The 121,896-nt window shown below is 43.0% G+C and overlaps 2 long non-coding RNA genes across 2 annotated transcripts; both read right to left on the bottom strand.

Moving 5' to 3' along the window:
• Positions 1-45,585: 45,585 nt before the first annotated feature.
• On the bottom strand, positions 45,586-82,579 carry LOC140694987 (uncharacterized). The gene is made up of 5 exons (XR_012070645.1): positions 82,334-82,579; positions 79,683-79,797; positions 74,654-74,738; positions 45,857-46,031; positions 45,586-45,680 (listed from the first exon to the last, which is right to left on the bottom strand). It is a non-coding gene; the product is annotated as an uncharacterized lncRNA (long non-coding RNA).
• A 33,115-nt stretch (positions 82,580-115,694) lies between these two features.
• Positions 115,695-120,720, bottom strand: LOC140694986 (uncharacterized). Its single transcript, XR_012070644.1, has 4 exons — positions 120,681-120,720; positions 119,040-119,290; positions 118,685-118,892; positions 115,695-115,917 (listed from the first exon to the last, which is right to left on the bottom strand). It is a non-coding gene; the product is annotated as an uncharacterized lncRNA (long non-coding RNA).
• Between the last annotated feature and the right edge of the window lie 1,176 nt (positions 120,721-121,896).

Here is a 121,896-nt window from a genome sequence, read left to right on the forward strand (position 1 = left end):
GGAGTGGAGTTGGCAACTGAAAAGAAACTTTGTGTTCCCTTCAAGCTAGGTGAAGGACGGCTTTCACACACACTTATCTCTCAGAACTGAGCATGTGGAGAGACTTTCGTTCATCCAGGACAAAGGGAACGGGTTGCAGGAGAAACCCTTACTCTGGTTTCTCAGTCTGTTTCCTAGGGCCGGTTTGAAGTGCCTGCCGTTTTCACTGTAAAAGCGAGTTGGAGCTTGTACCTCCCCATATATATATATGGAGTGGAGTTGGCAACTGAAAAGAAACTTTGTGTTCCCTTCAAGCTAGGTGAAGGACGGCTTTCACACACACTTATCTCTCAGAACTGAGCATGTGGAGAGACGTTCGTTCATCCAGCACAAAGGGAACGGGTTGCAGGAGAAACCCTTACTCTGGTTTCTCAGTCGGTTTCCTAGTGCCGGTTTGAAGTGCCTGCCGTTTTCACTGTAAAACCGAGTTGGAGCTTGTACCTCCCCATATATATGTATGGAGTGGAGTTGGCAACTGAAAAGAAACTTTGTGTTCCCTTCAAGCTAGGTGAAGGACGGCTTTCACACACACTTATCTCTCAGAACTGAGCATGTGGAGAGACGTTCGTTCATCCAGCACAAAGGGAACGGGTTGCAGGAGAAACCCTTACTCTGGTTTCTCAGTCTGTTTCCTAGGGCCGGTTTGAAGTGCCTGCCGTTTTCACTGTAAAACCGAGTTGGAGCTTGTACCTCCCCATATATATGTATGGAGTGGAGTTGGCAACTGAAAAGAAACTTTGTGTTCCCTTCAAGCTAGGTGAAGGACGGCTTTCACACACACTTATCTCTCAGAACTGAGCATGTGGAGAGACGTTCGTTCATCCAGCACAAAGGGAACGGGTTGCAGGAGAAACCCTTACTCTGGTTTCTCAGTCTGTTTCCTAGTGCCGGTTTGAAGTGCCTGCCGTTTTCACTGTAAAAGCGAGTTGGAGCTTGTACCTCCCCATATATATGTATGGAGTGGAGTTGGCAACTGAAAAGAAACTTTGTGTTCCCTTCAAGCTAGGTGAAGGACGGCTTTCACTCACACTTATCTCTCAGAACTGAGCATGTGGAGAGACGTTCGTTCATCCAGCACAAAGGGAACGGGTTGCAGGAGAAACCCTTACTCTGGTTTCTCAGTCTGTTTCCTAGTGCCGGTTTGAAGTGCCTGCCGATTTCACTATAAAACCGAGTTGGAGCTTGTACCTCCCCATATATATGAATGGAGTGGAGTTGGCAACTGAAAAGAAACTTTGTGTTCCCTTCAAGCTAGGTGAAGGACGGCTTTCACACTCACTTATCTCTCAGAACTGAGCATGTGGAGAGACGTTCGTTCATCCAGCACAAAGGGAACGGGTTGCAGGAGAAACCCTTACTCTGGTTTCTCAGTCGGTTTCCTAGGGCCGGTTTGAAGTGCCTGCCGTTTTCACTGTAAAACCGAGTTGGAGCTTGTACCTCCCCATATATATGTATGGAGTGGAGTTGGCAACTGAAAAGAAACTTTGTGTTCCCTTCAAGCTAGGTGAAGGACGGCTTTCACACACACGTATCTCTCAGAACTGAGCATGTGGAGAGACGTTCGTTCATCCAGCACAAAGGGAAAGGGTTGCAGGAGAAACCCTTACTCTGGTTTCTCAGTCTGTTTCCTAGTGCCGGTTTGAAGTGCCTGCCGTTTTCACTGTAAAACCGAGTTGGAGCTTGTACCTCCCCATATATATGTATGGAGTGGAGTTGGCAACTGAAAAGAAACTTTGTGTTCCCTTCAAGCTAGGTGAAGGACGGCTTTCACACACACTTATCTCTCAGAACTGAGCATGTGGAGAGACGTTCGTTCATCCAGCACAAAGGGAACGGGTTGCAGGAGAAACCCTTACTCTGGTTTCTCAGTCTGTTTCCTAGTGCCGGTTTGAAGTGCCTGCCTTTTTCACTATAAAACCGAGTTGGAGCTTGTACCTCCCCATATATATGTATGGAGTGGAGTTGGCAACTGAAAAGAAACTTTGTGTTCCCTTCAAGCTAGGTGAAGGACGGCTTTCACACACACTTATCTCTCAGAACTGAGCATGTGAAGAGACGTTCGTTCATCCAGCACAAAGGGAACGGGTTGCAGGAGAAACACTTACTCTGGTTTCTCAGTCTGTTTCCTAGTGCCGGTTTGAAGTGCCTGCCTTTTTCACTGTAAAACCGAGTTGGAGCTTGTACCTCCCCATATATATGTATGGAGTGGAGTTGGCAACTGAAAAGAAACTTTGTGTTCCCTTCAAGCTAGGTGAAGGACGGCTTTCACACTCACTTATCTCTCAGAACTGAGCATGTGGAGAGACGTTCGTTCATCCAGCACAAAGGGAACGGGTTGCAGGAGAAACCCTTACTCTGGTTTCTCAGTCGGTTTCCTAGGGCCGGTTTGAAGTGCCTGCCGTTTTCACTGTAAAACCGAGTTGGAGCTTGTACCTCCCCATATATATGTATGGAGTGGAGTTGGCAACTGAAAAGAAACTTTGTGTTCCCTTCAAGCTAGGTGAAGGACGGCTTTCACACACACTTATCTCTCAGAACTGAGCATGTGGAGAGACGTTCGTTCATCCAGCACAAAGGGAACGGGTTGCAGGAGAAACCCTTACTCTGGTTTCTCAGTCTGTTTCCTAGTGCCCGTTTGAAGTGCCTGCCGTTTTCACTGTAAAACCGAGTTGGAGCTTGTACCTCCCCATATATATGTATGGAGTGGAGTTGGCAACCGAAAAGAAACTTTGTGTTCCCTTCAAGCTAGGTGAAGGACGGCTTTCACACACACTTATCTCTCAGAACTGAGCATGTGGAGAGACGTTCGTTCATCCAGCACATAGGGAACGGGTTGCAGGAGAAACCCTTACTCTGGTTTCTCAGTCTGTTTCCTAGGGCCGGTTTGAAGTGCCTGCCGTTTTCACTGTAAAACCGAGTTGGAGCTTGTACCTCCCCATATATATGTATGGAGTGGAGTTGGCAACTGAAAAGAAACTTTGTGTTCCCTTCAAGCTAGGTGAAGGACGGCTTTCACACACACTTATCTCTCAGAACTGAGCATGTGGAGAGACGTTCGTTCATCCAGCACAAAGGGAACGGGTTGCAGGAGAAACCCTTACTCTTGTTTCTCAGTCTGTTTCCTAGTGCCGGTTTGAAGTGCCTGCCTTTTTCACTATAAAACCGAGTTGGAGCTTGTACCTCCCCATATATATGTATGGAGTGGAGTTGGCAACTGAAAAGAAACTTTGTGTTCCCTTCAAGCTAGGCGAAGGACGGCTTTCACACACACTTATCTCTCAGAACTGAGCATGTGGAGAGACGTTCGTTCATCCAGCACAAAGGGAACGGGTTGCAGGAGAAACCCTTACTCTGGTTTCTCAGTCTGTTTCCTAGTGCCGGTTTGAAGTGCCTGCCGATTTCACTATAAAACCGAGTTGGAGCTTGTACCTCCCCATATATATGAATGGAGTGGAGTTGGCAACTGAAAAGAAACTTTGTGTTCCCTTCAAGCTAGGTGAAGGACGGCTTTCACACTCACTTATCTCTCAGAACTGAGCATGTGGAGAGACGTTCGTTCATCCAGCACAAAGGGAACGGGTTGCAGGAGAAACCCTTACTCTGGTTTCTCAGTCGGTTTCCTAGGGCCGGTTTGAAGTGCCTGCCGTTTTCACTGTAAAACCGAGTTGGAGCTTGTACCTCCCCATATATATGTATGGAGTGGAGTTGGCAACTGAAAAGAAACTTTGTGTTCCCTTCAAGCTAGGTGAAGGACGGCTTTCACACACACGTATCTCTCAGAACTGAGCATGTGGAGAGACGTTCCTTCATCCAGCACAAAGGGAAAGGGTTGCAGGAGAAACCCTTACTCTGGTTTCTCAGTCTGTTTCCTAGTGCCGGTTTGAAGTGCCTGCCGTTTTCACTGTAAAACCGAGTTGGAGCTTGTACCTCCCCATATATATGTATGGAGTGGAGTTGGCAACTGAAAAGAAACTTTGTGTTCCCTTCAAGCTAGGTGAAGGACGGCTTTCACACACACTTATCTCTCAGAACTGAGCATGTGGAGAGACGTTCGTTCATCCAGCACAAAGGGAACGGGTTGCAGGAGAAACCCTTACTCTGGTTTCTCAGTCTGTTTCCTAGTGCCGGTTTGAAGTGCCTGCCTTTTTCACTATAAAACCGAGTTGGAGCTTGTACCTCCCCATATATATGTATGGAGTGGAGTTGGCAACTGAAAAGAAACTTTGTGTTCCCTTCAAGCTAGGTGAAGGACGGCTTTCACACACACTTATCTCTCAGAACTGAGCATGTGAAGAGACGTTCGTTCATCCAGCACAAAGGGAACGGGTTGCAGGAGAAACACTTACTCTGGTTTCTCAGTCTGTTTCCTAGTGCCGGTTTGAAGTGCCTGCCTTTTTCACTATAAAACCGAGTTGGAGCTTGTACCTCCCCATATATATGTATGGAGTGGAGTTGGCAACTGAAAAGAAACTTTGTGTTCCCTTCAAGCTAGGTGAAGGACGGCTTTCACACTCACTTATCTCTCAGAACTGAGCATGTGGAGAGACGTTCGTTCATCCAGCACAAAGGGAACGGGTTGCAGGAGAAACCCTTACTCTGGTTTCTCAGTCGGTTTCCTAGGGCCGGTTTGAAGTGCCTGCCGTTTTCACTGTAAAACCGAGTTGGAGCTTGTACCTCCCCATATATATGTATGGAGTGGAGTTGGCAACTGAAAAGAAACTTTGTGTTCCCTTCAAGCTAGGTGAAGGACGGCTTTCACACACACTTATCTCTCAGAACTGAGCATGTGGAGAGACGTTCGTTCATCCAGCACAAAGGGAACGGGTTGCAGGAGAAACCCTTACTCTGGTTTCTCAGTCTGTTTCCTAGTGCCGGTTTGAAGTGCCTGCCGTTTTCACTGTAAAACCGAGTTGGAGCTTGTACCTCCCCATATATATGTATGGAGTGGAGTTGGCAACTGAAAAGAAACTTTGTGTTCCCTTCAAGCTAGGTGAAGGACGGCTTTCACACACACTTATCTCTCAGAACTGAGCATGTGGAGAGACGTTCGTTCATCCAGCACAAAGGGAACGGGTTGCAGGAGAAACCCTTACTCTGGTTTCTCAGTCTGTTTCCTAGTGCCGGTTTGAAGTGCCTGCCTTTTTCACTATAAAACCGAGTTGGAGCTTGTACCTCCCCATATATATGTATGGAGTGGAGTTGGCAACTGAAAAGAAACTTTGTGTTCCCTTCAAGCTAGGTGAAGGACGGCTTTCACACACACTTATCTCTCAGAACTGAGCATGTGAAGAGACGTTCGTTCATCCAGCACAAAGGGAACGGGTTGCAGGAGAAACACTTACTCTGGTTTCTCAGTCTGTTTCCTAGTGCCGGTTTGAAGTGCCTGCCTTTTTCACTGTAAAACCGAGTTGGAGCTTGTACCTCCCCATATATATGTATGGAGTGGAGTTGGCAACTGAAAAGAAACTTTGTGTTCCCTTCAAGCTAGGTGAAGGACGGCTTTCACACTCACTTATCTCTCAGAACTGAGCATGTGGAGAGACGTTCGTTCATCCAGCACAAAGGGAACGGGTTGCAGGAGAAACCCTTACTCTGGTTTCTCAGTCGGTTTCCTAGGGCCGGTTTGAAGTGCCTGCCGTTTTCACTGTAAAACCGAGTTGGAGCTTGTACCTCCCCATATATATGTATGGAGTGGAGTTGGCAACTGAAAAGAAACTTTGTGTTCCCTTCAAGCTAGGTGAAGGACGGCTTTCACACACACTTATCTCTCAGAACTGAGCATGTGGAGAGACGTTCGTTCATCCAGCACAAAGGGAACGGGTTGCAGGAGAAACCCTTACTCTGGTTTCTCAGTCTGTTTCCTAGTGCCCGTTTGAAGTGCCTGCCGTTTTCACTGTAAAACCGAGTTGGAGCTTGTACCTCCCCATATATATGTATGGAGTGGAGTTGGCAACCGAAAAGAAACTTTGTGTTCCCTTCAAGCTAGGTGAAGGACGGCTTTCACACACACTTATCTCTCAGAACTGAGCATGTGGAGAGACGTTCGTTCATCCAGCACATAGGGAACGGGTTGCAGGAGAAACCCTTACTCTGGTTTCTCAGTCTGTTTCCTAGGGCCGGTTTGAAGTGCCTGCCGTTTTCACTGTAAAACCGAGTTGGAGCTTGTACCTCCCCATATATATGTATGGAGTGGAGTTGGCAACTGAAAAGAAACTTTGTGTTCCCTTCAAGCTAGGTGAAGGACGGCTTTCACACACACTTATCTCTCAGAACTGAGCATGTGGAGAGACGTTCGTTCATCCAGCACAAAGGGAACGGGTTGCAGGAGAAACCCTTACTCTTGTTTCTCAGTCTGTTTCCTAGTGCCGGTTTGAAGTGCCTGCCTTTTTCACTATAAAACCGAGTTGTAGCTTGTACCTCCCCATATATATGTATGGAGTGGAGTTGGCAACTGAAAAGAAACTTTGTGTTCCCTTCAAGCTAGGCGAAGGACGGCTTTCACACACACTTATCTCTCAGAACTGAGCATGTGGAGAGACGTTCGTTCATCCAGCACAAAGGGAACGGGTTGCAGGAGAAACCCTTACTCTGGTTTCTCAGTCTGTTTCCTAGTGCCGGTTTGAAGTGCCTGCCGATTTCACTATAAAACCGAGTTGGAGCTTGTACCTCCCCATATATATGAATGGAGTGGAGTTGGCAACTGAAAAGAAACTTTGTGTTCCCTTCAAGCTAGGTGAAGGACGGCTTTCACACTCACTTATCTCTCAGAACTGAGCATGTGGAGAGACGTTCGTTCATCCAGCACAAAGGGAACGGGTTGCAGGAGAAACCCTTACTCTGGTTTCTCAGTCGGTTTCCTAGGGCCGGTTTGAAGTGCCTGCCGTTTTCACTGTAAAACCGAGTTGGAGCTTGTACCTCCCCATATATATGTATGGAGTGGAGTTGGCAACTGAAAAGAAACTTTGTGTTCCCTTCAAGCTAGGTGAAGGACGGCTTTCACACACACGTATCTCTCAGAACTGAGCATGTGGAGAGACGTTCGTTCATCCAGCACAAAGGGAAAGGGTTGCAGGAGAAACCCTTACTCTGGTTTCTCAGTCTGTTTCCTAGTGCCGGTTTGAAGTGCCTGCCGTTTTCACTGTAAAACCGAGTTGGAGCTTGTACCTCCCCATATATATGTATGGAGTGGAGTTGGCAACTGAAAAGAAACTTTGTGTTCCCTTCAAGCTAGGTGAAGGACGGCTTTCACACACACTTATCTCTCAGAACTGAGCATGTGGAGAGACGTTCGTTCATCCAGCACAAAGGGAACGGGTTGCAGGAGAAACCCTTACTCTGGTTTCTCAGTCTGTTTCCTAGTGCCGGTTTGAAGTGCCTGCCTTTTTCACTATAAAACCGAGTTGGAGCTTGTACCTCCCCATATATATGTATGGAGTGGAGTTGGCAACTGAAAAGAAACTTTGTGTTCCCTTCAAGCTAGGTGAAGGACGGCTTTCACACACACTTATCTCTCAGAACTGAGCATGTGAAGAGACGTTCGTTCATCCAGCACAAAGGGAACGGGTTGCAGGAGAAACACTTACTCTGGTTTCTCAGTCTGTTTCCTAGTGCCGGTTTGAAGTGCCTGCCTTTTTCACTATAAAACCGAGTTGGAGCTTGTACCTCCCCATATATATGTATGGAGTGGAGTTGGCAACTGAAAAGAAACTTTGTGTTCCCTTCAAGCTAGGTGAAGGACGGCTTTCACACTCACTTATCTCTCAGAACTGAGCATGTGGAGAGACGTTCGTTCATCCAGCACAAAGGGAACGGGTTGCAGGAGAAACCCTTACTCTGGTTTCTCAGTCGGTTTCCTAGGGCCGGTTTGAAGTGCCTGCCGTTTTCACTGTAAAACCGAGTTGGAGCTTGTACCTCCCCATATATATGTATGGAGTGGAGTTGGCAACTGAAAAGAAACTTTGTGTTCCCTTCAAGCTAGGTGAAGGACGGCTTTCACACACACTTATCTCTCAGAACTGAGCATGTGGAGAGACGTTCGTTCATCCAGCACAAAGGGAACGGGTTGCAGGAGAAACCCTTACTCTGGTTTCTCAGTCTGTTTCCTAGTGCCGGTTTGAAGTGCCTGCCGTTTTCACTGTAAAACCGAGTTGGAGCTTGTACCTCCCCATATATATGTATGGAGTGGAGTTGGCATCTGAAAAGAAACTTTGTGTTCCCTTCAAGCTAGGTGAAGGACGGCTTTCACACACACTTATCTCTCAGAACTGAGCATGTGGAGAGACGTTCGTTCATCCAGCACAAAGGGAACGGGTTGCAGGAGAAACCCTTACTCTGGTTTCTCAGTCTGTTTCCTAGGGCCGGTTTGAAGTGCCTGCCGTTTTCACTGTAAAACCGAGTTGGAGCTTGTACCTCCCCATATATATGTATGGAGTGGAGTTGGCAACTGAAAAGAAACTTTGTGTTCCCTTCAAGCTAGGCGAAGGACGGCTTTCACACACACTTATCTCTCAGAACTGAGCATGTGGAGAGACGTTCGTTCATCCAGCACAAAGGGAACGGGTTGCAGGAGAAACCCTTACTCTGGTTTCTCAGTCTGTTTCCTAGTGCCAGTTTGAAGTGCCTGCCGTTTTCACTGTAAAACCGAGTTGCAGCTTGTACCTCCCCATATATATGTATGGAGTGGAGTTGGCAACTGAAAAGAAACTTTGTGTTCCCTTCAAGCTAGGTGAAGGACGGCTTTCACACACACTTATCTCTCAGAACTGAGCATGTGGAGAGACGTTCGTTCATCCAGCACAAAGGGAACGGGTTGCAGGAGAAACCCTTACTCTGGTTTCTCAGTCTGTTTCCTAGGGCCGGTTTGAAGTGCCTGCCGTTTTCACTGTAAAACCGAGTTGGAGCTTGTACCTCCCCATATATATGTATGGAGTGGAGTTGGCAACTGAAAAGAAACTTTGTGTTCCCTTCAAGCTAGGTGAAGGACGGCTTTCACACACACTTATCTCTCAGAACTGAGCATGTGGAGAGACGTTCGTTCATCCAGCACAAAGGGAACGGGTTGCAGGAGAAACCCTTACTCTGGTTTCTCAGTCTGTTTCCTAGTGCCGGTTTGAAGTGCCTGCCGTTTTCACTGTAAAACCGAGTTGGAGCTTGTACCTCCCCATATATAAGTATGGAGTGGAGTTGGCAACTGAAAAGAAACTTTGTGTTCCCTCAAGCTAGGTGAAGGACGGCTTTCACACACACTTATCTCTCAGAACTGAGCATGTGGAGAGACGTTCGTTCATCCAGCACAAAGGGAACGGGTTGCAGGAGAAACCCTTACTCTGGTTTCTCAGTCGGTTTCCTAGTGCCGGTTTGAAGTGCCTGCCGTTTTCACTGTAAAACCGAGTTGGAGCTTGTACCTCCCCATATATATGTATGGAGTGGAGTTGGCAACTGAAAAGAAACTTTGTGTTCCCTTCAAGCTAGGTGAAGGACGGCTTTCACACACACTTATCTCTCAGAACTGAGCATGTGGAGAGACGTTCGTTCATCCAGCACAAAGGGAACGGGTTGCAGGAGAAACCCTTATTCTGGTTTCTCAGTCGGTTTCCTAGTGCCGGTTTGAAGTGCCTGCCGTTTTCACTGTAAAACCGAGTTGGAGCTTGTACCTCCCCATATATAAGTATGGAGTGGAGTTGGCAACTGAAAAGAAACTTTGTGTTCCCTCAAGCTAGGTGAAGGACGACTTTCACACACACTTATCTCTCAGAACTGAGCATGTGGAGAGACGTTCGTTCATCCAGCACAAAGGGAACGGGTTGCAGGAGAAACCCTTACTCTTGTTTCTCAGTCGGTTTCCTAGTGCCGGTTTGAAGTGCCTGCCGTTTTCACTGTAAAACCGAGTTGGAGCTTGTACCTCCCCATATATATGTATGGAGTGGAGTTGGCAACTGAAAAGAAACTTTGTGTTCCCTTCAAGCTAGGTGAAGGACGGCTTTCACACACACTTATCTCTCAGAACTGAGCATGTGGAGAGACGTTCGTTCATCCAGCACAAAGGGAACGGGTTGCAGGAGAAACCCTTATTCTGGTTTCTCAGTCTGTTTCCTAGTGCCGGGTTGAAGTGCCTGCCGTTTTCACTGTAAAACCGAGTTGGAGCTTGTACCTCCCCATATATATGTATGGAGTGGAGTTGGCAACTGAAAAGAAACTTTCTGTTCCCTTCAAGCTAGGTGAAGGACGGCTTTCACACACACTTATCTCTCAGAACTGAGCATGTGGAGAGACGTTCGTTCATCCAGCACAAAGGGAACGGGTTGCAGGAGAAACCCTTACTCTGGTTTCTCAGTCTGTTTCCTAGGGCCGGTTTGAAGTGCCTGCCGTTTTCACTGTAAAACCGAGTTGCAGCTTGTACCTCCCCATATATATGTATGGAGTGGAGTTGGCAACTGAAAAGAAACTTTGTGTTCCCTTCAAGCTAGGTGAAGGACGGCTTTCACACACACTTATCTCTCAGTACTGAGCATGTGGAGAGACGTTCGTTCATCCAGCACAAAGGGAACGGGTTGCAGGAGAAACCCTTACTCTGGTTTCTCAGTCTGTTTCCTAGTGCCGGTTTGAAGTGCCTGCCGTTTTCACTGTAAAACCGAGTTGGAGCTTGTACCTCCCCATATATATGTATGGAGTGGAGTTGGCAACTGAAAAGAAACTTTGTGTTCCCTTCAAGCTAGGTGAAGGACGGCTTTCACACACACTTATCTCTCAGAACTGAGCATGTGGAGAGACGTTCGTTCATCCAGCACAAAGGGAACGGGTTGCAGGAGAAACCCTTACTCTGGTTTCTCAGTCTGTTTCCTAGGGCCGGTTTGAAGTGCCTGCCGTTTTCACTGTAAAACCGAGTTGGAGCTTGTACCTCCCCATATATATGTATGGAGTGGAGTTGGCAACTGAAAAGAAACTTTGTGTTCCCTTCAAGCTAGGTGAAGGACGGCTTTCACACACACTTATCTCTCAGAACTGAGCATGTGAAGAGACGTTCGTTCATCCAGCACAAAGGGAACGGGTTGCAGGAGAAACCCTTACTCTGGTTTCTCAGTCGGTTTCCTAGTGCCGGTTTGAAGTGCCTGCCGTTTTCACTGTAAAACCGAGTTGGAGCTTGTACCTCCCCATATATATGTATGGAGTGGAGTTGGCAACTGAAAAGAAACTTTGTGTTCCCTTCAAGCTAGGTGAAGGACGGCTTTCACACACAATTATCTCTCAGAACTGAGCATGTGGAGAGACGTTCGTTCATCCAGCACAAAGGGAACGGGTTGCAGGAGAAACCCTTACTCTGGTTTCTCAGTCGGTTTCCTAGTGCCGGTTTGAAGTGCCTGCCGTTTTCACTGTAAAACCGAGTTGGAGCTTGTACCTCCCCATATATATGTATGGAGTGGAGTTGGCAACTGAAAAGAAACTTTGTGTTCCCTTCAAGCTAGGTGAAGGACGGCTTTCACACACACTTATCTCTCAGAACTGAGCATGTGGAGAGACGTTCGTTCATCCAGCACAAAGGGAACGGGTTGCAGGAGAAACCCTTACTCTGGTTTCTCAGTCTGTTTCCTAGTGCCGGATTGAAGTGCCTGCCGTTTTCACTGTTATACCGAGTTGGAGCTTGTACCTCCCCATATATATGTATGGAGTGGAGTTGGCAACTGAAAAGAAACTTTGTGTTCCCTTCAAGCTAGGTGAAGGACCGCTTTCACACACACTTATCTCTCAGAACTGAGCATGTGGAGAGACGTTCGTTCATCCAGCACAAAGGGAACGGGTTGCAGGAGAAACCCTTACTCTGGTTTCTCAGTCTGTTTCCTAGGGCCGGTTTGAAGTGCCTGCCGTTTTCACTGTAAAACCGAGTTGGAGCTTGTACCTCCCCATATATATGTATGGAGTGGAGTTGGCAACTGAAAAGAAACTTTGTGTTCCCTTCAAGCTAAGCGAAGGACGGCTTTCACACACACTTATCTCTCAGAACTGAGCATGTGGAGAGACGTTCGTTCATCCAGCACAAAGGGAACGGGTTGCAGGAGAAACCCTTACTCTGGTTTCTCAGTCTGTTTCCTAGTGCCGGTTTGAAGTGCCTGCCGTTTTCACTGTAAAACCGAGTTGGAGCTTGTACCTCCCCATATATATGTATGGAGTGGAGTTGGCAACTGAAAAGAAACTTTGTGTTCCCTTCAAGCTAGGTGAAGGACGGCTTTCACACACACTTATCTCTCAGAACTGAGCATGTGGAGAGACGTTCGTTCATCCAGCACAAAGGGAACGGGTTGCAGGAGAAACCCTTACTCTGGTTTCTCAGTTTGTTTCCTAGTGCCGGTTTGAAGTGCCTGCCGTTTTCACTGTAAAACCGAGTTGGAGCTTGTACCTCCCCATATATATGTATGGAGTGGAGTTGGCAACTGAAAAGAAACTTTGTGCTCCCTTCAAGCTAGGCGAAGGACGGCTTTCACACACACTTATCTCTCAGAACTGAGCATGTGGAGAGACGTTCGTTCATCCAGCACAAAGGGAACGGGTTGCAGGAGAAACCCTTACTCTGGTTTCTCAGTCTGTTTCCTAGTGCCAGTTTGAAGTGCCTGCCGTTTTCACTGTAAAACCGAGTTGCAGCTTGTACCTCCCCATATATATGTATGGAGTGGAGTTGGCAACTGAAAAGAAACTTTGTGTTCCCTTCAAGCTAGGTGAAGGACGGCTTTCACACTCACTTATCTCTCAGAACTGAGCATGTGGAGAGACGTTCGTTCATCCAGCACAAAGGGAACGGGTTGCAGGAGAAACCCTTACTCTGGTTTCTCAGTCGGTTTCCTAGGGCCGGTTTGAAGTGCCTGCCGTTTTCACTGTAAAACCGAGTTGGAGCTTGTACCTCCCCATATATATGTATGGAGTGGAGTTGGCAACTGAAAAGAAACTTTGTGTTCCCTTCAAGCTAGGTGAAGGACGGCTTTCACACACACTTATCTCTCAGAACTGAGCATGTGGAGAGACGTTCGTTCATCCAGCACAAAGGGAACGGGTTGCAGGAGAAACCCTTACTCTGGTTTCTCAGTCGGTTTCCTAGTGCCGGTTTGAAGTGCCTGCCGTTTTCACTGTAAAACCGAGTTGGAGCTTGTACCTCCCCATATATAAGTATGGAGTGGAGTTGGCAACTGAAAAGAAACTTTGTGTTCCCTCAAGCTAGGTGAAGGACGGCTTTCACACACACTTATCTCTCAGAACTGAGCATGTGGAGAGACGTTCGTTCATCCAGCACAAAGGGAACGGGTTGCAGGAGAAACCCTTACTCTGGTTTCTCAGTCGGTTTCCTAGTGCCGGTTTGAAGTGCCTGCCGTTTTCACTGTAAAACCGAGTTGGAGCTTGTACCTCCCCATATATATGTATGGAGTGGAGTTGGCAACTGAGAAGAAACTTTGTGTTCCCTTCAAGCTAGGTGAATGACGGCTTTCACACACACTTATCTCTCAGAACTGAGCATGTGGAGAGACGTTCGTTCATCCAGCACAAAGGGAACGGGTTGCAGGAGAAACCCTTATTCTGGTTTCTCAGTCTGTTTCCTAGTGCCGGTTTGAAGTGCCTGCCGTTTTCACTGTAAAACCGAGTTGGAGCTTGTACCTCCCCATATATATGTATGGAGTGGAGTTGGCAACTGAAAAGAAACTTTGTGTTCCCTTCAAGCTAGGTGAAGGACGGCTTTCACACACACTTATCTCTCAGAACTGAGCATGTGGAGAGACGTTCGTTCATCCAGCACAAAGGGAACGGGTTGCAGGAGAAACCCTTACTCTGGTTTCTCAGTCTGTTTCCTAGGGCCGGTTTGAAGTGCCTGCCGTTTTCACTGTAAAACCGAGTTGGAGCTTGTACCTCCCCATATATATGTATGGAGTGGAGTTGGCAACTGAAAAGAAACTTTGTGTTCCCTTCAAGCTAGGTGAAGGACGGCTTTCACACACACTTATCTCTCAGTACTGAGCATGTGGAGAGACGTTCGTTCATCCAGCACAAAGGGAACGGGTTGCAGGAGAAACCCTTACTCTGGTTTCTCAGTCTGTTTCCTAGTGCCGGTTTGAACTGCCTGCCGTTTTCACTGTAAAACCGAGTTGGAGCTTGTACCTCCCCATATATATGTATGGAGTGGAGTTGGCAACTGAAAAGAAACTTTGTGTTCCCTTCAAGCTAGGTGAAGGACGGCTTTCACACACACTTATCTCTCAGAACTGAGCATGTGGAGAGACGTTCGTTCATCCAGCACAAAGGGAACGGGTTGCAGGAGAAACCCTTACTCTGGTTTCTCAGTCTGTTTCCTAGGGCCGGTTTGAAGTGCCTGCCGTTTTCACTGTAAAACCGAGTTGGAGCTTGTACCTCCCCATATATATGTATGGAGTGGAGTTGGCAACTGAAAAGAAACTTTGTGTTCCCTTCAAGCTAGGCGAAGGACGGCTTTCACACACACTTATCTCTCAGAACTGAGCATGTGGAGAGACGTTCGTTCATCCAGCACAAAGGGAACGGGTTGCAGGAGAAACCCTTACTCTGGTTTCTCAGTCTGTTTCCTAGTGCCAGTTTGAAGTGCCTGCCGTTTTCACTGTAAAACCGAGTTGCAGCTTGTACCTCCCCATATATATGTATGGAGTGGAGTTGGCAACTGAAAAGAAACTTTGTGTTCCCTTCAAGCTAGGCGAAGGACGGCTTTCACACACACTTATCTCTCAGAACTGAGCATGTGGAGAGCCGTTCGTTCATCCAGCACAAAGGGAACGGGTTGCAGGAGAAACCCTTACTCTGGTTTCTCAGTCTGTTTCCTAGTGCCGGTTTGAAGTGCCTGCCGTTTTCACTGTAAAACCGAGTTGGAGCTTGTACCTCCCCATATATGTGTATGGAGTGGAGTTGGCAACTGAAAAGAAACTTTGTGTTCCCTTCAAGCTAGGTGAAGGACGGCTTTCACACACACTTATCTCTCAGAACTGAGCATGTGGAGAGACGTTCGTTCATCCAGCACAAAGGGAACGGGTTGCAGGAGAAACCCTTACTCTGGTTTCTCAGTCTGTTTCCTAGGGCCGGTTTGAAGTGCCTGCCGTTTTCACTGTAAAACCGAGTTGGAGCTTGTACCTCCCCATATATATGTATGGAGTGGAGTTGGCAACTGAAAAGAAACTTTGTGTTCCCTTCAAGCTAGGTGAAGGACGGCTTTCACACACACTTATCTCTCAGAACTGAGCATGTGGAGAGACGTTCGTTCATCCAGCACAAAGGGAACGGGTTGCAGGAGAAACCCTTACTCTGGTTTCTCAGTCTGTTTCCTAGTGCCGGTTTGAAGTGCCTGCCGTTTTCACTGTAAAACCGAGTTGGAGCTTGTACCTCCCCATATATATGTATGGAGTGGAGTTGGCAACTGAAAAGAAACTTTGTGTTCCCTTCAAGCTAGGTGAAGGATGGCTTTCACACACACTTATCTCTCAGAACTGAGCATGTGGAGAGACGTTCGTTCATCCAGCACAAAGGGAACGGGTTGCAGGAGAAACCCTTACTCTGGTTTCTCAGTCGGTTTCCTAGTGCCGGTTTGAAGTGCCTGCCCTTTTCACTGTAAAACCGAGTTGGAGCTTGTACCTCCCCATATATAAGTATGGAGTGGAGTTGGCAACTGAAAAGAAACTTTGTGTTCCCTCAAGCTAGGTGAAGGACGGCTTTCACACACACTTATCTCTCAGAACTGAGCATGTGGAGAGACGTTCGTTCATCCAGCACAAAGGGAACGGGTTGCAGGAGAAACCCTTACTCTGGTTTCTCAGTCGGTTTCCTAGTGCCGGTTTGAAGTGCCTGCCGTTTTCACTGTAAAACCGAGTTGGAGCTTGTACCTCCCCATATATATGTATGGAGTGGAGTTGGCAACTGAAAAGAAACTTTGTGTTCCCTTCAAGCTAGGTGAAGGACGGCTTTCACACACACTTATCTCTCAGAACTGAGCATGTGGAGAGACGTTCGTTCATCCAGCACAAAGGGAACGGGTTGCAGGAGAAACCCTTACTCTGGTTTCTCAGTCGGTTTCCTAGTGCCGGTTTGAAGTGCCTGCCGTTTTCACTGTAAAACCGAGTAGGAGCTTGTACCTCCCCATATATATGTATGGAGTGGAGTTGGCAACTGAAAAGAAACTTTGTGTTCCCTTCAAGCTAGGTGAAGGACGGCTTTCACACACACTTATCTCTCAGAACTGAGCATGTGGAGAGACGTTCGTTCATCCAGCACAAAGGGAACGGGTTGCAGGAGAAACCCTTACTCTGGTTTCTCAGTCTGTTTCCTAGTGCCGGTTTGAAGTGCCTGCCGTTTTCACTGTAAAACCGAGTTGGAGCGTGTACCTCCCCATATATATGTATGGAGTGGAGTTGGCAACTGAAAAGAAACTTTGTGTTCCCTTCAAGCTAGGTGAAGGACGGCTTTCACACACACTTATCTCTCAGAACTGAGCATGTGGAGAGACGTTCGTTCATCCAGCACAAAGGGAACGGGTTGCAGGAGAAACCCTTACTCTGGTTTCTCAGTCTGTTTCCTAGTGCCGGTTTGAAGTGCCTGCCGTTTTCACTGTAAAACCGTGTTGGAGCTTGTACCTCCCCATATATATGTATGGAGTGGAGTTGGCAACTGAAAAGAAACTTTGTGTTCCCTTCAAGCTAGGTGAAGGACGGCTTTCACACACACTTATCTCTCAGAACTGAGCATGTGGAGAGACGTTCGTTCATCCAGCACAAAGGGAACGGGTTGCAGGAGAAACCCTTACTCTGGTTTCTCAGTCTGTAACCTAGTGCCGGTTTGAAGTGCCTGCCGTTTTCACTGTAAAACCGACTTGGAGCTTGTACCTCCCCATATATATGTATGGAGTGGAGTTGGCAACTGAAAAGAAACTTTGTGTTCCCTTCAAGCTAGGTGAAGGACGGCTTTCACACACACTTATCTCTCAGAACTGAGCATGTGGAGAGACGTTCGTTCATCCAGCACAAAGGGAACGGGTTGCAGGAGAAACCCTTACTCTGGTTTCTCAGTCTGTTTCCTAGTGCCGGTTTGAAGTGCCTGCCGTTTTCACTGTAAAACCGAGTTGGAGCTTGTACCTCCCCATATATATGTATGGAGTGGAGTTGGCAACTGAAAAGAAACTTTGTGTTCCCTTCAAGCTAGGTGAAGGACGGCTTTCACACACACTTATCTCTCAGAACTGAGCATGTGGAGAGACGTTCGTTCATCCAGCACAAAGGGAACGGGTTGCAGGAGAAACCCTTACTCTGGTTTCTCAGTCTGTTTCCTAGTGCCGGTTTGAAGTGCCTGCCGTTTTCACTGTAAAACCGAGTTGGAGCTTGTACCTCCCCATATATATGTATGGAGTGGAGTTGGCAACTGAAAAGAAACTTTGTGTTCCCTTCAAGCTAGGTGAAGTACGGCTTTCACACACACTTATCCCTCAGAACTGAGCATGTGGAGAGACGTTCGTTCATCCAGCACAAAGGGAACGGGTTGCAGGAGAAACCCTTACTCTGGTTTCTCAGTCTGTTTCCTAGTGCCGGTTTGAAGTGCCTGCCGTTTTCACTGTAAAACCGAGTTGGAGCTTGTACCTCCCCATATATATGTATGGAGTGGAGTTGGCAACTGAAAAGAAACTTTGTGTTCCCTTCAAGCTAGGTGAAGGACGGCTTTCACACACACTTATCTCTCAGAACTGAGCATGTGGAGAGACGTTCGTTCATCCAGCACAAAGGGAACGGGTTGCAGGAGAAACCCTTACTCTGGTTTCTCAGTCTGTTTCCTAGTGCCGGTTTGAAGTGCCTGCCGTTTTCACTGTAAAACCGAGTTGGAGCGTGTACCTCCCCATATATATGTATGGAGTGGAGTTGGCAACTGAAAAGAAACTTTGTGTTCCCTTCAAGCTAGGTGAAGGACGGCTTTCACACACACTTATCTCTCAGAACTGAGCATGTGGAGAGACGTTCGTTCATCCAGCACAAAGGGAACGGGTTGCAGGAGAAACCCTTACTCTGGTTTCTCAGTCGGTTTCCTAGTGCCGGTTTGAAGTGCCTGCCGTTTTCACTGTAAAACCGAGTTGCAGCTTGTACCTCCCCATATATATGTATGGAGTGGAGTTGGCAACTGAAAAGAAACTTTGTGTTCCCTTCAAGCTAGGTGAAGGACGGCTTTCACACACACTTATCTCTCAGAACTGAGCATGTGGAGAGACGTTCGTTCATCCAGCACAAAGGGAACGGGTTGCAGGAGAAACCCTTACTCTGGTTTCTCAGTCTGTTTCCTAGTGCCGGTTTGAAGTGCCTGCCGTTTTCACTGTAAAACCGAGTTGGAGCTTGTACCTCCCCATATATATGTATGGAGTGGTGTTGGCAACTGAATAGAAACTTTGTGTTCCCTTCAAGCTAGGTGAAGGACGGCTTTCACACACACTTATCACTCAGAACTGAGCATGTGGAGAGACGTTCGTTCATCCAGCACAAAGGGAACGGGTTGCAGGAGAAACCCTTACTCTGGTTTCTCAGTCTGTTTCCTAGTGCCGGTTTGAAGTGCCTGCCGTTTTCACTGTAAAACCGAGTTGGAGCTTGTACCTCCCCATATATATGTATGGAGTGGTGTTGGCAACTGAAAAGAAACTTTGTGTTCCTTTCAAGCTAGGTGAAGGACGGCTTTCACACACACTTATCCCTCAGAACTGAGCATGTGGAGAGACGTTCGTTCATCCAGCACAAAGGGAACGGGTTGCAGTTGCAAACTCAACTCCAGAAATATATATGGTTAGTAATAAGCTCCAACTCGGTTTTACAGTGCAAACAGCTGGAACTTCAAACCGGCACTAGGAATTAGACTGAGAAACCAGAGTAAGTGTTTCTCCTGCAACCCGTCCCTTTTGGGCTTGTTGAACGAACTTCTTTCCACTTGGTCAGTTCTGTAAGATAAGTGTTGTGTGAAACCCGTCCTTCACCTAGCTTGAAGGGAACACAAAGATTCTTTTAATTTGCAATCCCCACTCCATACATATATATGGAGAGGTACAAGCTCCAACTCGGTTTTACAGTTCAAACCACAGGAACTTTAAACCTGCACCGGGAAACAGACTGAGAAACCAGAGTAAGTGTTTCTCCTACAACCCGTTCCGTTTGTGCTGCATGAACGAACGTCTCTCCACATGCTAAGGTCTGAGAGATATGTGTGTGTGAAATCCGTCCTTCACCCAGCTTGAAGGGAACCCAAAATTTCTTTTCAGTTGCCAACCCCACACCATACATATATATGGGGAAGAATAATCACCAACTCGGTTTTACAGTGAAAAAGGCAGGCACTTCAACCCAGCACAAGGAAACAGACTGACAAACAAGAGTAATTGTCTTTCATGCAAACCGTTCCCTTTGTACTGGATGAACGAACGTCTCTCCACATGCTCAGTTCTGAGAGAGAAGTGTGTGTGAAAGCCGTCCATCAACTAGATTTATGGGAACACATAGTTTCATTTCGTTGCAAATCCCACTCCTTACATATATATGGGGAGGTACAAGCTACAACTCGGTTTTGCAGTGAAAAAGGCTGGCACATAAAACTGGCACTAGGAAACAGGCTGTGAAACCAGAGTAAGTGTTTCACCTGCAACCCGTTCCCCTTGTGCTGGATGAACGAACGTCTCTCCACATGCTCAGTTCTCAGAGATAAGTGTGTGTGAAAGCCGTCCATCAACTAGATTTATGGGAACACAAAGTTTCTTTTCGTTGCAAACCCCTCTCCATACATATGTATGGGGAGGAAGAAGCTCCAACTCTGTTTTACAGTGAAAAAACAGGCACTTGAAACCGGCACTAGGAAACAGACTTAGAAAACTTAGATAATGTTTCTCCAGCAACACGTTCCCATTGTGCTGGATGGACGAACGTCTCTCCACATACTCAGTTCGGAGAGATAAGTGTGTGTGAATGCCGCCCTTCACCTTGCTTGAAGGGAACCCAAAATTTCTTTTAGTTTCAATACCCAATCTATACACATATATTTGGATGTACAAGCCCCAACTCGGATTTACAGTGAAAACGGCAGGAACTTCAAATCGGCACCAGGATACAGGCTGACAATCCGGAGAAATTGGTTCTCCTGGAAACCATTCCCTTTGTGCTGGATGAACGAACGTCTCTCCACATGCTCAGTTCTGAGAGATAAGTGTGTGTGAAAGCCGTTCTTCACCTAGCTGGAAGGGAACACAAAGTTTCTTTCCAGTTGCAAACTCCTCTCCATAAGTATATATGGAGAGGTTCAAGCTCCAACTCGGGTTTACAGTGAAAACGGCAGGCACTTCAAACCGGCACTAGGAAACAGACTGAGAAACCAGAGTAAGTGTTTCTCCTGCAACCCGTTCCCTTTGTGCTGGATGAACGAACGTCACTTCACATGCTAAGTTCTGAGAGATAATTGTGTGTGAAGCCATCCTTCAACTAGCTTGAAGGGAACACAAAGTTTATTTTCAGTTGCAAACCCACTCCATAATTATATAGTGGAGGTACAATCTCCATCCCGGTTTTTCAGTAAAAACGGCAGGCACTTCAATCCGGCCTTAGGAAACAGACTGAGAAACCAGTGTAAGTGTTTCTCCTCCAACCCGTTCACTTTGTGCTGGATGAACGAACGTCTCTCCACATGCTCAATTCTGAGAGATAAGTGTGTGTGAAACCGTCCTTCACCTAGCTTGAAGGGAACACAAAGTTTCTTTTCAGTTGCAAGCTCCACTTCATACATATATATGGGGAGGTAGAAGCTCCAACTCAGTTTTACAGTGAAAAAAGCAGGCACTTCAAACCGGCACTAGGAAAGAGACTGAGAAACCAGAGTAATTGTTTCTCCTGCATCCCGTTCCCTTTGTGCTGGATGAACGAACGTCTCTCCACATGCTCAGTTCTGAGAGATAAGTGTGTGTGAAAGCCGTCCTTCACCTAGCTTGAAGGGAACACAAAGTTTCTTTTCAGTTGCCAACCCCATTCCAAACATATATATGGGGAAGTACAAGCTCCAACTCGGTTTTACAGTGACAACGGCACGCACTTCAAACCGGCACTAGGAAACAGACTGAAAAACTAGAGAAAAGGTTTCTCTTGCAACCCGTTCCCATTGTGCTGGACGAACGAACATCTCTCCACATGCTCAATTCCGAGAGATAAGTGTGTGTGAAAGCCGTCCTTCACCTAGCTTGAAGGGAGCACAAAGTTTCTTGTCAGTGGCAAACTCCACTCCAGAAATATATATGGGGAAGAATAAGCTCCAACTCGGTTTTACAGTGCAAACCGCAGGCACTTCAAACCGGCACTAGGAATCAGACTGAGAAACCAGAGTAAGTGTTTCTCCTGCAATCCGTTCCCTTTGTGCTGGATGAATGAACGTCTCTCCTCGTGGTCAGTTCTGAGAGATAAGTGTGTGTGAAAGCCGTCCTTCATCTTGCTTGTTTGGATCACAAAGTTTCTTTTTAGTTGCATACCCCAATGCATACTTATATATCGGGAGGTTCAAGCTGTAACTGTATTTTACAGTGAAATCTCCAGCAAGTTCAAATTGGCACTGGAAACATACTGGGAAACCAGAGTAATTATTTCTCCTGTAACCCGTTCCCTTGTGCTAGATGAAGGAAAATCTCTCCACATACTCAATTCTGAGAGATAAGTGTATGTGAAACTCATCCTTCATCCAGCTTGTTGGAAACACAGGGTTTCTTTTCACTATCAAACCCCACTGCATACATATTTATTGCTAGGTACAATCTCTAACCCTTTTTTACACTGTATATTGCAGGAACTTATAAACGGCAGTAGGAAACTGACTGAGAAACCTGAGTATGTGTCTCTCCTGCAACCCTTTCCCTTGGTGCTTGATGAATTAACGTCTATCCACGTGCCCATTTCTGAGAGATAATGTGTGTAGGCGGTCCTTCACCTAGCTTGTTGGGAACGCAATATGCATTTTCAGTTGCAAACTCCACTGCATATCTATTTATGGGGAAGTACTTGTTCCAACTCTGGTTTACTGTGAAATGTTCAGGTATTTCTAACTGGCACTAGGAAACAGACTAAGAAACCAGAGTAAGTGTTTCTCCTAACCCATTTCCTTGTTCTTTGAGAGCGAACGTCTCTCCACATGCTCAGTTCTGAGATATAAGTGTGTGTGAAAGCTTCCTTCAACTAACTTTTTGGGAACGCAATCTTTCTTTTCAGTTTAAAGCTTCACATTTGGAGAGACTTTTTTTCATCTAGCACAATTGAAACTCGTTTCTGTTAGAAACCTCAACCTGGTTTCTCAGTCTGTTTCCTATTTCCGATTTTAATTTCCTGCGATTTTGAATATAAACATTTTTGTAGCTTATACCTCCCCACATATATGTTTGTAGTGTGGTTTCCAAATGAAAAGAATCTTTGTGTTCCCAAAATGCTTGGTGATTGTTGGTTTTCACACACACTTCTCTGTCATATTTGAGCATGTGTAGTGTCGTTCGTCTATGTATCATTAAGTGAATGTGTGTCAGTTATAACACTTACTTTTGTTTCTCATTATGTTTCCTAGAGCTGCTTAGACGTTCCTGCAGTTTTCAGTGTTAAATCGAGTTCGAGCTATTACCTCCCCATATATATGTATATAGTTTTTTTCCAGTAGAAACAACTATGTGTTCCCAACAAGCTAGGTGATCACGGATTTCACAGAAACTTTATTGTCAGAGTTCAGTATGTGAACAGTCGTCCATTCATCTAACCGAAAGTGAATGGGTTGCAGTAGATTCATTTACTCTGTTTTCTCAGTATGTTATTTAGTGTCAACTTGAAGTTCATGCAATTTTCACTGTAAAACCGAGTTGAGCTATTACCCCCCTATTTATGTATGTAGATTGTTTTCCCACTGAATGAAAGTCTGTGTTCCCTTCATGCTATTTTTTTGATGGCTTCCACACCGTCTGAACTCTCAGTACTTAGCAAGTGGAGAGACATTTGTTCATATAGCATAAATAGAGTAGGTGCCACTAGAAACTCATACTCTGGTTTCGCTGTATTTTTAATATTTTCGGTTTGAACTTCATGATGTTTTCACTGTAAAACCTAGTTGGAAAACGTACCTGCCAATGTATATTTATGTAGTGTGTTCCTCACTGTAAACAAACTATGTGATCCCGATAAGATTTTTGATTTTCGGCTTTCACACACATTCAATTTTTGAAACTGACTACATGAGGAGGGATTCGTTCATCTACACTAAACAGAATGGATTGCTGTATATACACTTACTGTGGGGTCTGAGTATGTTTCCTAATTCTGGTTTCAAATTGATGCATTTTTCACTGTAAAACCGAGTTGGAGCTAGTATGATCCCATATATATATATATGTATATATATATATATATATATATATATATATATATATATATATATATACAGTGTAGTTTCCCACTCAATAAAACTTTGTTTTCCCAAAAAGCTAGGTAATTGATGACTTTTACACTGACCTAAATCTCAGAATTTAGCATGTGGAGAGAGTTTAGTTCATCTAACCTAAAGGGAATGGTTTGTAGTAGAAACGCTAACTTGGTTTCTCAGTATGTTTCCTAGTGACGGTTTGAATTTCATGCAGTTTTCACTGTAAAACCGAGTTGGAAATATTACCTCCCCATATATATTTATATGGTGTAGTTTTCCAGTGTAAAGGAAGTGTGTGTTCCAAACAAGATAGTTGGTTGACGGCTTTCACACACTCTTAAATCTCAGAATTGAGCTTGAGTTGTGACGTTTTTTCATCTAACATGAAGGGAATGTGTTGCAGTTGAAACATTTACTCTGGTTTCTCAGTATGTTTCCTATTGCCGTTTTGAAGTTTATACACTTTTCACTTTAGACACGAGTTGGAGCCTGTACCTCCCTATATATATATATATATAGAAAGAGAGTAGTTTCCCACTGGATAGAATGTGTGTGTTCCCAAGTTGCTAAGATGATTGACGGCTTTCACACACAATTAATTCTCAGAATTGAGCATGTGAAGAGACGTTCGTTCTTTTAGCCAAAAGATAATGGTTTGCAGTAGAAAGAACTTCCCTGGTTTGTCAGGATGTTTCTTAGTGTCCGTTTAAAGTTCATGTATTTTTCAGTGTAAACCCGAGTTGGAGGTATTACCCCAATACATATATATATATGTAGTGTTGTTCTGCACTCTTTAGAAACTATGTTTTCCCTACAAGCTAAGCTATGTTTTACATATGCACACATTCATCCCTCATAACTGAGCATGTGTAGAGGCTTTCGTTCAATTAGGATAAAGGGAATTGTTTGCTGTTGAAACACTTACACGGGTTTCTCAGTCTGTTTCCTCGTGCCGGTTTGAAGTTCATGCAGTTCTCACCGTAAAACCGTGTTGAGGCTAGTACCTCCCCATATAAAATCATGTCATGTATTTTCCCCATGAAAAAGATTGTGTTTCCCTAACAAGCTAGGTGTTTGATGGCTTTCACACTCACTTACTCTCAGAATTGAGCATGTTAAGATACGTTCTTTCATCTAGCATAAAGAGAAGAGGTAACACTTGAAATAACTACTCTGATTTCTCAGTATGTTTCCTAGTGGCGGTTTGAAATTCATGCAGTTTTCAGTGTAAAAACGACTTGGAGCTATTACCTTCCAATATAGATATATGTAGTGTATTTCCCCACTCAAAGGAAACTATGTTTTCCCTACAAGCTAAGTTATAGTTTACATTCGAACATATTCAACACTCAGAACTGAGCATGTGGAGAGGCATTCTTTCAACTAGCTTAAAGGGAATGATTTGCAGTAGAAACATTTTCTCTGTTTTCTCAGTATGTTTCCTATTTTGGGTTTGAAGTTCATGCAGTTTTAACTGTAAAACCAATTTGGAACTAGTACCTCCCCATATATAGGTATTTAGTGTTGTTTCCCACTGAAAAGAATTTGTGTGTTCCCAAAAAGTTAGCTTACTAACGGGTTTTATACTCATTTAACTCTCAGAATTGAGCATGTGTAGAGACATTCATTCATATAGCATAAAGGGAATAGTTAGCAATAGAAACACTTACTCTGGTTTCTCAGTATATTAACTAGTGCCGGTCTGAACTTCATGCATTTTTCACTTTTGAACCGACTTGGAACTAGTACCTCCTCATTTATACGTATGTAGTGTATTTCCCCAATCAAAAGTAACTGTGTGTTCCCTACAAGCTAAGTGATAGATGGCTTTCACACAGAGTTAGCTCTCAGAACTGAGCATGGGGTGAAGCGTTAGTTCATCTAGGATGAAGGGAATGGGTTGCAGTTGAAACACTTATCTGGATTTTCAGTTATGTTTCCTAGTGCCAGTTTGAAGTTCATTCAGTTTTCATTGTAAAATTGACTTCGGGCTAGTACCTCCCCATATATATGTATGTAGTTAGTTCGGCACTCAAAAAAACTGTGTTCCCTACAAGCTAAGTGATAGATGGTATTCTCTAGCATTAAACTCAGAACAGAGCATGTGGACAGGCTTTCATTCGTCTAGTATAAAGGGAATGGTTTGCCCTAGAAATAATTACTCTTGTTTCTTAGTATGTTTCCTAGTGTCGGTAAATTTGCTGCAGGTTTCACGGTGAAACAGTTGGACCTAGTACCTCTCCATATATATGAATGTATTGTAGTTTTCCACTCAAAAGAATATGTTTGTTTACAACAAGCTAGTTGACTGTCGGCTTTCACACACACTTTACTCTCAGAATTGAGCATGTGGAGTCTGGTTCGTTCATCTAGCATAAAGGGAATGGGTAGCATAAGAAACACTTACTCTGATTTCTCAGTATATTTCCTTGTGCCGGTTTGAATTTCATGCAGTTTTCACTGTAAAATCGACTTGGAGCTAGTACCTCCCCATATATATGTATGTAGTGTAGTTCCCCAGTCAAAAGAAACTGTCTGTTCCCCACAAGACTAGTGATAGATGATTTTGCACACATTCAACCCTCAGAACTGAGCCTGTGGAGAGACGTTCGTTCATCTAGGATGAAGGGAATGATTTGCCGTAGAAACACTTACTATGGTTTCTCAGTATATTTCCTCGTGCCAGTTTGAATTTCATGCATTTTTCACTGTGAAACAGAGTTGGAGCTAGTACCTCCCCATATATATTTATATAGTGTTATTCCCAACTCAAAAGAAACTGTGTGTTCCCAAAAAGCTAGGTGATTGACGGCTTTCACGCACACTTAAGTCTCAGAATAGAGCATTTTAAGATACGTTCATTCATCTACCATAAAGGGAATGGGTTGCATTAGAAACACTTACTCTGGTTTCTCTGTTTCGTTCCTAGTGCTGGTTTGAATTTCATGCACTTTTCACTGTAAAGTCGACTTGGAAATATTACCTCCCATATATATGTATGTATTGTTTTTCCCCACTCAAAAGAATCTGTGTGTTCCCTACAAGCTAACCGATAGAAGGCTTTTGAACACATTCATCTCTCAGAACTGAGCATGGAGAGAGGCGTTCATTCATCTAGGATGAGGGCAATGGGTTGCAGTAGAAACACTTAGTCTGGTTTCTCATTATTTTTCCAAAGTCTGGTTTGAATTTCATGCAATTTCCTCTGTAAAACCAGGTTGTTGCTAGTATCTCACCATATAGATATTGTGTAGTTTCCAATAGAAAAGAAACTGTGTTTTCCCAACAAGCTAGTTGTTTGATGGCTTTCACACACATTCAACTCTCAGAATTGAACATGTGTAGAGGCTTTCGTTCATGTAGCAAAAATGGATTTTGTAACTTTAGAAACACTTACTGCGATTTGTACATATGTTTTCTAGTGCCGGTTTAAAGTTCATGCAGTTTTCAGTGTAAAACCATGTTGGAGCTACTACCTATCCATATATATATATGTACTTTAGTTCCACACTCTATAGAAACTGTGTGTTCACAACAAGATAGGTCATTGACTGATTACACGCACATTCAACTCTCAGAATTGAGCATGTGGAGACGCGTTCATTAATGTAGCATAAAGGGATTGAGGAGCCATAGAAACACTTAATGTGATTTCTAAGTATGCTTCTTAGTGTCAGTTTCAAGTTCATGCACTTTTCTCTGTTAAACCGAGTTGGAGCTAGTACCTCCCCATATATATTTATGTCGTGTGTTTTCCCACTGAAAAGAAACTGTGTGTTCCCAACTAGCTAGGTGATTGACGGCTTTCACACACACTCAGCTGTCAGAATTGAGCATGTGGAGAGGCGTTCATTCATCTAGCATAAGTGGAATTTGAAAGCGATTATAATGACCTATGTTGGTATTAAAACAGTAAAGGGAGCATTATTTAAGAGCCTGTATAGTTATGGTCAGCATACATGACAGAATTTCATTTTCAGCAGATTTCTTTTTTTATGGTTCAGAAAACTTAATTCTTTCCTGTAACTGGATATAGATAGTGAATGTTTTATAGTCTTTTAGCAACTGCTTTAAACTAGAATTGTTACTTTGCTTTTGGTCTTTAAACTAAGGGAATATCCAGAATTCCAGCGGCAGTTCAAATGAAAGGGCCTGAACCTTGCCTATTAATTGTTTTAAGTAGAGTAAGAACAACTGTAGACTAGGGTACTGTGGATAACTGAAGGGCTGCTTGGATATGTTATATGTAAGTTATATTTTCAAAAATTATTTATATCATGAAAATCAATCAACCTTGGTGATCTATTTGGTATAATTTAATCTTTAATAATGTAGATTTTGATAGCCCTCTTATTTATGTAACTTATGAAAACAAGTTGGCTTTATATAACTACTTTTTAAATAAATGATTAAATTTTGGGGTTTTTTTATCATTTGCTTCTTAAAAATAGGATATTAATTACACAATATGTATTTTCCTTCAAGTTCATACTTTTTTCCCTAAACTATCTTGACTTGTTTAGATAAGTTAACCCATAGTCTGATTTATTTTAAACACTCAGAATGTTCTTCTGTCTGTTGCTTTATTAGAGAGCAAGAATTCCTTGTTATTTTTAATAAAATATACTTGCAGGAAACTATACTGGGATTCTTTCATTCACAGAGTCAAGCAATGATTCCTGTTTTGTTAGATCAGCTGTCTAGGCCTCTTAACTTCCAAACGATTACATGGACAAAGTTAAAAACGCCATAAATGATCCACTAAGAAAGTTTATTGTGTTCCTTGATTAAAAGTATAAATATGGGTCAGCCTTAAATTCGGATGTAAAGCTGTTATGAATTACATGAGTCTTCTCCAAAATTCTTTTGTTAAACATTTTTTATTGATTTATAATCATTTTACAATGTTGTGTCTAATTCCAGTGTTCAGCACAATTTTTCAGTCATTCATGGACATATACACACTCATTATCACATTTTTTTCTCTGTGAGTTATCATAACATTTTGTGTATATTTCCCTGCAAAATTCTTTAATTTGGGCTTTAAACCCTCCAATAAAATACTGGTTTGAAGGAAGAAGAAAGTCGAGAATTGATTCAATCCAAATTCTATGGGAATAAACAAAGCTAAATGTTTTAGTCATTTTTTGAAGCGGAACAGATATGTTTTCTGCACCATATGATTTTAATATTATTCATCTGAACATACGATTTAGACACCATGAGACCACAAGCCAACAAACAAGATGTCAGGTAAAGCAAGAAAAAAAACTGAGGGGACTTTCTACTGCAAAATTTCCCCTAAATCGAACTGTAATAGAGAACAAATCTGACACCACATTGGATCTGTTCCTTTAGTTTGAAGCACTGTGCCCTGTTTTCCAGGCTTAAACTTGCTGGCTCTGCACCTTTTGTAAAACAACGTTGCCTTTAGCCTAAAACCTACAGGAAAGCCTATTCTCGGGGCTCTGACCTTTAATGATGTTAGCACTTCTGCACTTATGCAAGGATGGCAAGTTGCAAAATAGAGAATAACCTTTGTTTTGTTGGAGGTTTAAAGGGACACCACAGCCTGACCCACATGGATGACTGCAAGAACAAAGAATGCCTGCAGCAAGAAGTTTGCACAGCCAACCACACTCCCTCCCCTTTTTAGCTTAAAAGGGGCCTGAATTCTGACTTGGGCAAGATGATTCTCCAGGACATTAGTCCCCCATCTTCTTGGTCTGCCAGCTTTCTGAATAAAGTTACTATACCTTGCTCCAAAACCTTGTCTCCTGATTTATTTTTGTATCACTGTTGTGTAGCGAGCAGAAAAAGTTTGGCCTCGGTAACAGAACCAGCTTTGTCATTCCGTCTGATGTGAAATCTCTCTGGGTGTACACGTGCTTGCCTGGTGGTGGTGGTGGTGGTAGGCAAAAATATTTCACTTCTCCTGATTTCAATAGGCTAAAATTTCCTGCTATTTAAGTCAAATCTAGACTTTTACAGAATCACCTGCAGATGTGCTTCTGGAAGCCAGAAAAATTCCAACAATGAAAATAATTCTATTGTCTCCAGACAAGATACTTTTCCTCAAAACTAAGTAGCTGTGAGACACACTTCAGGAGTACAGATTGATGCAGTGTGCTTCATTTCCCATGTTGTTCCAACACAATTTTCCAGTTATATCAAAGTAAATTAAAATCGGTCTTCAACAGCAGATGCTCTGGCATGATACAACAATGTCAATTCCACTTATTTATTGAGCCAGAGCAGCTTTAGAGTAAATGATTTTATACCAAATGCCTGCTTGATGTCCTCTCTTCTCCCTTGTGGCTAATTCCTTCTTCTTTCTTCCTAAAAGTTCTCCTGTTATGGAGTTAGCCCTTACTGTGCACATTCAATTGGGAAGGCACAAATTAAATAAATGAGGGGATGACATGCATATTTAATTCTTATTTATACATAAATACAAGCACAGAGGACCTGTGTCTTGGAAGACGTCACTTCCTAATGTGGGCAAGAGGATGGTCTATAGTTCAATCAAAGATCTAAAAGCAGTTTTCTAGGATATAATAAAGCAATGCCTGAGTTATAAGACAGAACAACCCCTGGATATGAATCAGTGGCACCAACCAGTGGGGGCACATGTGTGCACACACACGCCCATGCACACGGAGCAGCCTTGGAGACACTCCATCTGTGCTGATGGAGCAAAGTCATGCTGGGGAGATGAGGAAAAAGTGCCTAATACAATCAAATCAGGACATCTGAGGAATGGGTAATAGGAGTCAATTGAATTTTCTGCTTTGCTGAAGGTCAAACAAAAACACTTTTAGTTTCAAACGTCATTATTAAAAATGTTCTTAAAGCACAGGAGCCTGTTTTCCTGCCTTGCTTAGTGTCATATGCCATATTAAACATGACAGATTTATGCTTCTCTGACTGTGGAATGGGAAAGGCCTTGCTGTCATATTCTGAATATTAGTCTATGTTTTGCAGCACAGTGGATACTGAAAATGGGGCAAATTGAGTGAATGGGAATGGACATAACCTAGCAGTCATTGACTGTGTGTGATTTGCCAACTTTCTCCAAAAAGTAGGGGTAGCAAGCAAATCAGATAAATTCAGGGATCGTGGGGTGGGGAGTCGGGTGGGCTGACAGCTGGGTGGTCTCAGGTAGCTGTTTTACTGTGTAAAATAGTGACTATGATCCACAGTGACACACTGTCAAATTCTTGTGCCTGTAGCTGTGATACCTGGCCAAGTCTGTGCAGCCAATTTTATCGATGGTGCATAATGAAAATAACTAACCTTCCCTGAGGACCATCTTATGTGACATCCATTCATTGACTCACTGAATTCCCTAAGCACACTTTTTGGTACATAACAGTCTTAAAATATGAAGCAGAGATAAAATGAAGCTCTAAAGTGTTGAAACCTTGCCCGAAATCATGCAGATGGGAAGATGCCATGCCGGGAGCTAAGCTTGGGCCAGACTACAGAACCTGAAGGGCCCAGCAAGTCCCCTCACTCAGGAACCTGGCCCACAGCCACTGCCAGGCCCTGTTCTGTTTCTATGAGTGTTCATGGGAAAGTGCCATGGACTTAGCATAAATATGACTTGATTAAGGAATTCAAACTGGGATAGAATTTTGTTGGGGACTGTAAGCTGGGAGTGAAACTGTCAGTGAAGTAAGGGAGGAAACAGCCCTGGTTGTAAGAACATTTCTAGGGAAGAAGGCTCCCTAATGGGCTGGCATGGGAATCGCTGTGGTTGTGAGCCCCCTGTTGCCCTGTGTGGGAGTGGGCAGGGAAGGAGAAAGACTGTTCAGACTGGTCAAAGTCACTACAGTTTGTAAAGAGCTGAGGTCTGTTCCCTCACAGCTCAGACACATGCAGGACATGAGGATGCTTAGCTAATGACCAACAGTGGGTAGCAAAGCCCAAGAGTGGGGTGGGGAGGAGAGATGGGACCACCTTCTAGAAGAACCTCTGCCCCAGGGTCCAGGAATGTAATGAATGATTGGGGATTCACAAAGGGTTTTTATGGCCTCATCAGGTAGTTCCTACTTTAAAATGATAGTCTGGAATATATGGTAAAATACGGTGGAATGACTGCTCTTATTTTAGTTTCTGCAAACACTTAAATGGATGGATTTCTATCTCCATTATACAAGCACTGCTGGGTAACCTTTAGAGCCATGTGAGGATCAAATGAGTGAGTACTTATTAATACTATTACCATGCTTCTACTGAATTAACACTTCAGCAACAGTATAATGGCCACGCTTCTTAACAACTGCCTCTGTAAGAGCTCTTGTAAGTCACAAATAAAAATTATAAAGAAAATATATTAAAATAATAACAATTACAGTTACAACAAATATGTTGTTTATAGCAATGATAGTGTTAGCATCTCCCTCTCATATTAAACAATACCCAACATTGGATTCCTTAGGAAGCAATGCCAATGCATGTTTGGACTTTTCAAAGTCTTCAGCCCATGAAGCCTTTTTACTCACATTGGTCCACCACAGCCAGAATTGCTGTTCCTTGCATGGTGGGCTGCCACGCTGCAATGTCCTGGGCTTTTTCTGGCACCATGCGTCTATACTGGATAGTCAAGTTTCCACATACCCACTCTGATTTGCAATATATTGTTCTCCAGAGCCAACGGAGGGGCCACTGGAAAGAGGCCACAGATAAGGTGGTGAACCCAAACTGAATACCTGTTAAAGGAATGGACACACAACATGGAGTGGTGGATGGATGGAAGGACAACAACAATTCCTCTACTCCTGTAAAGAGAGAGGGGCAAATGGTGAACTAAATCCCAAAGAGAAAAGACATTCATGGTAATAATATTATTCAACAGTGAAAGAATCCAAACAAAAGGCAAATATAAAATCTCTCGGAAGAAGACTCATTACAAACTGTTTCTTTCACGTATATAACCTTAGTAGGAATAACATACTTAAAAATCTTCAACCAATCATAGTTATTTGCTGGTAATAAACTTGGGAATCTTGAAGCATATTATTCACTCTCAGTGTTGATAATACAATCTTGGAAGATGATTTGTCATTGAGGATTAAGAAAAAGAATACTGTGGTTGTATATAAGAATTTAAAAAGGAATAAGGAATGTACTTTTGGGAAAGCTCTGCATAGAGAATGTTGGAGGAAATGCACTGAAAATAGGCAAGTGAGCAAGCTCCCTTGAGTCTGGGAAGGTGAGTGCAGCACATTCAGAGAGTCTATGAAGTTATTACAAGTCACAGAAAGGTATGCAATTAAAGTGTCTTCCTAAGCAAAATATCCTTCTTCAGGAATTTTTATCTTGATATTTCTATGGTCTGTGTGGTCACAGGAAGTCAAAGTTATGGTGGTGGCTTAGAAGTTCTTTTCTCTCTGTCTGTAATTTACAGGACATTGCTACAGATGGGGCAGCAGAGATCTGCGGTAAGCTGTTCCATGGGGTGGGGGAGCAGTTAGAAATGATAAGGCCAGAGATCTAAAAGACTTTTAGACCCTAACTGGCAGACTTTTAAGTAAACTAGCACAGGTATGTAACTAAGACAGTGGATGAGAGGCAAGTTTGTAGTCCCTTCAGTATTACTGCTCAGTCAAGGGATAGGGACCACTCTGGCCAGGAATGGCAAGACAGTGGATTGGGTGGATGGGTAGGAGGAGCTGACATTTGCTTCTGACCTGAGAGGCAGGGGTGTGTTGCAGAAAAACCGACAGTGCTGGAAAGAAGCCTCATGTCCACAGCCTAAAAGGAGCTGTCATATTCAGGGAGGTCACAGAGAAAGAACCAGAGTTAGTGATGCCACAGGGTCAGCAGCGTGGCAGCAGTGATATCAGTATATGTTTCCATAACCCACCTAACCCTACATGAACACATCTGCCTACAGGGGGCAGGTAAGTAGCAGAAATATGTGGAGTGGGTGCAGCCACTGGCAAATTGGCAAGTGGACATCTTAATGAAATGCACTGCTCACAGTCACCATATTGGAAAGAGGGCCCCACACTGTCAGATCCCTTTCTTATTCAAGAGAAACTAGAAATTAAGACTTCATTAGCAATCATCCCTCTTCAAACCCAGAAAAGATATCATTTATAATGACAACAAAGGCACAGACTATTCAGAAATAAATTAATGAAAAATGTTAAAATGATTCTGATAAATGACTTAAAAAGAGAAAAAATGATAATTGAATGAACAGTAGAATGCACCATCCTCTTCAGTTGGCAGACTCAAATTTGGGGGACTTGAACATTTTTTCTCCAAAATAAATTTAGTATCTGAATGCAAATTTAGTTAATAATCCTGAATGGATTTAAGAAAAAATTCTGAAAGGTGATCCTAAATTTCTTCCAGAAATATACACAAATATACAAATAAAATAATGAGGAGGGATGTTTGAATTTGTAATATTAGGGACATTCTGGAAAAGGATAAAATAGGACCAACTGTAGGAGATATTAATCTATGGTCATGGAAACAGTATAGAAATAGTGCACTGAGAGAATGAATGAAATAGAACACATTTCAAGAATAGACGTGGATATTTAAGAGATTTTAGAAATATTATAAAACTGACACTTAAAATCAGTGGATTCAGGTACTGGTGTAATTAGCTAAATCATTAGAAGGCCTGGTACACTGTCCTCAATTTTGACATTAAAATAAATTCCAGAAAATTTTTAATTAAAAATAAAACACTAGAAATAACCCAACATGATTTAATCTGTTCAGATATTCAAGCGAGAAGAACTTTCTAAAAAGCTTTTGGAACAAAGACCAACAAGAGCAAAGGCCTAGCAACTCAGCAAGGCCAGAAACGCCCCCTGTAAAACAAAGCTGACCCTCTCCCAACCCTCTCTCACGGACCTGTATTGCTCTCTGATACTTTCTATACTTTCTTCTTCCCTTTAAAGTCCAGTTTCTTGGAGAAGTGCCTGCGCTGATGACTCCTCCAGGGCTCAGAGCCCTGCATCCCCCACAGCCCCACCACGGCACTGATACAGGAGTTGCACTGCCGGTGGCTGCGTGTTTCAAACCAGTGGGCATTCTCAGCTCCTGTTTATTTGATTACCAGGTAGCTTTTGCCGTGGACAAATATTTTCCTTTCAGTGGAACATTTTCCCCCCTTAATTTTTGTTTTACTTAAATAAATTTTAAAAGCCCAGGCAGAAAAGTGTGTGTGCACATATGCACACACACAGATACACACAGATCTGTTTTTTAAAGGCTACATTAGTGTAGTCCAACTCCGCCTTTTCCTCAGTTTAGACAATTAAAGGTGGGCTTTAGCCCTTGCTTTTATGCCCCACACACCCCCCCTTTCTCACTTCGCTCCCTTTAGTCAGTGTTCAAATTCCTCTTAAGCCAGGTTACAGCCTTCTCTGTGTTGCCTCAAATCGTTTTCTCTCAACTGCACTGCTATTCTTCTTTCTCTTGGTGGACCTCTCTTCTCCCATTTGCCATGTACATGGCCCTTTTCCCCAGGGCCTCGTCTTCAGTCCTCCACCTGGCAGGACTGAATCGCCCCCACGGCCTCACCCACAGCTCCTCTGAGCTCCTGACTGGTGAATCCAGCTTAACAACGGACATCACTCCTTATATGTCCCATAGACACTTCGCACTCAAAATGACACACACAGAACCATCTCCTTGAAACCAGCTCCTCTCCTTACACTCCCCCTGCAGATCTGCTCTCCGTATGGGTCACTGGAAAGTCACCTCAGCAGCTCTGCGGCCCGCCGCCCCGGCCCTCCAATCCCCACTGCAGCAGTCACCACTTCTGCCGCCCATGTCTCTCTCTTTCTGCCCACGGCCTCTCAGCAGGCGTGTGCCATTTGTTGTCTGGGTTACCTGCGTTGGTCCCCGAAATATCCTTTCCCCCCAAAATATGGGCCTCTTCCCCTAAAATAGTATCTTCCATTCTGCTGCCAGAATAACCAGATATTCTGCAACATAAACATTATGCAATTCTCTTACTTACAAATAATCCAATATATCCCTGCTTCCTTAAGGATACATTGAAGTCTAAGCACACAAGGCCCATCGTGACAGAGGCCTTGTGCACCTGACATTCCCACCTATGGATCCTTTGTTCTAGCCCTACTTGTTGTTCTTCAGTCTGGCCAAGCCGCTTCATGCTGTGTACACATATATGTCTCCACCTCTCTGCATGAAGTGTCCACTCCCTCTACCACAAAATAGAGAGCTAACGTCCTTTCACCTTTCAAGATTCAGTTCAAATATTTCCAGCTCTAGGAAGTCCAATTTGTGTTCACCTGCTTAGCAATCCATCAACTACTCGCCATGCCTCGCCTAGCCTGGGGAATGCAGACACCAAGTCTTACCTGTTTTGGTCTCCCCAGCAGTTGATACAGTGTTTGGCATAGCAGTGCTCAATGCTTGTTGGTTGGATAAATGAATGAATCAGTAAAGAGATGAGAGGTCTACAATCCCCCCCAGTTACTCAGCTGCCATTTTGGGAAGTTCATTCTGCGGAGTTAAGGAAATGTGAGTGCAGGTGGTGGGCAGACAGAACAGTGGTGAGGGCGTGGGGGAGACAGGCCTGGTCCTGGAGAGCGCAGGATAGGCGTGGGTGGGAGAGCACTGGAGAGAGAGGGAATGGAGGGGGCGGGTGCAAGGAGATGTTGAAGAACAACTGATATTAAATGCAGTAAATTAAATGGAGAACATAATATATGAAGGGGAAATCAAGTTAACAAAGCAAGGGTGGAAAAGGCAGTACCAGAGATGAAGAGCTCTCACTTCATCCCTCACAGCATTTCACTTATGGCACCTGCCCTCTGTGAAGGCAGTGTCAAATTCTTGAGAGACTGGTGTTTGTGCTGTGGGTGCTCTAAGTACAAAACGGTATCTTATGGCTTCCAGATTTTAAGACTGATAGATAATTTCTCTTATGTCCCATGTCTGAGTTCTCAGGCAGCAGGATCATTCGCTGGTGGGGGGAGAGATATTGTGGTTAACAACTCAGGGTTACTCTAATAATCTCAAAGGACAGTGGGGAATTCATGAAAACAAATAAAAGAGAAATTTCACTCAGAAAAAACCATATGTCATATAGAACTTTGTGGGGGCATTGGGGGCAATGTTACCGCCACCTCATCTAACAGTTTTATTTGAGTGTGTTGAAACTCCAAGCTCAAGTCACTTAAACAAGTAGGAGAACCAGGGTCCAGGCTGTGGTGCTCCAGACATGGACGGGAAGATGAAAAGCCTGACTACTGCCTCCGACAGGATCAGTCCAGTCGGGGAGTACAATGGACATGGACACGATCACACACCATCAAGACAAGAATCAAGTGCAATTCATGCCTAGACAGGAGAGCAGATAATCTCTAAATAGTGGAGGGGTCCCTGCCAAGGCTTGGCAAGTGTCCTTCCAGGCAGAAAAGCAGAGAAATATAATTCAGGCGAAGGAGACTAAGGTTGGTGGCTGGGTGCAAGGCCTAACGAAGCACAGATGGAGGGCTCCAGGGTCATCTGTCAGTAGCTGTTCCCCTTCAGCAGCTAAGAGGCATAACTAAAAAGGCAGGTGGGGTGTCATTAATGATCATGGGGAAAACTGGGAGGAGGAAATTGAGGTCAGGAGATCACCACCAAAGGCAATTTATTTTAGAGGAACAAAAATAATTCAAAAAGCACTTGGAAATTCTATCTCCCATGAATGAAAAGAACACAAAATAAGTTTCACTCCAGCGTTGAATACAGAATAACAGACTGCCTACTCTCAGAAATGGATTGAATTTTCTAATTCATCAGGGATTATTTAGATAATAGGAAAACGAATAAATCTGAACAATCTCTCTAGAATAGCTGTTACTCCATCCTGTTATGTAGGGTAGAGTTAGGCTGAATTATTTAATTGATATTTTAATGAGACTATAAATTTCTAAAAGCCTTATCAATTTCTCCCAAAAGCGTACAACTTTTCCTTTCATGACATTTATTTGACTTAATTAGAATAACTTTTTTCCAAGGCTTTTTTTGTGTGTGTTAAAATACCTAATGATATGCTGCCCCCAGAATGTTGTTGTTATTATTAATACTGATAATAGCCCCAATAAGACATATTTACAATTATGACTCATTTTGGAATAACAGGTCATTGGTTTAAAGTCGTTTTGAAAATAAGAAGAATAAACGAACATAATTACTACACCAGGGACAGCAGCTGCACCCTTAATGGAACCTGGTCACTAAACACAACAAAAGCAAAGATGAAACTCAAATCAGACACCAGGCCACAAAGCATAGCTGACTGAAGATGCCACAAGATGACCTTTCATTCACCGAGGGAACCAGATGCATTTCTATGTATAATGTATATTGTTAAAAGCAATTATTTTATATATAGAATGTAATTTAGGAAAAAGAAAACTCCATCTGTAGACTTATAAACAGGAAGCACAAAGGGGTGCCTTTGCCAACAAGAACCTGCATGCATAAATGCAAAGCCTACTGACAAAAATCCTTTCCTGTCTCCTAAGCTTAAAAAAAAACTACTTCAAGGCAGTGGTGAGCTGAAAGGGCTCAGATACAAAACGTGCACATCATCAGCCTTCTAGTAGATAAAAGTGCGCCATGCATAATAGAAAAGATAACGTTTCCTATGGAAATCTATTTTGAGATTCAACAATTTAAAGGCAACTGAGAGCTCAAAACCAAGTTCAACCAAAGAGGAACAGAGCCCAAGCAAATGTACAGAAATGGACAAAGTCATTGGAGAAGGAGGGGATCTGTGTTCTACCGATACTCCAGATCAGCAAATTCATCCTGAATTCAAGCCAGTGATGTGACATGATGTCACTCAAGGAATCAGGCAGAAACCATCAGCCAGAAGAAATAGGAACAATATCAAAGGCAGGTGTGAGATGTGGAAGGGGTGACCCTGTGAACCTTGCTGCAATGAGGCAGGATGTGCTTGCGGGCTTTCTGCACAGGCTGGCTGGCTCACATGACTCTATTTAGAAGGATATCAGCCAACAGCTGTGCCACACGGGCTACAGCCTGAGCTGAGTCACATCTAGTAACGGTTCTGAGTTCATCCTTAGACGACATGACCAGAAGGATCTGAGAATCAATGGAGGAGACGTATCTGAATGAGTATTCCATTTCATTCCTTGGCAGTAAATCTTCAGCTTTGTGCAACATAAATATTGACAAAGATACACACAGGCACCCTATTTGAAAGCCTGACTGCATAATTGCATCTAATCGAGAGAAGCGGGCTCCGTTTCAGTATGCTAGGACATTGTTTGGCTCGGTAACCAATGCTTCTGAGACCCAAAGCATACTCTAGTATAACCGACAGCACAGAAATCTCCATTGATGACTTACTCATTTCAGGGTATTCATAAAATAACCCCAGTTTGCCCATGGGATACAGATGGTTTTCCCGTTCCCATCGTGGGTTGGTCTGTTCTGCTCCCAAAACTGTGGCATCATTAGATTCATGATCCAGCTGTCAAACAGATCAAATTATAAGGCAGGATATTATCAGACCAAGGTCATAAAGGTATTACTGATATCTCAAGCTGAACACATCATCTTCCCAAGAATTTAATTTCTTGTTTTCAGGATAAATTTCTTTTTATTGCTGCCTCCCTACCCTCAAATATTGTGAAAACTAGTCCTGACTACGTGCCTTGGGTTTACCAAAATTGTAACGACTACTACTACTTTATCTCCTACCTCCTTTTCAGGTGTTCATTTTAGCTTTTAGAAGATGCCTTCCCTCATTTGTCTTTTTTACCCCCACTTCTCTCCTATTATCCACCATGGCCTTTCCAGTCTGAAAGTCGTCAGAGAAAATAAGTAAAAGAAAGAAATACAGGTTCTGTGAGCTGGTGATAAGTGCTGTGGAGGAAAATAAAGGAGAGCGAAGAATGTGTGCTAGGGAGGAGTGGGGATGGGGCAGTGACCTTTGAATAAGGCAAAGACTGAAGCAAAGGGGTGGGCAGAGGAGGGGCAGAGGAAACAGTGATCACAGGCCTGCAGGTCCCTCACGCTGGACAGACAGCATGGAGACTGGTGTGGGCCACAGTGAATAGGAAATAAGTGGTGGTTTTGGGGGTGGAGCCTTAGAGGCTGCCGTGAGGATGTGGGCATTTTTCCCTTTGAAGGAATTGCGGAGCCATGGAGGGTCACCGAGCAAAAATGTGATACTCTAATGTTGGATAGAACAGGTCCAAGACCCTAATACAAGCTGAACAAATCAAGGGACAAAGAAGTGACATGCCACCTCAAATTCAGTGCAGAGCTTGAAAGAAACACAGCCTCGACTCCCAGCCCAATGCTCTGTCCCCTTCTGGATGCTGTCCCACAGAGCTGTCTCTAAAGTTATGTTTTTTCCTCACTCAAAGGCTTGTGGGCCAACTGAATGCTTCCCCCTTTTCAAATGGCAATTTATCCTGAAAGGAAATCAGAGTTGGCAGTGAAACAAGGCATGGACCTGTAGCCTACAGAGCTGTTGTCCCTGAAAGCAACAGCTGGCGCGTGGTTTACTCGTGGAGTTCAGCAGAAGAGACAGAGCAACAACAGACAACTTAGCATCTGGCTGAGTTTCGGCTGACTGCACTGCACGTTTGGATGTATTTCAAATTTGGACAGTGAGGCGGCTTCACACGAAAGGCAGGTGTATACATCATACATGCCCACACGTCTGTATGCATACACACGTAGACACACACAGAGCATATGATGTGACTTGTAAAGAGCTGCCTCTGCTTGGTTTCCCACGGCCTCTAATTTCAGCATTAACCTTTCACTGGCCATGCTCCCAGGTTTGCTACGAGATTTCTTTGCAATGGAACATGCCCTTCGCTTCACAAACGTTCCCCAATTCTTTCAATGACATTAGGGGAAGAGCAGGGAGCCCTGGGAAATGCTGGGGATATGGACTCGAGATACCCCTGAATCTGAATCCACACTTCATGGCTTATTTGTTATTTAACTTTATTTACATTCAAAATGCAATTGTTGCAGATCTCAGAAGATGATTTACACTCACTGCTATGGCAGAATGTTGCGGTTAGTAGACTCACCACAGGATCCTCTTATTCAACACGTTCTTCCAATATTTCAGATATTACTGTATCACAAATGCCCATTTCTATATTTTGATATCTGCTTTTCAGTATAATTATCTTTCTTCTTTATTCTCTATATATTATGATTTTAGAACATTTTTCTGAGAAGTGTTCCACAGGCACTGTACATATGATACTTGGATAAAGAGATCCTGGAGATCAAAACCACATTTAAATCCTTAGATAAACTCAGCTGTGTCATATACATGGCTAGGTTTAGTCTGCTTACTTTGTTACTTTGTTTAGTAATTTTTGTTTCAAAGAACAAGATCCTTCTGTATAGCACAGGGAACTACACTCAATAACTTTTAATAGCCTTTAGTGGAAAAGTATATGACAAGGAATATATATATATATATGAGCCACTATGCTGTACACCAAGAATTAACACAATATTGTAAACCAACTATACTTTCAACAAAAAAAGTTGAAATAAAATTGAGAGATGAAACTTCCACTGCCCAGACTGCTGTCACGATGAAACGATTCAAAGCAGGCCAGGTATTAGCAACCCCCCTGACACAGCAAAACCCCATGTGGGATCTTCCTTTTGAGCAGCACTGGCTATCCGGCTGTGGCCACCTGTAAATAGGGTTGAAGTCACTTAGACCCTTGGCTTGGGATCACCGTGGCCACAGGGGTGGGGGTCACTGCAGCACCTACGAGAATGACGGGGCCAGCCTCCTGCTGAAGCCGCTCCCCAGGCCACAGCCCGGAGCGCTGCAGGCAGGTCTGAGGTCCGGCCGGGGGCGCGCAGCTCCACAGCCACTCGGAGCCCTGCGGTGCGGGTGGCGCTGGGACTACGCTCGTCCATCACCCTCCCTGGCACCCAGACTCGGGATTCTCCTGGGGGAATTTTTCTCTGCCTCATACTTCCTGTCTCAGCATTTGTGGAATCCGGTCCATGCCACAGGGAAGCAGGGCTTTTACCCTCCGGGACCCAAATCCATCACTGTATGGATCCAGGGTGAAACTTCCATGTTAAATCACCTGGCGCTCCCTTCTTGTGCTGAAATGCCCTCCCCTGTCGATGGCATTAGGTCGTATTAGAAGTCCCGACTTGCTTGTCCTTAGCTAAGACTCTGAGCCTCTTGCTCAGTCTTCCTGAGTGGAACCACTCATCTGTGGCAGAAAAGCTTGGGCTGTCGTCCACCCATCATTGTCCTCGGTCTTTTGGGTTTTCTGTTGGGTTATGGTTCTCGTGCAGGGATATCAATTTGCACATGAGAAGCAACTGTAGACATTTTAGAAAATACAGACACTGGATCCTCCCCCCTCTTCAGCCAAGGCTGGAAGCTTTCTCCCTCTAGCAGGGGTTACACAATCATTTGCTTGGGAATTGACCACACATATTGGCATAATCATAGTAAATTGCCCTTTACTCTGTGCTTGCCACGTGGCATTTTCTACTTCATGTTGTCTTTGTACCTTCATTATCACATTTAATCCCTGCATTATTGATTATCACCATTTCTGTTGAGGACACTCCTACTTGCTAATCTTGAATACAAGTATCTTTGATTCTCTTAATCTATTTCATTCCTGAGTTTCCTGTTCCTGAATTTAAAGAGTGAATTATGGACACATGTAAATAAGATTCTCTTATTATATGTATCTGACTCATCCTCTAACCAAATCATATCTGGAGAAGAGAGATTTTCTCTTTTAAACATTTGTTTTTCTTATTATATAGTAGTGCATACACATAGTGGAAAATGTAGAAAACATATAAAGTAAGAAAATTACAGCCATACATTATCTAAACACCAAAGGACAATGCTATGTCATTTGGGGCATTTAACTATTTTTCTTAATATTTTATCATAAAATTTCCCTAGGAAAGTTGCTTAACCCTGGAATTGTACTAGCCTTTTGTCCAGTACAGAATAACATTCCCAGAAATGACCCCAACATCAAAATAGTATGTGAGGCTGGGAAGGCCACAGGGCACTCAGCTTATTCTCTGAGTCCTACAAAGAATGCTGTTAATTCACTGATTTTACACATTCGATGCCTGTGAGTCACTCACTCACTCAGCTGGCTCGGACTGAGACCTACTTTATACCAGTGCCAATCCAAGTGCTGGGGAGACCCCAGAGGGAGCCTGGATCACGGCATCACTTTCCTTCATTTGCTCCCAGAATCCTACTCAAGAACCCCACATGGGATTGGGGGGGTGGAGGCAGGTGAGATATGGTGAAATTCATTTCATTATGTTCCTTTAGACATATTCAAATAGCATGAAAATAGTAGCTAATTTTGATAAGTTTTCTTTTCCCTTCCTATGTATTTTTGAGAATGGGTATAGTTTTGGTGCAGCAAGAGTAATTGATAGATCTTTGGTATGGTAGGATTTTATATGAAAAATTAAGAAGGAAACTGCACTTATACAAAGAGAAGAGGCAGTGAGGAAAAAACAAGCCACCCTTGAACTTGGCTACAATTCAGAATTCCTGGTTTTCAAAAGAGGGAAACAAAATTCAAAATAAATTCCCTAAATATTTTAGCCCATAGTAGAAATACATGGAGGCAAAGTTCAGCTCACTGGAACCTAGAACAATGTGCTTATTTAAGCGAAGGTATAAACAGACCACAGATACTATAATGCATCCTTTACTTTAAACTAGTTCATGTGAGCAAGTTTCATTTCACATGAATTGCTCAGTACCAGTTTCGGAAATATATCCTCCTTGATTGGTAAAAATAGCTCACAGATAACCAGATTCAACAAAATTTATTGTTAAATAATTTACTTATTTCCTTCAGGAAATGCTTTTGAGTAATCTGAGTTAAGTATTTCCTCTATCTGCTGTATTTCTTTTCACAGAGAAAAGTAGTATTATTTGCACATGACCTACTTTTACTTCTCTGGAAATATCTGACTGTGAGCTCAGGGTACGGATTGTCTACTGCACAGTAGGGAAAAAGAAGATTCATTTCACAGCGAAGATCAGAATCTTTTTTTGAGGGGCGTGGTGAGCTGGGGGACAAGGGAAATGCCTTTGTTTCAAGACAGACCCCAGTAATCCATACTGAAGCTGAAAGATGAAGCCATTATGAAGAAATGTGGAAGGACACACTGACACGCAAAGGTGTTCACTCTGCAAAAACAGAAAGAAAGAAAGAAAGAAAGAAAAAATAATTTAACTGCCCTATAAAGAGAATGGACAGAAACTTGGTAATAAGCTAGAGAGAAGGAAGGTTAGTGAAGGGAGGAGAAACAATGAAAGGGAACTTGGATGCGGTGGGCAGAAGAGCAGGTTTCTGGAGCCTACAATGAAGGATGATAAGAAAAAATAAAGTTTAAAAAAGTTACAAAGTTTAAAATAGTTTAAAAATTAAAAAGCAAAGTTAAAAAAATAAATATTTTTATAGTGGCATGGAAGATTTTAAAATGATGGAGGTTTTTTATTTCAAAATTCAAGTTGTTTGAATTTCTCCCCCATTCTCCAAACAACAGTAAGACCTGCTTGTGTAAGTGGTTTTGGGGGACACCACAGAGAGGGGCGAGCTCTGCAGTTAGGTTGGCCAGGAGCAGAATGCTGGTGTGGAAGGCAAGACAGAAGAGAGTTCAACAGTTTCATGAAAACAGAAACTCAAAGCCAGAAATTATCTTAAAATGGTTAGTGTGGTAGGCAGAAAAATGTTCCCCCCCAATATGTCTATGTCCTTATCCCCAGAACATAGGAAGAGGTCAGATTCCCTGGCAAAGGGGGCCTATGGTTGCAGATGTGGTTAAGGTTGCTAACCAGTTGACTCTAAGAGAGACCAGCTGGATTATAGATTTGGGCCCAGTGTAATCACCAGGGTCGTTAAAGGAGGAAGAAAGAGGCAGAAGAGGGGAGAGAGGAGAGGAGATCTGACCACAGGTTCAGAGTCAGAGGCACACAACCATGCTGACCTTGAGAATGAGAAAAGAGGTCACAGGCCAAGAGACGCAGGTGGTCTCTGGAATCCAGAAAAGTCAGATACAGGTTCCCCTGAGGCCTTCAGAAAGAGCCGTGCCAACACTTTGACTTCAGCAGGCTTCTGCATTCAAGAAAACTACAAGTTTAAATTTGCGTTGTTTAGTAGAGACTTTTTCTTTTCTCTTCCTACTACCATGACGTTTGGGGATACTTGTTACAACAGCAACAGAAAGTGAATAGAGTAAGCTCCTTGAAATGTTCAGAAATTGCAGATAACACTGGACTGTCCACTTTGATGTGGGATTGGGCTTATGTGAAAATCAAAAGGACAGTGTGACCTTTGCTAACATCTGCTTTTCTCATTTTAGGAAGAGAACAGTAAGTCAAAACCTCTGTTGTTATTATTTTAGACAAGTGTCTCTTAAAACTTTATGTAACCCTGTGCCTTAGGACCCTAAGAGAGTCTCTTCTTAGAAGAACATGGATTCAGAGAGATAGTGTCTTACATCTGAGTCCCACAGTGGTCTCTTATTGGCAATGAGAGCTTGGGCATATCAGTTACCCTCTTTAAGCCACAGGATCTTCATTTGCAAAAGGAAGATAAGAATAAGGATTGTTTGGGTGATTAACTTGTACACACACACACACACACACACACACACACACATACATATATGTACAACATTTAATACAGTGACTAGCACATACTAGGCACTCAACAAATTCCTGTTATGGATTTTTAAATGCATATATAAAAGGAGGAGAAATTTGCAGGAAATTGTGGGAAAACTAAGTTCATGGCCCCAAAAAGGGCCATCTCTCAATGGGCTCTGATCAGTCAGTCCCCAGTGGTGGGCTAATAAGCAGAGACTATAGCACTTGGGGATTTATGTTAAACATAAAAAGGAAGGTATTTAAACATAATTATTAAACATCAGGTACGTTTATACTTTTGGCTGGATCATCTTATCTGGAGAGATTTAATAAGCAGAGAGTCTCCACTGTTCTAGAGATGGGCATGCAGGAAAATGATGTGGGTGGGTGGGCCATTCTCACCCACCCAAGATCACATGACTGAGTACTCATGGAATTAACACCTCTTGTATGTTATTACAGATGGGCTGTCCTCCCATGATTATTGTCAGCTGTGTCATCAGTTCAAGGAGACATCACATGGGTCACACTGGAATATTAGAAAGAAAATCTCATTTAAATTTTAGATAGCTCTAACATGAAATAAAGTCATTATTTTATGCCTAAAAAAATCTAAGGAGCAGAGAGTAAAGACACTCTTCATTGGGCAACTAAGAGAAAACCTGAAACAGGTTAGATTGTCAGAACACAAAGCTGTATTCACACCTCTTCATTTCTGTATTTTTACAGCCAATACACCAGATCTCATGGATAAGTCACAAATCTGCCCTTAAAGAATGTGATGTAGAAACACGTGGAGTAGTAGTTGACAAAATGGAACAAGAACACCTTCATGGCTGGGTTGTTCTCATAGTCAGTCTGGTCCTTGGGAGCTCTGCAGCTAGAATAAAGAAAAGGTAAGTCTGTAAAACTGTGAACGGCTTTGAGACCCTAATCAAAGCCACGGACACATGAGTTAACACATTTAATATGTGTGTGTGTGTGTATATATATATATATATATACATATATACACACATACACACACACAATTCACACTGTTTTCATACCAGCTGTTTTGAATTTCTTAACATATCCACTATGTTAATTCCAACTGTACACACTGTTGTAAGAGTTTCTCCCACTAAGAAAGTGATATCCCACAAGGCAAAAAAAAAAAAAGTCACCTGTTCCTTAAAATTTATAAGCACAACAGTATCCAATGGGAAAGAACTGTCCTCTGTTAGGTGTAATTTGAAAGAAAGCTACTTCTAAACATCCTGCTAGATAATATTCTCTTGTCTCCCTGAAAGGCAGTAAGGTAGGACTATTGAAGAAGACAAACAAAACACGGGGCAACTTGCTAGAAGCATTTGGGGAACATAAAACGGGTCATCCTCCTAGTTCAGAATTTGAATTGGTCTTAGTATTTTCAGAAGATGACCACTGAGCAGACCACTGGGAGGACCACCCAGCCACATGCAATGTGTTGGAAGCACTTAACTTAGGCCGCTAAGCCGCTGGGTGGGATACAAGCCAGAGAGAAGAAACATTTATTATAGAAGCTGCAGCTGATGAGAATGGAGTTACACTAACAGGAACAGCATGGGGGGAAGACACATAACAGTGTGATTACTTGTCCTCTCCGTAACGCGCAAGCAAATCTGCCACTGGAACCACGACCCTCTTCCACTTATTTGCAATACAGAGACTATTTACTTTCAACAACAGGGTACATTATCTAATGTAATTGAAATTATTATTAAGCACTGACATATTTACACAGAGCTTGGACATTCTAAAGCTTCCTTTGTCCCTTTTACTAATGCAAAAATGGAGCTAATTCACTTCTCATATAGGCTAGAGAAAATAGGTTTGCAGTTGAAGTTAACTAAAGACTGTAATGTACTGCAATTGAAGTGCCTAAAAGATAGTCTCTGTTTTGACCTGGTTCTAAAACTGGTGTAGAAATTATCTCAGCTGCAGGAGGAGCTTACCAGAGTCAGTCATCATGATTGCCACTTTCTCATATATGGCGTTCAGGGTCACCATGATGATAAAACTGATATGGGAAGCAGTGATGGGCGTGGCCCACCTGCACAGTCAGGTACTTTTGGATTGGGTCTGTTCCATTCAGGTTCTTGGGAAGTTTTGCAGGAAATACAATGAACACTGAAAGTCCGTAGACAATGATCCCAATAACTGAAACAATGGTTAACAGGACCTGACAACCCAAGAACCCAGCAGCATGAGACTCACTAATGATCGTATTTTTACACAGAAAACTTGCCCCCAACCCAGCTTAAACAGAAAACATGCATGTGTTGTAAACTTCACATAAACGTGAGAAGTGATATAAATCGCACGTAAATGCCATAAGAGACGTGAATATCAGTCATGTTAAATTTTAGGGGAGGAGGAATGAAAGATGTCAAAAAGAATGAGTGCATCCACTAATGTAACACGCTGGCAGCAGGAGCAGCTGTGTGCAGGGCATAGGGAATATATGGGAACTCCACTTTCTGTGAATTTTTCTGTAAACCTAAAACTGCACTAAAGAAGGAAGCCTGTTAAGTATATTTTAATGGGTGAAAATGGGGTAACTGGTGGCATGATCTTTTGGAGGGAAGTCTGTGATAGCAGAACAAATGAAAGTAGCCCTTCTACATCTGTAGAATTACTTAGGTTATGAACTAGTTGTAACCCATGAAGGGGATATGCTTCCTTTCAAGGGAGAACCTATCACTGATTCAGGGGTCAGCAGGTGCTAGCTGTCGTCTTCATTCTGAATAGGACCAGTGAAGCTGTGGACATGCCCTGAGGGAAATAGTGGGAGTGACAGCAGGTCTCTGCTGATGAAAGCTTCACATGCTTTTCATACTCCTTGAGATCTTGAAATGGCAGGTATTCCTACTCCCTGCATTTGCACAAGATTCATGTCCCTAATCCACAGTAGTTTTGACTGTGTGGACCCAAGGGCAGCGGGGGTGTCTGAAGCAAAATTTGCACGTGGCTAATAGGGTTTCAGTTCCTCACTAGGCAGGTTTTTTTTCTGGCCACTGAAGAATGAACATTAAAGATCCCATTTTTAAACAGTTTTCCTTCCATCTACCTTCTTGGTCATAGTCCAGAAGCATGTACTCAGTGTCCCTGGCTGCTCCTGATGGGTGCCCCAGACAGAAAGCTACAAAGAATGTGAATTTCAGGACTAAGTGAACCACATCATGTTATTTACAGTAATAGCAGGCGGCTGGCTTGCACCTGCATGGGAGAGCAGAGGGAGTGTTTACAAGCCCCTCCTGGAGCCACACTCCTGCATCTGGATCCCAGCTCTGATGCTAGCTGTGGGGCCTTGTGCAAATTTCTTAACCTCTAGGGGCTTCAATCTCCTCACCCATATAATGGGGAGATAATAATAGCAATTTATAGGACTATTGTGATGAGTCAATTATTTACTAATTGTGAAAACAATTGGAACATTAACCGCAGGCATGTGAAAAACTCTACCTAAGTATAAGCTATGAATATGGTGACCAAAGTCTTAAAAAGGTGTTTTTTCTTAGTTTTTAAGCCATCAGTTTGTAGAGAAAGCATTTTATTTTCTCCTCTACTCTCTTTCATCATCCTTTTCTTCACAGTTAAGTCTTCATGCTTGTGAAAGGAATAACTTTTTGGTGTGTTTGTGATTAAATGTGAAAATTAGTTAAGGCTGAGAAAAATGTATTATAGAAGGTATATTAAGCCTTCCTCTCTTGTACAGCTCATATAGGCCATTTAAATAGTATGCATTTTTTAAAAGTCTCCATAGTAATTTTTTAATTATGTATTAAGTAAACATAATAGTTAAGAATGCGTAAATACTTACTATTGCTTCAGCACACATCTATTTTTCAAAATCCTCACAATCACCCTGTGGGGAAGGTAATATTATATCTCTTTTACAGATGTGGAAATAGAGCCACATGGAGATGTTGCAATTTGCCCCAAATGAAGCAACTATTAAGTGAAAGTACTGAAATACTCAAAGAGCCCAAAGACACACTAACTGTATAGCACTGTCTCCTACATGGTCTGTAAAATCAATTCTAATTCATTTCAGAACTTTTACAAACTTGACACATTTCCATTTTTCTTCCAAGCACTTAATGGGTTCACTATTTCTTAAGAAACAGGAAAGCTTTCCGTTCTCCTTCCTCAAGTTTCTTCTTATTTATCATCTTTTCTGATCATAAATTTAACATTTGCTCATTAAAGAAAATTTGAAAGTACTCAGTAGTGGACAGAACTGCTGTCCTGGATCTGTCCCCAGTCTTAGAAGAGGACCCAGAACTTGCTTTAGGATAAATAACCTCCCTTTTGTTTTTAGTCCTGTGATTTAACCTCGATTGACCCACTCTTTCTGAAGCACCAGAAGTAGATCTCAGTTGGTTTAAGACAAATAATACCCCTCATTGTATTGGCCTTGCACATGATTGGAGAATTGGCAAATAACCCAGGAAGAGCCACTATTATGTGAGGAGATACATGCTGGTGCCCATGTGAAACATAAGCTTCTTCTATCAAGAGAGGAAGCTGCCAAAAGAGACCTGTCTTGGTTTGGATGGATGATCTGGGATACTGCGTGCCTAGAAGCATCATGCTGAGACATCTTTGGACACAGAATGAAGACAGGACAAAAGCAGCCCTTGACATCATCTGGGCTAGAGTATCTCTCCTTGACTGAAGCCAGACCTCAGACCTGAGGTTTTCATTTACAGGAACCAATAAATCCCATGGATCCCCATTTCTTGGTTGTTGTTTAAACACATTGGAGATTGATTTTGTCACCTACAATCAAAAGACTCCAACTCTGAAAATGAATAAAAAATAAAATAAGAATAATGCTTCAACCTATAGACATAATTCCTTCAGAATGGTGCATTGTTTGTATATTACAAATCATTTTATATATTAATTTAATTCTCCAATCTATCATAAGCGCAACACTTTGACATGTCATAAAATATTTTCATGGACACACTTTTTCATGACTGCATACTATTCTACTTTGTGAAGAGTTGGAAGAATATTTTGGCTGAGATTTTATATATATATATACACATATAAAAGTATGTCTGTGACTTGCATCCATACTGACTTTTCCCTGCCATTTTGAAATAATTCCTGATTAAAAGTTTTTCAAAGCTGAATTAGTGGATTAAAACATATGAATATTTTTGACTCTTAATATCAACTGCCAGACTGCTTTCTAAGAAGGCTTGAGGAGTACACCAGAAATTAACACAGCATTGTAAATCAACCATACTTCACAAAAATTATCCAGTAACCTAGGCATGGGATTGGTGATCACTGGCAATTCATCCTCATAAACAGAGTTGTGTCACTTGAGAAGTGGAAAACTATTTCATTTTGATGTGCACTGAGTGAATTACCATTGAAGTGTGACATCTATTTTTTCTTTTGCGAATGTGTGTTCATCTTCTCTGCCTTCTACGCTTCTGAGATATTTTGATGTTACCTTTGAAGTGATCTGAACTCTCTATGTATTGAAGGAATTAGCCCCTTGTCGGATTTGTAAGCAAATAACATTCTCTGGTGTTTTGTTTAAAATTAGGATGCTCTGATGCATGGAAATCTTTGTATAATTTCCTCTGATACTTACTGTCCATCTAGAGGTTGTATACTCATCCATATTTATTTGTAGTTTTTTTTCTAATTGTGTTACTTTTTAAATGTTTCTGGAATTTATCACAATATATGGTTCACTGTATGATTTCAATCTTTTCTTTTCCCCCAAGTAGCTAACAAGTGTTTCATTCACTGAATAACCTTTATTTATCTCCCTGATTTGTAATGCCTTCCATCTCTTATATTAAATTATTATTGATATCAGAGCCCATATCTGGACTTCCTGCCTTATTTTATAATCTGGCTATTCTTGAACTAGTAAAACTCTCATTATCTTATTAATTTTTATATTACTAATATGATTTTATTCACAATAAACCCAAATCAATTTTATAACTTCTGATATTTTGGAGATATGATCTTTTAATCTAGAATCATGTGATTAAAGCACCTTTTATATCTTTCAGTAGTTTTTACTTTTATTTTTTGATAGTTCCTACTATCCTTTTGTTAGGCTATTCTTAGACATTTTACCTAGGTTGTTACACTTGGAAAATTTTAGAAATTTAATGCCTCCATCTGGTCTCTTAATCAGACCCTGGAGAATCCTAAACCACTGATCTGATTTGAACAAATGAGGTGAAAAGAATTGGGGGAAGCACTGTGAGCAGAAGAGACTGTGGAACCTCCAGAGCGGCGCCCTGCATTGGCTCAGATGTTCTCTGGAAAAAGTTTCCTCTATGAGACTACATAGTTCCCAGCTTGACTTTCAGATTTCTCAGCATTTCACATTAGATTTTAAAAGTCTGTGGCAGGTTCTTACCCAGAAAAAGAGCACTTGCGCAAAGGGTTATATGTATACACTTTCCCCAGGTGGTAAAGGGAACACGCTCTTCTTCCTAATTAAAAAAACAAGTTTAGTCAATCAAGGGATTACACCAATGAAATGATATTTCTCCTAACTGGTCAGTAAATCCTAAACATAATATAAAAAAAAATTTCAGACATAGCCTCCTTGTTTGTAAATGCATGGGTTTTTTCCTGTTTTTTTTCCTTTTCTTTTCTGTTAACGATGTCAAACACACAACAAAATATGTACAGTGTTCGTTTTAATACTATTTTTTGAAAATGCACATGTGAACAGTAAACTGTTTCCCTGCCATGGTCTGAGCACCTGATGAGGCCAAGATTTAAAGCTCTATTCCTTAGCTTGCCTTTGATTTCAGAAGTGAAGGTAGTGACAGCTTAGGGTCTGTGCAGGACAGAAAGAATCACAGTTGTCTGCAGCTAACTGGTGTCCACTGTGTGTTTCTTGGTTGAGATTTATGTGTTAATTAGCTACAACTATGAAGTTTAAGAGTTTCCATTTTAGAGTTTATATTTAGAATTTTTTAAGAGATGAAATCAGCAAGAATCAAGATTTAACTGGATTATAAAACCAGATATAGTATAATAATAGCTGTAACTAAGTACATGGCCCTTCCTCTGTGCCAGGAAGCCTTCCAAGTAGATTCTATACATTACTTCGACCCGTCCTTACCACTGTCATGAAGAAGCAACTCTCTTATTCTTATTTTATAGGAAACTATGGCACAGAGAAGTTAAGTTGTCCAAGATCACTCAGGAAGCAAGCTGCTGTGTTCAAATATGAATTTAGGCAACTTCATTCACAAGATCTCACTACCACAACGCTGGCCTCTCTAAACAATGGAGCATGCTTTCTCAAGTAAAGTAAAATACTTCAAATAAAAAACTAAAAAAAAATAAGGCAATTTTTTAAATAAGGAAGAATGATAAAGTTAAATGAGTCTTCATCTTCAATTTTTCAACAAGCATGTCCCAATGAAAATTTAAACTTATTAGCTTGCAAAATTAAATTTAAACTTGGCAGTTTAAATGACCAAAAAACTTCTCTTCAGTATTTTTTGTATGCTGCCAATATGATAAGTTTTTGTTTTTCAGGACTCAAAAGCATTATGAACATCTAATTTTGTCTAAGATTCAGCTTTCATCTCTGAATGTACAGTCTTTCACCAACATATGCTTTTACCCCCATCTTCAGTTGTAAACAATGGGAACTATTCATAATGGGGATTATTAGAAGCTTATTACATTGTAAAAGACAAATGTCACTTTCTATTGGTAGCTGAACCTCATTTTTTTCCATTTATAAAAAGAGGAGTTTGACCTGCTCCCTCCATATCTTTTCAGTGCCAACATTCTGTAGATCTGTGATTCAATTTATTAAATCTATATTTGGAGACATTTTCAGATACTCCTAGTAAAAGCATTTTTTTCCCAAGAGTTATTCATTCTCACAACCTACTGTCCTGCTGCTGCTGACTGCAAGCACCATCAGCTCTAAATTATCTCAGCTGATGGAAAGAAGCAATAATACAAATGACTCAAAAATCATCTTTTCATAGCTCTGGAATGTTGATACAAAGATATACAGTTTTATTTTTTTAATTTTGCAGCAGGAGTGGCAGCAATAAATTTACATTTCCAGTTATGTAAAATGACTAGCTCAAACACTGCTCAAACACTGATGGCACCTCAACAAATGTTTCCCTGCTTCTTCTACCCTTTCTCTGACTTTAGGATGAGAGCCATGCTGCTTTGTGCACATCCCAGTAGGAAGGGGGAGCAGTGACCGGGACTTAGTTCAAGACAAAGGGGCACCTAGTCTATGATGAAAAGGAGGCCACAATAATGAAGGCGCATTTAAAAAAATGGGAGTCAACTATAAAAACCAATTTGTCTTTCCTTCTACATCTATGTCATTGCAGCTAATTTATATTTTGCATTTTTTATTGGTGTCATGAAAGGATACAAATCAATGCCTCTTTTCATATACACTTATACCAGTCTTTTTCTTTTCCCCCTTTTTACTGTTATTATGAAGGAAGGACCTCACTTCTCTTCTGTGTCCACCATTCCAGGCAGTGCTCCTTCAACTTGGCTGCACATTAGAATAACCAGAGGAGCTTTAAAAACTTCCCTATGCCAGAATGCGCCCCCAGGCCACTAAGTACAATCAGAGTTTGCAGTGATGGAACCCAGGCACCAACATTTTTTAAGGTCCCCTGGTGATTCCAACACGCAGCCAAGGCTGACAAGTCCAGAAGTAAACAGAATAAAGTGCATCTAAACAGCGCCCGCTTTTCCTGGGTAATCTCATCTATCTCCACGTGGGGACACCTCGCCTCCTATTCTGGCCAGACTTGTTCTTCCTGCTCAACCGTCTCCCATTTGTACTCAAGTTCTGCCTGGCACCGCTTCCAGAACTCCAAAAGTAAGGTGACTAACAGAGAGACAGAACAGCAGAATGTGGATCTTCAGTGATGCCTGATGCTTCAGAAATCTGTACTTAATATTTATTACACTTAACACTTTGGTAAATGGTTAATAAAATCACATTTTATTTATAGGCGATACTAAAGAAAAAAATGAGTTAATACCTTTTGTTTAAGAAAAAAGAAAATGTAGATAATTTATTGAACGTTTGGAAACAGACTAGCTCTCTAGCTCAAGGGAAAGGTATTAACGTGATGGTCAGAGGCAGGTGACTGTATCTGATGCTAAAGTACCTGCTACCAGCACATTATGCCCACTAAAAACACAAATATCGGGGGGAAGGGTGGGTATAGCTCAGTGATAGAGCACGTGCTAAGCATGTACAAGGTCCTGGGTTCAAGCCCCATTACCTCCATTAAAAAAAAAGTAAAAAAAAAGCACAAGTAACTGTCACAATTTAAAAGCACTGCACGGTTCACCATCCAAGCCTTCTCCTCACATCCCTCTGTCTCTTCTGTCCGAAGGACCTGAGGGTGGGGAAGGGGATGAGAATGCTTTAGTAGCCCCTGCATTTCTATTTTCCACCACCCCAGTCACACAAACTTAAAATAATATTCTTAAATATGGAAAACTGCCATTTTTCTCAATCATCGGTAATGTAATTTTTAGAAATCGTCATTGTGTTTTAAGACTCGTAACTTTAAATAGTAGACAAAAACAACATGAAATGTTAATTGAAAATGTGGCTTCAGGGTGAATCCCCTAAGCCCTTCTTCCCACCAGACTGTTACCCCTAGGCCCCAACTCTAGAGAAATTGCAGAATAACCACTGTGTCCTCCACCATTGTACCTGAGTCTCTACAATGCTCTGAGAATAAAGAGGAAAAAGACACAGTCCCTGCTTCCGGGAGCTCCTAGGTGCACAGGACTCATTGTGAAATGATGGCTGAGGAGGCGTGTTAAGAGGGCTTGGATAACAGTCAGCAGAGGGTGCTCGGGGCAGGGAGCCGGAACTGTAGCCAAGGCTCTCCCAGAGGAGAGAACCACTGTGGTGAGCTCTGAGATGCCCTAGAATTGATCAGGTGAACTTATAATGTTAAGGCCATTTCTCCCTGGGGAGCTGCACATGCAAAGGAGGGAGGCCAAAGAGAGCCAGGTCCCTTCCAGGAACTGCAAATAGTCTAGAAGCGAGCACAGGGTGTGGGAGGCAGGTGAGGCAACCAGGTGGAGAGATCACAGGGGCACATCACAAAGGACTCTGTGTGCCTCCAAGGTAGAGGAGACATGCAAAGTGATCTAGAAAGAGACAAGATAGAGGCAGGGAGGACTATTGGCAGGTTCATGTGAAGGCCTGCTGAGGCCCTGCCAGGAGGAGAGAGAAGAAAACATTTCAGCAGGTGGACGGATTGGCCACAGGTGTGATGGAAGGGCAGGAAGAGGTCAAAGATGCCGGCCAGCTTTCTGGCTTTGGCAGTGTCTAAATTATAGTGCCATTCCCTGAAATAAGAAGGGCAAGAACCTCCTAGAGGAAAACATAGGCAAAACATTATCTGACATACATTTCAAAAATTTTCTCCTAGAAGAAATAAAAGCAAGAATAAACAAATGGGACCTAATGAAACTTACAAGCTTCTTCAGAGCAAAGGAAACCAGAAATAAAACAAGAAGAAAACCTACGGAATGGGAGAAAATTTTTGCAAGTGAAACCGACAAAGGCTTGATCTCCAAAATATATAAGCAGCTCATACAACTCAATAAGAGAAAAATAAACAACCCAATCCAAAAGTGGGCAGAAGACCTAAACAAGCAATTCTCCAAGGAAGACATTCAAATGATCAAAAAGCACATGAAAAAATGCTCAATATCACTAATCATCAGAGAAATGCAAATCAAAACTACAATGAGGTATCACCTCACACCAGTCAGAATGGCCGTCATTCAAAAATCCACAAATGACAAATGCTGGAGAGGCTGTGGAGAAAGGGGGACCCTCCTACACTGCTGGTGGGAATGCAGTTTGGTGCAGCCACTGTGGAAAACAGTGTGGAGATTCCTCAAAAGACTAGGAATAGACTTACCATATGACCCAGGAATTCTGCTCCTGGGCTTGAATCCAGAAGGAAATCTACTTCAGGATGACACCTGCACTCCAATGTTCATAGCAGCACTATTTACAATAGCCAAAACATGGAAACAGCCTAAATGTCCATCAACAGGTGACTGGATAAAGAAGATGTGGTATATTTATACAATGGAATACTACTCAGCCATAAAAACCGACAACATAATATCATTTGCAGCAACATGGATGCTCCTGGAGAATGTCATTCTAAGTGAAGTAAGCCAGAAAGAGAAAGAAAAATACCATATGAGATCGCTATTATGTGGAATCTAAAAAACAAAAACAAACAAACAAACAAAAACAAAGCATAAATACAGGACAGAAATAGACTCATGGACAGAGAATACAGACTTGTGTTTACCAGGGGGTTAGACGGTGGAAAGGGATAGACTGGGATTTCAAAATTGTAGACTAGATAAACGACATTACACTGTATAGCACAGGGAAATATACACAAAATGTTATGATAAATCACAGAGAAAAATTGTGCCAATGAGTGTGTATATGTCCATGAATGACTGAAAAATTGTGCTGAACACTGGAATTTGACACAACATTGTAAAATGATTATAAATGAATAAAAAATGTTAAAAAAAAAAGAAGGGCAGGAAGAGGGGCAAGTCATGAGAGGAGACAACTGATTCAGTTCTGGCTGAGTTCCTGTGGGCTCCAGGAGAGATGTGCAGTAGGAAAATAAAACTCTAGAAATCGGGAGAAAGTTCTAGGCTGAGCCAAGTAGTTTTACTGTTTCAAGAGGCTAATGGGTGTGAGTGGACAAGCTCACAAGAAGTGTATAGGGATAGCTCTCACCCTCCTGCATATGGGATGCATTTGGGAGCCTTTAAAAAATAGTGCACCACAGCCTGGAGTGGGGCCTTTGTACTGTTTATTATTTTTTAAATACTTCTTTTCTTTTTGTGGGGAGTATTGAGCATTATTTATTTTAATGGAGGTACTGGGAATTGAACCCAGGACCTCTTGCATGCTAAGCACGTGCTCTACCACTGAGCCGTACCCTCCCCACATTTTTTTGTTTTTAGACACTAGCTCTACCGAGCAGTCAGGGTTGAGAATCAACCTGCAGAGAGCAGAGAGCCTTGGGGTTAGAGAACAAGGAGAAGCTGCCCAGAGCCCTGTAGACCCCACCAGGGGCAGCCGGAGACGCAGGGAGCCTCAGAAGTGCTGTGAGGAATGTGAACTCAACACTCCCCAATGGCAAAGATGACAAACATGTTTCAAGCACCCACTTCCCAGCAGTGTTTGTTCTGACTTTACTAGTTTTCCAGTAATACTGAGTGAGAATAGAAATTATCTGGACACAGGGATCAAATTCAAATGCTGATTATGACCATTATTAGCTGCGTGATTACTGATTAAAAGTTACTCGTCTGCCACGTGTAAAACGGGGGACCAAGCACCGTGCTTGTGGGCTGATGTGAGCGTAATGAAATGACATCTATAAAGGCGCTCCTGACTCTCAGAAGTAATTGCTACTATTGTCCCCAACTGGGACACCAAGAAACAGAGGCACAGAAAGCTTCAAACATTTGCCCAAGATGAGGGTTGAGGTCAGGAATCAAGCCAATGACTTCTTGGATCCAGAGCCCAGGATCTTCTTACGAACAACATGGCACTGCCCAGGCTCCCTGCTCCAAAACCAGCCTCCCTTTGGCTCAGTTCCATGGCATCTGCGCTGCACAGATGTCCTCACTGCCTGCCTGCCCTCCCGGTGTCTGACCCCGGCACTCCTCCCTCTGCCCCACATAGCGCTTCCTTGGGCACACCATCGCTCACGAGGCCATTGTTGTGGCTACTCGGATGTTTACACGGAAACGCAGGTGGCAGCCCAGCTTTTTGCTATACATGCTGCTGTCAGTGGAGGCAAAGAGCTCACAGTTGGTGGGGGAGGCCACTTGTGGTCTCCTCCTTGGCTGGAGAGCTGGATGAAATCCAGTTTCCCTTTGCAACTTAGGCATCCAGCATGAGAGATATGTAAGGCCATCTGGCCTCTCAACATAGAAATGATGCCCCTGCAGTCGTTCTTAACATTGTAATCTCCTGGCTCCACCAGGGAGCAGAGGCCATGGCCTGTTGTCCACCAAGTTTTGTTTCCTTGCACGACAGCTACAATGGGGTGAGTTAACACCGGACCAGAAATTCTACAAAGCCCTCGTGTACTATTTCCTGACACTTGCAGGTCACCAAAATACCCCAGATCCTCCAAGTAAACCACTAGTAAGAGGAACTGAGCTGGCTCGTCTCTCAGACCCCTGAGGGCAGGACTGATTTGGCCTCTCCTGCTCTCGGGATGATCCGTTCTCCTTCTGTGTGCCCTACCCCGAGTGAAAGGGACTGTTCCTTGTTTATGGGCTAGGGAGTATTTGTGGCTGTCTGATCAGAATCTTCAAAAGTAGAGCTCTTGGTGAGGGTGGAAGCATGGCACCCACGTCTCATGAGCTCAGCTACTCAACAGCCTCATCTAGCTAAGACTGTAGCCAAAACCAGGGGTCCATGCTGTTGAGTGTTGGGTCTGGAGAGCAATGCCTTCGCCACTGAGAAGCTGCCCCACCACTTTTGACCTTGTCCCCATTGAGAGGGAGGTGACACATCCATGGGATGAAAGCCACGAGGGCACTAGGTGACTGTGGACCAAGCTGTGACTGGCCGGTCCTGCCCCCCCATGTGACCCATGTTAGCCTCAAGTGCAGAAAATCCCCAAAAAGACCCCTGCTTGAGTGAATGGGTCACATATAAGCCAACTGTTCTCGAGCCGCCTAAGAAGCAACACAGTATATACAGTGAGCCACCCACTCACTGAAGTCCCCAAGGCTCACAGCTCCCTAATGTGACACCAGGTAATCCCAGCAAACAGAAGACCCTTACTTTATAATTGACTTGAGAATTCTACTACCAACACTGCCTTCCACCTTCCACTTATAAAGTTCTTTCCACTCTGTCCCCTGCTCTGCAATTGTGCAATCAGTCCAGAGCTCCTTCATGAGACAGGAGGGAAGGGGGCAGGGCACAGCCATTAAAAGACTGGCACAGCCATTAGCACCGAGACGGTGGAAAAGTCAACTCCCAGTAGAACTTGAGCTTCAATACACACTCACTGAAATACAGCAGGATGCTAAATGGCACTCCTACAGGTGCCAGGACAGGTTCAAGGCTGACCATGAAAGGTCAAAGGGTGAGTGGTGGCCCAATTTCTGGTAATCGCAACACCTTCCCCAAAGTGGTTGGAATATTCCTCCCACTTATTAGCATATGAAGATACTGAGTGCATAAAAACTAACAACCACACCTCGTGGCTGCTCTCTCTGCTGAGGGAGACAGCCCACACTATGTCTGTGGAGTGTGTATCTACTTTTCCTTTAAACTGGAGCACCCAACCCTCACGCCTCATGGCCTTTCTGTTGCCTTCTGAAACAGCCCACTCTGTCTGTGGAGTATATATCTCTCTGAATAAATCTACATTTACTGAATTGTGGCTCTCTCTTGGATTCGTTCCTGTGCAAACCAAGGACCCACACATCACGAGGTGCATCTCAGGGACCCAAATAAGACCTGGGATACGGCCATCCTCTCCCCCACATTTTCCTGTATCATACATTCCTTCCCAAAGGATCTCACCTTGTGCACTCCAAAGTAGACAGCACTCATGTGTCCTGACCTGGATCTGCTTCTGCGTTTATCATTTCTTATGTCCACTAGAACGTCATCTTCATGAGGACAGGGATTTGGTTCTGTTCACAATGAAGCACCAGCACATGACAGGTGCTGGAGAAGTATTAGCTGAATGAATGAGCTGTGGGAAGTCCTGGGAATTCAACCTGGAACTCCTAGCCACTTGGGCCCCAGCTGACTCCAGTTGCTTCCTGCTACTCATGGCTGACCTCTTGCCACCACTCTCTGCTCTGCCATCACCTGAGCCTGGATGAGCTGAGATGAGTACACACCACGGAGAGCATGGTGAATGGTTCACGTTGTTGCAAAACACTCGCCCTCTGACTGCCAGGGGTTACTTAGGATGGACAAACTGAAGGGAGCACCACGTGCACCGCCCTACCCTACAACTCACTTGAAGCACCAGAACTGCACACATGGGAAGCGCTGGCCCTTTCCAACCTAAGGAGAGGGACTATGGATGAGAAGAGGGTCTCTGTCAACTAACAGTCTCTTTAAAAGCCCAGTCTTAGAAAAGCTCTTTAAAGACACTTTTGGTATCTTCCTTGTGTTTCGGTAATCCCTCTAGATTTTGTCATTTTAATCTATGCATCAGAAATACAGATGCTCTTGAAATCTCTATTGATTTTCAATGAAGAAAATCCTCAATTTCCTTCTCTGCTAGGAAAATTACTGCACTTTATATTAAAAAAAAGCAGCTTCCCTTTTCAAACACCTAATTTCACAAGAATCAGTGAAGCAGGACATGAAAATCTCGCTGTGCTTTATCACCTACTGGTGGGCAGGAATGAAATGAATGAGTACTGATCTCATGAGACGGCAAGGCTGGGGCTGTCTTATTCCTGCTACAGATGGAAGGGTCCATATCTGTGAAGGGGAGGAAGGACCAAGGATGAGAAACCAACATTTACTAACCCATTTCTCTTTTTCAGAGTCTCAGACAAAACACTGTGATTTTATAAACAAAACAAGAACATCTGCACCCTTTTAAAAGCACGTTACAACTTTACTACTACACACGGCACTCTGTCATTGACCTAAAGGCGAATGACAGACAAGAAATTTGCAGGGATCTTATTCTGTGCTCATCCCTTTTGGTCTTTGGAAACTCAGGAAGTTTGCCTCCTCTCCCTGAGTGTCGTTTTTCTCATCTTTCAAATGGGAGTGTAACAGTCATTCATTTGCTCAGTGTCCATTCGACAACAGGAGACGGCTTATGAAAACAATAATAAAAAAAAGCAAAACAGCAATTCTGATCTATGCTTCTTCCTCCTCCTCCCTGAACATGAACTTACAGGCTAAAATGGCATCTTTCACTAAATCCCGAACGTAAGGAGCAGTTCTGATAAGGAAGTCACAGGATTGCAGGTGTAACCGAGAAATGACCCAGTGAAAAAGAATGAGTTGCCAGCAAATCCTCAAAACCCGTAAGGGTGCAAACCCTGGGAGTTACAGCCATGGGTGGGAGTTCCTTAGTTCCCCATTTCACAAAGCCGAGAACTTTGCAGGGCCCATGAAAGACACAGATAGCCCAGTAAAACCACACCATGTTTTGGAGTACACCGGGGCCACATCGCTGCTGACCTGCACTGCTGTGTGTCCCAGAGCAAGAGCCCTGGACGGGGGTGACTGTGTTTGAGGCTGGACAAGAACTTCCTGTTCTGTCTCCTTTACTCTCTCTCTTCCTGCAATAAAACAACTGGTAGGACTCTGGTGGGGAGCACTGCACCCACATTCTCTGGGAAAGCACACACCAGACAGCTCTAGCTGATCTGAGAGAGGACTATATATACTCCAAAGTCAGGCAGAAGGCTGCCTGTGGCCTTGGGAATCCAAACTAGCTTGTCCTGTTAATCAGGATATTACACATCTAAAGAAAGTGTGCACCAGATGAAGACGATGCCTTAGACAACATCGGTGGTTATGTCCAGCAGTGTCTAAGGACAAGTCATGCTCTGGTAGACGGGAGCATTTTGGTTGCTTTAAGAGTTTGCTACTGAAGGGCCGGGACATTTCATTGGGACTTGAAACTCCAGACCTCTTTACTCACAAAGGCAGACAAGTTAGGTGAGCCAGGTCAGCCTTTATTCCAACTTCCTAACCAAAAGTCTATGAGGTCGAAAATATATTTCTCAGACACTTCTGCAACAAGGGTTCCAGATGTGGCTTTAAAAATGCCCATCAGAGACTGAGATTTGCATATATTAACTACTATATATAAAAATAGCTAAAAAACTAAATTTCTTCTGTATAGCACAGGGAACAATATTTAATATCTTGTAATAAACTTTAGTAAAAAAATATGAAAAGGAATTCATACATATATATGTGAATATGAAGGACTGGAACATTGCGCTGTACATCAGAAATTGACACATTGTAACTGACTATACTTCAATTAAAAAATATATATATATATTGCCCTTCAGCAGCATCTGAGTGTCACTGAAAGCAGAAACCCAGATGAATGGAGGCAGAGGTGGTTGGAGGAGCTACGTTATTTTGCTGGGGTGGATGCAGCCGGCATGGCAGAGATCTAGAAGGAATGCGCACAACAGCCACTCACTATCTGAAAGTGAGTTAGTTTAACAGCTTTCTGAAATCCTCACCGCCCCTCCTGATGAGCCAAGTGTCTGGCGTTTCTCTGGAAATCACTAGGCGCAGCCTGGAACTCAAAGGTAAAAATTAAAAAGTGCAGTCAAGTAGCAAAGAGACTGGCAGGACACGTTGGACAAAAGTAGGTCAGAGTCAACAAGGAATGGGGAGGGGATAGAACGTGTGTTGAGGACCCTGAATTCAGGGGTGGATTGTCTATGTTGAGTATTCTGAGTCAGTATGATTAGATGGATTGGTGTGGACTATGGACTAAAATGGTGGCCATCGTTCAGATAAGTGTGTGATTTGGAGTATATTTATTTGAGGAGGGGTTTTTTTTCCCCTTCAACATTGATCATTTCTAGGGAGCAGAAAAATATTCTGCCACACAACATATAAGTGGAAAAGAGATGCTATGGGATGATGGTGGTATGAAAAATTTCAGTACTGCAGTTTCAAGCTTTCCTTAATGAGATGCACAGCAGTAGGTACTTAAAATAAAATAAGGTACTTATAATAAAGACATCATCATATGTACATATCATTTAAGATACACATATGGTACTATAAGTGGGCCTGAAATGTGTTCTGCATTCTAAAATCCGATGAAATAAAATCAGTAGGTCAATATGCCTGTCGGCTCTAAAAACATGATGTAGCTCATGATCACAGAAAGCAAGATCAGCTAGGAAATTTGAGATTTGTCGTTTCCAGTGTCAAAGTTAATATTTTTTGCTTTACTTAAAAAGCATTTTTTTAATTAGGTCTGTCAGCATCCATTGGTATATGGGGTTCAGTAGATGTGTTCAGATGTTCCAGACAGTGAATCAGAGCAAAGACTGAGGTTTAGACAGTAGTTAAATGCCTCACCCGTGTGATCAGCATCCACAAACTGCTTTACTGAAAATCCTTAAAAGTGAGAACTTCATTAAAGCAACGATAAGTGAGGGGAAAAAATAGCTACAGACTAGTGGAAGTTTTGTAACGTGTAACAATGACAAAAGGCTATTCATGAGCATATTTTTAAAAACCCCTACACTTTAATAAGAAAAACAACAATCTGACAACAGGTTGTACACTGCTGTAGGAGAATCCATGCAGGTGGACTCTTATGTGAATGGGGCTGGAGCTGTAGAATTAGTTAGTCTTGCAAGTAACTCAGTTAAACACAAATGCAAATGGGATACACTTCTAGACTATCTGAGTAAACATCTTGGAAAACTTACTCCTCTATGAAGCAATGACAATGGCTTTGTAAAATTTGTCAAAATTAACCTCTGTAGAACTCTGGAAATTAAACCAACACTTCCAGCAATTCGGGGAGTCTTTATTTGAGAAAAAAAACCCAGCTAAATCTCCATAAAGACAGTGAGTTTTGAGGCATTGTAACTTGATCTACCCCATCCCTGTATCCTCACCTAAATGGTGGCCTTTATAAGCAATAGTCTCACAATCAAGGTAGGAGCAGAAGTGATTTAAAGTTACCCAAAAAATCCGCCCCCAGAGAGCTGTCACTATGTGACCTGTCACAAACTCATGCTGTGCAAACAGCCTGTCCCCAGAGTGTGTGTGGGAAACAATCAGCAGTGAGTATCTAACATTACAACTGCCTGAGGCAGTGGGACCAGTAGAGGCTAACTACGTGCTGACTAGGAAACTTAGAAGGCAAAATTGATTAATGAGACGTTCTGGGGGTGAAGGTAGGGTTAAAAAGCTCCAAAAAATTCTGAGAATTGTAGAAGGCAATATACATGTGTGGCACATGGCAAGGAAAGATCTGAGAAAATCCTAAGCCTTCAACTCTGGCTGAACTTGAGGTTCTGCATAAGCAAGAACTAAAGGATACGGAAGAGCTGCTGACTGCATGCCGGTGCTGAGGGCATCCCTCAGCACGTGGACACACAGCCACCTGGCAACAGCTCAAACGATTGTCTCCAGGCATTGAAAGAAATCACTGTCCAATCATTACTACAGTGATGACAACTAGGCTTTCTTCACACACACTGATCTCATGGTCATGCATGATAAAGAAAACAGACTTTACAGAATTTGTTCAGGAAAGTAACTAAATAAATAGCAGCAGCAGCAATGACAATGAAAGCAACGATAAACCCTGGAGATGAGGAAAATCAGGCTTTCAGATCTGCCACATTGTAATATTTTAAATGTCCAGCTTTCAACAGAAAATTACAAGATGTACAAAGAAACAGAAAAGTTTGGTCATAACAGACGGGGAAAAAGTAGTCAACAGAAACTCCCTGAGGTAGCCCAGACACTGGACTTACTAGACAAAGACATAAATAAGCAATTACACATATGTTCAAAAAACTAACAGAAACCATGCCTAAAGGATTAAATTATGTGCTCATCTCATTGTACAGAGAATAACAATAAATAAAATTTATAATAAAAACCAACTAGAAATTCTAGAGATACAAATATAATGACTAAAATAAAAACTTCAATAAGTGGTTTCTCTGTAGATATGAACTTGTTGAAGAAAAAGTCAGTTAAATTAAAACTACTGAGATTTCCCTGTCTGTGGAACAGAAAGAAAAATGAATGAAAAAAAAATGAACACTGTGTCAGAGATAGGTGGGACACCATCAACAATACCAATACACACATAATGGGAGCGCCAGAAGGAGGGAGAGAAAAAAAGGGGCAGAAAGAATATATAAAGAAATAATGGCTGAAAACTTCCCAAATTTGATGAAAATATTAATTTGTACATCCCAGCAGCTCAACAAACTCCATGTGGTATAAACTTAGAGACATCTAAAATAGGCACATCAGATTCAGTGTGTCAAAAGACAAGAATAAAGTATCTTGACAGCCGAAAGAGAAAAGTGGCTCAACATATAGAAAGGCTCCTCAGTAAGACAGTTGATTTCTCATCAAAAACCATGGAGACCAGAAGGCAGTGGATGGTATCATCAAAGAGATAAAAGGAAAAGACTGTCACCAAGTATTTTATAGCCAGCAAAATGATTCTTTAAAAAAATTAAAGGAGAAATTAAGACACTCCTACAAAAACAAAATCTGAAAGAATCCATTGCTAGCAGGCCTGCCCTACAAGAAATACTAAGGATAGTCCAGCAGGTGTAAATGAAAGGACACTCGCCTGAAAAATAAAGAGCACTACTACATGAGTAAAAAAATAAAACAGTATAAATCGGGCATTACATGTAAATGTTTTGTTCTATTTGATGTAAAGGACAACTGCATAAAACAATACTTATGAAACTGTGTAGATGAGCTTATAAATGTATAAAGGTGCAATTTGTATGAAAATGACAGCATGAGGAGGGGGAGGGAAAAGACTGATACCAAAGCAAAGTTTTTGTGTACTGTTGAAATTAAGTTGGTATTCATGTGAACTAGATTGCTTTAAAACAAGATGTTAATTTTACTCTCCAGGGCAATGGAAGAGAAGGAGGAGGAGGAAGAGTAGGAGGAGGAGAAGAAAAAGATAAAATAAACAAATTAAAATGGCACACTTGAAAATGCTTACTATGTACAAAAATGTGTAGTAATAGAGGAATGGGAAAAAAAGACATATACAAAGTAGACAGCAGTTGTAACTTCAATCTGATAAGAAATTACATTAATATAAATGAATTAAACATTCTAATCAAAATACTAAAGGCAGAAATAAATGGAATAGACAATAGATGAACAACAGAGAATAATCAACAAAAGGAATAGTTGGTTCTTTGAAAAGATCAATAAAATTGACAAATTTTATCTAATACTGAAAAAAAAAGAGAGAAGATTCAAATTACTAAAATGAGAAATGAAAGGAAGGATGTCACTACTGCCCTTACAAAAATAACAAGGAATATAAGGGAATACCATGGATAATTCTATAGCCAATAAATGAGATAATCTAGATGAAATGGATAAATTCCTAGAAGGACATAAATGACTGAAGCTAATTCAAGGAGAAAGAGAAAACTCAAATAATCCTACAGTAAGTAGTGACTGAAATAGCAATCCAAAACATTCACACAAAGAAATGCTAGGCCCGTATGGCTTTACTGGTGAATTCCATCAAGTACTTAAAGAAAAAACTAAAACAAAAACAAACAAAAAATGCTTCACAAATTCGTCTGAAAATAAAGAGGTGGGCACACTTCCCAATTCATTCAATGAGACTAGTATCACACTGATACGAAAACCAGACAAAGGCATCACAAGAAAACTAAAGACTATCTCTTATGAATATAAATGCAAAAATCCTCAACAGAATACAAGCAAATCCAAAACAGTAACATATAAAATAGACCACTATTAAGTGGGATGTATCCAGGTATGCAAAGGCAGTACAACATACAAAAGTCAATTCATGTAATACACCATATTAATAGAATAATGGATAAAAACTAGGAATAGAAGAGAACTTCCTCAACTTGACAGAGAACATCTATGAAAAACCTGAAGCAAAGATCATACATAATGCAGAAGCACTGAATTATTCCCTCCCAAAATCAACATTGTACTAGAAGTTCTAGTCAAATCAATCAGACAAAGAAAATAAAGCCTCTAGATTAGAAAGAAAGAAATAAAACTGTTTTGATTCCAAATGGCATGATATTATATATTGAAATCACAAGGAATCCACAAAGTAAAAATAGAGAGAAAAGAAAAAAAAATCCTCTTAGAATTAATAACCCAGTCTGACCAAAATTGTAAGACACAAATGAATATATAAAAATTAATTACATTTCTATTCAACAGCAGTGAATAATCTAAAAATAAAATGAAGGAAACCTTTTCATTTACAATAGCATCAAAAAGAATAAAATAATTAGTAATATTAAGAAAAATATGTGGAATACTGAGAAAAATATCTGAAACATGTATATTGAAAACTAAAATACTAGTGATAGAATTTAAAAATGACCTAAAATAAATGGAAAGCTCTTCTGTGTTCATGGATCAGAAGCCTTATTATTGTTAGGATGGCCATTGTCCTCAAAATGACCTATACATTCAATGCAGCTCTGGCTTTTTGGCAGAAATGAACAAGCTGATCCTAAAACTAATATGGAAATGCAAGATACCCAAAATAGTCAAAACAATCTTGAAAAAGAACAAAGTTTTGAAGTTTCCAAATTCAAAACTCACTAACAAAACTGTGATCCATACAGTGTGATACTTGCAGAAAGGACAGAAAAATAGATTGAGAGAAAAGAACTAAGAGACCATAAACAAAGTCTTACACACAGCCATATAATTTTTGACAAAGGTGCCATGACAATCCAATGGGGAAAAATAATCTTTACAAAAATGATGCTGGGACACCTGTACATACATCTGAAAAGAAAGAAAACTGAACTTTTATCTTAACACCATTTATGGAAATTAACTCAAAATAAATCACAGACCTGAAACTATAAAACATTTAGAAAATGAACAATGAGAAAATCTTCAGGATTTTGGATTACAAATACTTGTAATATATGACACCAAAAGCACAAACAACAAAAGGAAAAAATCAAGTAAACTGGACTTCAGTAAAATTAAAAACTTCTGTGCTTCAAAGGACTTCATGAAGAAAGTAAGAAGACAATACACAGGATGGATGAAAATATTTCCAAAATTTTCCCTGATAAGGGACTTTTATCCAGAATAGACAAAGAAGACTTAAAACATGACAATACAAAGACAAATATAATTAAAATGGGCAAAGAATTTGAATAGGTGTTTCTCCAAAGCAGACATACGAATGGGAACTAAGCACATAAAAAGATGTTCAACATCAGTAGGCATTAGGGAAACAGAAATCAAAATCACAATGACATACCACTTCATACCAACTAGGATGACAAATATATATGATATATGATATATAAATATGAATTTATAAACCCAGTTATAAAAAGTGTAGTTGAGGATGTGGAGAAACTGGACTCCTCATACATTATTTCTGGAAATATACAATGCTTCAGTCACTTTAAAAGCTATATTAGCAATTCCTCAAAAATTTAAAAGTAGAATACATCCCAGCAATTCCATTTTTTGATATATCCTGAAGAGAAGTGAAAATGTGTTCACACAAAAACTTGTCCATGAGCATTTACAGCAGAATTATTCATCATCAACTGATGGATGGATAAGCAATGTGGTGTATTTATAACTATGGCATATTATATGAATACAAAAAGGAATTTGGGTATTGATATATGCTACACGATGGATGAGCCTTGACAACGTCACACTAAATGAAAGACGATAATCAAAAAAGGCAGCATACTGTATGGTTCTACTTATATGAAATGCCTACAACTGGCAAACCCATAGAGGCAGAAAGTAGAGTGGTGGCTGTTGAGGGCTAAGGGAAAGGAAGGTTAGGGACTGACTTACTAAAGGGTACTGGTTCCTTTTGGGGGTGATGGCTACACAACCCTGAAATGTACATAAAACCCTAATGCACACTTTCAAAGGCTGCATTTTATGGTATGTGAATTATATCTCCATAAACCTGTTATTCTTGAAGCTGAGCCCACCTATGGAGCAACTGACACAGCACTGACTGTGGCATCCGGACGGGGAGTGACCCACCCGCCCACCGCGAAGGAGAGAAGCACCTGACCCAGTGTTGGAGGGGTGCAATCTTCTTGCCAATGGACACTGTGAGCAGCACAGACGAGGGGGCCAACAGAGCAAGCTGAGTTCATGAAACAGGGCGAAGACACAAAGACCTCTCAATAAAACCATTAAGAGCGTTCAGTCTCTAGGAGAACACATCTTTGTTTTTAAAATCTTTTTATACCTGTTTTATTTTCTATTAGCTTTTTAATCTTTACTTTTTAAACAGTTCTATATGTTTACAATTTTCATTTCATTTTTAATTCTCTTGGATTTGATCTGTTATTGATTATTCACAGGTTTTAAATATTGTGTTTTGATTTTTTTCTTCTTTTTATTAAGGTTTTAAAAAGACATCTCAACTCGATTCCTATTCTTCTTCAACTTGCTCTTCTATTATTGATTATGCACTGTTTTCAAACCTTCTTTTCCTCCATTCTTTTAAAATTCTATTTCTCTCTCTTGTTTTTAAGTTTTATTCCAGCATAGGCCTTAGATAGATAAAGAAATAAACCCCTTTAAGGGCCACAATAGATAACTGATACTCCTTAAGCCACAGTGCCAGAGAGATATGAGCAGTTGAAGAAGCAGAGGAAGTATTCCCAATTAAAAGAGAAAGAGAAATCCCCTGAAAGAACGATCAATGAAATAGATATTAATGGCCTATTAGATCAAGATTTCTAAAAAGAAGTGATCGAATTACTGAAGGAATTAAAAGAGATAGTGTTTAGAGACATAAAATATGTCAAAAACAAAATAGTAGCTATAAAGAAGAGCCAAGTAGAATTGGTAAATTCATTGGCTGAAATGAGATCTGACCTAAAGGCAGTACAACGCATGCTAGATAATGCAGAGGAACGAATAAGTGACCTAGAAGACAGGACAACAGAAAGCACACAATCAGAACAGTTGAGAGAAAAAAATAAAACACAATGAAAACAATATAAGGAACCTATGGGATAATATAAAGCATGCCAATCTATGCATCATAAGAGTTCCAGAAGGGGAAGAAAGAACAAAGGGGATGGAGAAGGTATTTAAAGAAATCATAACTGAAAAATTCCCAAACATAAAGAAAGAATCAGACACCCAAGTACAGGAGGCTCAGAGGTTCCCAAACAGGAAGAGCCTAAAGAGACTCACACCAAGACAACAAAATCAAGATGGCCAGACTGAAGGATAAAGAAATGATCCTAAAGGCAGCAAGAGAAAAACAAAGAGTGAGTTACAAGAGATGGCTCTCAGCTGATTTCTCTACAGAAACACTACAGGCCAGAAGGGAGTGGAAATATGTATTCAAAGTCCTGAATGAAAAAACAGATGCAGCCTAGGATACTTTCTGCAGCAAGGCTATCCTTTAGAACAGAGGGAGAGGTAATGAATTTCACAGAGAAGAAAAACTAAAAGACTTTAGCAACACTAAACCCATGCTAAAAGAAATATTGTAAGGTACACTCTAAATAAAAAAGAAACAGGATGATACAGAAATGAGAGCTTATAACTGGAAAGATGATACTACCATGAATTACAAATAGAATAAACATGAAATTGTAAAAGAAGACATCTAAATCATTGAGTGGGAGAGGGAAGCAAGAAAATATAGAGTATCTTTTTTTTCTTCTTTTTTCTTAAATTTTTTGTTCTCGGTAGGATGGGTTTGAGATTACATTACTATCTGTTTAGTACACACAGTCACAGTAATTGGTTAACAGACTTACAAAAAAGTGTAACCACAAGCCAAAAACTTACAAGTGAGTAACAAAAACTAAATACAATCCAAGATAACACAAAGGAAAATTACCATACCACAAAAGGAAGAAGAAAGGAACAAAGAAGAAATATGAAATCAACTGCAAATATAAGTTCAAATAGCAATAAACACTCATTTATCATTAATTACTCTAAATGATAATGGACTAAATGCTCCAGTCAAAAGACAGAGTGGCAGACTGGATAATAAAGCAAGAAACTTCAATAAACTGCATACAAGAGACACACTTTAGGGAGAAGGACACATATAGATTGAGAGTGAATGGACGGAAAAGGATATTCCATGCAAATGGAAACTCCAAAAAAGCAGGTGTAGCAGTTCTGATTTCAGACAAAATAGACTTTAAAACAAGGGCCATAAAGAAAGATAAATAAAGGCATTTTATAATGATTAAAGGAGCAAAACAAGATGAGGATATTATAATCATTAATATATATGCATCCAACATGAGCACCTAAGTACATAAAACAACTACTAACAGAGATAAATGGGGAAATTGATGGGAATACAATCATTGTCAGAAGTTTTAACACCACTTTAACATCACTAGACAGATCTTCCACACAAAAAATAAATAAGGCAACAGAGAAATGAAATGATACATTAGAAAAATTAGATTTAGTGGATATTTTCAGAGCATTACAACCCCCCAAATTAGGATATACATTCTTTTCAAGTGTGCGTGGAACATTTTCTAGGATTCATCATGTACTTGGTCACAAAAGAAGCCTCAAAAATTTTAAGAAGATAGAAATTATCTCAAGCATCTTTACTGACCACAATGCCATTGAAACTAGAAAACAACTTCAGAGAAACAAAGCATAAAAAAAAGGAAAGCATAGAGATTAAACAACATGGTATTAAAAAAAAATGGGTCAATGATGAAATCAAAGTTGAAATTAAGGAATACCTTGAGACAAATGAAAATGAAAACAACCACAAAAAACTTATGGGACAAAGCAAAAGCAGTGCTAAGAGGAAAGTTTAGAGTGATACAGGCCTTCCTCAAAAAAGAAGAACAATATCATAAAAAAAATCTAACCCACCAGTTAAAAGAACTAGAAACTGAAGAGTAAAAACACCCAAAAGTCAGCAGAAGGAAGGAAATAATTAAGATCTGGGAGGAAATAAATAAAATAGAGATTAAAAGTAATAGAGAAAATAATCAATCAAACCAAAAGCAATTTTTTGAAAGAGTAAATAAAATCGAGAACCTCTGGCCAAACTCACAAAGAAGAAAAAAGAGAGAGCACAAATTTGCAAAATAAGAAAGGAAAATGGAGAAATTACAACAAATAACATAGAAATATAGAATATCATATGAGAATATCATGAAAAACTACATAAAAAAAGGGATAACCTAGAGGAGATGGACAAGTTTCTGGAAACATACAGTCCACTAAAACTGAATCAAGAAGAAACTGACCACTTGAACAAACCGATCACTAGGAATGAAATCGAATTAACAATAAAAAAAGAATCCCTACAAATAAAATCCAGAACTGGACAGCTTCACCAGGGAATTCTGCCACACATACAAAGAAGTACTCCTACCAGTCCTTCTCAAACTCTTCCAGAAGACTGAAAAGAAGGAATATTCCCAAACTCATTCTATGAAGCCACAATCACCCTGATACCAAAACCAGGCAAAGACACCACCAATAAAGGGAATTACAGACCAATATCACTGATGAACACAGATGCAAAAAAGTCCTTACCAAAATACTAGCAAATAGAATTCCACAGCACATAAAAAAGATTATACAACATGCTCAAATGGGGTTCATCTCAGGGACACAAAGGTGGTTTAACATATACAAATCAATCAATGTAATACTTCACATCAACAAGAGAAAGGACTAAAACCACATGATCATCTCAATAGATGCATAAAAGCTTTTGATAAAATTCAACACCCATTTATGATAAAAATTCTCACCAAAGTGGGTATTGAGGGAACATAACTCAACATCATGAAAGCTATATATGACAAACCTACAGCCAGCATAGCACTAAATGGTGAAAACCTCAAAAGCTTCTCACTAAATTCTGGGACAAGACAAGGATGCCACTATCACCACTCCTATTCAACATAGGCTTGGAAGTCCTGACCATAGCAATCAGGCAAGTAAGAGAAGTAAAAGGGGTCTAAATTGGAAAAGAAGAGGTAAAAGTGTCACTACATGCAGATGACACGACACTATATATAGAAAACCCTAAAAGGTCCACACCAAAACTACTAGAGCTGATCGAAGAATTTAGCAAGGTAGCAGGTTACAAGATTAATGTTCAAAAATCAGTTGCATTTCTTTACACTAATGATGAATCAACAGAAAAAGGAAGTAAAGAAATAAAACACTTTAAAATAGCACCCAAAGTAATAAAATTTCTAGGAATAAATCTAACCACAGAGGTGAGAGAATTATACACAGAAAACTATAAACCATTGGTGAAGGTAATTGAAGAAGACTTTAAAAAATGGAAAGGTATCCCATGCTCTTGGATTCCAAGAATCAATATTGTTAAAATGGTCACACTGCCCAGGGCAATATACAGATTTAATGCAATCCCTGTAAAATTACTCAAGACATATTTCATAGAACTAGAACAAATCACAATAAAATTTATATGGAACCATCAAAGACATAGAAATTCCAGGGTATTACTGAAGAAAAAAAAGAAAGAGCCTGGAGGAATAACTCTCCCAGACTTCAGACAATACTATAGAGTTACAGTCATCAAGACAGCATGGTATTGGTACAAAAACATACATATAGACCAATGGAACAGAATAGAGAGCCCAGAAATGAACCCACAAACTTTTGGTCAACTAATCTTCGACAAAGGAGGGAAGAATATACAATGGAATAAAGACAGTCTCTTCAGCAAGATAAACATAAGACAAGATACAATAAACCTCCTAGAAGAAAATACAGGCAAAATATCTGACATACATCTCAGAAATGTTCCCTTAGGGCAGTCTACCCAAGCAATAGAAATAAAAGCAAGAATAAACAAATGGGACCTAAAGAAACTTACAAGCTTCTGCACAGCAAAGGACACCATATGTAAAAAAAAGACAACCTACAGAATGGGAGAAAATTTTTGCAAATGAAACTGACAAAGGCTTGATCTCCAGAATATATAAGCAGCTCAAATGACTTAATAAGAAACAACCAAATAACCTAAACCAAAAATGGGCAGAAGACCTAAACAAGCAATTCACCAAGGAAGACATACAAATGATCAATGGGCACATGAAAAAATGCTCAATGTCACTAATTATCAGAGAAATGCAAATCAAAACAACAATGAGGTATCACCTCAAACCAGTCATAATGGCCATCATTCAAAAATCCACAAATGACAAATGCTAGAGAGGCTGTGGAGAAAGGGGAACCTCCTACACTTCTGGTGGGAATGCAGTTTGGTGCAGCCACTGTGGAAAAGAGTATTGAGTTCCCTCAAATGTCTAGGAATAGACTTGCCATATGACCTATGAATCCTGCTCCTGGGCATGTATCCTGAAGGAACCCTACTTCAGGATGACACCTGCATCCCAATGTTCATAGCAGCACTATTTACAGTAGCCAAGACATGGATATAGCCTAAATGTCCATCAGCGGATGACTGGCTAAAGAAGTGGTATATTTATACAATGGAATACTACTCAGCCATATAAACTGACAATATAGGGCCATTTGCAGCAACATGGATGCTCCTGGAGAATGTCATTCTAAGTTAAGTAAGCACGGTAAGAAGGAATAAAGACAAGTTACCCACAGGTACAGTTATTTTGATTAAAATATCCACACAGAAAGCAAGTCACCCTCACTACTGCTGCCAGGAGGAGCATCTGAGTGTAATAGCCCAGCCAAGCAAAGTAGATTCCGAACTTCTCTCCTTAGAATTTCCTGCAGAAAGACAGAAGGAAGTTTCAGAAGACACAAATAATCACTCTGTAGCTTCATCCTCATGTTAATTTATTTTTTCTTTTTTGGGGGGCATAATTAGGTTTATTTATTTGTTTTTAAATGGAGGCATTGGGGATTGAACCCAGGACCTCATGCATGCTAGACATGCACTCTACCACTGAGCTATACCCTCCCTCCATCATATTAATTTCTGATTCTAAATCAAGGGGGCTTTAAGTTTAAACCTCCGACTCAATTCACTCTTAAAACATATCCGTTTTCATAGCAGCCCCCAAATTCTACCATGAAATAAGAAGTGTTTTATGTATCATAGAAGTACAGATCACTGGCTCACCTGCTGAAGAGAGATAAATGAGAACAGAGCAAAGGAGGGGATGAGGCCAACTCGAGAGCAGATGCAGGGGATCATCACCACTCACTGGACAGTCTGGCACATTCAACAAATCCCCCCAAAAATCATTCTTAACAGGCTTGACACAAGTGGACATCAACAAGTGGCTCAGTCATCTGCTCCTGCCTTATCTCGGGAAAGTCCCTGGAGCAAATGCATCATAAACCACAGATAATAAGGAAATGGCTGATAATGATAACAACTGCGAGTGCAATGTCTGTCTGACAAAATATTTATAAAACTCATTGACATTGAGGGAATGGGAGAGGGCAGGAGGGATGTGGCTGAGGAAGACATTGCCCTGTATTCTTTGTATCTAGCACGTCTGTTGTTCCTAGGTTTTAAAACCTTTTCTCAGTTAATCTGGAGTAGATGGAACAGGCCAGGGAGGCAAGATTAGAAGAAAGGAGGCAGGGCATGAAGTGGTGCCAGGCTGATCCTAAAAGGGAGACCGACACAGACAGGCAGACACAGAGGGTTTAGGGATGAGGTGGAACAATGAGACGGCAGCTCAGGTGTGTCTTGCTGTTGCTGATCCTTCCCTCAACTGGCTCACTGATGATTCGGCAGTGCTGGGTAAAACCTGTGGATTTCCTCAGCTCTGAGTTCTCTCTGAGGCTTCCGGCTCAGTCTGGAGCTAAGATGAGTTCCGTGGGCTTAGCCTAAGGGGGACTCAGCTCTGAGAATAGCCTGGAATCCTAGAAAACTTCACGCAGGAATCCCTTGGGCTGGACCAGTGCTCATAGAGCTGCTGTGAGACCAGCTCCATCGTCAGAGACATGGGCGTGGACCATTCCATGGGGAAAAGGGCTGAGACTGATGCCAAATCAGATAGGAGCGACAAAGTGTGTTCATTCTTATGTGACTGGGCTTTGTGGCCTGCCTCACTGGTGGCAGGCTTAGGATGGTGTCTGGCAGAGAAAACCCTGGCAATGGGTTTGAGATGTCTTGGACTTTCTTGTTAAGCTTTTTGTAATACATTCTTATCAACTATCCATCCTGAAAATGCCAAATTCAAAACTGAAAGAATGTTAGAAGTTGCCTGCTCTAACTGCCCAATGGTAAACACACCCTGCTACAGTTAGAGAGCTGGTCAGGCAGCCTCTGCCTGGATATTTACAGTGACGGGGAGTTCATTACTTCCAAAGGTTACAAGTCGGCAGGAAGGTCAGACAGAATTTTTGAACCTTAAACAGATGTCTGCCTCCTAGTCCTTGCTGAAATGCAAGGAATAATGAGGATCCCTTCAAATGTAGTTTTGCTGATTGTTATCTCTCTCTGCAAAAGCACCCCAATTCTTAACATAAATTTTTCAAAATTCAGCTTTGATTTCTTTTTATCAAACTAATGCCATACATTCAATAAAGAGTCAAACAGTTCTCGAACACCGATTGTAAAAAGGAGCAGTTCCCAACAACTGCCCCATTTCCTGGCCAGAAACAACCACGTTCAGCTCCTACTGCTGACTCTTGGAATACTTACTCCCTTTCTCTGACTAATATCCTTGTAACACAGCCTAATAACTTTTTCAGCTTTATGTATCACCTATTTAACTTTCTATTTTGGAAAATGAGGGTTCAGATCTCTTTCAAACCCCATCTCATCTACATACCCAAACCTTCTTTCTTCCAACCTTTTAATACAGTTACATTATAATTTTCATCAGCTCAGTATCCTTGCTTTACATTATTATTACTCTGTACAGACTATTCAAAGCTGTAGCAATTTGTGCTAGTCTTACCTTTTCTTCCCTACTTTGTTTTCCTGGAGTTAATAATTGTCTTGGTAGTTCATAGCTTAGATTTCTGTGCACTTAACAATTCAACCTCAGACCTTCTCTTAACGAACAACTTTCACAATACTTTCCAATACATTGTCTACAAATTTCATCTCCTTGAATAAATCTCTTCAGATCTCCTTCCACATGGATTAACGACATGCTAGTCTTGTCACAGAGCTCAAGGGGCCACTAGTGGGAAGTAACAAGGGAATACATGGACCAGGAGCAGGGAAAAGATCAACATAATTGCCTTAGCAATACATACTTAAAATAGTGGGAAAATTGTTTTCTTTACAAACACAAACACACACACAAACCCCAAAAGCCCATAAAGAATGATTAAAAAGCGGTCAAACCCATTGCCCTGCCTTCAAATTCTGTATAACACAAAACAAAAATAACAGAAGGAAGATATCAAATAAATATGAATCTCAACTGGGATTGGGTACACTCAGTGGCAGAGTGTGTGCTCAGCATGCATAAGGTCCTAGATTCAATCTTCAGTACCTCCATTAGAAAAAAAAATTAAAAAGAAAAAAAATTATCAATTTTAAATATTTACATATTAACAAATATCCTCCTTTAAAACTGTGTTCTAAAGGATAACCCGGGTTAAGGAGAAAGTGCCTCTTCGTGACTGATCCTGCTGATAATTGAGGGAGGAAATTAGAGTATGACCACATGAAATAAAATTCCTTATGAAATAATGATCCCGGGTGACAATCATTTTTGGCTGCTGTCATCACAAAAAAGAGAGTCAACTGTAATATTATGTACCTTATGACAGGAGTACAAAACTTCACATAAAAAATATTTTTGCACAAAGTTGAACCTCAATCAGACCAAGCTTTTAGGGGAGGATTAAATCACTTAGCTAAAGCCAATACATAGGATGGAGAAACAAGTCTAACACCATAGGGGAGAATGAAATCAGCCAAACAGGAAATAGAGAAACCCCTCAGCAATTTCAAGGAAAATGAGAAACAGGAAAATTATAGATTAGAACACACTTGAGAGATATGCTAGCTGCAATGTCTGAATCTTGTCTGGATCTTGATTTCAACCCCAAAACTACTTAAAAGTGTATTTTTGTGACAAGCAGGGAATTATTTTGTAACCCTAAAAAAAAGAATATTCCAATTTTATTTGAAAGAGACCTTGTCATTTCACTAATGAAAGGTTAAGCTATGTAGGATTGTCTTCAAAATGACCCCATAGTGGGGGAGGGGAGGAGATGGAGATGAAAGATGCAACAACAGTGACTCTGAGTTTATAATTCTGGAGCTGGGTGACTGATACAGGCAGGCTGGCTGTACTGTTCTCTCTATTTCTGTACATGTTTGAATCTTTCCATAAAATGTGAAACAACAAATAGACTTCAGTGTTTTAAAACCCTCACTTTGAAGGTTAAGAGGTTTGCCCAAGTAGATGGGCAACTGCATGGGGCACTGAGAAAAGAAAGAACAGACACCTGGCTCCAGACCGACCTGGGGCTACCTTGACCCTCCTCTTCTCCTAACCATCCACAGCCAGCCCATAACTGCATCCTGTCAGCCCCACTCCCCAAACGCATTCCTCATTGGCTCCCACCATCTCTCATCTGGCCCAATCCAAGAGCTTCCTACCTGGCCTCCCTGCTTCCTGAGTCCCTGCTATACATTCTCCACATTATCTTTGCAAAATGTGAATGAGAGAAAATTACTTTAGTGCTTAAGCTATCATGACTGCTTCTCACTGCGCTTAGAGTCTACACTCCTTTCCGTGCTCCTGATGCCCTTCTAAACCTCGCGTCTCATCACTCTCACCAGCGCTGGCTCCAGTATCTCCTCAAACCTGCTGAGCACATTTGTGCCTCAGGGCCAATAGACAAGCTGCCTCTATTCCATGGGTGACTTTTCCCAGATCTTCAAATTCCAGCCTCCTTTTCACCATCTCAGCTCACATGTAACCTACTCAAAGATAACTTTCTTAACTCACTTCCCCCCAAGACTCCCATCTCAACACTGTGTTATTTCTTCATTTCAATCTGACATTGTTTCCTTATTTGCCCGATTATTTTTGTTTTCTCGGTTGTCCTTGGCCTGTATCCCCCCAGCAGCCTTGCCCAAACAGCATAAGCTCCCGGGGAGCAGCCAGCGCTGGTGCTCTGAGAAGACACATGCTGAGCACGACATTACAATCACGTGGTGTAGTGAAACGGTGTCGAACAGCAGATACAGAAAAGCAGTGAGAATTTCTCTCTTATTTTATAATTTAAATGAAATATAACATTTACTCCTATTTAATGAAGAATTTGGTAGGTCTTTTTTCCCAGTTCCTAGGCAGCAACCGCTAAAGCTTCCAAATTTCCCAAGATAGGAGTGTCTATGCTATTCATGGTGGAACCTTGGATGGCTTGTGTTCATGAGATGACTCAGGATGGGGACTGGCCAGCCAGAGACACCAACCATGTGGTTAGAGGAGTGGGGCTTTAAGCTTTGTGACAAGTGAGTGGCCACCAGGAGAGGAAGGGGCTCAAAGTTTAGGGCTAAGGAAAGGTTTGACTTACAGTTAGGGTTTGGGTTAGCCATGTCGGTAGTGACCCAATAAATCATGGCTTTGTAATAAAGCCTGCAGTAAAAACTTGGGGCAACGAAGTTCAGAGCTCCTGTGAGCTTCCTGGTTGTTAACACTCTTGGAGGACTGTCACACTCAGATGCCATGAGGACAACCCTGAGCCCTTCCCACTGGAGTGCTCTCCACAACAGCTCACCTGATGAGACCTAAGGGCTGCTGCTTGTCTGTGCTTCGAGGAGGAGCCCATTCCCTGTACAGAAGGCCCTGATCGCTGGGGCAGCTGAAGTCCTCTGATGGAGGTTGAAGTGGCACTGGGAATCAGAAGCAAACAGGTGAGTGTCACTGTCACAAAATGTTCACATGTTCTGTTGATAAAATCTGGTGCTAATACTTCATGGTCATTTGTAAATAAGGGGCCCTCACTTGCCAGGAGGGATGGAGGTACCATATAATTTTTCATAATTCTCACCCAGGATTAATATTAACCCCTTGAGGGTCATTTGCAAACGTGGGTGGAAAGGAACGCTTAGATGTCACAGTCCTGGGACCACCTTGCAGATGCTTAATGTCCTACAACCGGGCCAGTCTTCCACAGCAAAAATCTAGGCCACCCAAGTGCCCAAACTGCTGCAGTGGAGGGACACCTGATGGTCCAGCCCCCTCTTTGGGCACCCAGAGGAACCTGGACTCTGGCAGGTTAGGGGCAGGGTCAATTCTAAAACCCAGGCATTTTTGTCCCCACAATTCAGTAGTTATTTGGTGACAGCAAATGGAATATAAACAACAAAGTAACTTGACATGATGTCATATATTTAGCTTACTCAAGAAACAAAGTTTAAATCCAGTCATTCTCCTTCCCACCTGACCTACTTTCCTTTCTCTTGTACTAGCACCAGATTATTACCCACCCAGCCTTAACATGGGTCCTGACTCCACTTACCTCCCTCCCAAACACCACATGAGATGATTCCTCAACCTGGATGTGGGACCAGCAATTACAAGAAGCTTTAGTGGAAAAGAACTGGTTATGCACAGATGCCAACTAAACACTGTAGAATCCTGGTGTCCCACATTAGTAATCATGACAGCTGTTTGCAAGTGTCCCCAAAGTTCATTTAAGACTCTCACTGCTAATTTTGCTGGGACATAAATATGAAACATGTGGACTGCTGGGCTGGACTGCTAAGCTGGGTCTCTAATCCAGGAAGCTCAGTGTCTGCTCCCTGCACCCAGCTCCCTGTTCTGTTCATGCATGTGCATCAAGAAGCTGTTTAATGTCCATTTTAATATCTTAAACAGTGCATTTCAATATTGTCTTCATCCACAAATACGTGTACCACACAGTAGTAATGATCAATCTTAGTATTTGCTTTCTTTGGTCTTAGAGAGTCAGATAAACAGATAGCAAAGATAACAAAGTCATAGAGGGCTATAATATAGTATTTCCTTTATTTCAATGACAAGATTTATTTAAAGAGCTTAGATATAACATCCTTGCATTTATGGCATCATTAAGCATCTGAAGCTGTTACATTATAAAAACTTCATTTCTAGCGAGATGTTATCAGTTAGAGAAGCGCTCGTAAATTTGAGGGGTTGCTGTCATCTCAGACGGAGTCCCTAAAAAATGTCAGCAATCTGCAGTATTGCCATCATGACAAGAACCCAGACAGATGAAATTTGGAAAGCCCTGTGGCTTTCTAGTGCACAGACATAAAATGTTATTTCAGAGGGAAAAGCCTGAATTACAGAAAGTGATAAATGAAATGGTCTAACATGCATTTCTCTTTCAAAGAACTAATACGTCTTTTGTCGATAATAACATCTGTCAGTAATTATGAAAAGAGCTGACAGATGCATAGTACTTAATATAAGCCAGGGCTGTTGTATCACTGACACAGATTCATTAATCCCCATAGCATCTCTACGAGGTTGGTACTACAATTATCCCCATTTTATTGGTGAGGAACTTGATAGACACAGAGGGTAAATGACATTTACAAGGTCGACAGCGAGAAACCAACACAGGTGTTCCAGCTTGAGTCTACGCTCTTGGCCACTTCTCTTTTTTTTTTTTTGGTGGTGGGGAGATAATAAGGTAATTCTGGTGGGGGAGGGGAGGTAATTAGGGTTATATGTCTATTTTAGAGGACGTGATGGGGGCTGAACCCAGGACCTTATGCTTGCTAAGCATGCGCCCCATCACTTGAGCTGTGCCCTCCCCTCTAGAGTCTATGCTCTTAGCTTCTAATCCTCACTGTCCCACATGGTAACTGTGGGGGAAGTACAGTTTGTTCATTCATTCGCTCGTTAAACTCAGCCTTCCCAGTGCCTGAGATTCAGCAGTGAACAAGACAACATGCTTCCTGCCTTAAATGAGCTTGTCGCCTCCTGATATATTATCTTCATTTTACCCAGGAAGAAACAAGGTCAAGAAGATTAGCCTTTTCCTGTTAACACCGGAGGATACATGAGGTGCTTTATTTCAATTCTGCCATTTGACTTACACCATGGGGAGGGAAAGCTGCCTTGCAAATCCTGGAGCTCACAAACCTGTTAATCCTGAATTTTTTTTAACACTGTCCCTTACTTGATACTTGATCTGAGAAAGGATGAAGTAAACCTAAAAATGTTCTAAGAGAGCTTGTGGTTTATACAAGGTAACTAACCAGCCACTGTTTACTATCCTAACAGGAATCTGTAGGCATATTTCTTTTCTTTCTCTTTTTTCCTTTTTATGGGCAGCTTTTAAAAACCAAATCAAACCAACCAAACCAAATCACTGATAATTCAACAGCAGGTTCTAAATCACCCCCAAGACAGCAGCTAAACTCGGTTTAGACTTACAATGCGGTTTCTGGTGGTTGGATTGGAGAATGTATCTCTATGCTGAATATAAAAGTCATTCACGGAGCTCTTCTCAAATAGGGCAAAGAAAAGCTCTTGTTCCGGTTGTTGATACTTTCATCCACTTGGAGGACTTTCATAAAACATCTCAAGTTATCAAAGGCTGAGGACCGGGTTTTCAGATCATTGGGCTTCAGAGGCAATATTATGTGCAGTATCTCAGCGTATGTACAGAACACCTCCCACAGTGGGTGTACTTTTGCAAATACAAGCTTGTCATCCAAAACCTACATTGGGAGAATGAAAACACAAACCGGGAAAGTATTTTCACATTTTTAGTACACAGATTTTTCTTACGTTGCTGGTAGTTAAAGCACTTGTGTAAACACACACATATGTCACACTGGTAAAAGTGAAGATATAATAAAAATAGATTTGCAATCCATCATACATTTTTGCCTTAAAGATAATTTCTTTGTTGAAATTACTGAAAAGTTATTTAAAATCCTTACAGTTCCTTCGTAAAATAACCAATGTTTTAGATGAAGAAAAGCAAACTTGTTAATTTTTAGTCCAAATTAGTAACTAAAAATAGAAACACCAAAATATTCTTTGCAGTGGTATTGTAATGACAATTTTTTAAATTTCTGAAACCTAGGACTATTTACATATCTGTTCAATATAGTGTTAAACAGCCATTAAAAGGGATTTAAAAGATTTATATTTATTGATATGGAATATATAATAAAAGGAGAAAGTAAAAAAATGTGAAATGATAATTTTCCTTTTTGGAAGGGAAAAATATCTTCATTTGAACAAAAAAAGTTTAGAAGGATTTTATGATTCTTTATGTATAATTAAGGTACAGATGATTTTTAATTCCATTGTTCTTTCATTTTCAATTTTGGGGGGAAACTTTTTATAATAAAAAAATCTTTAAAAATGTTCTTGCATAAATACATTAATAGATATATTTATGACTATATTCTCTGGCTATTAAAAAAGATCTCCTAACTGTAGATCTGAAACATACATTCCATAATGCAGATTCTGAGTGACTCGCCTCCCAGCCCACAGCGAAGGCACGGCTAGTGTGACATGTTTCAAATACCATTCCAAGGAACATGCAGGCTCCCAGCCAATGGCTGCAAGGGGACTGACACTGATCTGGTTGCTCCCAGCTGCAGACCATCACAGATGAGGTTAGATCCACAGGCTCATGTTTTCTCTGTCAAAAGAAATCAGAAAATGTTAGGCTTTTACTTTCACCAGGGAACAAGAAGTTGTTTTTTTATGCAAAAAAATAACAACAAACCAATTTGAACCTGATGAAAAGACATTTACTCAAAACAGCACAGTAGCAATGAAAGTGTTCTGGCAGACAGGGACTTGTTGGATTCCTGTGAGTGCTGGACTCCTCACATGGAATTTCCTTGGCACTCCAGAAGGCCTGTGGTTGTCCTCATGGGTTTGTGGCCATAAGTGGTGCACAAAAGTCTCTGGCTTTGCCACAATTTCAAAGCTTTTTTGGCTTATGAAAGGTTTTGTCCTCAAATGGAGTTTTCTTGAGTCCAGTCACTGATGTCATTTACCAGAGTTACAGTCCAGATCTGATATTCTAGACTCTTAATATCTTGCAGACATTCAAATGGTTCAGGTTTGGATGTGTATTCACCTCTGCAGGCCTGGACCAAGTCCGATAAAGACACCCGGACAAGTTCAGCAAAATAAAAAGAAATTTTCCTCTCTGCAAGACTGAAATGTCTGTGAAGCTATAAAAACATCTGCACCTACAAAAATAGGGAACCAACTCATCAATAACATATCTATCCATAATGCATGGACATTCAAAATAAATACTGTATTTACTCCTATTAAATTCTATCTGGTTTTTGCCAAACTGTGTCCTAAACTGAAAGGAAGGTAGGTAAATGTAGAGAATTTTTTACCTTTTAAGGAAAAAGGAACCCTCCTACTCGATTGGTGGGAATGTAAATTGGTGCAGCCTCTATGGAGGACAGAAGAGAGGTTCCATAAAAAAATGAAAATAGACTTCCGTGTGATCCAGCAATCCCATTCATGGGTATATGTTTGGAGAAAAATTTAATTCAAAAAGACACATGCACCCCAATGTTCACAGCAGCACTATTTAAAATAGCCAAGACACTGAAACAACCCAAATGTTCACTGACAGATGACTGGATAAAGAAGTTGTGGTATATTATATATATATATATATGTATATATACATGTATACATATATATACACACACATATATACATACCATGAACACACACACAAATGGAATACTGTTCAGCCATTAAAAAATAAAATAATGCCATTTTCAATAACATGGATGGACCTACAGGGTATTATGCTAAGTGAAATAAGTCAGAGAAAGATAAACAAATATTCTATGTATTAACTTATATGTATATCTAAAAAATAAAACAAATTAATGACTATAATAAAACAGAAATAGACTCACAGGTACACAGAACAGACTTGTGGTTACCAATGGGGAGAAGGAGAAGAGGGGAGGCAGGGAGGGGTTAGGGGATTGAGAGGTAAAAAGTACTACGTATAAAATGGATAGGTTACAGGGCTGTATCATACAGCACAGGGAAATATAGCCATTATTTTATGGTGACTTTAAATGGAATATAATCTATGAAAATGTTGAGCCTCTATTTTGTACACCTGAAACTAATATGATGTAAATCAACGACTCAATTACAAAATTTTTAATCAAAGTTTTCTTTTCATATTATTTGCAATAAGTTAGAAGCCAGCACTCTCAATAGAAACATAGTGCAAGTCACAATTTTCTAGTAATTCCATTTAGAAAATAAAAAGCAATAAGTGAAATTAATTCCAGTAATAATTACATTTATCCCAAAATATCCAATACACTATCATTTCAAAAGTGTGATTGACACTTTTAAAACTTATTAATAATATTTTACATTATTTTTGTTGTACGAAGTCTTGAAAATCTATTATGTATTTTCCACTTATAGAACATCTCAATTCACAATAGCCACATGTGGCTCGTGGCTACCATACTAGACAGACCAGATTACACCATTCACACTTCTGATAAATTAGCTGCTCTTTCTTATTTAAAAAACTTGCAGAAAAGGGTTTAGATATGGCCTCTATCAAACAAAGCAACCGTGACGGTTGGGGATTATCTTCATTATAAAGTGAAAAATAAAGGTAAGAGAGCCATGCTTACACGTATGTTAATGTAACAATACCTTCTTAATTCATTCAGGACTTTACAATCTTTCTTCATATGCCAAGGATTCACTGTCACTGCGCAATGTTTTTCACTATTATCATCTTCGTGATTGAGAGCCTTCTGATGACCCTGCTTTGTGCATCTGTACATAAATTAACAAAACAGAGAAAAAGACCTTATTTAAGATAATTTAGGGGGGAGGGTATAGCTCAAGTGGACGATCATGTTCTTAGCATGCCCAAGGGCCTGGGTTCAATTCCCAGTACTTCTTCTAAAAATAAAATAAATAAATAAAAACCTAATTACCACCCCCCAGCAAAAAATTAATTTATTACTTTAATTAAAAGTTAAAAAAAGATAATTTAGTGCAGGCTTATCAGGCTACAAGAGCTACAATGAATGCCCCCACCCATTAATTTAGAAGAAGTCTCACAGTATTTCTCAACATAAAGGCTAAAATATAATTGAGAACACTTCCTGATGGTCAGAATCATTTTAACAAAAATGTAGATAATTACGTCCGTGGTGTCAAATTTCTGTAAGAGTTGGGCATGGAACATTTAGTAAAAGTGATTTTGCAGCTATCTTTGAAAGAAATGCTGAGAAATGATCTTTTCTGTTGGAAATTAGCCTGCTTTTAAATTCTTCAGTAGGCATACGTGTTTACAAACCAGGCAGGAACTGGATTATATTTTACATATACTTTAGAAACTGATTTGAATTTTGCCCTTTACCTGCAAGGCTATTTCTTAGGTAATAACATAAGCCCATTTCTTAGGTAATAACATAAGCAGGCCACTATACTAAATTTTTTTTCCCTGTTTGCTTAATCCTCACAACAACTCTGTAAGCTGCTATTATTACCCCCATATAACAGATAAAGAGCTTGAGGCAGAAAATAATTTGGGTAACTTGGTAAATGGTGGAGCTGGGTAAGACTGCAGCCAGTCTGACACTCAAGTCCATTCTTTTCACCAATGTCGGATACTGCTACCTACATTCAGCAATGACCGCTAATTTCATATTTAAGTGTGTCATTTCAAAAAGTGCAAAGCTATATTAGTACTGCTGTGTAAATTATCCGTTTGAGATGTGATTGCCAAAAGAAAAAAAGAAATAAAATCAGGGTGCCACTGAGGGGAGGGCAAACTGCATATGGACGGACACAAGGGGACTTTATGAGGACAAAGTTGCACAAATCTAGAAATAGATAAAATGGCTGACTTGTACAATTATAATGTGTGAATTTTATGGCCTGTAAATTACACCTTAATACAGCTATTAAATTAAGAAACTGGGATACCAAATTAAGACTAAAACACATATATATATCACACAAAGAACAACAGGCAAATATCAATATTTACTGCACCATTTTCCTTCATGCAGCTTCCGATCCTCACCCGTTCCTGAAAGGATGATTCATTTTTAAAATAGTCTTTAAATTTATTCAGCAAATAATTTTTGACTGCCTACTATGTACCCAGGACTAGTCTAGGCACTTGGAATAGATCAATAAACAAAACAAAATTCCTGTCCTCACGGAGCTTGGTTGGAGTCTAGCTGGGATGGGGGTGGAGATGACAATTCACACAACAGAGCAGCAGAGGAGGTGGCATGTTAGGAAAGAGGAACCATGGAAAAATCAAAAAAGGGCAAGGTAAAGAGAGTTGAGGGTATGGGATGAGGGTGATGTTGTATTAAATACCAGAGCAGGCCACACTGAGGACTGAGGTTAGAACTAAGACTTGGAGGTAAGAAGTCCCAGGTGGACGGAATAACCATCACCATGGGCAGCGCACACCTCACATGTTCCAGAATGGGGACACGGCTGGAGCTGCAGAGAAGGGTCAGTGCAGGTCCTTCATGGCCTTGGAGGACATTGTAAGGACTGTGGCTTTTACCCAGAGTGAAATGGGGAGGCACTGCAGAAGGACGACACTATCTAACTTAGGTTTTCGAGGCTCACTTGACTGCCGGGTGAGAATAGTCAAAACGGGTCAGAGATGAAAGGTGGGAAGCCTCTGAAAAGGGCTGTGCAGGAGGAGAGGACAGTGGCTCAGGGCAGGGAAGCAGCAGTCGAGGCAGGAGCCATGGTGAGAAGTGGCTGGGTTCTGGATATGGTTTAAAGGCAGTGTTAAACCAGATCTATTGACAGAATTCATGTGGTATGTCAGTGAAAGTCAGAGTAACTCTAAGCTTTTTAACCCAAGCAGCTGGATGGATTAAGTTTCCACTAACTGAATGGGGGAGGTTGCAGGAAGAACCAGTTTGGGGGGTAGGAGAACAAAGGGCTCAGTTTTTACACATGTTGCTTTTAAGATATCAGAGTTTCAATTGAAGGTGTCAAATCAGTAGAAGATTGTAAGAGTCCAGAGTTGGAGAGAAAAATTCTAGCAGGAGACAGAAATGTGGGAATCATGGGTCACACAGGTGGCACAGGAAGACATGAAACCCAGGTAGTCAAACATTAAGATAACCTGGCATTAACCATAGAAGTTGTCCTTGAGGGCCTGCCTAGTAGGTGTGGATATCAGTCCTAATTCCTGACCACTCGAGTTTTAAAAAGCAACTTACAAATGAATTCGTGCAAGACACTGCCTCCAGTGGGTGGGTCCAGAGCTGGAGTGGGAGAATTGGATGCTGCACGCTACTCCCTACGGTAGAATGTGTGTGTGTGTACACATGTGTGTGTGCGCAGGGGGATGAGATACACCTGGCTTAAGAAAAAGAGCAAGTAAGTCTAGAAGCTGAAAGATGAAAGAACATCCAGATATGGTAGAGGGAACAGGGGAAACACTGTGTACTGTAAGACATATGCCCATAATGCCATTTCCCACCATCCTTTCATCAGGAACACAGTTGGAAAGGGGGGAATTATGTAGATACGTGTGATGTACACAAACTTTCTGACTATGTAACACTGAATATCTACATATGTAGCAAGTTAATGATATTTATATCTGCTTCAAATTTAAAAACAAGTTCACAACAGAGGGAAAATAAAATACTGAGGACTGGTAGAAGTATCATAGAAGGCCTTTCAATGCTCAGAATGGAAGCAAAAGCAGCTTCACCCCACAAAGAATGTCAATAAGAGTCAAGAATGTTTATATTTGCTTAAGAAATTGAGAGTTACAACTTCCTGCTTTAAAGAATTAACATAAGACAGATACCACACTATAAGCAACGTCTATACTGGAGATTTCTTAAAGCTATTTTAGTTCCTGCTTGTTCTGATGTACTCCAGAAACTCTGCAAAGAAAACCTTCTATTCAAAGGCTTAAAGGAATAAAAAAAGAAATAACACTGCATTCTTTTCAGTGTTCTCTGTACTGAAAGTCAATTGCAAATGCAGCACCCTGCCACAGGTCTACATTTTTAACAATAAAGACCTTTGCGCAATTTTTCAATTGCTATGTGACTTTGGGTCAGTCTCTCACTAAGAAGCAGAATGGAGTACCAGAAAATGACACATCAGGTCTAAAACTACAGATGTGGGAGATGAACCTACACCAGGAAACAGCTAAGTGGGAGGGTAAGGTTTACCTTTTAAGTTACCGTAAGTGCAGTTACACCTGCTCCCTGCTTCCCCTGTGAAGTGAAGAGCTAGTCTTTTCCAGAAAAGCTCTCATTCTGAGAACTGTCTTCTTTAAAATATTCGGAGATTCTCTTTTAAGGTTCTTTCACTTTTAAGCCTTTCCCCAACTCTACATCCTATAACAAGTGTAAAAATTATCCTATAGCCTATTGTTACAGAACATACTCTACAAAAGCTGAGGTTTCCCGGGGTTTGGATCCCAGAACTCTGCTACCAGATAATCCTAAAGCTTTCCTTCCATAACAGACTCTTCTGCCAATTCCCAGCTGCGGGCAAATTCGGCTTCTCAGACCAGGTAACTTTCTAACTCTGCCTACGAACACTCTGCTGCCAGTAAAGGAACTCTCAGACAGAAAGCACACAATGCCCCTAGTGAGGGTTGCCTCCTTCAATCAATCAAGATGCCATCACCAAGCAAATATTTAAACCAACTGCAAAACCTCTGAAGACAACTTACAAACAATATACTTTCTATGGAGGCATACTATTTGCTCTGGAATAGTGATTTCCATTGGAAGGAACAAAGGACCACATGACCCAAGCAATTTTTTAAAACTACACATAACCATCCCTCTTCACGTGAGGATTCAGGCAAGACGGTCTTACAGGCCTAGGTGTAACAGAATGACAGCACCTCTAGGAGTAGGGTGAAAAGTAGCGAGGTAGACTTCTAGTGAAAGGGGGTGATGTAATAGGCCCCATCGCCCACTTACCTACCACCACAGGACAATCATCTCAGATCGAGAACAAACACTTTGGGAAACAGGTTGTTTATATTTTTATGGTATTCTGGTGGAAATAACGCCCTGAGTCATGTGAAGTTGTGGCTGCAAAATTGAACAGGGGACTGGACATTTTCACATTCAGGACAAAAGTAGCCCCTGGATAGCCACCATATCTGCTCTCCCCTTTGCCTGTTCACCCCAAAAGCTGCAGAACTCTCCTGCTTGCAATGACACCCACCACTTCTCACAAATTCTTGCAAAGTTCACATCAGCAGCTGGTGGTGTCAAAGTCGCCATTTGTACTGCTATGAAGTCCCTCCATTACTTTATATCCCTTCTATTTTCTCTGTTGTCTTCCTAGCTACACTTGCATCCACAAGATGGTTACCGCACTAACATTGCCTCTGTAATCAGTCCAGGATATAGGAAGTAGAGATTCAACTGTAACCAGTCCCAGAATGCTTGTCATCCCACTCTAGTGTCCCAAAAAATACTCTGGCATCCCTCATCTCACTCAAAGAACCACTGCATTACTTAGAGGTTGTAAAATTAGAGGGCTTTCTCTACTGGGAAACACTGTGGCTTGTGGTAGAGTTGTGATTTCAGTTTTTGCAACTACTTACAGGCAAAAAGACATGGCCCGCAAATTTTCTTCAAGCGTTTGATATTTAAACTTTCATTAGATACAGAGCCAGTGGACTAACCGTAATCTATGAACATATGGTCATATTATCAAATAATGTTCATGTCTACCTTACAGACATGTAAGGACTTGGATTACACCTGCAGCCTCTAGGCCTTTAGAATTGGATGTGAAGCATCCTGTGAGATAAAAAACCTCCTATCCAGTCACAGAACACAATTACAGACAACATGACACTAATGTCACTGAATACTTTAGTATAGTCCATGTATGGTTAAGTTACATCTCCAATTTCTCAGAGCTGGAAAGGAGATGTCTAGAAAAGCTGGAAAAGCCCAATTACCAAAACAGCTCAAAAGTTAAAGCAGACTCCTGCACCTCCCAGAACAGAGGGCGGAGGGGGCATTGCCCACCACTCTGTCCTCCCCCAGGACGTGGCATGTGGGGAAGCAGGCAGGAATGGGTGGCTGGGACTCGGAGGTGGAGAGGTGATGAAAGCAAGAGTGGAACTGCTCTGGTCCTAGAACAACAGAGCTGTAAAAAGCTCGGCTTCAGTTCAACCAACTCCCTCTCCCACTTTCCCTCCCACCTACGTGACAAACAGAGCACAGCCAGGCACTTTCTGCCCATGACGGTGACTACTAGCAGGAAAGGGACCAGGATAAAAGCATGTCCTATAAAAGATCAGTCTGATTTTAAGGCTATGTTATAAACAATGAACAGCACTCTCAGAGTGGGACACTTGTGAGGCGCTCAAGTAGGGAGGAGGAGGTTGAGGATCCATTTCCAGCACTTCCATGTCTTTTATCACTCCTATTTCTGACCTTTCCTTTGCCACTTTTTGTAGCACTGCCATCACTGGCAGGTAAAGGGGCAGCAATGTGACTTGGCCGTTTGGCTGATGGGGCTACATTTCCCAGCAGTGGAATGAAAAGGCACTGGAAGAGGATCAGCTGGAAGATGTGCACTGCAGTCCTGGCCTGTGCCAAACACTAACCAGGTGATCCTGGGTTAGGCTCTTAGTCTCTCTGGGCTTCCGGCTGTTTACTTATAAAATAAGGTTTTGTCATTACACAAATATATCCAATATGAAATGTAACGTGAAAGTCAAACATAATGACATCTCACCTGCTTGCCTCAGGGAACTGTACAAGCACTGAACACTATGTGAATGTAAACACAGTCTTAAGAAAACTATTGAGATAAAGCGCTAAACTGAACATGGAGATAAAGTTTTTTGGATTTTCTTGGCTTTCTTTTTTAACTGCAACACTGAATTAATAGTTATTAGCTATAATCCACACCACCACCACTGCGAATAAATAAAGAAGGCAAGCACTGCCTGGATGCCTGTTATTGCCCGATGCTAAGCAGGGTGAGGGGTATAAAGGAGGCTGAACAAGTGAGTCTTCTCCAGTTACCAGCTAAGTGAGGAGACACATTGGAAATCACCCAGGAATGGTACCAAGTCAGTACTCAAATCCAAGATTACAGGCTACTGATCATAAACAGTACAGGAATACAAAGAAGAGCTAGAAGTATTTGGAATAAATAGGGAAGACTCTATGAAGGGGATGGGGCTCCAACTAGTTCTCAGGGCAATTCTAATCTGTTTTAACTGAGGACTGGATAGGAAAAGGCTGGTGACTCCTGGTTTTTAATAAGGCACAGGTTACCCTAGGAGGCTAAGTTACATAATGATTGGAAAAAATAATGTAAGTCCAAAATGATGAAGGGTCGAGACTCCCTGGCTGAGATCTGGTTGTGTTAAGTCTTTGACTTGACTGTAGATGTTGGAGCACCAAAACTCTAGGTTGACTGAAAGGGGGGGAGAGAATATCCAAGAATTCAGCAGAAGGAAAAATTCGTGTATCAGGGATGAAAGCTCTTCATCAGAGTATCAGCAATCAGAATAGACACTTGAAACCAACAACATACAGTTCAAGAAGCTGACAAAATGTGGAGGGTGGTGAGAGAAAGACAAATCAAAGACCACTCCAAGCCTTTGTGTATTCAAGACCGGAAGAATGATTATCCCACTGAATAAGTGGAGACGCTGCAAGAAAAAAGATTATGAAATCAGCTTTAGACATGTTGAATCTGACGTATGAGCTAAGAGTAGGTTTTCTCTAAGAAGCTCAAAATTCAAAACTGAAGCACAGATGTTGAGTACAGACTTAAGATGCAGATGGACAAGACATGATAAATCTCCTAAAAGAAAACATAGGCAAAACATTATCTGACATAAATCTTAGCAACATTCTCCTAGGGTAATCTACCCAGGCAATGGAAATAAGAGAAAAAATAAACAAAAGGGACGTAATTAAACTCATAAATTTCTTCACAGCAAAGACAACCATAAGTAAAACAAAAGGAAACAACAAACTACGAATGGGAGAAAATATTTGCAAATGATACGACTAACAGAGGCTTAATTTTCAGAATATATAAGCAGCTCATAGAACTTAATAACAAAAAAACAAACAACTCAATCTTAAAATAGGCAGAAGACCTAAAGAAGCATTTCTCCAATGAAGACACAAATGGCCAATAGGCACATGAAAGAATGCTCGATATCACTAATAAACTGAGAAATTCAAATCAAAACTATAATGAAGTATCAGCTCCCATCAGTCAGAATGGCCATCGCTCAGAAGTTCATGAATGATAAATGCTAGAGAGGCTGTAGAGTGAAGGGTACCCTCTTACACTGCTGGTGGGAATCTAGTTTGGTGTAGTCATTATGGAAAGCATGGAAATCCCTGAAAAAACTAAAAGTAGACTTACCCTATGACCCAGCAATCCCACATCTGGGTATATAACTGGAAAGAACTCCAATGTGAAAAGATACCTGCACACCAGTATTCACAGCACCACTGTATACAATAGCCGAGACATGGAGGAAAGCTAAATGTAGCAACAGATGACTGGATAAAGAAGTTGTGGCATATTTATACACTGGAATACTACTCTACCATGAATAGGACAAAATAAAACCATTTGCAGCAACATGGATGGAGCTAGAGATCATCATTCTAAGTGAAAGCAGCCAGAAACAGAAAAATACCAAATGATACCACTCATGTGTGCAATGTAAAAAAAGAGAGAAAAAGACAGTGTGAACTCATCTACAGAACAGAAACAGACTTGCAGACTTAGTAAACAGTCAAGGTTACCAGGGAAAGGGGATAGGAAGGGATAAATTTGGGAGTTCGAGATTTACAAATGTCAGCCACTATATATAAAAAGAGATTTTAAGTTAAGTTTCTTCTATATAGCACAGAAACCTATGTTCATTATCTAGCAATAACCTGTAATGAAAAAGCCGATACAGCCACCAACTGAGGAAGCAAGAGAAGAAAGGAGAGTTAGTTATGCTGGGCTAGAGCCGACTTCTAAAATCCTTGTCAGCCACTGAGGCTGCCCCGAGTACACTGAGCTTTCCTTCCAGGGACAGGCGGACATGACATGCGTCCTGCAAACCTGGGGCAGCAGAGGCCGTCCCCAGGTCTGGCCCTAGGGGAGATGGGAGCAAGTCCACCTGCTCCCCTTGGGGCAGCACCCCTCCCTGCAGCCCCCGCCACCTGACTGCACCACGCCTGCCTCTCAGGAAACCACTGACTTGAAAACAAGTGGTCCACGAACATGGGGCAGCGGCAGGGAGATGGGCAGCGACCTGGCAAGCTGGTAGATTTGCCCCCATCTCCCCCACGGCCTGTCAAGGGCTCGGCCTCTGCTGCTCCAGGCACGGTCCGCAGGTCAGCCTGCTCTCGGGAGGAGGGCACGGTGTGGTCGAAGGCAGTGGCGGGTTATGGTGTCTGCCCATGGGAGCCCTTGGATTTGCTTCAAACTCCCCAGCGCATGGCCTGAGCTTGGCCTCTGCTGCCTCAGGTTCGTGGAACTCAGGTTACAGGTCAGCCTGCTCCTGGAAGGCGGGTGCTGTGCTGTCAGGGAAAGGTGGCGGCTGCTATGGCGGGATTGGGGCTGCCCTGTGAGAGCGGGGGTTGCAACAATTTCCCGCTGCTGCTGCAGCCATCCCAGCACACTGATCGCACCGAGCCCATCTCCCAGGAGCAGACTGACCTGTAACCTGAGTCCCACTAACCTGGGTCTTTAGAGGCCGCCCCCAAGGTCAGGCCGCGGGTAAGATGGGAGCAAATCCAGGGGCTCTCATGGGGCAGTCCCCATTCCATCCGAGGCCCCGCGACCGCACCACACCCGCCTGCCAGGAGCAGGCCATCGTCTGAGGGCCAGTCGGAGATGCTCTGGAACCGTCCACGCGCCCTCCCAACTCCCGGGGCTGTACCTGCTCTCCTAAACCCGGGTAGAAGCGGCGGCAAAAACGCGGTGTTCAGGAACTACTAATACCGGGGTTACCACGAACCACAGCGGCGGCTGGGACCCGCCTCTGGGTCCTAACGGGACGCGCGGCCGGGACCTCACCTCCGCACCCCTCCCTGGGCGCATCCTCAGCTGCACAGCACAGGCGTCACCCGCCGGGTCCCCGAGAAGCGCGCCCCTACCAGCGCCCTCTTAACTGTCCGGCAGCGGCAGCCGAGCCGCGGGCAAGCGGCGGCCCAGGCCCCAGGCCGTGTTCCTCTTCCAGGAGCTGGTCCAGGAGCAACCGGCTGCCGCCAGCTTCCACGCGTTCTGGGTGGGTTCCGGCGTCCGCGCGTCTGTCCGTCTGCGCGTGCGCGCCCCTCCTCCTCCCGCCCGCAGCGCAAACTGCTCGGGTGGGTCTCCTGCTTTACCGGCCCTGGCCGCTGGGGCCGGGAGGAGCCAGGTGGGGCCCCTCCTGCTTGTCCCGCTGGGTCTCCATCCCCAGAGCCTTCACCCAGCCACCGACTGGGTCCTGGCACAGAACTAGAACCACGACTGCCCTAGGCTAGGCCTCACCCACCCAGCCCCACTTCCCCTGATCAACTTCCCCTCCCTGTTACTACCCTCCCACCACTGGCCAGGCCCAGTCTCCCACCAGACCTTGAAGACAGGGCTCCTTCTCCTCACACCATTGTCCCTGCCCTGACACTCCATCCTGCTAGGTCCTAACCTATGGCCCCTACACCCACAAGCTTACCCCTCATGCCTCAACACAGGACACCCAACAACCTGAAATTATCCCCCTCACCTCTCAGCCAGGTCATTTCCACTCTGATCGGGCCCCACACCTCTCAACCTGTACCCCCACACCATGGGATCCCCTTCAATCTGAGTGCACCCCTACTCTGAGCTCACTCACTCACCCCCACCCTGTGGTTGGGGTGGGGAAATCCGTGCTCCAGTAATGATGACTACTGCCACCAGTGGGGGATCGAGCCTAGTGTGCACCTTCATAGTTAATGTCTGAGACTACAGGGTGAGGCAGGCTGGGCTGAAGGTGGTTCCAATTCCCGCCTTGGCACCCTGATCCCCGCAGCCTGTGCCTCAACTGACCCGATGGGTCAGGTTGATCCCAGGCTGCCAGCCACTGGCCTTGCGCTTTGGGTGGTTGATGGTACTGATGGTGATCTGGACCCCTAGGGCGGAGGCACTGGGCACGCGGACCTTTGGTGTGGGGGAGTTCAGAGTTTGCACTTGATCCCAGGGTTACACAGCAGATGGTGGGCTGTGTGCATGGGGCTGTGTGCATGGCATGGACTCAGCACAGGTGGGTGCAGGGACCTTGTTCATTCACACCAGGCCAGAGGGAAGAGGAAAGGGAGTTTTTAAAGTGTCAAAGTGAGGAATCCAAAGCTTTAGAGCAAAGTAGGAAGGTGCACTGGCCAGGCCACCATGGATCTCACCGCGACGCTTGTCCCTTGCATCAGGGGAGACTGGCAGTTGACTGGCCAATGAGACATCCCCTGCTGTGGTATAGTTTACAGGCAATTGAAGGGATTTTGAAAGGTAATTTTAATCCAATAATTGTCAGTTTCTCTGCGGTAGATTAGGTCCAAAATCATGGTGAATCTGGCAAGGATCCTGCCTGAAATCCAGCCTGGGACAGTGGAGGACCCACCCAGGAATCATCCACTTAGCTCTCACCAAAAGTCACTGTAATAGAGAAGAACAAATCTGACTCCATATTGGATCTGTTCCTTTTCTTTAACCCTCTGCAGTGTTTTCTAGGCTTAGACTTGCTAGCTCTGCACTTTTTGTAAAACAGGGTTGCCTTTAGCCTGAAATAAACAGGAGAGCCTATTCTCAAAAGTCTGAGCTTTAAGGATATTAACACTTTGCACTCCTATAAAGATAACAAGTTGCAGAATAGAAAAAGTTAGTTTTGTTGCAGGTTTTGCAGAAACACCATGATCTGACCCACGTGGACAGCTGCAAAGGATTCCAAGAACAAGGAATTTCTACACCAACAAGTTTGCAACAACCAACCACAGCCCCTCCACTTTTTAGCAGAATAAGAGCCTGAAGTTGACATGTGGAAGATGGTTCTCCAAGATATTAGTCCGCCATTATCTTGGTTTACAGCTGTTTATGTAGACCAGGCCTCTGTAAGTCCTCTAACAAAACAAAAGTAGTTTTCTATTCTACAACCTGTTGTCTTTATATAAGTGCAAAAGTGTTAATATCCTTAAAAATCAGAGCCTTGAAAGTAGGCTCTCCTGTATATTTAAGGCTAAAGGCAACATTGTTTTACAAAGGTGCAGAGCTAGTAAAACTAAGCCTAGAAAAGAGGGCAAAGGGTTAAAGCCAAAAGGACAGATCTTCTATGGAGTCAGATTTTTTCTTTTCTATTATACTATATTCTATTTTTGTTTTAAGTATATAAGAATAAAGTTTAGCCTTTTTCCATTTTAAATTGTGCAATTTTAAGGAGCATTAATTGCATTCACAGTGCTGTGAGACCAGCACCACTTGTTTCAGACTATTTCCTTCCTCAAAGTAAAAGCTTGTATACAAAGAGCACCCCACGTCTTACCTCCCCCAGCCCATGACAAGCCCTAATCCCCTTTCTCTCTCTATGTCTTTACCTATCCTGGAGGTTCCCTATCAATGAAATCGTATAAAAGGTGGCTTTTTTTTGGTTTGTCTGCCCACATATCTTAAGTAGGGACGGGTGAATTATTTTTTTTCACGTGAATTAGCATTTTTGTATTTTGAGAGGAAAGTCCAGATGGATTAAAGATGAGACGTACCATATGAAGCCCTTTTAGTAACTCTGTGTATAATCTCGGGGTAGGCACTGCTGTTCTAAGTGTGAAATCAGAGCCAGAAGGGAGATGCTTAGCTCTTCTTGTGGCAAAATCAAACCAAACAAAAGCAGAAAACAAAGGCCAAGAAAGACAGCTGGAAAGACAAACCACAGCCTGGAGAAACCTTTCCTCATGACCCAAGGTCGGAAAAAAGCTTCACATCCCTGTGGTCCAAAAAGCTCTTGAAGCCCAGTGTTCTGAAAAGAAACAAAACACACAGAGTCAGTTCCAACGAGAGGCAGTGCAGGTGGCCGGTTTGTGCTGGAGATGCTCGACCTCTCAGGTGAGGACACAGGCAGACAGACTGCAGAGACAGCATTGGCCACCATCACCCTGGCAGGTCTTTAGCCCGGTGACAACCAGCCCTGGTGACAATGTGAGCAGGCAGAGGCCCCAGGAGGTACCCTGGAAGGAAGAGCAAATGGACGCTCCTCTCCAGCAGAACAAGGTGTAGGATACATCAAAGTGCCACAGGTGCATCCCTTCCCTAGCAGTGCTGAGCCTTAGAGAAGATCCCACCAAAGTGCTTGCACAATTTTCAAAGATAATGTTTCTTCAGTAACATGAATTCAAAATAATCAATATGTCATCAAGGGATTTTCAGAAGTGACCTGCCCTGGACCCGTACAATACACACACATAAATACACACATATACACATAAATATATACACACATACATACAGGAAAACAGACAGACAGACTGAAACACAGAGAAGCACGGGGAGACAGAGAAACAGAGAGAGAGACAACTCAGAGAGGCACTGAGAGACAGAGACCGAGAGAAAGAACACTGGAGCTGGTAATGAGTGGAACTCACATACATTTTCACAAGTCAGTCTATGTGTCAGAACCTGGTCCCAAAGTCGATCCACCCTCCAGGGGAGGGTGTGGGGATCCCACAAGGGTGTGGGAACAGAAGGCAAAAAATAGGAATCCATTGTGGGGCAGCCCACCACAGAGGCCGAGATGGGACACTGGGCCTGTATGTCAACATGACAGAATGACCTAGGAGGTTGTATGCCAGAGCGGACGATGTCAGAGTTGTATTTAATTTCAGTCTCACGACTGGGAGCGGGGAAGCAAGCAGCAAGGAAAGTGACTTTCTCCAGACCCCAGGGCAGACCCCGGCCTGTGTGGGGTGTGCTTTGAACTCTGCCAGCCCTCTGTGGGGTCCTTCCTTTGCTGAGTCTGTGCACGATCTCCCTGTGATGCGAGCCCGTGGGGGTGACAGAAGCAATAGGTGTTTCTAGGTCTAGAGACAGGATGGGTTCTCTAGGAAGCAGGGGCCAGAATGATCCCCACTGTGCTGATGGGGGATTGGGGAGGCCCTGAGAGGCACATGGCTTGTCCAGGATGATAACACTGCTGAGTAGGGGGAGCCAGGTCTGAACCCAGCTGTGTCTTCAGAGCTGCGGCACTGGTTGCATCCAGGCCTCCCCAGGGCTATGGGGGGGGCCTGAGTTGGTGTCACTGTGTGTGGACATGGCATGGAGTGAGAAATGAGAGATTGGAAGCCCAGAAAGGCCCTTGAGGAGCTTTGTGTCAGGAGGAAGCTTGGAGAAGTGGACCCCAGGAAGTGACCTCACTTCCCTGGCAATAGAGCCCAACAGAACTTGGAACCGAAGTCACCAGGCACCCACTCTGTAGAGAAGTCCCTACTCAGCTCACCTGGTTGGAGACAGAGGCATGTTCTGCTGCATTCCATTATCCTGAGGCCGCAGGCCCCAGAAAGCCCGCAGCGAGGGTCTCTACCAACGCTGCCGGCACTGGGTCAGGTCTCACCCAAGGCACCTCTGGCCTTTTGGACAGAGAGACCCAAAGGTAACACAGGGAGGCCCAGGGCAGGCCCCTCCAGGCTGGGCCACCACTCAGATCCCATCCAGGTAGCCACACGGCCCCATCCTGCCTGGTGGAGGTGGAGCAGTCAAGTTGGGGATGGGTATCTGCCTCAAGAAAGAGAAGGACAGAGGCCTGGGGGGCCCAGTCACATAGACAGCCCAGGACAAAGCTGGCTGGCTGAGATGTGGAGAGGCTGGGAAGGGTCCTGCTGCCCGAGGTGGAGCCCATGCTCTCTGGGTATGTATTTTCCCTCCCGGATGTCTGAGCTGAAAAAGGTTCTGGTCTGATCTAGCAGCAGAGGGTAGAGTCTAAGGAATCAGGAGTGTTCCTGGCTGGGAAGGTCTCTGAGACTTCCATGCTGGGTCAGCTGCTGGTCACTATCATTGCAGAGCCAGATACCACATATTGAAAAGAAGCTGATGAATAAGAACACCAACGCCCCCTCCCCAAGTGAAGGGCTGGTGTGTCACTCTTCTGAGGGCCAGCGCAGACTCCTGGTGGGTCTGGATATGGAGGGGTCCCCACCACCATGGCCCACAAATCAGTGGGGCAGGCCTCCGACCCAGACATCACCCAGGGCTCTCCCAGGGACCTACCCGGGGCTGACGGGTAGCTCAGCACACCCTGGTCTGACCTGGAGCACCGTGCCCACCTCGCTGCAAGTCAGGTGGAGGACCAGGAGCCCCCGAAGCAGAGACCAAAGGTCAAAAAGGCAGGGCTGGTGTATGTGTGTAGGTGAGGGTGGGGCAAAGGCTGGGCCACACAGGGAGGTGTCCCTAGAGGCTACTGTTGGGACCAGAAAAAAGAATGGCCTCAGACCACCTGTCTGGAAAAATTCAGTCACAGAACACATCCTGTGGGCACTTTCTGGGTGGGAGCTGTCTGGAAAGCTCTGGGAAGATTTCTGTCCTTGTAGAGGCACATGGAAAGGGAGGCAGGTGCGTAAAATTTTCCTCTCTCACAGCATGAGGTCTTCCACAAGACTTAAAACTCTCTCCACTTCCAATAGTTACAGAGGAGGCAGGGGCAGGGGAAGATGTCAGAGACCAAAAATGGGACGAACTGGATCCTGCAGGAGACCTCGAGCTACCTCCTGCCGCTCCTGCAGCTCTTCCTGAACCTGCATCTGCAGCTGGACTGCTGGGCAATGGAGAACCAGTTCAGGCATCACCACCACCTGGGGTAGAGCCCCCTCTGCACCCACCCACACCTTCTTCTCCAAAATGTTTTCCAAAATCCCACCGTCAGTCCCCCCACAAACTTGACGTCCCTTCCACTGGAGATGTTTTTGTTTCATTTTCTTTAGTTTCCTTTGCTTGTTTCACATCATTTATGACATCCTTTATTTTTCTTTTTAGAGTTTCATGTAATAAAATATAGACTTTTCCCCTTTTAAATTATGCAATTCAGGAGCATTAGGGGTATTCACAATGTTGTGCGACCATCACTACCATCTAGTTTCACACTATTTCTTTCCTCAAAGTGAAACCTTGGATCCAGAGCATGCACTCCCCTCCCTCCTCACCCAGCCCCTGACAACCCCAAGTCCTCTTTCTCTTTGCGTGTCTTTACCTCTACTGGTTGTTCCCTGCCAATGAAATTTTAAAAAAGGATTTTTTCCTTCCTGCCCACATGTTTTCACCTGGGGCTGAGGATTTTTGTTTGTTTTCACTTGAAACAGCATTTTTATTATTTTCAGGGGATATCCAGGGGGATTAAAGATGTGATGCACAAAATTAAGCCCTTTTGGTAACTCTGTGCATAATCTCAGGGTAGACACTGCTGTTCCCCCTGTGACACCACAGCCAGAAGACACAAGGGAGATGCTTAGCTCTTCCTGTGGCAAAAACAAAACAAAACGAATCAAAAAAATTAGTAAAAGCCCAGAAAAATTGCTTGAAAGGCAAACCACAACCTGGAAAATTCATTCCTCATAACCAAAGGTTGGAGAAATTTTTCCCATCCCTGTAGTCCAAAATCCTTTTGAAACTCAGTGTTCTAAACAGAAACAGAACAGGCATGGGCAGTTCCAATGAGAGGCAATGCAGGTGGCCAGTGTGTGTTAGAGATGTTTGACCTCTCAGGTGAGAACAGAGGCAGAGAGAAACACTGCAGAGACAGCATCGGTCACCATCACACTGGCAGTTCTTTAGTCAGGTGACAACCAGCCCTGGTGACAATGTAAGCAGGCAGAGGCTCCAGCAGATCCCCTGGAGGGAAGAGTGAAGGGACACTCCTCTTCAGGAGAACAGGGTGCAGGACGCATCAAAGGGCCACAGATGCATCTCTTCCCCAGAAGATCTGATACTTACAGTTCATCCCAATAAAATCCTTACACACCTATTCAAAGATGCCTTTTCAAGGGTGTCCATCACAGCACTGGTTGAAACAGTCGGAATTAAGGCAACACTAATATTGATGGAGAGGGGATGGGGTCCATTCGTTCTGGTTCATGTGGATGAATGAATGCTGTTCAGTTGGAAAAGTGGGTGCCTGGTCTCAACCCAATGTCAAGGGAGGCCTCAGGGTGGAAGTATGCAGACCCACTCTCTGCATCCAGGGTCCCATCTGCACGACCACATGTGTGTGAAATCAATATAGATGGAAATTGACCTGATTGTGAGTGTGTGAGAGACAGAGATGGAGAGAGACATACTGAGAGACACAGAGACTGAGACATAAGCACCAAATCATTCATGACAGACACCGCTGTGGGTGGGAATTACAAATCACTTCTTTTTTAGGCAATATTTCAATTTTTTGTACTGTGTCTGTATTACTCTACTAATTCTAAAAGGATTAAAATCCTATGCTAATGTGACCCATTCATTACTCATCTATGGAGTAATTAAAGTACATTAATCCTATTTTTAAAAGAATTTAAAGCCTTCTCAGGACTCAGTTCCATGTCAGCTCAGTGGAAGCAGAGGTTCTCCAGGAGGTCGTGTCTCTTCTGAATCAGCATCCAATACAGGTGAGCAAGAAGTACCCGACTTGGACACTGAAGACTACAATAGATGAGAGAGTGTGTTGAGAGAAATTAAGACCTATATTCAAAGAGAATAATCCCATATTCATGGAGCAGAAGGCTTCATTCTACTAAGATGACAAAGGTCCACGAATAGATCTAAGGATTCAAAGAATGCCTACCCAAATCCCAGGTGGTATTTTGCAGGAATTGACAATCAATCTAAAATTCACGTGGAAAATCCAGGAGGTCAGAATACATGAGTGAATCTTGAAAAAGAAGAACAAAGTTTGAGGAATGGAAAGTCAGATGGAACCCACGGTTAATACAAAACCTCTTTAAGCTGAAGATAACTGAGATTCAAAAGATGCAGAAGAAAAGCTGTCATGGAAGCCAATTCTCTCCTTTCCCTTTTCCCTATTAAGTTAGGTTGATAAAAAAGCCTTTAACTTTCACCATTTAACATGGTAGTTACTTTTCTGGTTGGCTCCTGCGTGTGCATAAATAAAACGTTTCTCTCGTTCATCTCCTCTTTACTTCTGTGGGCTCTTTGGGAGGGACTCTGGATTATGGGGACCTGCTCTTTTCTCACCTTCTTTAGTGACATCTTTTGTCCATGGTGAAGTTCTTATAAAAAAGAAAAGTCTCATTGGTTTTGGGTCAGATTTGGAACATGTATACCTTTGGAGACCCCCTGGAGGAACAAGGGGGTTCAATACTGCCTGGAGAATTCACTTGTCAAAATGCCTAACAAGACGCTATTTGCAAGGGTTTTTTTTTAAAGATTCTTACCCTAAAACAAATCCCCTATCTAAACCTCTTGGATGATCAAATATAAAGAAAAAAGGAGAATCATGTCTGGCCTAAGAACACTTGCTTAACAAAACGGAAGGACAGAATCAGTTTCAGAGCAAAAATTAAAATGCATTTATACCATCAACCCTCCCACCCTTTTGTACACTGTCCTCATGTAATCTGCCAGATGGCCCCCTGGAGAAGGCCCTTTGCCCGGAACTCGTGCTCATTTTCAGAGCTCGGCCAAGCGGGAGGTTGGTCCCCAGGGCCTGAGAGGGGCTATGTGTGAAATCTTCTCTGCTGAGACCCAGCGGACTGAAGGTAACTGTGTTCTCTGAGGGAGAGAGAGCACACCGAGCCTCTGTGGAGGCATCTCTGAGACCCTCCCAAAGGCACAAATCTCTAACTCTGGACACGGGAATTTTTGATTGGCATCTTAGTTGGAAATCTCCTCCTGGATAGAAAGAAGCAGATTCAAGATGTTGCAATTGGATGGGCAGGTCGGCCTCTCGAATTAGTCGATGAGGAGGACACGCAATTCTCTGCAGAAGTAGGAACACCCATCCCTGCTCTGCTGACGTCATGTACAGAGAAACAGACGCGACTCTAGGGGGAATTCAAAACCCACCAACCTTTCTTACCGACGTCAACGTCCCCACTTTATTCTCCTGTCAGGTCTCTGCACAAAAACTGTGGCTCATCCCCAAATATCACACACCCATCACCCTGTACCACTCTGTGTCTGTGTCCAACTCGAGCATTAAGGCCTGTGACCGTTACTGTTAAATCGTGTCCCCCTTTCTGCCCGTCTCCCGCCATCATCCCAGTCCAACATCGGTGTCTCTCTCCAGGTCAGCAGCACTCTTCCCACTGGCTTCCCATCAGCTTACCTTGCCCTGTTTCCATTGCTTATTCCCCATACGTTACCCACAACGGTCTTATTAAAGTATGAATCAGATCAAGTAGTTCCGCATTGCAAAATACTTTCGTGATTTTCCATTGTATTCAGAAGGATATCCAGAGTCCCTACCAAGGCCCTATGTGATCCGGGCCCTCACTGATCTCTGCAGCCTCAGCTCTCACCGTTCTGCTCCAGCCCATCTTCACCGCCCCGATGGTCCCCACCAGGACAGCTGCGTTTCTAACTCCAAGTCTAGTACTTACACTTCTTCCGGCCTGGGAGGCTTTTCTTGTCTGTTACCTACGTGGCTTATTCTTTTGCTTTATTCAGGACTTTGTTCAAATTATTTACCCTCAGAGAGGACTTATCTGACCAGATTATTTAAAATAGCACACACATATTTCCTATTCAAACATTTTCTCTCCTAATATGCTTTATGTTTCTTTGTGGCAATTATTAGTACCTGGCAGTACATCATATATTTATTTGCTTACTGGTTTACTGTCTGTCTTTCTTACTAGACCTATATTCATGGAACCACAAATAACTGTTTTAACCAGTAACTTTCAAACCACCTTTAAATGAATTCTTTTATAAGATGAGAATTTCAGAGGCTTCCACGGGTTGCTTAGGGGAAAAAAGAAAAAGGATTCAGGTTGAACTAATTTATTAAGGACCTGAGAGTTGGTTATTTATTTTATACATAGTAGTGTGTACCTGTTAATCCCAAACTCCTAGTCTAGCAAAAGGCCTAGCTGACTACTATTTTTAAAGGAATTTTTTCTTTTTAAACTGGGGTTGTTTGAGATCTCTTTTCTTCTTCGTTATTTTTCTTTTTTTAAAGATTTTTTTTATTATTTTTTTACATTGAGGTACCGCAAATTGAATCCAGCATGTACTCTACCCCTTGAACTATACCATCCCCTCCAAAGACAATTATTTTTATACTTTGACAATACCATATTGAATTAAGATTTTTGTTCCATTTTCCCTTCATAGAGTTTATAACTGAGGGAGAGAGTCAGAGGAAGCTCTGGGCCAACCCTTCCTTCTCAGCGGGTCACTACACAGCAGAGGAGCTTGGCTGTCTCCAGGCCCAGCTCACCTTTCTGCTCTGAGGGCCGACTCAGGCCACTTCTCTTACAGGCGGCATGTTAGAAGCAGCAGAAAGCCAACTAGCGAGCAACAATGACAAAACTGACCCACCTGCAGTTGGACATCATCTGGTCTGAAACGTACCTCTTAAATCTCTTCTTCTTATTAGTGGATGGTTTTCAAAAATATTCCCAAGGAGATGAATCTCACTCCATTTTTTCTGGATTTCTTGGGCCTTCTATGACTTTAACTGCAGGCTTCATTTTCTGCACAACATCTGCAGGGAAGCCAGGCAGAAAACGTGAACAGACCCTGCAGGCCGCGGCTGAGGCCTCCCGTCAAACATCCTTGTTGTGCAGAGCCTACGTTCATGGGACCAGTTTCATTACTGCTGTAATTAGTTCTTGTCCAAGTGTCCCACCGGAAATGTTTCTAGATAGAACGTGGCCTGACGCAGATGAGCAGTGGGGATGTGGGGTGCAGATGACACACAGACTGGAAGGAGAAAAGGGAAATGTTTCTTCAGGCTTCAGTTTGGAAGATTTCTGATTTTTATATGGACATTAAACTTGGTCAGGCTGAAGCACCATTTGCTCTAAGACGGGGTGATGTACACGTATCCCTACAACTTCAAAAAATATGTTGAAGCTGGGCGTAACAGCCTAGGGGACAGACAGCTTTGAGTGACACCTCCGTTCCAGGATGCCTATGATCTCGGGCTCACAAAGAGGAAAAGAATACACATATTTTGCCTCTGTAGTTCTATGTGAAATTATTTTGACCCTTGCCGGATGGTGTAAGATCAGAGAGCATGTAGTCTTTCGTACATCGCAAAGACGACAAGTCTTCTTGATGAGTCAGCACACTGTTTCCGATGGCCCGGGGTCTATGCCAGACATTAGCTGTCTAGACAAATACCACACAGCCCCCCATCCCTCAAGGAGATCACAGTGTGTCGTGGAAGATACAAATTTAAATAGATTTTCAAAACAATGTGGTAAGAGTCACTTTGCATCATATATACTATATGTTCAGAGGGGCTCTTGCACTGCCTGGGGCTGTGTTCTAGAAGATAGGGAAGGTGTCAGAGAGGAAATGCTTTCTGCACTGACATCTGACGGATTCCAGCAAATCTGTAGACCAGGAGAGTGCATGGTGGGGACGGGATTCTCAGCAGCTTGCGTGTCTCGTGCAGACCCCTGGTCATGTCTAAGAGCACTTTGCACTTAGGGAAGGAACGTCAGTGAGGCTAGAGGCTGTGAGGAACTAACGGAAGCTGAGGCTGAAAAAAAGCAGCAATGAGGTGATGAGAAGGTGTGACGTTAAATCAGAAAGCGTGGACTTCCTCACACACGCAGCGTGGAATTCTTTGCGGTTTTAAGGAGGAGAGTGACACAGATTAGTCATTAAAAGTGAGCAAAGTGGATTGTTCACTCTAAAGTACAGCACTGGGGAGACTAGAAAGGGGTGGGAATTAATGCAGTGGGGAGCGAGGAGCAGGGACTTAGTTGGGGGACATTAAGGAATAGAATTGTAGTACTGATGGGGGTGAGGGAGTGGAAAAGTAAAGGAAAACTCCCAGATGTTTGGCACAGAAAAGAGATGGGACAGTGATGCCATTGTTTGAAAAAGTAAAACTAGTTCTGGGCGAGTGTAAATCCAGACAAACAGAGCTTGAGATTTTTATGTGCTAACCAAATGTGAATGTCTACTTGTCAATTAGAAATATATTTCTGGGACTGAACTGAGATGTCCATGCTGGAAAAGATTTGACAGTTAATCATTGGACAGAGGGCAGTTGAAGCCATGGGAATAAATGCCACCCACTGACAGTTTACCAAAGAAAAGGGAAGGAGGGCACTTCTGGTTCAGAAAATATGGCAGACCAGAATCTTGAAGACCCACTCACTTAAGACACATAAAAACGTAGGACAAAATGCTGCCAGTGTTTTCCTGTTTTTTTTTTAAGGGCACGTTTATTGTGGTATGATACCTGTACAATAAAATACACATATTTCACATGTACTACTTGGTGAATTTGATAAATGTCTACACCCAGAAAACCATAACCACGATCAAGATAGCTAACATTTCCATCACTCCCCAAGAGGGGCACTTTTCGAATCCCCATATTTATCCCTTCCCATCTCCTTCTCTCCCTGTGAACCGTAAGTTTGTTTCTCTATGTCTGTGGGTCTGTTTATCTTCTGTATTTAAGTTCATATGTTTCTTTTTTTGATTCCACATATAAGTGATATCATATGGCATTTTTCTCTTTTTCTGGTTTACTTCACTTAGAATGACTATCTCTACGTCCATCCATGTTGCTGCAAATGACATTATTTGTTTTTTCATGGCTGAGTAGTATTCCATTGTATAAATATACTACTACTTCTTTATCCAGTCACCTGTCAATGGACATTTGGGTTGTTGCCATGTCCTGGCTATTATAAATACTGCTGCTGTGAGCATTGAGGTGCATGTGACTTTTTGAATTAGAGTTTTCTTCTGACATATGCCCGGGAATGGGAAGGCTGGATCATGAGTTAAGTCCATTTTCAGTTTTTAAAGGAACCTCCACACTGACTTCTCTAGTGACAATGCAGCCCATCTTGTGAAAGCAGAGCCATGCTCAGAAAGTAATGGGTATTTCTAAGGGCCAGACATGAAGTGCAGTGAGTGTGGCCTGTTCAAGAATCAGAGGGCAGTCTGCCAGGGCTGGAGGAGAGTGACAAGGGAAGTGTGGTACAGGTAGGAGTCAGACCATGTGGGGACATGGCAGGCTGGGATAAGGAGCCTGGACTTCCAGTAATCCCTTGGTAACCATGGGGCACTGGTTCCAGGACTTACCCTGAAGTCAACATCCATGGATGCTGACGCCTCTTGTATAAAATGACATAGGACTTGCATGGGACTCATGTACATCCCCCCATCTACTTTTATATATATATACAAACTTTTTTTATTGAGTTATAGTCATTTTGCAAAGTTGTATCAAATTCCAGCATACAGCACAAGTTTTCAGTTATACATGAGTATACACATATATTTGTTGTCACTTTCTCTTTCACTGTGTCCTCCTGTGTACTTTAAGTTATCTCTAGATTACTCATGGTATCTAATACAACATGAATGTTATGTAAGTATTTGCCAGTGTATGGCAAATTCAAGTGTTGCTTTTTGAAACTTTCTGTTTTTTCAACAATATTTTCAATCCACCGTTAGTTGAATCTGCTGGATAGGGAGGCCCTAGATATGGAGAATCCCCAAGCTCCTCCTTCCCACATCCTATATTTTCACTGCAAGCACTGAAGGGGTCCAAACATAGAAGAGACCCATCTACCTGCTGGAAACCCTGAGGAATTCCGTCAGCGTATGTAGAGCAGGAGAGAAGGTTTAGGGCCAACTAGTGGGAAAGGAGGGCCTGCCTGGAGAGGATGGAGGAAGGACAGTAGTGGAAGCCATCACGTACTCTTACTGGAACTAGCTGACAGCAGTGAGGGACGCCAAGGAACTGGGTACACGTCACGTGTGGGGCGATCCTGGCCACCAGGTGCAGGGTTCACATAACTGGGACCCAGTTTGCAAGATCAAAATAACAAGGAGGCAAAGGGGCTGCCTCAGTCCCAGGATCCTGACAACGGCCACAGCGACGTGACCCCAGCTAATGCGGTTCCCCTAGTAAGCCAGAAAAACGAAACTCTGAGCCAAGATATTGCAGATTCCACTGCAGCCACATGGATAACTAGATCTCTAACCTGACAAAATGTAACCACCAGAAACAGGAATCTTTCCTTTTCTCTTCCTTTGGAACTTTGGACAGGGAGTCACAAATCTTTGACGGGAACCACCTATAAACCAATAGAGAGCTCACTTTTTCAGGAATAAGCATGGAGAAAAAGAGTGGGGTGATGGTTTAAAGCAGAAGTCAAAGTTGAAGCCCATCTGAGAAATGGTAAAAACATGTTTCTCAATGAATTCGAGTTATGGCAAAAAGAAGGAGGAAGGTTAAGGAAATCTCTATTAATATCCATTCACCATAAAAGACTAGCCAGCCATAAAAAGACAACACCTTAAATTAATAATTTTTTTTTTTGGTGATGAAAAACAATGCCTTAATTTAAAACAAGGCTTGGGCCATCAACAACACTCTGAGAATTGTTGACGAGGAGAACATAAATCTGCATATAGATATGTAAGTGTTCCAAGTCCACCACTCAAAAACAATTAGTCAATCATGTGTCCAGTTGATTGGGAAATCCCAATAAGTAAATAACTCAAAAGTGGGAAAGACATGGGATTAAATAGTGGTAGTGAGCAATGAAATCCAAGATGTATATACCTATATTTTCTTTGTTAATGTAACAAACTTAAAGCAACTGTCTAAAAAGTAGTAACTGGAGCACACAAACACACACACACACAATTTAGAACAACAGAGAGGTAAAATATGCTAAATTTATCATTATTGAGGAACAGGATCTAATAGATTATTTCATTTTTGAGACTCTTATAGGAATACTGGTCCAATTGCATAAAAATTTATGAACTTAGAGATGATTTATAAAGATTTAGAGAGAATTTTCTTTAAGAGGCAATATAGCTTCCAAATCACTGAAGAGAAAATTAACAATAAAAAAATTAATTAATCTAGGTAATATGGAGTAACACTGACCATATTTACCACCCAAAAATAAACCACAAAATGGATAAAATATATGAAGCAATGATTTTTAAGACACGTGGAAACGATCATCCACTAGGACCTTGCCTTGCCACCTCAATACCAAGGCTCCTAGTCCTCCTACTGCCATCACAAAGGATGTCCACCAGGAGGCGACATTTCCTTCCTCTGCTCCTACTGCAGAGCCAGTCCTGAGCAGTCCTTTTCCAGGTGTTGGCAGGCAGCTCCCAGAAGTGCTCTCGTGGGCCTTGGTCCCTTTTGGCCACCAGCAAAGGGATCAAGGATGAGCAGTGAGCCTCCTTCCTCATCCAAGACCTAGGAAACTATCTGACTTCTGAGCAGCCCTTCACTCTTGTCTGCTGTCTGGTACTCTCCACCCGGCTTCCCGAGTCCCCGGCACGGGCAGCCTGCACACTGGCCACAGCCCATCAGAATCTGTTCCCCCGCCAAGAGGCCACGCATGATCATGAGCAGGGCTCCAGGCCTCTGGAGCAGTGCGGCTTGGACTGGGTCCTGGCCCTGGGCGCGCGAGCTCCATGCCCTTGGTTGAGTCAGTCAACATCTCTAAGCTACAGTTTCCTCATCAGTAAAATGAAGACATAATCAATATGGAAAAAAAAACAGAATCTGAGGGGGACTAAATTTCTGGTGATTGAAGATAATTTTAATTTTGATTTATACAGCAAAGGACATCATACAATTTTTACTACATCGTATTTCTAAAGGACAGCTTCTACTATTAAAAGTAATGCATGCACGTACACACAAACACACGTGCAGACACACTGGCTCTAGTCCACATACATCCCCACGGGCACACACACATGGAGTCATGTACCACCCACACACCCATAACATACGCACAACCACACACATCCTCAGGCGCACACACACACATAACATACAGAACCACATACATCCCCAGGTGCACGTGAGCACACACAAACACACAGTCATGTACAACACACGTCCCCAGGTGCGCGCGTGCACACACACACGTCTTACACACTTTGGCGTTATTCTAAATCAATTTACAATTGAGGGTCACAGTGTCCATTGTTTTATCCACTCAGAAGGTCCTGACTTTGGAACGTGAAGCAGGAGCTCTCCTCTCTGGAGATGGTCTTTACCAATTACAGTCTCAGTAGAGCCAACATAACTGCTCTGGACCTTTGGAAGTGCAGGCCAGAGCATACCTGGGAGCTCACATCCTGTACATGTAAACATGTTAAGTGCAGTAGGTTCTAAAGTCCTGCCTTTACAAATATACGTTCATTATAAGGGGGAAGACCAGGTTCAAATTTAGAATTCCAAGACACAGGGGAGTCCGGCAAAGAAAGTGAGCGTGTGGGGAGAGCTGATTCCCAGTCTCTGACCACTAGCCTGATCCTTTTCTTCCCAATGCTGGGTCCATCCCTTGCCACAAGTGGCCTTGGATGTTCACAGGGGGACACTCAAAACTCACATTCGGGATCTGCTCATACCCTCCATACATACAGCTGCCCTTTGGCCTCTCTGTGAGTCCTGGGAATCTGAGCTTCCGGGAGAGCCGGTGCAGGCACTAGGAATGGGTCAGGGGCTGCTGAGACAGGGCATCTGGGGTCCTGGGCTTCTAGAGCATGGGATGGAGCCAATGACCCTGCCCCCTTGGCCCTGCTGACTCCACCCCATGGAGGGCGTGGCCAGAGGAAGTGTCAGGGCCAGAGGGACCCTCTGCAGTGCAGGACCCAGGGCAGCGGGCCCCCTTGCCAGGGTCTAAGAGCAGAAGGCCTAAGGAAAGATCTGAAGAGGCTGTAAGGTATCTTCATTCCCATTAATTAAACAAAAATAAAAGCATACCACAGGCGTGAGTGGAAAGGGATTTGTTAGAACAAGGGAAGGCACTTGCCAAGGTCTGGCCATAGAGGGCTGGTGGGTTTGTCAGGTTGATGAGGAACCAAGAGGCTGTTAGTCCCTTCTGGGTCTAAACACCTCTTGAATTCCTCCGGGTGACACTGAAATGCAGTGAGACACGGAACTCTCTTAAGTTGTTAAAATCTTCATGGTGAACCATTCAACTCTCTCCTCATTCTTGGCTGCGAAAGCACGATAAACACAGGCCAGAAACTCATCAGCCTGTTGGTTGGTTCACTATCCGTCTGGCGCCTCCTCTTGTAGGAGCCTTTATCACATCACCCAGGGCTGACCCGGCTCAGGATTATAGCTGATTTTCCGCAGGTGGCATCACTTGCTAGTGACATGAAGCAGGCACATTAGCCACCTCCCAAACACTGAGGCTCCTCCTGGGAGGAGCCTTCAGACCCCCAATCCAGCCTCTGCACCACGATGTTCCTTAGTGTCACTACCGGTTTGCTGCCTTGGCCTCTAGCTTTGACCAGATCCTCGCCAGATTGTCGATAAATATCACCCATATACCACATCTAAGCTTGCGGTCCAGATGTGACCATGGTTCTTATTTTCTTCCCATCGATGGATTGTTTGATCTTTGTGTAATCATGTCGACAGCAAGGCCAGTACAGCCCTCTTGAGGCCTCCCAGAGCCGCCTCTGTGTATAACTGTCCTAGCACCCCAGGGGATCGGGTCTGAAGCCTGGCACTCAGACACGAGGATGTCAGCTGGAGAGACAGGAATCCACTCCTGCTGTGGCTTCTGCTGTGGCTCAATGTGGCCATAAAAACGGATCCCACAGGCCCTGACGTCACTTGATTCACTGCAGGGATGCTCCCACACTGCCGCGTTCCCCAAGAGACTGAGGGCTTTCTGCTTGTTCCGGAAGGCCCCACCCCCGAGGGGACACTGGGTCCAGTGGAGCGTCCAGCCTGCTTCCCCGCCAGCCCTTAGGGCCTTTGTGGGGCCTGGAACATCAACTAACCTCCCCTTAGGGACCCCTTTGTCCTTTGCAGCCAACAGACCTAGGTCATAAGCACTTTAACTCACCTGAGGGTGTTTTCCTCACTTCAGGGGCAGTGAGGACTGGGCTTCTTCACACTCCAAGTGCCCCCGGTCTGGATGCAGACAGTCTGGCTCTCCCCCCAGTCCTGCAGGTTCCGGCCACACCTCCTGCTGGTCACGGAGTCTGTGCTGTATTCTCTTCCAGGACAACAGGTGCACTCTGCCCCCCACCCTGTCCCCACCAGCAGTGGCAGAGGTGGAGGACAGGCGGGTGAGCTTGGGCCTGAGACACTGCCCTGAAATCAGTGCCCCAGAGGCCGCTGGTGACTAGAGGGACCACGGGGAAGAAGGCAGCATGGGATGGGAGGGGGAGGAAGGTTCAGGATAACGAGACGAAAAGGGGAACAGATAGCACCGTGAGGACCTCGACCATGAAAGGGAAGAAGATAGACAGTGACAGCTAGAGCGGTGTTGGCGTTAAAAGCTGCGGGCATTTTCATTTAATTTTATTAATTACCATTACATATAGTGACATATTTTTATTTGATTAAAGATTAGGTGCCATGTCATATAACAGGATATAGTATATTATTTATTAAATAATACATAATAGTAGATATACTAGCATGTTATGTTCTGTTTATTTATTATCAGATAGTATATAATACATATGTAGTTATTTATATACATAATATATAATTCATGCATCTATATAATATATAACACATAACAATGTAGGATTATGAATATTATATTTTATAACAAGATTACATAACAATAATGATGTAATATTATCCATTGTATATCTTGGCTCATGACACATTCTCACCTTAGGTGCCTGTCAGAAGTATTTATGTATTAAAATTAATATTATAAGAAACAGTTGTGAACCTGTCACCCAGCACCAGAACAGGACTATTGACAGTGACATACTGTGTCCTATCCTGCCCTAGGCCTCTTCTCACAGGAAGTAACCAGCATCCTGAATCCTGGCTTACACTTGCCTTGTGTTACTGTCACACACACAACATTTTAGATCAGTTAAAACAAATGAACTGCAGGTACATGCAACGAAGTGGATGCATCATACACCCTATGTTAAATTGAAAAAGTAAGCCCAAGAAGGTAGCCTATAGTGTGCTAAGCTTTTAACTGTGTATATATATGTCAACTAAACTCACTAAATTAAGAACAACTACAGCTAGAGTCCAGGTGGGAGAGGGACAGATAAAAGGTGAGGTGAGCAGATTTGCTGCAGGTGAGCGAGTTCCCTTCAAGTAACATGTCATTCTCTCTGAAGCAGGAGGCAAGGCCATCTGCTGGGAGTCAGGGAAGAGACAGAGGGAAGCTTAGAGGTGTGCAGAGAGCATAGAATGTTGACACCACTGTGTGGCAAGTGGGGAAATGTGCTCACTAGAGAAATCCTGGAGGATTGCCTGGCAGTGGCAACATGCTGGGCATTGATTTGTAGTCTTAGAAATCTGTGCTGGGAGAGCCTGCTGCCTGCAGGCTCAGAACAAATAGAGCTGGGTGAACCGAGATGGAAGTCATCCTGGTGAGGAAATGAAAAGATCAAGGGTCAAGGGAGTTTTGTTTGTCATAAAGAGAGTGCTGACTGTGGATGCAGAGCTGGAAGGTGAGGAAGTGGAAGTAAGAGGAACGTGGACAGGTAGGAAAGCAGAGGAGTCAGTGCATGATGCCCCAGTGAGGGTGAAGGAGGGCCAACGAGGCTGGTGGAGAAGCAGCTGGATGGCTAGAGTTGGGCACATAAAGGAGAGAGGCTGGACCTGGGGTGGAGACACGCCCGGGTATGAGCCCGGGGGTAGGGTGAATGGGAGGTGTCTGGCTCAGGCTGACGGAGAAGAAGACCCTACAATGACCATACTGGGTGGTGGAGGGAGAATCAACATTGACGTCTTGATGGTAGGCGGTGAGGCAATACAGAGTTGGTGGTCCAGCTGCTCCTGACTGAGGCAGATGAGCAGGGAGGCCAGGGTGGCAGGCACTGCTAGGAATGGACTGGGTTTTCCAGGTGTTCCCAAGAGAGGAGGAGAAATCACCTCATGGGGGAAAGTGAGCACAAGGAGGTCAACCCAGGCTCCTGATCAAACGGAGAGTGTGAGGGGGCAAATCGTCAACTCCAGAGATGGTGGCCTAGGAAGCAGGGACCATGGGTGAAGTGAGGGGACACTCAGAGAAGAGAGAGAGATGAGTCTTCTGGGTGTAGGGGGAAGAGAGGCCCCAGGACAAAGGAGCACAGGGGCACAGTGATGAGGATGGACTGGCTCTGTTGTGACACTGCAGGAATGGCTGGATCTTTGTCCTGAGGGCTTAGTTTGGGGGGGCTACTGGCCTCATGAGGGCCCCCCTCTCAGCAGCCTGGACAGATGCTCCCGCTCCTGATAGCTCTGTGGCCACCACTGTTCCCGGAAGGGCTCTGCCTCCATCTTCTATCAGACATTCCTGCCCAGTCCCCGACTGCCAGCGAGGGAGCCTGGGCCTCAAAGCCGTTTGCCGTGGAGGGACACAGGCTCCTTGGAGAAGCAGGCTGATCTTATTTTTCTCCGTAACCCACGGCCTAGCAAAGCGCCAGCCTATGGGTGGGCCATTCAGGGGCTCGGATACTTCTTAAATTAACTCAAAGCAGTAGAATAGCAGAGCTGGAGGAAGTGACCACTGAGCTCACAGAGTTCACTGCCCACACCCCCATTCTACAGATGAAGAAACAGAGGCCAAGCAGCCAAGGTCATGCTGCTCTTTAATGCTGGCCTCTGTTGGGCATACCAAGTGATGAGCTGCACTGAAGGGCCTGAGAGGGGGCTCTGGGGTCAGACAGCTTGGGTTCAAGTCCCACCCCTGCCATTTACTAGCTGTGTGATTAATGACTGTCCTTCCTGTAAAGTGCCACCTCATTTGTTTGTCATGAACACAGAGTTCCTTGAACAGCAGGACAGAATTCTTTAAAGGTTTGCTGTTGCTTTTGTTACTATTATCACCAAGTGAACCCTGAAATGAAGAACAAAGACAGCAAGATTTTTTATTTTAAAAGATTTTAAAATACGATGATGACTGTTTGATTTAATCTATTCAAGTTTGCATTTGACCATTATTAACAACTGCACAATGGATGACTTTTGAGGAAATGTTACTTCATGTCTTTAATTCTCACTAACTACACAGGCTATTCAACAGGAAGCAATTTTTTTTCCAGGAAGAGGGACAAAAAGTTAACAATATCTCTGTACCTCTCGGTTCCCAGTGAGTTGGTTGTGATCTGTCAACCCAACTTTGGGGAAATGCCCTCTCCTCCTGGGCTCGCTGCACTGCCACGTGGCCTCCAGGGGGCGATTTACCCCCACACGAATCCAGTATCTTGGTTCATATCTTTGCTTCAGATCCCTCAAGGACTGCCCATGCACCAGGGCCCCATCTGCCCCGCCAGTCTCACCTGCTGGCCTCCAGGAAACTATCCTGGGTCTCAACCATCCTCTGTTCCTATGCCCGCCCCACTACTCTTCATTTTGTCCTTCAAGTGTGGGCTCCTGTGGCTTGCCACCAAGCAGGGGTCTCCCAGTCCTCCACCTTGGGGAACTGCATCGTCCTGCACAGTGCCTAGCGAAACTGTGTGGAGGCCGGGAGAATACAGAACAACAGGTGCTCAGAGGGGCTGCCTTTCCCACTGCAGGGGCCCTGGAGAGCTTTCTCCCAGCTGGTTATTCACAGGCGCTGAAGCTGTGGAATCTCGATCTTACCAATTTAAAGGGCATCATCACTAATTACAAAAGAAATCATTTTTTCAGTAGCAAAAGGAGAAAAGACTTTGTGCCCCATGCCCCCATCTTTCTTCCTCCGCCTTCAGAGGTGATTCTCACTCTCTGGGCAAGGGTAGAAAGCAACAAACAGAATATTATTTTTCAATAATTCTTCTTTCCCACTCTGAAGATTGCATCCCAAGACTGATGAAGGCTAGGATGGTTTGGCTTCCCTGTACTGAGTATTCAGAGGCTCAGGGTGGAGGGGGTTAGGGAGATAATTCAGCATTATGGAACCAAACAGAGACATTAAAAGGTTCTACTCTAAACAGAAAGGAAGCAGGATGCTATAGAAATGGGAAAACCATCATTGGAAATGAAATAACGAGTTACAAGACAATAAACATGAAGATGTAAAAAAGAAAAAGTATATCAAAATACAAAAAGGTGGGAAAGGGAGATGGTAGCAAGAAAAGATAGATTTTTTTCTCTTTCTTTTTCCTTTTTCTCATTATTCTTAGGATGTGTTGGAGCCTACGTGATTATCAGTCTAAAGGAAATAGATATGATAATGGGTTGATATACTTGAAAAATAGGGTAACCACAAATCGAAAGCATATAATAGAGTTGAAAAAAAAAAAACCAAAAAAGAAACAAACTCTAAATGGCTTAAAGACTTAAACATTAGACAAGACGCTAAAAAACTCTCAGAAGAAAACATAGGCAAAACATTATTTGACATATATCTCAGCAGTGTTTTCCTAGGGCAATCCACCCAAGCAACAGAAAATAAAAGCCAAAATAAACAAATGGGACCTAGTTACACCTATCAGCTATTTCAAAGCAATAGAAACCATAAGCAAAATGAAAAGACAACCTATGGAATGTGAGAAAATATTTGCAAAAGATGAGACTGAACATGGCTTAACTTGTAGACTATAAAAATAGTTCATACAACTTAATAAGAAAAAAAAATAAACAACCCAATCCAAAAATGGGCAGAACAACTAAACAAGCAATTCTCCAATGAAGATATACAAATGGCCAATAGGCATATGAAAAAAAGGCACAATATCGCTAATTATCTTAGAAATGCAAATCAAAACTACAATAAGTTATCATCTCACACTACTCAGAATGGCCACCATTCAAACATCCACTCACCATAGATGCTGGAGAGGCTTGGAGAAAAGGGAACCCTCCTACATTATTGCTGGGAATGTAGTTTGGTGAAGCCAATGTGGAAAACAATATGGAGATACCACAAAAGACTAAAAAAAGACATCATTTGATCCAGCAATCCCACTCCTGGGCATATATCCAGAGGGAACCTTAATTTCAAAATATACCTGCACCCCAATGTTCACAGCAGCATTGTTTTCAATGACCAAGACATAGAAGCAACCTAAACGCCCACTGACAAATGACTGGATAAAGATGTAGTATTTAGATATAAAAGAATATTACACAGTTGTAACAAAGAAGGAAATAATGCCATTTACAGCAACATGGATGGACTTGGAGATTATCACACTAAAGTGAAATAACTCAGACAGAGAAAGACAAGTAACATATGATACCACTTATATGTGGAATTTTTAAAAAAGATACAAATAAACTTATTTACAAAACAAAAACAGACTCACAGACTTAGGAAACAAACTTAGGAGTTTGGGATTAACAATTACAAACTACTATATGTAAAACAGACAAACAGCAAGGATTCACTGTAGAACACAGGGGAAAATGTTCAGTATCTTGCAACCTATAATGGAAAAGAACCTGAAAAAGAATAGACTATGTATATGTACAACTGAATCACTATGCTGTATACCTGAAACTAACAAAACAGCTGTATATCTGAAACTAACTAAACATTGTAAATCAACCACATTTCAATTAAAAAAAAGATAAGCTCTAAATAGCTGTATTCAAAGAAAATCTTCAAATCTTACCTCCTACAAAAAGTAAAATGGGAAGCTTGAGCAGGACCAAATTATACTGAATGAGAGGTTACATACCTTCTCCAGCACGTGGCCCATGGTACACATACATCGTGTTTTCCTTCAGGTAAGAATGGCCCTTACTGCCCAGGGAGCGAGTCCTGCTGGGACAAGGCCTCTGTGGCAGTGGCCTCCTTGTCACCGCTCCATCTCACCAGAAGGCCAGGGTTTTCAGAGGGGAGGGAACACAGAGCTCATACACTTCAGATATATTTCCTGAGAAAAACTGTGGAAAGACCAAATTCACCTGCAGTGCAGGAAACATGAGCACGGCCCCTAAGCAGACTGACAAACCCGAAGCAAGACGGCCCGATGTTCACATCGGAACCAGAACAAAAACCGTCTGGCCCCAGTTAAACGATCACCATCTCACCTGCAATGAACTGTTCGTACTCATTGTCAGGGATGTTTCTGTTGAGACTTGAGAGATCAAAAAAGTCAGACCAGGGAATCCGGACCTGGTGGATGTCCAGGCTCTGCTAATGGTAGAGGCGGCCCCAAGGGGGTATCACCAGCACCGACTCTTCCATTTTCAGCAGGGTCTTCAGGAGGAAGGCGATGTGGATACAGACGCCCCTACGGAGGCTGAAGCCCTCCGGAGGGTTGACATAACACAGAAGGTACCTGGCAGGGAGCAAAGGAGAGCGGGTCTTCAGAGCCAGGTCTCTGCACAGGAATCCCGGCTTAGATAGAACAGATACAATGGGAATCTCTGCACAGCACATGGCCTAGACTCAAGACACGTTCAGCAGCTTCTGGTTTGTATAGTGGAGGCACTGCCCACCGATCTCTGTGTGGCCAATTATTTCGAGTCCGGGAGCACATGCAGAAGACATCTTGGCATCTGTCTATCAACGCTAAGCACCTGACTAGTACCTGAGCACCCGTTCTCCAGGGAATCTCAAACTTCTTGGCCTAAAGACCCCTGTACACTCTTAAATACTGAGGACTTCAAAAGGCTGCTGTTTATGTGGGTTAAATCTATCAATAGTTCCTGTGTTAGAAGTTAAATAAGAACTTTAAAAAATGCTTATGAGTTCACTTAAAAATAATAACAACCTACTACATGATACCATTAATACTCTTAAGCAAAAAATAAGTATATTTTTCTAAACAAAAATCATTAATGAGAGGAATAGCAGTGATTTTAATTTCTGAGAATCTCTTTTGGACTGGTGAGAGCTTAATTCTATCTGCCTCTACATTACCTGTTTTGTGATATCACAGACTAGGTTTTCCCTGGAAAACCCCACAGGAAACTCGGGAGTGCAAGAGTGTGCAAAAGGCAGGTGACTTCCCGGCGTTCCTACGAAAATAGTCTTGCATCTCAGGGGCCTCGGACTCACTTTGATAACTGCTGCCCTACCCTAGGCGAGACTCTCCTACACAAGAGCCAGGCAAGTGTCCTGGCTTCTTTAATGAGTTACCGCAGCAACACCCCTCCCTTCTCTGTGTTAATGTTTCCCACAACCTCCATTACTGCAGATGAGGATGTAATCCTCAACTGAGGCCTCTAATCCCAGAAGACTACCAACCTTGAAAGGGAGGGCCCATCTACCATCTCTACACCCCGCACAGTCTATTTTGAGTCAAGCCCTAGATAACTGCTAATTGACACTGACCCTTGTCTTATTCCTGAGTTTTAGCGAAGGAGCCAACATCTGGATGGAACTGAAATTTCCCTGCTGATATACAAGGCTGATAAACCACCCTATTCCAACATCTGATTCTGGGGCTCTTCAAAACGCGGGTAAGGCCCCGCTTCATAAAAGACGGGTCCTCCACCTGCCCTTCCCAGGGGTTCTGGGAGGCCGCGGCCACGCAGGGCTACCCGGAGTCGCGGTCCAAGCCCCAGAGCCCGAGGGGGAGGAAAGCCGGAGGCTGTGCCCCAGCCCTGTCCCCCCCGCCCCAACCCGCTCCCCGGCACCACAGCCCTCCCCGGCCGCCACACCAACCCGGATCCCACCCCGGTCCATGTCCACTGGCCCCGCCAACGGCGCTGCCGTACGTTTACCGTCTGTGAGACGCCGCCCCAGAAAGGATGTCGGCCGCCGACTGACGCGGCCAGAACTAGTGGCCAGGCCAAGCAAGCCGCCATCCCCAGCAGCAAACAACGCCATGGCCCCGGGCAGCTGCACACTTCCGGAGCCCGCTGCCTGCCCCAGAAGCGCACGCCAGCCCGCGAGGAGCGCGGCGTCTTTATCCATGGCAACGCCGCGGGGCCCTCCCCTAGCGCTTGCGTCTGCGTCCTCCCGAGGCTAGACGTGCAAGGGCAGAACTTTCGGAGCCAATGGGAGCAAGGGCGCGGCCAGGACGGGGGTGGGGGGAGGCTTATGGGGCAGCTGGGCGGGGCCGGGGCGGGCGGGGCCGCGCGGAGGTCCTCAGCTGCAGGTGGCACCGGCCGGAGGCTGGGGCAATGCTGCCAACAGTGGGCGCGGCGGCGGGGCAGCGGGGCGGGGGCACCCTCACCTGTCTGTGTGCGGGGCTCAGCCTGGGCTCCGCGGCCTCCGCTTGCACCGGAAGTGGACCCAGGCTACCTGTGGGCAAGATAGAGGACTGAGCCCAGGCAGGCACGTCTGGCCAGGTAGGGCACCTGAAGTGCAGATCCGCCAGGCCGGCTGCCGGCCTTGAATACGCGCTGCTAGGCAGTTTCCAAGAAGACGGGATCTGTCCCAAGAGGGGAGGTAGGGCAGGGTGCCAGATGCCTGGTTGGGTGCGGTCTTACAGGAGAGCCACGTTGAGAGGGTGCAGAGCAGCCCCTGTGTTGGCGGGGCTAGGAATTTGGGGTATAGGGTGGGGATGATGTGTGCCATTCCCTGTGGTCTCCCAAAGAACTCGCACCCCCAAGCAAAGGACCCTGCTCCCTCCACCCTTCACTGCATCCCCTGCCTTCCCCAGCACCACCGCCCCTGCCCCCGGAGGGTCCCATGACCTCTCCCCACACCAGGCACCGTCCCTGTTACAGGTACTTATCTCCTGGTGGTTCCAGCCCAAGGGTGGGGGCTGTATCTGACCAGTTAGGATGCCTGGAGCCTTTGTATGAAACCTCAGACTATAATGCAGGCGTGCACAGAGGCCCCTCAAACAGGATTCCCTGCATTCCCTCCCCACCACGCACCCACAGCGCAGCTGCCACACCAGGCCAAGCCTGCTGGAGGACCGCTGTTCCCTCTCCACCTGTCCCTGATCAAGAGTGCACCGCCCACACTGCTGGGTATTTAGTGGGCCTT

This window comes from Vicugna pacos, unplaced genomic scaffold (assembly GCF_048564905.1).
Source record: "Vicugna pacos unplaced genomic scaffold, VicPac4 scaffold_116, whole genome shotgun sequence".
NCBI lineage: Eukaryota > Metazoa > Chordata > Mammalia > Artiodactyla > Camelidae > Vicugna > Vicugna pacos.